Raw genomic sequence first — 136,103 nt, 5'->3', positions numbered from 1 at the left:
AGCATTTTTCCCTTTGCACGAGGGTGAAATGTTTTTATTTTTTTAAGATTTTATTTATTTGAGAGAGAGAATGAGTGAGAGAGAGAGAGAGCATAAGCAGGGGAGGGGCAGAGAGAGAGGGAGAAGCAGACTTCTTGCTGAGCAGGGAGCTGGATGCAGGAATCAATCCCAGGACCCTAAGATCATGACCTGATCCGAAGGCAGATACTTAACCAGCTAAGCCATCTAGGAGCCCCGAAGTTAGGTTCTTAAACACTTTCCAAGGATTTCAGGCTACAGTGGGCTTCTGTTTGGATGGTTTGGTTAGTGACATTACTCTGGGTCAGGATGTCAGCCTAGCCTCTGGGTTGTTGCTTATACAAGTTTTATGATAATTGAGATTTATTTCTTCCTAGAGAAAATAAAATATACTGATGATAAAGTCCTTTGATGGAAGATCCTTAACAAAGGAACACCCAGGAGAACATCAGAAGACTGAGGCGGCCCCTCCTGCCTGTTTCCAGGATTGACCAAAGGCTGCTGTGCCTGGCACAGCCTGTCATTTCCCAGGGCAGGCTGTGCTAGAGGGTTCTGCGAGCCTTACCCCAAGTGTTGGGGGACCCACCTGCACCCAGGCCCTGCAGAACCCTGTACATTCAGGGGCTTGATAAAGATGAGCAGAAACAACTACCACCCATTTTAACAAATGCACCAAGGGCTTAACAGACATTTCCTCAAATAAGTTACACAGATGGCCAGCAGGCCGGTGAAAGGATGCCTAGTCAGCTTTATATCAGTACCACCCTGAGGCACCACCTCACACCCACCACGGTGATTATAACAAAACGAAATGCAAAATAACAAGTGTTGGTAAGGAGGTAGATGGACTGGAGTGCTCAGCACACACTCCCGGGTATACACCCCAGGGAAATGAGAACAGGGGCTCAAACAGATCCTTGTACATCGGGTTTGGTCTATTCATAGTAGCCAAAAGGTGGAAACAACAATGTCTAAAGGTAGATGGATAAGCGAAGTGTGGTCTGTCCACTGGTGGAATATTATTTGCCTGTAGAAAGAGATGATGCGCCAGTGCACGCCACAATGTGGGGAACCTTGAGAACATTATGCCCAATGAGATGATCCAAACACAGAGGGCCACGTATTGTAGGAGTGCACTGATGGGAGACACTCAGAACAGGCAAATCTGTGGAGAGGAAAGATCAGTGGCTGCCAGGGTCTGGGGAGGGGGTCAGGAGAGACCACTGAAGGCAGGTGGTTTCATTTTGGGGTGACGGGGAAGTCTGACCCTAGATACTGTGATGGTTGTACTGCATGGAAAGAGCAAAACTACCTGGCTGTGTGTGGGGGTGGGGGAGGGGCTGAGGGGCAGGGTTGAGGACAGCCTTTCTCTATTCGCCCTTCCTGCTCCTTCTCAGGGTCCCAGAGAGGCTCGGAGGAACCACCCCCTCTCCCTGGGACAGGAGTAGACTGGGAGGCGGGAACATGAGCCCGGCTTCGTTTTCAGGGACGCAGTGGTCAGGAGCCACATCATGGCCCAGAGGCTTTGCACACGGCCTGTCCCAGGGGAGGCTGTGCTGGAGGGAGCTTCACGTGGTTTCAGAGCCCATCCCAGCAGAGTCCCTGGAGAATTCCAAATTTTAGTCACATTACATTTTCATTAAGAGCTTTCAACTGGATAAAATGATGGATTAGATTTTATTGTTGGAAAGATGCCAGGTAAAATTAGATGCGTCTTGGTTCCCCACCACCCACCCCTCACCCATCTGTTCTTATCTGTGATCTTAACTGTTATCTCTTAGTTCCTGGGTGGTAGGTGCCCAGGGGTAGATTCACGAAGACAGGGATGCACTGTGGCTTCCTCGAGGTTCCCTGTTTAAAACATTTTTATTTATTTTATTTATTTATTTTTTGGGATTCCTGGGTGGCGCAGCAGTTTGGCGCCTGCCTTTGGCCCAGGGCGCGATCCTGGAGACCTGGGATCAAGTCCCACGTCGGGCTCCCGGTGCATGGAGCCTGCTCCTCCCTCTGCCTGTGTCTCTGCCTCTCTCTCTCTCTGTGACTATCATAAGTAAATAAAAATTTAAAAAAAATTTAAAAATATTTTATTTATTTATTCATGAGAGACAGAGAGAGAGAGACAGAGAGAGAGAGAGAGGCAGAGACACAGGCTGGGGGAGAAGCAGGCTCCCTACAGGGAGCCCGATGTGGACTTGATCCCGGGTGTCCAGGGTCAGGCCCTGAGCCCCCAGGCATCCATCGAGCCTCCCTGCTTTAGTTTAAATGCGATTCTGCGTCTGCTCCATCCGATCCGGAACAGCTTGGTCCTTGGGCTCTGCGTTGGGTGTGCGTGTGTGTGGTTTCTCTCTTCTCGTCAGTAAAGCTTGCTAGAAGTTTATAGCTGCAAACTAATGAGAGTATTCTTCTCACAAAGAAGTTCATCTGGTTCCTCACGTCTTGTGTCTTCTCTCCAAGTCCTTGCTCTTGGCAAAGCTAACCTGCTGTCTCATCCACCTAAATAGAACTGGGTTTGTCTCCCAACAGCCACTTTTTAGCAAAACCAGGTTCTGATAGTTCGCTATCATCTGTTACCATGCGTGGACAGTGAATTTTAAGAACAGCGATTGTTTCTTGCCTGCAGGAAAGGAAAGATTATTCTGCACGGAAACGAGGATGTTGCGCCGTCCAGCGGAGCTGATAGCTCATGGTCGGAAAACATCCGGGGATAGACCACTGAGGTGGTCACAGGTTGCAGATGCGCTGGCCCCCGGGGGTTGGTTTCTTATTAAATTCTTTGTGGAATTCAGCAGAAGCCTTGAGTGCATTTCAGACAGCCTCAGCCTACACGTCCCCAGACTTAAACTGAGCACGTGGGAGAGGGCATTACAGGGTGTGGGGGCGGGGAGCCGCCTGCGGCAGAACAGCCTGGGCGCCGAATGCAGCTGGTGACAGTCGCCTTCCCCCGGGTGCCTGACGCGGTCGGTCCCCGCGAGTGTGGCGGGAGCCTGTGGTCAAGGTCACGCCATGGTCAGAGGGCCAGTCATCCACAAAGTGGCTTTCCCAGGGATGAAACCCTCCGTCTCTCTGGGCCTCTTCTTTCTGTGGTGCCAGCTCGGCCTTACAGACACACATTACAACTCCCTGGAAGGGATTTCCTTCTACTCCTCCCCTGAATTTTACTGCTGCCCCAACGGTCTCCCTGGGCAGCTGAAAGCAGTTCAATGGACAGTTTTATTGGTTTCCTGATGCCATCTCAAGACGACATTACCTAAATCCCTTGGAACATTTTTGGGACTGTGGATTCAGAGGACCTGGAGGAGACCCAGGGGGAGAGGGGCCTGGAACAGGGAACTCGGCAGGTGAGATATGGCCCTCCTACTGCGTCTTGTGCTCTGGACCAGAGCCGAGAGCCAACGTCCAGTTACAGTGGCCATTCTAGCAGCCATTCTTCTGCCCACTGGGCTGGGGGTGGCCACAGTGGTTTTGTTCATTGTTTGTCACTGGGTGACAAGGAGCTGGGCTGCACACTGTGGTGCTGCTGGACACCGTGGCCACTGTGCTCTGGGAGTGTGGCTGGCCTGGAGCGAGGTCCTTTGAGTGTAAAACACCGCTAACAGGAAGACTTAGCACAGGTAACGAGACAGCGGATTAGTAACTTCCTATCCTCATTACTGGTGAAGTGGCAATGGTTTAGATAGGTCTGGTTAAATCTATCATTAATTTTGTTTCCTTTTACTTTTCAAATATGGGCAGTTACTAGGAAACTTAAAATTGAAAGGTACTGGTCTAGCTCAGTTGGAGGAGTATGTGGCTCTTGAGGGGTTCTGAGGGCCAACTGCTTGTTGGGTATAGAGATTACTTTTTTTTTTAAGATTTTATTTATTTATTCATGAGAGACAGAGAGAGAGGCAGAGACACAGGCAGAGGGAGAAGCTCCCCTACAGGGAGCCAGATGCGGGACTTGATCGCAGGACCCTGAGATGATGACCTGAGCCAAAGGCAGACTTAACCACTGAGCCACCTAGGCATCCCTGGCATAGAGATTACTTAAATAAAATCTTAAAAAAAAAAAAAAGTTGAATCTGTAGCTCACATGATACTTCTTTTGGAGGAAGCCAGGCCACAGGCCACCTTCTTGGGACAGGTGTACATACATACACACACACCATCACACAGACACACCTGCAGACACGCACACACACATCTGTATGTGCATGCAGACAGGAATGGAACAGTGCACGGTGTATGCACGCACACACACACATCCTCTCAGGACAGGCTGGTTTCCAGCTGACCCCTGGGCAGTGGGGCCCTGTAGGCTGCTGGAGGGGCAGGGAAGTGACAGACACGGTCACAATGGGGGAAATGGTGTTGTTCCCTGTCCTGACGTCTGTATCAGTAACAAGTCCTGAGAATGCTGTCCCCGCAGGGTGTTAAATCTCTGTGGGAGCTTCGGACAGTGCCTGCAGAATGGATGTCAGACATACCAGCCCCTCTCCAACCCCAACTGTCCCTGCTGCCACTTTTCCAGGATTCAAGATGAATTGCTTCTTTACAGTTTCTTTTTTTTTTTTTTTAAATGAGATGGAATGTACATAAAATTAACCACTTAAAATTCAGCAATTCAGTGGCATTTAGCACATTGGCAGTGTTGTGCAACCACCACCTCCATCTAGTTCCAGAACCTTCCCATCACCCACCCCACAAGAGACTCTGAACCCAGCAGTGGTTTCTGTGTGTCTGTGGACTTGTGTGCTCTGGGTGTCTCACGTGAGCGGAGTCCCATGTGCGGGTGGTGTGCTGTATTCACTCCACTGTGGGTGGATGCGTGGCTGGCCTCCGCCTTTTGCGGTCGTGCTGCTGTGATGTGGGGCTGAGTCTGAGCATCCACCTCTACTTTTGCAGGGTCTGTGCCAAGGGTGGGGTGAGGCCACCCTTCAGGAAGGACTCTGAGTCCTCTGGCACAGCCCCTTCGGTCGCTTGGAAAAATCCCTGTGTTGTTTCCAGACCCGAGTGCGCTGCATCCCACCTGAGGTCCTTGCGGTGCTGGCAGTCCTCCGCTCGCCCCCATGTCCAGCTAGCCTCTTGGGGCTGCCCCCAGGCTTCAGGCCCTGGAGCAGCCAGTTTGGTTCATTGTGCTGAGATGCACACGACAGGCATCAGGGAACGGAGGCTGACCATTTGCTCGAGCCTCGGCTGAGAGAGGCTTGTATACAAGTGTATTTAAACACCAAGATTTTTATGGTAAGATGGGTCCAGAGCTCATTTCTCAGGCCCCTGCAGGGGGGGCGGGGGCCGGGGGGCTTGTCGGGACTTGGACCCCTGAGGCCTGTGTTTCCACCTGAAGTGGCTGGTGACTCCCAACCCCCACCCCCCGTCCTCCGGGCTCACCTGAGGCAGGTGTAAGTGGGGGCCTGTGGGCACATCTGTGTTGGGCCACCTTGGGCTCATCCTCTTGGCCCCTTACGTGGGTGGTGATCATGTTGGGGGTTGAATGAGTGTGCCATGGGGGGCCCGAGGGAAGGCCGGAGGCCACCCAGCCGTGCAGTGCGGTCTGAGCCGAGGAAGCGCGGGAGGGCTTCGTGGAATCAGGTGGAGGAGGGCAGGGACAGCGCGCTGCCTGGCCGCCGGGGACAGGGCCGCTCAGCCTTGCAGAGGGGCCACTGGCGTCTTCATCCAGCTAACATTCACGTGGCACAAAATGACGGCTCTAAGGGAAATAGCTTAGTGGCTTTTGGGGCGTTCACCACCCACACCACCTCTGTAGGCCCACAACACGTCGCCATCCCCAAATGGAACTCCGTATTGCTTGGCACTGCGTCCCACGCCCATGGCGCGCACTGTCCACCTCCTGTGTCTGTGGATTTGACTCATCCAGGGACCTCCCTGAGAGGAGCCACAGCATTTTCCCGTGATGGCTTCTTGCCCCAAGCATGATGTCCATGTTGGAGCTCATGTCAGAATTTCCTTCCTTTTTGAGGCTGGGTGGTATTCCACCCTGTGGATGGTCCATGTCCTGTTCACCCGTCCTCTGTGGGTAGACATTTGTGCACAAGTTGTCACGTGGACAGGAGTGGATGCTGTGTCCGGGCGCCCGCCCAAGGGTGGGACTGCCGGCCACGGGGCACTTTAGTGAGGGTGAGGGTCTGTGGGGGGTGTGTGGTTCCCAGGGTCTCGTCCTGGGAGCCCCTCTGTAGGACAAGGGTGGTCTGCCCTCCAGGAGGCCAGGAGGCTGCGGGGGAGCCGGTGCCTGCTGTCCACGAGCTGCCAGAACGCCTGTCTGTGCACAGGCTCGTGGGGGCGCAGCCCTCCACTTACAGATTAAAAGAGGTGTTCATGTACTCGGCTTTCAAAACAGCACGAGGTTTGTCAGAAGGTGTCCGTGGGATAATAAAGAGTAGACTGCTGGTCTTCGTGCCCCCAGCGCTGGCACCGTGGAGGGTGAGTGTCTTCTGTGTGCTGCTGAGATGGGCGCTACTGATCAGAGGGCTGGACCTTTTGGTCCCAACCCCTGACTTCAGTGGAGGAGCAAAGCGATGAGGATTAATCTCCAACCGCCATCGACTTAATCAATCTGCTTCTGTAGCAATATGCCATAGAAGGCCCTGAAGTCCTGGGTTTGGGAGCCTCCGGGCAGGTGAACACATAGAGGTGCTGGGGCGGGGCGGGGGGGTGGGTGCGCTCCTGGGAGGCTGCTGGGCGGGAGGGGGCGCTCCTCTGCAGGGCTTGGAAGCTCGTGCCCCTTCCCCACCCCCACCCTGTGGGTCTCTTCCATCTGCTGTTCCTTTTTTTTTTTTTTTTTAAGATTTTATTTATTCATAGAGAGAAGCAGAGACACAAGCAGAGGGAGAAGCAGGCTCCATGCAGGGAGCCCGATGTGGGACGCGATCCTGGGTCTCCAGGATCACACCCCAGGCTGCAGGTGGCGCCAAACCGCTGTGCCACCGGGGCTGCCCCCATCTGCTGTTCCTGAGTCGTATCCTTTACAAGCATCCCCCAAACTTTGAAGCCAGTTGGGGCCCCAGTGTGGGTAACCTGCAGACCCAGTACTGTGGCTCCTGAAGTGGAGGATGTCTCTGGGCCCCCGCAGCCAGCGGCGAGTGTCCGAACTGAGTTCACTTGCAGGACCCGAGGCGGGGAGTCCAGAGAGCTGGAGAGTCTGTCAATGTCAGGAAAAAGCCGCGTGGGAAGTGTTGCGGCCGCCTTTCTGACGTGGGGGCGTTCTTGGGTGGGAGGAGGAGGAGGTGTGGGGCCTCTTGTGCAATGGGCCGGTCCCGAGTGCACGGCCTCACCGCTCCTGATCCACCTCTCACCCCCGTGTCACCAGGGGCCCGACGGTGCTGGACGTCCCCGTGCCCAAGCCTGTGGCCCGGCCGCCCTGTTGCCTCCTGTGCCCTGTGCGTGGGGCCCAGTCTCCACCCGCGGGTGTAAGGGCCTCTCACCCGTGGACGGGAGCGTGTGGGGGATACTGCAGCCTGTACCGTGTGGGTGGCAGGCCCGCCTTGGCGAACTTGGGCTCAAGAGGGAAGCTACACACACGCACCTGCGCTAGGCCCGCAGGTCCGGCTGTGCCCCCGCCCCGTGCACGCGAGGGCAGGGCGACAGTCACCTGCAGGCCTGGCCCCGGCCCCGGGGCTGAGGAGCCCCAGGAGCCTCCACCTGGGCTCCCAACGCTGCTGACTCCGCGTTTCAGATAAGCAGGAAATTCCTGAGAGGAAAACCACAAGCTTTATGTTTATTTAATTCCAGCCATTCTGTGGTTTTTGGAGACGGCCTTTAAAGATTTGCTTTTGATTTTTATCTCAAAGAGAATGCAGAAAAGTCCCCGGTCGGGCTCCAGAGAAAATACACACAAAGAAAAGAAGCGAGTGTGGATCTCGCCAGGCGGCTCTGGGGTGAGGGCAGGATGGGGCTGGGGTGCGTCCCCTCGGAGCGGCGGCCTGGCTGCGCGCACACATGTGGGCCCCAGAGTCACGTTCCCTCATCAGCTCGGGCCACAGTGCCGGAGGACGGGCTTTGGGGAGGCCTCCCCTCATGGCGGCCAGCTTCCTTGTCCACCCCTCGGGCTGCAGGGAGGGGCCAGGACTCGGGACTCCTGTCGGGTGCCATCGGACACACGCTGTGCCCGGTGCCCATCTTAGCTGGCGGAGTGGAGGGTGTGCTGCGGGCGAGGGGGAGCGGCAGTGTCCGCCCGGAGCCCCCTGCAGCCGTGCACCCTGGGCGGGTAACCCGCCAGAGCCGCGCGCAGGCGGGCGCACCTGCTGCCACATGCAGATCTCTCCGAGGGCAAGGCTGTTGCCCGGAGCAAGGAAGTCACTGGGGGGCCTTTCCTCTGGGTCAGGACCCTCACCTGGAACCTCAGGTCATCAGTCCAGGCCTGTTGGGAAGGGGATTAGCTATGGAGCCACCACGGGGGGCCTGTGAGAGCTGGGGTATAGCATGGGGTGGGCTCTCAGGGAACAGGTCAACACGCGTGCGTGAGCTGGACTGCCTGGTGGGTCCTCCAGCTTGAGTCTGTCCGACAGCACCTTGCTATAGGTGGCAGGGGCGCGTCCCCTGAGGAGGGCCTGCTTCCCATGTGCGGCTGTCAGCAGGCAGTCCTCCAGACCCGTCTCCCTCGCAGCCCGGGAACTGTCAGTGCCCTGTTTCCTGTCAAACTCTTCATCGATTCATGTGATTTCCTCTTGTTTTCATGCTCCTGCTGCCGGGGCTGCGACCGGTGGGAGCCTGTATGGGGCCGGTGCTCGGTGTCCTTCCTTGCCCTCGGGGACACAGGTGCTGAGACCCTCTGCCCCTGCCCTCTGTCCTGGTGTCTCTGGCGGACGCAGGATTGAGAATGACTGGGCGCACACCCGCACGCGGGCATGTCCGTACCACCACTCGCATCAGAGCTGTGAGTTTGCTGACGCGCCAGTTCCACCATGTCCATGGGCTCCTTCGGGTTTTTTGTCTGAGCCTGTGGTTCTTGTCTCCCCCGTGCGAATCCACACGCCATGCCTGTGGGGCTGCTAATCCCTAGGGAGGAGCCTGCCTCATCCCATCCCTCTAGGGCTCTGGGCTGCTCATTCTGGGCAGGGCACAACCGGGCCACCTGGCTTCCGCTCAGGGCTGGCAGGGAGACGGAAGGGACCCCAGCTCCACCACCAGCTCTAGGTACGGGCGCATCCACCCCATGTCCCCTCAGGATGGATGCTGGGGACACTGACTGTCCTGTTGGAGTCAGGTCATGCATGTGAAGGTGCAGTGGTGCCTGGTGAGCCTTGCGGCTGGGGCGCGTGTGTGCGTGTGCTCACGGGTGTGGCATGTGTGCGTGTGTAGGGAGCAGAAGCAGCGGTCTGCTGGGCACCTGTGAGATCCTCAGGCTGACATGGCTCCTCCAGCTCCAGTGCGGCCATGGGAATGCCTGCCACTGTGCTTGTCTCTGTCCTCTCCGGAGGTCACCAGACCTCCCCCCGGCCCCCGGTGCTGCTGCAGGTGGCAGATCCACATCTGTAGCGTCTCTGAGCTTTCCAGGGCCTCCCGCGTGTTCTGATTAGCATGGGGAAGAATCCACATTTGCACCAAATGAGCCAGAGGTGGTTTCTAGATACAGCAGGTGGGAGCCATTCAGCATCCTGTGACAGGGACGGGGACAGAGGATGGAGGAGGGGTGTCCCCGGCCCGTGGCACATTCTGGATGCTGGGCCCACCTTGGACTCAGGCACTTCTGTTTGTTTTCATGGTCTTATTACTTTCCTAGGGCTTCCCTAACAAAGCCACCAACTCAGGGCTCAAACTGAGATGTCACAGGGCCGTGCCACTTCTGGGCACAGCCTCTCCCAGCCTCTGGTGGTGCTGGCATTCCTTGGCGTCCCTTGGATGGTGGATGCATCACCCCATCTCTGACTCCGGGGTCCCATGGCATCTCTCTTCTGGTAAGGACACTCTTCTTGGGGTCAGACTCACTGACTCCAGGTAACTGACCCCCCTCTTATCAATCACACCTGCAATGGCCCTATTTCCAGATAAGGCCCCATTCTCTGATCCTGGGGTTCAGGACTGAGGCATATCAGTTTGTGGGACAGTTCAACCTACTGCAGGGTCCCAGCTGTACCCTCTTGTATTTGACAGTATTGAAAACCATTTATAGTTTTAAGAATAATCTTTAGAGACATGCACAGAAACATGGCTTTTCCTAACCTCAGGGCTCACGAGGCTGGGCATCCCCAGGACACTGTGCGTGCAGAGGCCTGTGCACACAGGTGTGCTCTCCACATGTACCATCTGCTCCCCTCTTTCACCCCTTGGGGATCGCTCAGCATCCGTTGTGTCTGGAGCTGCCTGGCTCTCCGTCGTGGGCGTGTGAGAAGCGGTCAGGAGACTTTCAGGACGTGATCACCAAGGCCAGAAAGAGCAAAGCTTGTTGTCACAGAAGTCACTCTCACAGACCAAGCATGACGTCAGTTCCTGCCAGGGAAGCACCTGGTCCCAGGGTGGGCATTTGTAATTAAATTCTTTTTATTTTGAAATAATCTCATGTTTAGAGAAAAGTTGTAGTAACAATACGATTCCCTGTGTCCTTTTCTGCCAGGTTGCCCAACCGTGAACATTTTACCATGTTTGCTTCAGACCTAAAGCTGCAAAGCGGACTATTTCAGGGCGTGTTCTCGAAAACCAGGGTCTTGTGCTGCGCCTGTGGGGGGCTGTTAGCACTGACACAGTGAGGTACCGCCTCTACTCTGCAATCTGTTACCTGGCCCGGTAATGACCCTGCACACTGCTCCCTCGGGTCACTGCTGGGCATTTTACCATCTCGGTGTCCATTGATGGGGTTTCTCGGCCATTCCATCCTCCCCCTGGGGATTTTGTGCGGATATGAGGACTCTTGGCTTCTGTGCGTTGTATTTAGCCTTACCGGGGTCCGTTATTATTTGAGTCTGTGATCTCCCTGTCGATGGTCTGGGGCTGTGCGTGCTGCCTATTTGGGAGGCACGACGTGAGGCTGGGTTTGAGTGTAGAGAAGATGAAATGAAACGCTCACTCCTCAGCCATGTGTACCCCATTTCCAGTGCTTAGTGGCCACAGGTGCTGGGCTGGTTGCAGATGCTGAGGATGTGGAACATCCAATCATCACGAAAAGTCTCCATGGGGTTTCCAGGTACAAAAGTGTACCTCTGCAAATGGAGTCAGCCCCTGTGGGCTCCATTCTTGTAGCCCCGGTGTGCTCCCCAGTCGGACCGCAGTGGTTGAGGCCTCTGGTGCCAGGTTCATGGGCAGTGGGGGGAGCAGGCATGGCTGCCATCCTGCCCCCGAGGACGCCCACATCTGCTTCTTCAGTTAGGCGGTGGGTGTACCAAAAGGCATATCCATGTCACTGTGCCAAGAAAGCAGCAATCAATTCCTACTGTCTTTACTCTTTCCGTTTTATTATTATTTCTTAAGATTTATTTATCGATTGTTTCCTGAGAGACCCAGGGAGTGAGGCAGAGACACAGGAGGGAGACACAGGCTCCACGCAGGGAGCCCAATGTGGGACTCGATCCCGGGACCCTGGGGTCATGCCTTGGGCTGAAGTCAGCCGACCGACCGCTGGGCCACCAGGCCTCCCACTGTTTCTGTGTTCATCAGGAGTGGGCATCATTCTGCCCGAGGTCCATGTGCACCTCTGGGGAGAAGCCGCCATCTCTCCTGGAAGGTCACTGTAGCATCCCTGGGTTTCCCGGTGGAGAAGCAGCCCGGGTGCCTGGGAGCCGGTACCCTGCCCGGGTCCGCGGGGTCCGGTGCCCTCCTTCCATGCATGGGCTCCATCTGCGGGCCTCCCGGGGGTGGCCGGAGGTGGGCGGCCCTGCCCGGCTCTCTGTCCAGCGCGTCCCCATCGGGAGGCTCTGCGGCTCTCCGGAGCCTCGGCCCCTGTGGGGGCGGCTCCTGGTGGGGCGGCTTCCTTCTCCCGTGGAGCCGTCGGTTCGGCCACGTCACCTGGGCGTTCACACTGACAACATCCTCGGAAGGCAGCACGACGACCGGAGTCCTGCCGTCGCCCTGCCCGTCGGCTCCTGGAGGGGCCGCGCCCACCGCCGCCTGCAGGGCTGTCCTGCCTTGGCGGCCGGAGCCCAGCGCAGGGCTCGCTGGCTGTCGGCTGGGCATCGCGTGTGCGGCCGGGGGAGCGGTGGCCACGGCAGAGCTCGGGGAGGCGTTGGTGCGCAGGCGCGGCCGCCGCCCTGGGTCGTCGCGGTCGCCGAGGGACAGCCCCGCGCAGCCGCACGTCGTCGTGTGCACGCGGCTCCTGGTGGCGGTGCGCAGGCGCGGCGGGATGGCCTGGGGGCGGGGGCGCGTCTGGCTCCGGAGCGGGAGACGCCGGGGCCCGCGGGGATTCGCGGGCTCTGACCCCGGAGAAAGCGAGTGTGGGGGGGGGGGGGGGCGGCGGGAGGGCGGCGGGACCCGGACGGGCGGGGGACTTGCCTGCGTGCAGGTTTGGGTCCGCCCCAAGGGCTGGGGGCGGGGGGCGGGGCGGCGCACGGGAGCTGGCCGGCCGGGGGGCCGGGCGGGCGCGGAGCTGGGCGGGGTGAGCCGGGCGGCCCAGGTGGGCGCGGCGGTGCCCAGGGACCCCATGGGGGCGCAGGGCGGTGGTTGCGCTGGGCCTCGTCCTCTTCCCGTCTTGGAGCTGCTCGACGGGCACAGACACCGGGCACCCAGGTCCCTGTTGCTGTGAGTGGCACGGCCCTGGGTGGGCCCTGGGTGGGCCCTGGGTCCTGGCTGCGTGCACCGCTTCCCGCACCCCGGGAGGGCGCGCCCTGGCTTCAGGGCGGACGATGTGTGAGTCATGGTTGGAAAACAGAGGCGCGACCCGGCGGGTTCCTCTGCCCGCTGAGCCCACCAGGAGATGCAGCAGGAAGACAAGCTGTGTGGTTTTCCATGTTTTTGCGCTTTGTCTTTTCTCAGCGTCAAAAGCTAAGTGGCACCTTGAAAATACACTTGTGTGGGGACCCAGGGCCAGGTTGTGCCCGCCCAGAATGCTGCGGTTGCGTTTGAGGACAGGGGCTGCTCTGGCCCCACAAACTGGACACAATATATCCGTGGCTTTTGCTTAGAGTCAGATGTAATTCCTCTGCCTTTCCCCAGCTTCCCCAAATTCTCACCCTAACACAGACTATTTTGATGATTAAAAACAAAGGAGGACCCCACACCAAAAACCTGAACCAAACAAGCCGACTACAAATAAGGAAATGAATAAATATGTTCAAAGCAAAGCCTGTGGAGATGACTTAGAGTTTGTAGGGTGTTTTTTTTTTTCTTTCCATTTTTTAAAATTGGAGTTCGATTTGCCAACATACAGTCTAACAGTCGGTGCTCATCCCCTCAGGTGCCCCCACCCCCTGCCCACCTCCCCTTCCACGACCCCTTCCTTGTTCGTTTCCTAGAGCTCAGTCTCCTGTGGTTTGTCCTCCTCTCTAATTTTTCCCACTCAGTTCCCCTCCTTCCTTTATAATCCCTTTCGCTATTTCTTGTATTCCCCGTATGAGTGACACCATGTGATGATGGTCCTTCTCCAACTGACTGACTTCACTCAGCATAATCCCCTCCAGTTCCATCCGAGTTTGTAGGTTTAAAGCATGTTGCCAGCTTTCTTGAAGTGGCAGCCCCAAGGGGAGATGCCACCAGTGGCGAGCACCCTGGTATTTGAAGCAGTGTCTGGAGACTCTTGGACAAGATGCTAACAGCTGTCACTGCTGGCTCTGGTTGTACGACCTGGCCCCGGAGGTGACAGGTTACTTTGGGGGCAGAGGTGGGGACGTCTGTGGGGACTTGAATATGCTCTTCCAAGACACTGAACAAGTAGAGCAAAGGTAAGCAAAGCTACAGAAAATTAGAATATTGTTGGTAATAAAGTGAATTTTACTTGCATTTATGAATATTTATAATTTAGAAATAGGTATTTATGAGTACGCATGTTGTTATTAGGTTGTTATTTCAGGGATTCAATAATGTAATTTCATATCTGAAAATCCGTTCAATTTATTTATGAGTTAATGCTGAAAAAGTATTTAACTTTCAACACTTCATGATAAAAAGCATCCAGGAATCAGGAATGGCACGTCATGTCTAACTTGAGAGCATGTAGCAGAAATGCCCACGTAACGTGTCGGGGAGGACATCCTGATCTTTCTGCTATAAGGTTACAAAGGAGCGGCTCCTGTGAGTCTCTGTGAGTCCTGGAGGCTGCGTCACTGTCAACCTGAAGAAGGTCACAAGGGAATAAGTTAAAACCATATACCAACATGTTACTTGGCGAGATGCATAAATTAATCCCTAGAAAGACATAAACCACCAGAACTGCTTCCAGAAGAAATAGACACTCTGAATACATTTGTAAGAAACACAGAGACTAAACTCATACTTTAACAACTTCCCACAGAGGAAAGCCCAGGCCCAGGTGGCTCCACTGTGATCCTGCTGAGTGTTTAAGGCTGTCAGCAGAGCTGGGAGCAGCAGGAGGACCCAGCGCAGGCCCCAGCTCTGACTTCTGTGCTGCCTGCAGGCCTCGGTGCCAGTCCCTGGTGAGGCCACGCCCGGAGCCTGTCAGTCCTATGAGGGAGGGGCAAAGCCTGGTAAATTCTCGTTTTTCCCAGAGACGAGAGTTACCACGAGGCATCACAGTGTGTGTTGGTGGACTCATGGGGAGGCAGCTTGGCCTAGACCCTTTCAGCCACAAAGCAGCAAGGCAAGCAGCAGCCTCCCGCCCCTCCAGCTGTCACTGATGGTCCCTACAAGTCCTGCTGATGTGGAGTCGTCCCCCTGGGGCCCCTCAGGCTGAGAGCTGCCAGGAGGGCAGAGGTGGGCATGCTTCAGCTGGGCTGACACTGGACCAGGGTGTTAGCAAACTCGGGATGGGGAGGCCCACCAGGGGATCTGTGAGTGCGGAAACAGAGGTCAGAGGCTCTTCCCCTCCAATCCTGTGTGAGCACCCCGCGTGGGCTGTCAAGAATGCTGGGGTGTGGGAGCGGGGTTGCCAGGGACTGGCCTGGGAGGTGCGTATCAGGCTGTGTGAATGTGCCGAGGCTGGTGGTGCCTGGCTGCGGCAGGCTGGGTTCACAGGTCATTGTGGGCCAGAGATGTGTCCCCAGAACCTCTGAGCACAATCTTGTTTGGGAATGGGGTTTTTGCAGATGTAAAGTCGTGGGTGAGGGGCTGGGCTGTGTCGGATCCTCAGGGGCTTAGAGGTACCTGGGCCGTGGCTTACGTACTGATGGGGAGACTGAGGCCACAGACATGCTGAAGTCCCCAACTCTTCTGGTGGTGAAACCATCAAATTGTGATCACAAGATGCACACATCTTACTACAATTTGTGGGTTCTGACGAAGGGCCTATCAGTAACCTGTGCCCCACCCCATCGCCCTGCAAGCCCCTCATGCTCTTGCCAGTCTGTCCATCCAGAGGGGCCCACCTGTCCTGAAACTGCACAAGTGGCATCAGTCAGTACACGGCCTCATTGGTCTGGTTTCTTTCACTCACTGTAATGCCCCCTTTGTCCCCTCCCTGCCCGCTTGCGCCTGGAGGGCAGTGGCAGGCAGGCATCCTTGCCTTGGGCCAGACCCCTGGGAAGCACCATCTCTCCCTCCTGTGTGCTGCAGGTTCACTTCTCTTAATATGATGAGAAAAAAATTTTTAGTGTGAATAGGTACTGAATTTTGTCTAGTGTTTTTTTGCATCTCTTGATAGGATCATATATTTTTTCTTCCTTAGTCTCTTAGTTGATTTTCCAATTTCAAACCAGCCTTGTGTTTCAGTGATGAACCCCTCTTGGTCATTGGTCACAGTGTGTGATCTTTTTTTTTTTTTTTTTGGTTTATTTATTTTAGAGAAAGAAAGTGTGGATGAGTGTGGGGTGGGGAGGGGCATAGGGAGAGGCAGCAAGGAGAGAGGATCTCAGGCAGATGCCCAGCTGAGCGTGGAGCCTGACATAGGGCACAGTATCATGACCCAGAGATCAGACCTGAGCCGAACCCAAAAGTCAGACACGGATGGTGCCACCCAGGCGCCCCACAGTGTCCGATTCTGTGTACGTGTGTACGCGGCTGGTGCACTTGCTAGTGCTAATGTTGCTAAGGATGTTTCTGTGTTCATGAGGGATGTTAGTCTGTAGTTTACTTGTGTTGTCTTTCCTGGTTTGGATCTCAGAGTAATGCTGACTTGATAAAATGAATTGGGAAATGTTCTCTCCTTTTGTATTTTTTAGAAGCTGTTAGTTAGAATGGGTGTTATTTCTTTATTTTTTAATTTATTTATTTATTTATTTATTTATTTATTTATTTATTTATTTATTCACGAGAGGCACAGAGAAAGAGAGAGGCAGAGACACAGGCAGAGGGAGAAGCAGGCTCCTTGCAGGGAGCTGGATGTGGGACTCGATCCCGGGACTCTAGGATCACACCCTGGGCTGAAGGCAGACGCTCAACCGCTGAGCCACCCAGGGATCCCCTATTTTATTTTTTAAAAAATATTTTATCTATTTGTTCATGAGAGACACAGAGGGAGAAGCAGGTTCCATGCGGGGGGCCCGATGCAGGATTCGATCCTGGGACCCCATGATTATGCCCTGGGCTGAAGGCAGACACTCAACTGCTGAGCCACCCAGGGATCCTGGTGTTACTTCTTTAAATGTTAGGCAGACTTCACCAGTTAAACTATCTGGGCCTGGACGTTTCTCCTTCATACTTTAACTGCAAATTGAGTGTCTTTAATAGATATGGGACCATCCAATATCCGTTAAGTGAGTTTAGTGTTCTGTGGATTTGAGGAATTGGTCTCTTTCATCTAAATTAATCAAAGGGAGGCATTTCTGCTTCTTACTTTGGGTGTGTCTTGTGTAGCCTGAGGTCAAGGGTGAGTCCTGATGAGGCTGAGGGGCAGCTATACTCCCAGGGCTGACCAGAGAAGTCACAGGAGGTGTGGGGTGATGGGGCTGCCTCCGTTACACCCACCTCATGGCTGTGTCATTGTCCTGTGGCTTCCATAACAATTTACCACAAACTGGTGGCTGAAAACAATGGAAACTTATTTTCTCACAGTTTTGGAGGCCGGAAGTCTGAGATGAAGATGTCATCAGAGCTGTGCTCTCTCCAGAGGCTCCAGGCTCCTTCCTGCTGCTGGAGGCTCTGGTGTCCCTTGGGTTGTGGCCACATCCCTCCAATCTGCCTCCATCTTCACATGGCTTCTCCTCTGTGTCTCTTATAAGGACGCTTGTCACTGGTTTCAGCACCTGTCCTGGTAAGCCAGGTCAGTCTAGTCTTGAGACGTTTAATTTCATTGTGACAGCAAAGATCCTTTGTCCAAGTAAGGTCACATCCCTAGGTTCTGGGGCTTAGGTGTGGATGCATCATTTTGGAGTCCGCTACTCAGCCTACCAGGGTGCGTCACTGGCAGCGCCGGCTGCTCCCTGGCATAGCCCCTGACATCGGGGCAGGGGTACATCTCCCTGGCCCTGATCTGGACCCATGGGCCCTGAGGAGGTGGGGCACACAGGCCTCCAAGCCCACAGAGTGACCCACCCATCCTTGGATCACCCATCCTTGGACCCACCCGTCCTTCAGATCATCGAGTCAGGAGACTCCTGTAGTCTTCTCAGCTCCCACCCTCACCGTGTGTGGAGGGGTGTCGCAGCCCCATAGGCAGGCGAGGACCACGTGTGTGCGCATGTGTGTCAGCCAAGCTCTCATCTTCAGGGCTCTTTTCTTATTCTTGTGGGAGTGGCGGGGGCTGTGCCTGGTTTGGTGGTGGGGTCCCTGGGAGCCTCTCAGGGAGGGACCCAAACTCAGAGCTCCCACCTTGTGTGGGGACTCCTGAGCACCCTGGTGTCCAGGTCTGGGCCTGGGGTAGATGCTGCCCTGGGGGTCCGGCTCACGTCCTGCCAGTAGCCACAGAGCAGACATGGGCACTTTGTTGTCTGGGATCAGAGTCCAGCCTCGTGTGGCCAGCCCAGCTGGGTGCCTGCTCTCTGATAGGCTCTTGGGGCCTCACTCCTCTACGTGGGGTTTTCCCCTTGTCCCCTGGGCTTGTCCCCTCACAGCTGGAGTGGCAGCTGTGTCCTGGGTTTCCTCACTGCCCTGCCTCCCTGCCAGTTTGTTCCTGGGAGACCACTCCCAATTAGGTCTTACTCCTGAGAGAAGCTGCTCTTGGAACCCGAGCCACTGACTCTCTCCCCAGAAAGGTGGGTCCCCCTGAGTCCAAGGACCTGGTATCTTCCTATGTCATTTTTTTAAAAGGTTTTATTTATTTATTCATAAGAGACAGAGAGAGAGAGAGGCAGAGACACAGGCAGAGGGAGAAGCAGGCTCCACGCAGGGAGCCCGACGTGGGACTCAGTCCCACGACCCGGGGTCATGCCCTGGGCCGAAGGCGGTGCTAAACCGCTGAGCCCCCCGGGCGTCCCCCTCTTCCTGTGTTCCACTGGGCTGACCCTCTCTGGCAGTGCTCTTGCCCTGGCCCTTAGGGGATGGCTGGGTTGGGGAAGAGCCAGTGCCAGGAAGGTATGGAGCCCCCCCAGGGGCCCTCCACTGGGCCTAGCGGCAAAGGAAAGGAATCCTACCATGTGGTGCTCTGTGGGGTCAGAGGGCAGAGCTGCCTGGAGGCCCCCAGAGCTGCTGCCCACCGCAGCACTCAGGGGCGATACGGGGTGTCCTGCTTTGTATCCCACCAGCCAAGATCCTGTGACACCAGTGAATGTGGAATGAGCCAGTAGGCTGGGTGCAGTGGGGGCTGTGGGCTGGCTGTGGATACCCCACCCCTGGGATGTTGGAAGGGGCATCTGAGCTCAGAGAGAGCTCCTCCCTTGAGGTTCTAAGCTTGTGGGGGGCTTATGTTCCTTCCTGTAGGAGGAAAGGGGAGCTGATGCCTTGGGCACGCAGCTCCTGCTTAGAGGCTGTCTGTTGGGACAAATGCCCTTGGGCCTGAGCGCTCTGTGCAGGCCAGGGCACGGCCACCCCCGGCAGGCCCACAGAGCGGAAGGTCAGTCTGGGTGGTCACTCCTAGTTCTGGAATATCTAGCCATTCACGTAATTTATAAAGTTGTGATGTTGGCATGTGCTGTCGTACATGCTGTTGCATACTTGTGTTTCTGTGCACATGGGGGTGTGTGGTTGTGTCACATCTACGACTGTGCACTGTGTGCATGTGGGCGCTTGTTAGTGCCTTTGCCCTCTCTGAGTGTTCCTCACTTTTTCTTTTTTTTTTAAGAGACTTTATTCATTCATTCATTCATTCATTCATTCACTCATAAGAGACACACAGAGAGAGAGAGAGAGAGAGAGAGAGAGAGAGGCAGAGACACAGGCAGAGGGAGAAGCAGGCTCCATGCAGGGAGCTCGATGTGGGACTCGACCCCGGGACCCCAGGATCATGCCCTGGGCCAAAGGCAGTTGCTAAACTGCTGAGCCACCCAGGGATCCCCTGTTCCTCACTTTATGTCCCTAGGGAGTGGGGTGTCTGTCCTCAGGAAAATCCATGAATAGGTCAGCCCACCACTCTGATCAGCACTGCCAAATCCCACACTTGGAAACCAGAGGCTTTCTTGGAGGTTTGGGAAGAATCCATGGCCAGTGTAGCCTGTCCTGTGGAAACCCCGAGTGCTGGTGACAGTGGGGCTGCCCAGGCCCTGCTCTGAACCCCAGTGGCAAGGAAGGGACCAGACGAGGTGAACTCTTCTGCCCCTTGCAGGTGAAAGGTGGAAGCTGGGGAATTTCAGAAAGTCAGGGACCCTATAGGAATCAAGGGGCAGGAACAGTGTTGGGGGTGGGGTGGGCAGGTCCCCTCTCAGGCAGGTGGGTGTGCAGTGCCAGACCTGGAGCATGCTTTCCTCTGGCCAGGGCAGAGCGAGTCGGATAGTCTCAGTGCCCCTTAGCCTGGACCTGCCATGAGGGATGTGGGTGCTGCCCACGGCCCCTCCTCTTTGTGCCAGGTGAGCCCCCCTGGGGCTGTGTGTGGGTCTGGGGGACCTAGCCATGCTGTCTGGGGAGGAATCTGTGGAAGAACTCTGAGGAAGAGTGACTCTGTCTAGACCTGCTCCCAGGTGGGGGAAGCAGTGGGAGTGGAGGGCCTGGGATCCTCGCCCTCCCCAGGGGAGGCCTTATGAACGCCCAGCTGAGGCCCCCAGGAACTCAGTGATCCAGGCATTTTTTTTTTTTTTTTAGATTTTATTTATTTATTCATGAGAGAGACAGAGAGAAGCAGAGACGCAGGCAGAGGGAGAAGCAGGCTCCATGCAGGGAGACCGATGTGGGACTCGATCCCAGGACCCCCAGGTCATGGTCGGTGCTAAACCGCTGAGCCCCCCAGGGATCCCCTGGCATTTGTGTGTTTTGAGGGTGGGGGTGAAGAGTCTTAGGTGGTTCTTTGCTGGGTGCTAAGGGCTTGGAGGGGACCCAGGACTCCCAGGGGCAGGTGGGGTCAAGGGGCCAGATGAGGCTTGGGGAGGCAGTCTTCGGACAACTGTTGGCCTCACTGGCCTTGGTGGGGCTGCTGTCCCAGGAGGCAACTGGCCCCTGCCCCATAGGTTGGGAGGGTGGCTGTGAGGGCCATTCTGGGTATGTGGGGCTCCTGCACCGAGTCACTGCCTCCACTGCTGTGTGTAGGTTTCTGGGGGCCTGGAGTCCCGTGGTCTCCGTGTGCCTCTAGTTCCTCTTACTACAAGGACACCAGACATTGGATTCAGGGCTCACCCTCCTCCAGCATGATCTCCTCTTAGCTAATTACATCTGCAGACTCTGAGGTTCTGGGTGGACATGTGTTTTGGGGGACCCTGATCAACTCACTACAGCTGACACCTGCCCAGAGACCCACAGCAGAGGCCTCTGGGGCAGACTTGTGAGCCAAGACCCTACTTGGGGCAGTAGCCAGCAAGAGGAGGACTCTGCACTGTGACCGCAGGCATCGGGGGACAGCAGTCGGGCCTGCGGGCCCCTGGGTTGGCTGGCTCGACCCCCCGGTCAGTGCCTGAGCTCTGAACATGCTGTCCACTTCCGTTCGATGGGGTAGTGACAGGCCACGCTGGACGTGGTGCCCAGGGACAACGGACAGACAGAGGGACAGAGCCCAGCCTGGCAGCTTGCTCTGCGCCAGCCCTGCAGCTGCACGACGGCCACAATGGACTGAGGGGCATTGATGGGGACACAGTCGGCCCCTGATAACTCGCTAATGGCGCTTCATATTTTTTCATGGAGAAGAATTGTGTGAGTGTGAAGACCCAGTGGGGAGATGAAGGCCACTTGATGAAGAGCCTTGAGCCCACCCCTTAAAGGAACAAGGTGGTTCCCCCCCCCCCTTTTCCATGTGGCACAGACAGCTGGCTCCTTAAATATTAATCAGGGGTTATTGAGATGCAAATGTGTGCCCGCCACAGAAAGGCCTGCAGCTGCAGGGCTGGCGCCGAGTGCCCTCCACGGCCCAGGTGCAGCGCCTGCCAGAGCCAGCAACCCTCCCTGAGGATAAAGGCATCGTTTGCCCCTAGACAGGAGGCATCATCTTGTTTCATTGGCTTTGCCCATCACAGCTTTCCTGGCTTTTAGCCCTAAACCAGGGTGTCCTCACAGGTAGACGTGGGCGGGAATGGGGCTGCCTGCTGTCTTCTCTGTTGCGTGAGGCTTTGTCAAGTTTGCACGTGTCCCTCTGGTTTCAGGCTGACTTTAGGTTCACGCTCACAGGAGAACCAGGGCACCAACCGGGTACCCTGTGTGGAGAGAGGGGGCCTGTGGGGCTTTCCCAGTCCCTCCCTGGGCTGGGATAGGTGCCATGACAGCTTAAAAAGAAGACAAAAAAAAAAAAAAAAAAAAAGACAAAACGCTTGGAAAGAGTAGAAAACGGAGGGTGGAGAGAGATGGCGATAAGCAAAGGAAAAGCATAGTCAAGAAGGGACACCTAGGTGGCTCAGTGGTTGAGTGTCTGCCTTCAGCTCAGGTTGTGATCCCGGGGTCCTGGGATCGAGTCCCGAGTCCTATGTTGGGCTCCCCGCAGGGAACCTACTTCTCCCTCTGCCTGTGTCTCTGCCTCTCTCTCCCTCTCTCTGTGTGTCTCTCATGAATAAATAAAATCTTAAAAAAAAATTTTTTTAAGACACACATGAGGATGGGGGGACATAAGTACCTCAGGACGCACGGTGGATGCCGTCCGTTTTGCTTACACTTCTGGGTCTGTGGCAGTACAAGCAGCCCAGTGCTCTTTATGATAAACGTACCAGAAACAAAGTGGGCTCTCATGCTTGACCACGAAAATGTGTTTTTCTGTTGGAAATATTTTAATCATGAATTGGAACTTATACAAAAAAGTCCACAAAATATGTCCTCTCAAAACACTTTTCACAAACTGATTATCAGTGTAATGACCATTAGGCCAAGAACTGGAACGTTGCCAGACCCTTGTGGCTCCTGGTGTCCATCCGCATCATAAGCCTGGCCCAGCGTAGCCCCCAGTGTTGTCCCGCACGTCTGTGAGAGTTAGCCACGCAGCCTGTGTCCCAGCGCATGTGCCCCTCTTGCTCAGCAGCACACCTGTGACATTCACTCCATCTGTCATGGTTGTAAATCGTCAATTCTTTTTGCTGTAAAGTATCCTGTCTGTTCTACTCTTGGTGATGAGTTTTGGCAATTTTTGTCTCTTACAAGCAGACCTACCTTAACTGTAGGTCTCTTGGAGGCTGCCTGTCCATGCGTCTGTTGTGTACACACCGAGGGAGGGGCTGCTGGGTCCCAGATGTGCCAGCATTTTGGTCGCTGTACGCCTTCAGCACTGGCATTGCCCGCGTTCTTTATTTTAGCCCGGTCTAGGCAGAGTTCAGGGTTTCCTTGTCATCTTTGGTTTTAAAAATCAACTCAATCGAGGTACAGGTGGTAGCATGCGGGTGGTGGCTTAATGCTAGCATGCAAGAGCTGACCATGTGTATCCCTCCCTTTTCAACTCTGCTGAGTGATGATGTGTTGGCCGCTTTAAAATAAGATGCAGTGGGAGTATTTAGATCATGGAAGTTAAAAAAAAAAAACTACAAAACAGAGCTTTATTTGGAGAGTCTGTTGCAATTTATAAAAAATAAAATGCAGCTACTTTAAGTGTATATCTTGATGGTTTTTTGACAAGTGTGTACACCAGGGTACCTACCATGCAATTGAGATATAGAGTGTTTCTGGCCCTCCAAATATTCCCTTGTTCTACGTCTCAGTCAACCCCTCCCCAACACGGCCCCAGGTAACATAACCACTGACCTGTTTTCTGTCACTGCAGTTGAGACTTCTTTTGCTCTTTAGAGTTCCGTACAAATGGCATCATTTGGTGTATATTCTTTTGTGTCTGGATTCATTAGCTTAGCATGTTTTTGAGGTTCAAGTGTGTTGTTACGTGTATCATTAACATCTATTGCCAAGGATTATTTGTTGTGTGGGTACAACACCATGGATTCCTCCTGCTGCTGGGCCCCTGGGCTATTTCCTCATTTTTGGCTAGTCTAAATGAATCTGCTAAAAGCATTGCTCACAGGTCTGTTTTCTCATTTCTTTTGGGTAGATCCTTGGCTGGGTTGTAGGGTAGAATGTGTTTAGTGTTTTCAGAATTGCCAAACTTATCCAGAGCAGTTGTACTTTTTTATATTCTGACCAGCAGCATATGAATGTTTGTGTAGGATAATATTTCTCCATTAAATGTTGGCTAGAACACACCAGTCAAGTCTTTTCAGCCTGAAATTTTCTTTGTGAGGTTTTAAATCATGAATTCAATTTCTTTAATTGTTATGGGGCTACTTGGGTTTTCTCTTTCTATGTGAGTCAGTTTTAGTAATTTATATGTTCCACAGAATTGTTTTCATTTCCTCTATGATGCCAAATTCATTAGAATACAGTTGATAATATTATTTCCCTTTCACAGTCTGTAGGATCTGTAGTGATGACTCTGCTTTCATTCTTGATATTCATAATCTGTGTTTTCTCTTCTTTTTCCTTGACTGTTGTAGCTAGAGGTTTATCCATTTCACTGGTATTTTAAAAAAACCAGGTAGGGCTTCACAGGTTTTGTTCTAAAATGTTCTGGCTCTGAAAGGGTTCTGGTTTTATACAAAGGTCTTTGTTGGGAGTCCCCATGTCATCAGGACAAGGTGCTGCTTTCCTGCAGCCTGCTACCCACCCAGCCAGGTCAGTCCCGGTGGAGGAAGGTGCCCATACACCCCATCTATGCTAGGTATTGAGCTGATCCCAGGTAAGGGCAGGGAAGACAGCCTTGGCAGAAAGCCACCTAGATGGCGAAAGTTTTATGTATTGTGTAACCATGGCTGCCTTTATTTACTCAGATTTTCTGTGACTAATTGGTAGCTGCATATCTGTAACTGTCTTTCCTAGATCATCAGTTAAGAGAGTTCATGTATGGTCATATGCTGCCTCTGGATACTTTCTATCCCACTGGCTAAGCATCGCTTTATGTATTGGCCTTAAGAGAATCTAGCCCTATGCACTTAACACACAAAAGGGATGAGTGCTTTATCTGCTTGGCTTCCCCTGCAGTCCCAGTAGGTCTTGGCAGTGTGAAGTCTCCTGGCCTCGAGACAGGGAGGTCCAGGTCTTGGGACACTTAAGAGGCTTTTCTTGGTTTTTGTTTTATTTTTATTTATATTATTTTTAAGATTTTATTTATCCATGAGAGACACACAGAGAGAGGTAGAGACACAGGCAGAGGGAGAAACAGGCTCCATGCAGGGAGCCCGATGTGGGACTCGATCCCAGGACTCTGGGGTCACACCCTGAGCCAAAGGCAGATGCTCAATCCCTGAGCCACCCAGGGGCCCTGGTTTTTGTCTTATTTTAAAAGACATTACCACAGAGCTAACTGTTGTAAAGGGAACAGTTGGTGGCATTTAGTGTATCAGTGTTGTGTAATCACCATCTCTGTCTAGTTCTAGTTTCATCCCCTCAAAAGGAACCCCACTACCCACGATTCTGTCCCTCTTCTCCTTCACCCCAGCCTCTATCAATCCCAGTTCTGTCTCTACAGACTTACCTGTTATAGGTATATTTTTAAAATATTTTATTTATTTATTCATGAGAGAGACAGAGACAGAGAGGCAGAGACAGAAGCAGGTTCCATGCAGGGAGCCTGATGTGGGACTCGATCCTGGGTCTCCAGAATCAGGCCCTGGGCTGAAGGTGGCGCTAAACCACTGAGCCACCTGGGCTGCCCTAGATATTTCATACAAATAGAACCATATGATAGGTGATCTTTTGTGTCTGGTTTATTTCACGGAGCGTAATACTTCGAAAGTTTATCCACGTTGTAGCAGGTGTCAGTATTTTCTTTTTACTGTTGAAAACTATTCCATTGTATGGAGACACCACATTTTGTTTATGTACTCATCTGTTGGTAGGCATTTGAGTCATTTTTACCTTTTGGCTGTTGTAAATCGTGCTGCCACAAACATTCATGTACAAGTATCTGTTTGAGTCCATTTTCATTTCTGCTGCGTATGTATACCCGACCCAGGAGTTGCTGGGTCTTTGGTTATTGTTCCATTTAACTTTCTGAGGAGCTGCCAGACTGTTTCCACAGCAGCTGTACCATTTACATTCCCATCTGTAATGGACAGAGGCTCCAGTCTGTCCACATCCTTGCCAATGCTGGTTGTTTATTAAAAATCACAGCCATCCTGTGTGAAGTAGTATCTCATTGTGGTTTTCACATGCATTTTATAGTGACTAAGGATGTTGAGTCCCCTTTCTTGTACTTTTTGGCCACTTCTATGTTGTCTTTGGAGAAATGGCTGATGAGCCCTTTTGAATTGGGGTTGGTCTTTTTTGCTCCTCAGCTGTAAGAGTTCCCTGTATATCTTGGTTACTAGACTCTTACCAGTTATATAACTTACATTTTCTCCCACTCTGTGGGCTTTTTACTTTACTGATAATGGCCTCAGACGCACAAAACTTTTGTGTCCAATTTATTTTTATTTTAAGATTTTATTTATTGAGAGAGAGAGAGAGGGAGGCAGAGACACAGGCAGAGAGAGAGAGAGAGAGAGGGAGGCAGAGACACAGGCGGAGGGAGAAGCAGGCTCCATGCAGGGAGCCTGACGTGGGACTTGATCCCGGGTCTCCAGGATCACACCCTGGGCAGCAGGCGGCACCAAACCGCTGCGCCACCAGGGCTGCCCATGTTGTGTCCAATTTATCTGGTTTTCCTTTTGTTGCTCCTGCTGCTGGTGTCCTAAGAATCCATTTGTTAGATCCATGTTTCTGGGACTTTTAATAGTTTCAGCTCTTTCATCCATTTTGAATTAATTTTTGAATATGGTATGAGGCAAGGGGCCATCTCCATTCTTTAGTGCTTAGATCCTGCTTTCCCAGCACCATTTCGCCACTGAATGGTCTTGGCATCCTTGTCAATCTTTTGACTGTATCTGTGAGGGTTTATTAGGTTTCCATTCTATTCCTCTGGTCCATGTTATGTTATTATGCCAGGACCACACTGTTTTGATGACTATAGCTTTGTAGTAAGTTTTCAAATCAGAAGATATGAATCCTCTTTTGTTCTTTCTTTCTTTTTTAAAAGATTTTATTTATTTGATGGAGAGAGAGAGAGAGTACAAGCCAGGGGGAGAAGCAGAGGGAGAGAGAGCAGCAGTCTCCCCACTGAATAGGGAGCCCAACGTGGGGCTCGATCCCAGGACCCCAGGATCATGACCTGAGCTGAAGGCAGATGCTCAACTGGCTAAGTCATCCAGGCACCCCTATCCTCTTTCTTTTATAAGATTGTTTGGGGTGCTTTGCAATTCCATGTGAATTTGAGTGTTGGCTTTTCCATTTCTACAGGCAAAGGCTATTGGAATTTTGATAGAGATTTCATTGGATCCGTAGACTGCTTTGGGTAGTACTGTCATCTTAAGACTATTGTCACCCAGTTTACAGATGTGGATGTCTGCCTTTCCACTGATAGAGGTCTCCTTTAGAATTTTCCCAGTGGTGTTACATAGTTTTTAGTGTATAGGTCTTTCACCTCCTTGGTTAAGTATTTTAGTAGATATTTTTTTTTGGATGCCATTGTAAATGAAATTGTTTCCTTAGTTTCTTTTTCAGATTGCTCATTGCTGGTGTATAGAAGCATATCTGATTTTTTGGTGTTGATTCTGTACCCTGAAACTTTGGTGAGTTCATTTATTAGCTCTAGTGGGTGTTTTTCATTTTGTTTTGTTGGATCATTGGAATTGTCTATCTATAGGATCACACCACTTCTCAGTAGAGGTCTTCTAATTTAAAGCCTTTTATTTTTTTGACTAATTCCTCTGGGCTGGAACTTCAGTAAGTGGTGTTGATGACAATGGGCATCCTCCACTTATTTCAGATCTTCGGGGGAAGGTTTTCACTGTTTCACTGTCAAGTGTGATATTGGCTGTGGGTTTTTGCTAACTACCTTTTTATGTTAAGGAAGTTTTCTGAATGGCTCTTCTCATGAAAGGTTGTTGGACTTTGTTAAATGCTTTTCCTGTATAGTTGAGAGGACTGTGTGCTGTCCCTGACACTCCACCCTCCCCTTGCCTGTAGCATTCTGTTGATGTGATATATTGCAATGACTGATTTTTTTAAAGCAGTTCCATTTAATCATGGCATATAATTCTCATATCATGCAGTTATTCTGCTAGTATTTTGTTGAGGATTTTTGCTTATGGATGCAAAATTCATAAGGGATATTGGGGTCTTTGACTTTGTTATTAGTGTAAAGCTGGCCTCGTGAGATGAGTTAGAATTGTTCTCTAATTTTTTGAAAGTTTGGGAAGGATTGGTGTTAATTCTCTTTTAAACTCTTGACCGAGTGAAGCCATCTTGTCCAGTATTTTTTTTTTTTTAATTGGGAGGTTTTTGATTACTGATGCAGTCTCTTTACCTGTTACAGATCTTTTACAATTTTCTATTTCTTTGTGTGTCACTTTTGGTAGTTTGTATGTTTCTAGGATTTTGTCCGTTTCTTTGATGTGATCTAATTTTTTGGCATGCTATTGCTCATAGTACTCTTGTAATCCTTTTTATTTCCATAAAAAGTAATGCCTCCACTTTATTTTGACTTTAGTTATTTGCATTTTCTTTCTCTGTCAGTCAAGCTAGAGGCTTGTTAGTTTCATCGATTACATCAGGAGTTTAAAGGTTGACTGGCTGATATGTCAGCTCCACTTTACTCAGTGGCTTTGAAACTGCATCCCTGAGAGTGAAAGCATCTTTATACTGTGTGGATACAGGGCAGAGAGGTCAGCATGGGGAATGGACCCAGGGAACTTCTCAGCAGAGAGGGACAAGCAGCTGCCTCAGGGCTGGAGAGGCTGTCCTTCCCAGGAGACTGTTTGCTTCTAAAAGGGACGTCAATCCTCAGGGCACGTGGGGGTGGCAAATGCATGCAATGAAACTGAAGATAAACAAAAGGTAGGCCCAAATCCGTTCATCTGGAAATTAAAATCCCCACCTCTGTTTTGATGAGCTAAAGGGGAAATCAACATTTCTAGAATTCACAGGCAAGGATCACAGCGTCTGGCAGAGTGTAGGCGCAGCTGGAGCTCTTCAGCTGCATTCCTTAGAGATCAGGAGGAGGAAGAGAAAGAAATGGAAGTTTTCAGGCCAAGATGGTAAAGAGCTCCACCTGGACCGTGGAGGAAGGAAGCATGTGCATCTGTGAGCTGCGAACAGGAAAGCTGCCTGGAAAACCCAGTGTCGGTGCTTTGAGATTGACGAGGAGAGAAGAAAGAAAAGCCCAGAGTAAGCATCAGTAATGGAAAGAGCCATCGCCCCAGAGATGGGGAGAGTTCTGGAAGTTACAGGAACATGTGGTGGAGGGCAGGAGTAGTCCCACCTGCGCCACTTGTAGCAACCTGTAACATTCCTGAATTCACCCCGCAGCAGCCTGGGACTACAGGGCACAGGGCTGTCCCGGGAGCCCCAGGGGGAGGGGGGCACAGCAGCTGCCCTGCGGGTCTCTGATCTGTGTGAGGACCCTCTCAGCAAACGAGAAGATGCCCATGCCCCACGGTCCGGCCAAGGCTGGCGCATGTGGGCTGTGCCCCTGCCGTTGGGTTCGGGAGCTGAGGGCAGCATTGCCACCATGTCGACTTAAGCTTGACCTGCCTGGCTTCTGCCGCAGGTTTCTGGCCGCTTGGGAGGACCTCACCCAGCAGCCCCTGCTCCCCAGGGAGAGGACTTGGTGGGGCAGAGCGAGGAGGGGCGAATGGCCCCAGCCGCCTGGACACAGCTGTGCAGCGTCCCCAGCCCCAGAGGGCCGCGGGAGGGGGGCTGACGTCCTGTGTCCCTGCATCCCCAGCTCCTGAAGTGTCTCCCGTGTCAAGCAGGAAACGGTCAGGTGCCGAGAGAGGGCAGTGGCAGGCAGGGCAGATGCGGAGTTCGGGCCCTTCTTCAGGAGGCGTTTCACGCAGGCCTGTGTTGGTGCTGCGGGCCCTGAGGGGGTGTGGGCTTGTGGGTGTCAGTGCAGCAGGTGCCAGAGGGGGGACATGGTGACCCCGGCGTGTGCTCGGTGAGGCAGGGGAGCCACGGAGGGCTTTGGGTGGAGGAGGGATGCAGTCTCAGGAGGCCGCGGGCCTCGGGGTTGGCTCTGAAGCTGTCTGTGGACTTGCGGGTGGAGGCTGTGGGAGGAGATCTGGGGGGGGGGGTCTTCGGTCAGAGGGCCCAGTGCCTGGACCTGGGGTCCCCTGAAGTGTCCCCATGTGCCCCAAGGCCTGAGCATTGTGTGGTTCTCAAGGGTCGTGGGGGGCATAGGGGGCACAGCTGGCCTGAGGACCGGGGAGGAGCCACCGGGCAGGGGTTCTGGGTACAGCAGGAGGGGTGGCAGGGCCCTGCTGTGGTCCTGGGGGGTGGCACCCAAGCCAAGGCACCGGCTTCTTCGGTACTCGGGGCCCCTACCCGTTGGCAGGACTCCTAGCTAGGACAGCCCCCCGGGGCAGGGCTGCCCAGGCCACAGCGGGCCGGTGGTCAACTCCATGCGGCTGCCGCGGGCAGACTTGCTGGCTCCAGGCTCTGCTCTGAGGCCGGGTCTGTGCTGACAGACACAGGGAGCCTGTTTGCCTGCGAGCAGGAACACGGCCCCTCTGTCGGCACCTGGACCGCTGGCCCCACACAGACCCGCACTGTGCCCACCTCGTTCCTGCCGGGACACTCCCTGCTGCAGCCCGGCCCTCCGGAGGGGCGCCTGCTGTTGCCCGGCTGAGAAGGGGGGGCTGTCCAGGGCTGGGGGGGAAGCCGTGCCATCCGGTGCTTGGCTGTCGCTTCAGCAGGGAGACCTCTCCCTGGGCGGGAGTTGTTTGCTCCCCACGAAGGTCAGGTGGTAGGGCCCTGGGGCCACCCCAGCTCGCAGGGCAGAGGCCGCCAGGCGAGGGTAATTAGCTTCACTCGTGCCCGCAGGGCCTCAGAATGGCCGCTGTGGGCACCCCGGCCCTGGCTGCGCCCCGGGGTGTGAGGCTGGGGGGGCCGGGGCCGCAGAGCAGGGGAGGAGCCCCGCCCAGGCAGAAACAAAGGGCTTCTGTGCCTGCATCTGGGCGCCGGGCCTCGGGGCGGCATGAAGGTCCTGAGGCGGCTGCGGGCAGGGAGGAGGGCGGGGCCCACCGGACATGGGGGCACCGGCAGGGACTGGCAGCTTCCTCATAGCCCTGCCAGGCACACGGGGCTTTAGCTGCCCCTGTACCTGGGGCCACCTGGAGAGGCCAGGAGAGTTGCTCCCAAGGACCTGCCGTCCCCCAGGGCGCTTCCAGGACAGTGGGCGGCGCTGCCCGGCGCACGAGACTCCACTCACGCGGCCAGGCCTGGCTTTATTCGTCGGTGCCTGGGCGGCTCTAGTCCACATCCACGGCCGGGTGCGGCCACTCCCAGGAGCGGAAGTAGTCCTCCAGGTCCCGGAGGCTGACGGGGGGGAAGTAGGGGCCGATCCTCTTCCGGAGCCACCACTTGCCTGCGGCGGCGTGTGGGCCTCCAGGGCGGCTGAATTTGTACCTGTAGTGCTCTCCCCGCAGCCACCTGCAAGGGAGACCCCTCGTCGGGCGGCCCGCCCTCCACCTGTCGAGCTGCCGCTCCTCGGAGGGTGATGCTGCCCGGGGAAGCCCCGGCCCCATCGCTGCCACGACTGCCACGGGGACTGTGGGGGCTCCGGGGACACCTGGGAAAGGGCCAGAGACTCGGCTCTACAGCCCAAAGGCAGCAAAGGGCACGCTTGGCCTTCTGGAGGCCCCTCCCCTTGGCGCAGGCCAGCAGGGCGCAAGAGAGGGGCTGGTCCAGAGCCTGGGGACCTTACTCCCGGGCACGTTTGCAGCGGCTCTGAGGAGGGCCCAGGGTGCCCCGGCCCCTGGCGCAGGTACCCGATCTGTCCAGGCCCTGAAAGGCCCTCGAGGCAGCAGTAGGCAGGGGTCCCGTCCAAGAGGCAAATCCTACCTGGGGGGCGCCCTGCCCTCGAAAGGGTTGACGGCCAGTAGGGACAGAGCTGAGGCATCGTTGGCCAGGAGCTTGCCTGCCAGGTGGATGATCCACTCGTTGTGCTCGTAGGTCTGGGGGTGAGAGGAGGGATGCAGGCTCTAGGTGCGCAGCCCAGTGCCAGGGGCCCCAGGATGAGCCCCCGCCTGGCCCTGGAGCTCCGGCTCCCTCCTGGTCATGCAGGTGCGGTCGGGGCCAGCCTCTCCCAGACGCTGGGCCCACACTCCCTGCCTGCTTCTGCCCGTCGGCCCGCTGTCTAGACAGTTCATCTGGGGGCCGGGCTCCCAGGGCACCGTGCTGTTCCCGCATGGGGACGTGCTAGCCTCTCGGTGCTGTTGCCTGCCAGCCCTAGGGGCTTGTGGGAGGCATGGTCTTCCTGAGGCTGTCTCTCTCCAGGCAGGTGGGGCAGTGACAGCCCGAGCAGGTGAGCGGGATGACGAGGGGCCCCCAGGCCTGCTCTGGCACAAGCACACGCCTGCGGACGTCCACCGTCCTGCTGTTGGCCACGCTGGTCCTGTCACTGCTGGAAGGGCTCGGGGAGCTGCAGACCCTGCTGCGAGGGTGTCCGGCAGTGTGGGGGCCCCACCTGTGGGCCCACGGCCGTCCAGACGCAGAGGTAGAGAACACAAAGGGAAACACCCAGGAGGGAGACACGGCCCAGGGGGTGGGTTCCATCCTGTGTGCTGCGCCCCGCCTGCCGCTCTGGGGTGCGGTGCCAGAGGTGAAGATCCCTCGCCAGTGCCCTGACACTGGCCCCACCTTCCTCTCCCAGGTCAGCCAGGCCCGGGGAGGGCACGGGAGGCTGTGACCTCATGCCCACTAGCTGGGCCGTGGGTGTCCCCGCCGAGGGCACTGCGGTCTCGGGAGCACAGCGGGAGGGGCGGGGCAGGGGAGGCCCCACCTGGAAGGCCGCGAACCACATGAGCCAGTCCAGGCGGTAGTGGTAGGGGGAGATGAGGCACGGCCGCCGCCCTGGGTCGCCCGGCTTGCACTTGAACTCGTAGTCCTCCCACACGGCATCAGGCGAGCTGGCGTTGGGGGCGGCCGTGCCCTGTAGGATGACCTCCGTGCGCTCCTTGGTGATGCTGTGGGGAGACCGAGGCAGGGAGCTGCAGGCACATGAAGGTGGCCGCTGTGCGTACACACCCTGGCTTCCTTGCTGAGCGGATCACGGTAAGAGGCTGCCCCGGAGGCGGGGGTGGCTCTCCCCCAGTGCCCGGGGTCCCACGTGCATACAGCGGACAGGGCGAGGGCAGGCTGCCCCTGTACCTTCCAAAGGCGCCGTACGTGTTGACGATCCTCAGAGGATTGAAGGAGGTGTTCATGATCTGGGTGGGACTCAGCAGGTTGAGGACCACGGGGACACTGAGCCAGGCCACCAGGACAGCCAGCGCCAGGTGCACTGCCTGCCGCACCACGCAGCCTGGCAGGGGCAGATGGGGGCAGTGGGGTGAGCTGCGCGCTCAGGCCTGGACCCTCGGCAGGGAGGACCCCCTGGGGTTCACAGGAGCCCAGGGAGGGGCCCCGCCCACAGCCCCTTGTTTCCAGGACAGAACTCGCTAATGGGTGGGCGGTCCTGGTCCTGGGGAGAAGAGACTTCTGTCCCCGCGTGGGGTGTCCACTCACCATATCTCAGGGGGGCTGGGGCCCCTCGGGCAGCCTCCTCCTGCATCTTCAGGACTCGGTACTTCAGGCCACTAGGCCCAGAGGGAAACAAGAACCCCAGAGTTGCATCATCAAAACAGGCCACGCTGGGCACCATGGTCAGCCAGTTGAGGAAGCTCAGGTTCCCGCTGATGATAAGGATCACCTGCAGGGGATGGAGCAGGGCCTGAGCCCAGGCCGATGGAGCCTGGGCACCCCCCCGCCCCCCCACGGCAGACTGTGGAGCCTGGAGTTGAGCCCTTAGAGCAGCACGTGCAGTGCCCCGGCCGACTGTTGGCACCGAGGGCCAGGCCCCTGTCCACTGCAGGCTGCGTGCCCATGTCCCCCCGGTGGGCCCCAAGGGTGTCCACCCCTCAGCTGATCTTGAGGCGGGTTCTTGCTCGAGCCTGGAGTGGGACCTGTGGACACCGGGGTTCTGGCCTCTGAGGCTGCCCCCTGCCTGCCCACAGGGCCGTGAGCTGGCGGGCTGTGCCGCTGTGCTCTGCTGACCGTCACCGGGTTCGGGTGTGGGCAGCCCTGGGGACCCATGCTCGAGGTGGTGGTGGCGGGAGGAGGATGAGGCTCTGCTGCCCGGGTCTGGCTGGCCTGTCTTCCACAGCTCGCACCCCAGACGCGTCTACCGTGACCACGCGGGAGGCCGGCCTCCCGCACTCTGGGCACCGGGAGGTGGGGCTGCACAGGGTCTGGGGCGACACAGGGCCTGGGAGTCCAGATGGGCCCGCCCGTGTCCCGGTTCCGCTGGGCTTGTCTACGGACTTGGTACCAGCTGGACGGTGGCAGTTCTCCCGTAAGGCTCGCTCCTGAAAGCGACTTAGCGTCTTGGTCGTAAGACTGGAGTCACAAAGCCTCAGAGCGGGTGGGGTGCCGACAGCTTGGGGGTCTCCTGCGCCCCCCACCCATTTGCCCGCCTCGTCAGGGGCTGTGTCCCGGAACTGCCGCCAGCCAGGCCTTTGGGGAACTTTGTCCGGGCAGCTGCACGTCTTGTAAGGTACTACAGTGACTTAAAATTGATGTCTTTGGCCTGATTATGCCCCGGCCGTTGGGCGCCAGAGGGGGAGCAGAGGGGAGGCCGTGGCACCCAGGCCCTGTGCAGGCACCGGCTCCGATGCAGCCGGCCCAGTGAGTGTGGGGCGGAGGCCCCCATGAGGTGAGACGCCCTGGGGTGCAGCTCCCGGGGGATCGGGTGCCACGGGGCGGCAGGGACTCCGGAGCCTTGTGGGAGCGGGCAGGTGGCCTGCAGTCCTGGCAAATCTGCCGCCTTTCTCGTCAGGTTTTGTTGAAACAAACAATAAGATACATGCCGCCCCCCTCCCCCAGCTTACAGTTCAGTGGCTTTTGACAAATGTTGACCTTCGTGCAAATCACCATAAAGCCCAGAAGGTTCCACCCCAGACAGTCCCCTTGGTGCCTGTGACCTGTGGACGGACCTCTGCCGCCCGACACCCTGCCTGTTCCCAAATGTGGTGGGCATGGAGCTCTGGCGCCTGGGGTCTCCAGCCTGGGGTCCCGCGAGCCAGCGCACAGGCATCCACAGCCGCACATCACCTGCCCGTGCGTGTGCCTGCGGGACGCTGCAGTGGTCTCGGTATGCCTCGAGGGAGCCCTGCCAGCGGGTCCTCAGGTGCCTGCCGGGCCCAGCCACCCTTTCACGCCAGCGGGTTCCTTGCGGTGTCTGTAGAGGGAGAAATGCGCTTTTCACGAAGTTACAAGTTACCAATTTTTAAGAGCTTCACCCTGGTGCTGTGTGTCCTGAGACGTTTGCACACCCGGGGTTCGGAGATGTTAGTGTCAGTGTCAGTCTGGTGTTACGTTCTGTGGAGGCGCTGCCTGAGTGAGAGTGGGGCTGAGGGCCCTTCCTCACGCGGCCTCTGCTGTGGGGCAGAAGCCGGCCCTGCCTGTGCCCAGGAGCAGCCCCAGGGGCGGCCCGGGGAGGTGGCTCCCGATGGCGCGGGAGTTGAAGCAGTTCCGGCGTTCACCCGCTGTTGCGCGTGGCCGCAGGGGAAGCGGAGGCCGCAGTGTGACCGGTGAGCTGGGCCGCGGCTGCAGGAGGAACTTTGAGAAAAAGTTTGAAAAAATCGCCCCAGAGGCGAGAGGAGCTGGAGTGCCTGTGCGCGTGTCACCAAATGACGTACCTCGCAACAGGCCTGACCCTCAGGAGCCAGCAGAGCAGGCGGCCTCCTGCTTGGCGACAGGCAGGTGTGGCAGCAGCCTGCCCGCAGGGTGTCAGACTCTAACCTCCTGGCGCCCCGGCTCCCCCTTGGCCCTGGATAGCCCGATGACGCCGGGAGCCGGTCGGCCTCAGTTCTGTGAGCAGGCGACACAGCTGAGACCCAGCCCCTTCACTCCCGAATTTTCATTACAGCCGGGTTCTGATCCTGGGAATTGGGAGGAATGCGAGGTCGCAGACACCAACCTAATGAGGGTCTGGCAAGAGGAGCTGTGCTTTCGATGGCTCGTGTCAGTTTTATGGATTACGATGGCATTTTACGAGGTGTGACGTGAGATGCGTGGATTCATGGCTCTCCCAGGATTAATGTGGAAAACTAGTGTGCTTGGTCCTGAGCCCCCAGTAGTGACTTCTCATTCTTCAGTGTCTGCAACGCCCCAGCCTCCCTGAGGGGCCCCGGGCTGTGGTTGGTCCCGGCTGGCAGGCTGCTCTGGGCACGCCGGGCTCTGCCCTGGAGGCTGCTGCGTGCTGCGTCCCTGGCCCTCCTCCTCCGATGGCGGGGGCAGCCGCCGTCTCCCAGTGGCCCTGCCACGCTGCTCGGCCCGTCTCTCCCACTGCATCAGCGAGTGACGGGGGTGGGGGGGAACAGTGTCCCTGAAGCTCAGCTGCCGCCTCCCAGGAGTCCAGGCCGTCGGGCGGCTCTGCACCTCCTGACGACAGTGTGGCGCCGACTGGTGCTCCGTCGGGACCCCTTTCAGGACAAGCTGCTGCACCGAGGGGCCGGGGGTCTTGCTGCAGCTCCCTCACTGCTGTAGCCCGACTGCAGCCGAGCCAGGGACTCCGCGCCCTTCCCCACAGCCCCCAGCGGGGTGCTTTCCTGAAGTCTGTTCTCAGTGCTGGGCCCACCCAGGCTGCCGGCTGCAGCACCCGCGTCGGCCCACGACGGCTGTGTCGGGGCCCATCCTCACCCCGACCGTCGTTCTGCTGGAAGAGCCAGCAGGGGCGCAGCCGGGGGCCAGCCTCTCCAGGTGTAACGAGCCCGACCTGTGCACGTACCGGGACACGGCGTCGCCCCTGGCTCCTCACTGACACCCCCGCGGAAACCCAGGCCCGAATCCGCTCCTCTGGAAGGATGCTTGCTGGCCGAGAACGTTCATTCTTTACGTCCTCCTCGGGGTGGGGGGGGAGGGAGCACAGTAAGAGGCACGCCAGGCAAAGGTGGTTCGGTATTGCAGCGACACACTGGTACTTCGGAAGGCGGGCTTGAGGGAGGGGCGACAGACAGCAGTGCCAAGGGCTTCCCAGGCGATGGTACGGGAACTGCCCGGGGGAAGGGGCCTGGTAGGGCGGGAGGCTCACAGGGTTCCGGAGGTCTCTTGTATCCTGGGATGAATCAAGGGAGATGGCCTCAGCATTTCTACTGGAAGATGGAAAAGGCAGGGAAGCTGGTCTGCGGAGCCTGGAAGGCACGGATGTGGGGGGCAGGGCGGTCACATGGTTTCTGTGCGGGAGGAGGGGCCTGGCTGGGCCCTGGGAACTGAGCGCAGCCAGTGGCCCGGAGTCAGCCCACGCGCCAGGCCTTCCTGAGTTCCATCTGCAAACACCCAGCAGGGAGGCCGGGACAGAGGCAGGCCCCAGATACCCCGTCCAGGGGGTCCCATCTGCCTCCCTGGAAGACGCCGGTCACACACTCGGCACCTTCCTTCCACTTCCACCGAGTTGAGCCTGGCTGGTGAACTTGGGGGTTTGTCAAGACTCCGCCGCGGACCAGGGCTCCTTCATTCCCACAAAGCTGGGAAAGGCCATGGCTGTGCTGCAGGATCACTCAGTGACCCTGGGGACACTGTGCACACAGAGCGCCGGCTTCTCAAGGCTGAAGGGCCCGACAGGAGGAAGCAGTGCTGCAGCTGGACGGGGGACAGACCCAGGCCAGCCCCTGCTCTCCCGGGAGGTATTCAGCAGCCCTCAGCCCAGGAAGCACCCCTGGGAGGGCAGCGCTTCGACGCCGGGGAGGTCGAGGAGGCTGGCTGGTGCTGTGCTGGGGAGGAAGCATGCAGGCCGTAGCTGCGGGGATGGCCTGGGTGCCCTTAAGTCTGCTGGCCACTGGGTCACGGGCCCTGGAAGCTCCCACAGGGTGCGGGTGGAGACCCAGGCGGAGGCCCCGAGGGACCCTTGAGTAGCTGAGCTGCTCGGCAGGGTGAGGGACACAGCTTCCAGACCCTCCCAGCAGCCCATGGGGCTGGTGTCCTGTCAAGATTTGCAGACAAGCAAGCCACAGCTGGAAGGGAGAAGGCTCATAGAAACAGAGTCAGGTATAGGAGAAAACTTGAAAGTACTAGATAAGGACATTAGGAGAACTGCTGTGAATAAAATCCGGCATCTACAAGAAGATGTCATCGTAAACAAGAGAAATAAAGAAACTAACCACATGCACGTGCAGAGTTGGAAGAGGTCACGTACGACATGGAGCAGTTGCCGCACTGACTTTGGACGCGACTCTGTAACCGCAAAGTCCACACAAGCGAGGGAGTGGAGCCCTAAGTGCTTTCTGAACCGATGTGCAGATCGAAGCAGGATGGGGTGCGGGATGCCCGAGGGCCTGCGCGCGTCCCAGAAGGGGGGTGGTGGCAGACAAAACAGGACACGCACCCCGATCACAGCAGCCTACGAAAACCCCACCAGGCGCACCAACCGACTGCACAACCGGTGGGAAAGAAGAACCACAGGCAGGTGGAGGACAGTCACTGAGCGAGCAGGGATGAGCCCCAGGGTCTCCCGCAGGGGCCCAGCACACTCTTGGCTGAGAGGAGAACACCGCCGGCCTCAGCACGTGCTGGAGAAAACGTCCCTGAAGGTGGTGGTCGAGGGAAGGACAGTGGTCCCTGGGGGGACAGGTCTGTTCCCAGGTGCCCAGTCCAGAAGGCACATCTGTTCGTGAATAATTTGTTTTTAAAGATCTGTATTTATGAGAGCGAGAACAGTGCATGTGCAAGCAAGGGGGCACGGGTTTCGGGCTGGAGCCCGGGGATGCAGGGATGCACACTCGGAGTCCTCATCAGGCGCACATGGCTACGTCCCACCAGCCCCCTCCCCCATCCGTCTGGATGGTAGTTATTTATTAAGATAAAGGGAATTTGGTGCGGAGAGCCTGGCCCCAGCGCGCCGAGGGGATGCTGTCTCTCTTGTCGTTACTGCGCTGCTGCGGCCTCTCCTGAAGGGGGCCAAGCGCGTGGTCTCTGTCTACACGGCCGTGGAACGTGACTGGCCTGCGGGGCACCATATGGGCTGCCCGAGACCACACGCAGGAAGGGGTGTGTGGGTGGTGCCTGGGGCCCGCGTGATGCCACGGACCCCGCAGAGGAGGGGACGGGCTTCCAGAACTCCAGAGCTGGCTGGGCTCGCGGTGCCTGAGGCCACAAACACACATGTCTGTGGGCGACTCACCCTGGGCAGTGATCCCGGGCCCCCCGCTGGCATGTGGCTCAGGGGCTGGGGGGGCGGCTGTGTCGGTCGCTGTGGTGGCGGCCCTCACCATGACCTGGTGCTAAGCGGCCGACGTTGGAGTGGCTCTGGGACCTAGGACCAGTCTGTACCGATGCCACGCCACTCGCCTGGTGATACCCGCCCTCACCCTGGGACGGCCGTCCGGCCACTGCCCCTCCAGCTCTGTCCCCTAGGCTCTGTGCTTGGCCTCAGGGTGGGGGCGGCCCCGGCCTGGCAGTGCCGCTCCCCAGAGGCTCTCACGGGCGCCTCTTCCTGTACACAGCACACCTGTGGCCTCGCAGGACCTTCAGGACAGCTGTGTAAATGGAGTATAGGAGGACACGAGCGTGTGTACTCCTCAACCCTCTCCCGAAGGAATGGACGGAAACAAACAGATCCAGAGGTTTCCCTTGGGGTGCTGGGTGCACAGGTGTTCCCACGCTGCAGCGCTCCCAGAGCGGCCCACCCACCACACAGCCGCTGGCCCCTGGGGAGCCAAGCTCCTGCCGCGACACTGCCCTGCAGCCCCCGCGCCCGAGACCCTCCACGTCCTGGGAGGGGGCTCTCCTGCCCTGTGTTGGGCACGGCGTGGCCCCCGTGGGAACACTGAGCCCTCTGTTCCCAGGTGCCCAGTCCAGAAGGCACATCTGTTCGTGAATAATTTGTTTTTAAAGATCTGTATTTATGAGAGCGAGAACAGTGCATGTGCAAGCAAGGGGGGACGAAAGGCAAGTGGGTGGGCAGGGCTTCTGGAGTAACGTCCAGAAGGCTGCGGGTGGGCACGGTCCCCCTGTGGCCATCCGTCCCCAGCCGTGTTCCCCACCACCCACTGCCACCCACCCCGGCAGCAGGGCCCAGGCTGGCTCAGGACCTGGCCACGTGGTGGGAGCCTCCCCGTGCAGTGGACACTGGTGCCCGGATGGGGCTCAGACTTGCTGCCGAGCGGTCCAGTCAGCCGGTGTGCCCTGGAGCAGGAGCACGTGCACGAGAGCCGGCCCGGCGGTCAGGTCAGTGCCTCTCGTCCCCCTTTCCAGGAGCTGAGCTCGTTACGTCTGCTCTAGCAGCACAGACTTCTTCACTGATTCAGGTGACCGGACAGTTTGCTTCTAGTTAGCACTTGTCGGAGCCGAGCTTTGGGTTTTGGGGAGAAAAAGCCCTTGGTGGGAAACAATCCCCAGAGCCAGGTAGACGTACAGCCTGGAGACGGTCCCAGGTGGGCCGCAGCCGGAGGGGCAGCCAGGGCACGGGCTAACACCCCGCACACCCAAGCGCGCTGCTCAGTCACCGTGGCGACCATGAGCCGAGTGGACCCGCGTTCCTGGCCCGGCTGTGCAGGGTCCTCGGAGGTGCCTTGGAATCGGGATGGTCGAGGAGGGTCCAGCCTGAGGTGGTGCCTGCGCTGCTGACGCTGGGCGGGTATGGCGCCTAGCACTCTGCCCACCCCCTCAGGGTGTTCGGAGCAGCGAAGGGGACTCTGACAGTTCCATGGACACACGTCATTGTACCTCTGCCCAAGCCCGGAGAACACAATGTTGGGTGATGGTGAAGAAACCGTACGTCACCTGATGAGGAAGTGTCCACCTGGACTCGTTAGTTGTAAGCGATACGTCCCGTGGATGCAAAAGTTCACCACGTGGGGACCCTCTACACCCTGTACTCCGTTTTCCTGTAAATCTAAAACTGTCCTAAAAAAGATTATTAAACAGAACAGCTAAAGCATCGGAGGAGCAGGAGCACGCGTTCCCCCACAAGAAACCCTGTGTGCAACCGATAAAGCAGGAGAGGAAAGGGGGTGGTGAAAACAGCTAAAAGGAACAAAAGAAAATGCAAAGCTAGGGAAGCAAGCCCAAAATGGCACTTGAGCCGTGTGTCCCGCCGCCGTGACATGTGGCCCTGTGCCCGGGAAAACCTTTGCTGCTAAGGCGGCCTTGGGAGCAGCAGGAACCTGGCTTCTCCGACACCCCTGGGGCCTCCTGCCCTTGCCACGCCCGGCGGGGTGGAAGCTCCCCGACAGCCACGCAGACGCGACCCACGCTGGCAGGTTCATCCCAGGGACCACAGGGAGGACGCGGTGCAGCAGGCAGTCGCGTGACCGAGGGCGTGGCTGTGGCTCAGCAGGTCAGCGCCTTACGGGAGCCCGCATGCTTTCTCGGGCAGGCCGCAGGAAGCCATTTAACCGTGTCACTCACCCCTCAACACTCAACGTACCCAGAGCAGCTGGGGGCAAACAGGCTTGACGGGGTGGCCACCGACAAACCAACCTGGGCCGCAGGATGTGCACGCTGCAGGAGCCCGGGCACCACCTGGGGCAGACTGGCGGCCGTGAACGTCCACAGAAATGGTGCCCAGCCTGGATCCAGCCCGTGTGTGAAACCCCCTCCTGCACGCACCACCTGGCCACTGCAGGGGTGACCTCTGTGGTCTCGGCCTAGGGACAGTCCGTGAAGGCGGGGCCCTTCCCATTGGATCCCATGTTGTGCCCCCCGCCGGCAGGCCGTCACCCCCCGCAGCAGCCGACACCACGGCCATGAACACGACAGTACGGTGGGCGAGGAGGCGAGGCAAGAGGGGCTCGCAGGCTGCAGGGATAGGCTATGCCCGCCTGGGACACGGGTCCCCAGCACACGTACCCGCAGCGGGCTCATGTCTAATGACACAAACCTAGAAATGCCCCCGGATGCCTGTTGATAGAGCGAGAGAGGAGCCAGCCGTAGGGCGTGTGCGTGGAACACGGTCACGGAAGGGGCGCGGCCCGAGCGGAGCGGCCCCACCCCGCCCTGACTGCTCCGTGGACATGGGCTCTGCGGCAGCAAAGCAGCCCGGCTGCCGAGGAACTGGCTGCAAGGTGCGCGGGCGCCTCGGCCTGAAGGTGTGGGGCTCACGCTCAGCACATGCTTGCGGTGCAGCTCTCGCCGGCGTGCCGCCCCCGGGACCACCCGGACGATGTGGGGAGTTCAAACCCCAACAGTGTTTCTTGGGACCCGAGAAGTAGACCCCGAAGTTCAGGAAGGGAGAGGCCAGAGATGGTAGTGGCCTGGAGGAGCAGGTGGGGGAGCCTCTGCCCCTGGGAGCAGGCCTGGTTCCAGGGACCAAAGCGCTTCTGGCGCAGGATGGGGGCCGATGGCGGCTGCGCACCCTCAGTTGAGCCTCGGGCAGTTGTCCATGCGGAACCACCCCCGCCAGCCCCTTCCTCAGGGACCTGACTCACTGCAGCTGGACAACTGACACCTGAGGAAAGCCCTAGAACCCACCTCGGGGGCTTGCCTGGCGGAAGCAGGGAGGAGCGTGCCCTGGGCCGCCCCGTCCTCCCAGCAGACTCTCATCTCGGGGACGCAGGTACAGGGGCGACCCTCAGTCCGCGCGGGCTCACCTGGAACAGGATCTGTAAGGCCCCGTGCAGGACACACATCCGCCGGCCCAGGAAGATGAAGAAGGGCACCACGAGCTCCACGAAGTGGTTGCCGAGCGTCTCCCCACGATGGACCCACCACGGGGACTGGTGCAGGAAGTAGGCCGCGGGGTTGGGCACCGGCTGCGTCTGGGGGACAGGAGAAGGCCCGTGAGCCTGGCCGTCCCCCGAGAGCAGGGGGTTTCTGGGGAAAGGGATGTTGGGGAGCATCCCAGCTGGGGGAAGCCAGCCCCACGGTGGGGAGGGTGGTGCAACTGAGGGTCCCAGATTCCCGGGGTGCACGCTCCTGCCCCTGCCGGGTCTCCTGTGATCCCACACTGACCCCTGGGGACACCCTGAACATCCTGGGGGCCGATGAGCTCGGGTCTGTCCTGGGCAAGGGGATGGCCACGCGTTGGGAGGTTTCCGCTGAGAGGCTGGTGGGAGCTGGGGTTCCGGGCCTGTGTGTGTTCCTGGGCGTGGCCCCCGCACGGGGCGGGGGTGGCACGTCCCAGGAGGCCTGCGTGTTGACTCAGCCGTGGAGTTGGCCGCCCTAGGGCCCAGCTGACAGGCCCTGCGCCTCCGACCGTGGGGGCCCCAACCCCCCGGCTCCCCCACCTGGAGGGGAGCGCCCCAGCCCTGCTGCAGCTCCACGGATTCTACACTGCTGCGAGGGGTGCCCAGCATGGCCCCACCCCCACCCACTGCAAGGCAAGCCTGAGTGGGGAGCCCGGCCCAGGGAGCGGCCTCGCTGCTTTTCTTGCTGCTGTGGGGTCTGAACACAAGCCTCCTCCCGAGGACTCCAACCACAGTGCGGTCCCCTGCTCCCCAGCATGGCCTGGGTGCTCCCCCCGACAAGGAGGCGCCTGCAATGCTGTCATGAGGCAGGGTGGGGACCGCTGGTCCAAGTGCACGGAGCCTGCTGCAGCCGCACAGGGTGGTGGGAGCGGGTAACGGCACAGGAGTCACGCACAGCACAGCCCGTGGCTGACCGTGCGCCCGCCGCCCCGTCGGGACTGGAGGTGGCTCTGGGCGGGACGGCTACTGCGGAAGGGCCACTGTCCCGGGCAGGAGAGTCCACGGCCACATCTCACCTAGACGGTTTCTGACCCACAGTAAAGTCACACTAGCAAAGAACATCCCCGGATGCTGCGCTTCATGCCCGTCCTTCCTCTTCCTCCAACGGGAGAGACCAGCGCGTGGTGACCACCGGGGGTGGGGACCCTGGTGACCCATGGCCTGACCCAGTGTGCTCTGTGAAAGACGCCCCTGGGCCGTGTTGCTTGCAGCCCCCACAATCTCCAGCCGCTCGTCTGTCCTGTGTCCCTCCTGGGGGTCCGGGGCACATGGCCCCACCGGGACGCCCGCAGAGGTGATGGGGACTGTCCTGGGGGGTGGCGGCCAGCCCTGCCCTGCGCCTTGAGCCTGTGACCTAATCGGCCTCCTACGTTCCAGCGGCCGCTGACGGATGTCGCCCAAAGCTGTCCTTCCTTGTCGCTGTGCGTTCACTTGGCGCTACCACAAGGTCACGAAGTCCTCTAGCCCGTGCGTCTGCTCGTGGGCACAAGGCTCAGAGTCTTCACCCCCCATAGCACTTCTAGGGGCTCCCCTACCTCCTGACACCGAGGATGCTCCAGGGTCACGTGAGCCTCTTCCCGCTGCGGCGCGGGGTGCACGTTTCACTGAGCTCTGGTCCCTGCGGTGGGAGGAAGCCAGCCTGGACCCGAGGGTCGCTGTCTCAGGGTCCCTCGGGGGCGGAACACGGCGTGACTGCGGGTCAGCCGCCCTGTGCACACGCCAGCCTCGCTCACGGAGCTCTGCGTGCCCCTGGGTTCTGAGCAGCTTCCGCAGCACTGGGTGGCAGGTGGCTGGCCACTCCCAGTCTGCTGCACTGAGTCCCCCAGCCGGGGTGCCCTGGGTTGGAGCTGTGGCTGCCACTTGGTGGACCAGATGCGCGGCGGCAGACACGTGGGCGGAGCGCAGTGCGGGTCCCCATGGCGCGGCCCACCACTGTCCCACGGGGTCCCCCAGAAAGCAGTCCCCGTCCTACAGCCTGGAGAGTGGGCTGGCCTGAGTGGCCGGCACGCACTGAGGTCTTGGTGCCAGCTGCGCGGATGAGGCTCCTGCTGGGCGTGGGGGTGTGTCAGGGCTGCCTCGCTCACGGCCGCGTGGGTGGTGGGAGCGGACACGAGGGCACAGATAAGGACACGGCGAGAGGATGGGTTTCTCTGGCCTTTGGCACGGCTGCTCCTCCAGACGTCAGTGCCCAGCGGGGGTCACTTGCTCCCCTGGGGCTGCGGGTCCCAGCAACGGCCATCCACTGTCCAGGACTTCGCGGGATGGGCAGGTCCTGCTACTGGACAGCGACTCGCGGTGCTCGCTTGGAGCCGCGGGAGGGAAGCCAAGCTCCTGCCTGGATCCAGCTGCTGTGTCCTTCCTGCTTCCTGCCCAGGGAGCAGGCGTGGGCCCTGGGCCGCACGTGTCCACGACCTCTGCAACCTCCGCCAGCTGGCGCCTGGGGCAGGGCCTGCCCCCCAGCCGGGGCCTCTTCTCTGGGAGCCTCATCCCTGGGATGAGGGGGCATGGAAGGGACCCAGCGTGCAGCGCAGCTGATGCCGCCTCCAGGTCTTGCCGTGGGAGCCTGGACGGAAAAGCTGCGACGGCCATGGCCTGGGGCTGAGGACACCAGAGTTTTGGGGAGAAGAAGAGAACCCTAATTTGTAATCTGTGGGACAGCTGCAGCCTGCCTTCGCTCACGTGCGAGACGCCAGAGACCTCAGTGGAAGCCCCCAGCTGACTGCCAGGGAGCAGCTGGGTGACCGTGGGGGGCCTGGCCGGAGTCCTGGGGTGACGGGCTGTGCCCTCTGCGCAGACATGGCCTCGCTGCGCCCAGAAGCGAGGGCAGAGGCCTGGTGACTGGCGCTTGCCGCCTCCAGTGACGTGCAGGCTTTGGAAGGATGGCCCCACTCGCCGAGGGATTCGCTCCTCCGCACGGCCAGGGGCGGTCCCGAGCCCGGGACAGAGTTTTATTTCTATTTGTGCTGAAGCTGGAAAAAAACACCGGGTCATAAAGCCCAGCTGTATGGAAGTGGCGCCTGGAACATCGCACCCCGTAAAGCAGGGAAGGAGCGCCCAGTGCTGCCTCTGGCAGTTTGCGCGGGCACGCGCACCGTTGCTGCAGCTGCCCGGGGAGTGGGCCCGAGCCTCCCACGCTGGTTCCCCCAAGAGGAGGCGCTTTGAGAACAGACAAACATGAGGAAAACCCGGACGGTGATAAAACCAGTCTCGGGACTGGGGGCAGCAGCGTCCCTTCGTGGTGCTTCCAATGCCCTGCCTTCCAGGCCTCGGGGACAAGTCTGAGGAGACAGAAATGGCTTTTTCAGCCATTCCCCACCTTAGCGACTATAAGTTAGTGTTGGAGGTTTTAGCGAGAGGGAACACACGTAATTCTTGTCTGAAGAACAAGTTCCTGAGCACCGTCTAGCTGCACGTGGAGGGCCAGCACCTCCCTGCCTCGAAGCCCGGGGGATGGGTCCCCAGAGAAGACGCTGGGAACGTGCCCCGGATGCCATCTCCCTCTGATGTCGGGGGATTCTTTGCCTGCACGCTGGGGCTGTTGGCAGGCGTCCTGGGACGCGGGCATCTGCCTGCTGGCGGCCCCCTGATGGCCGGGAAGGGGGGACACCGGTCGGGTGAGGGGCTCGGGGTAAGTGGGGCAACTGGCAGCTGGTCTCCCCTGGGCCCTGGGCAGGTGTCAGGGCTGAAGGCTCCGTCCCGGGGGAGGCCAGGCACACACGGCGGCCGTGGTGCCCATCTTGGGGGCTCGGGCCCCCCGACGGCTGCCTGCCCCCTTCCCACCCAGACGACAGGGATGGAGAAAGAAGGGGGGCTGTGAGGGTGGCAGTGCCTGGCCGTGGGGAGGGGTGCGTCTGGGGGTGGCCGGGCTAGCACCACGCATTGGCTCGGCTGCGGACCAAGAGCCCGCTGGCGGCAAATCCCACAAGAGACGTGCGGAACGCCACTGGGTGGAGCCGGGTCTGTAGGAGGGGCAGCCCTGGAGCTGGGAGGACAGGGGTGGGGGGCAGGGGGAGGGCGGCAGCGCGGGCCTGGCACGCCTGTGAGGGTCCTCACTCGGAGGGGAGCCGTGACACCCGAAGGGCGCCCACCCCCGGGCCTAGAATTTCCACGAAAGGAAACCGCTAAGAAGCCGGGAGAAGTAACGAGTCGTAACATGAAGGAGCCCAGGAGGGGGCAGCGACCCAGGAGGGGGCTGGGGGGCAGGGGCCATGAGGGGGGAGGGGCCTGGGAGGGGCAAGGGAGACAAGACCAAGCCAAAGAGCACGAGAGACAGGCAGCCAAACGGGGTCTGGGACCACGTTGGAGTGCCCACGGCAGGTGCTCGCGTCACACCAGCACGGGGCCAGGCTTAGGGGCGCCCGGGGGGCTCCATCACTGAAGCGTCTGCCTCCGGCTCAGGTGGTGATCTCGGGGTCCTGGGGTAGAGCCCTGTGTCAGGCTCCCCACTCCGCTGCAGGCCCCCGTAGCCCTCTGCTCCCCCACTGTGTGCACTCACTGATAAATAAAATGTTTAAAAAAAGAGGCAGCATTTGTTAGACTGGATCCGGCAGCAAGACCCGAGTGCTTGCTGCCTGTGACACACGCCTCTCATGCGAGGGTGCACGGGGGCCGGGAAGGGCGGGAGACGTGCCCGACGACGCTGGAGTGGCTCTGTGGGTGTCACACGGGCAGACCTCAGGGCGACCAGGACCAGGGACGGGAGACCTCACAGGGGCCGACGGCCCGCCCTGTGGCGCAGCGACCTGGGAACGTCACTGCCGTCCTGGACGGTGGCAGGGCCTTCCTGAAGCGGCCCTTGCGCTCGGTGGCCCAGGTAATGGGCAGCAGCAAGCGAGCGCCAAGGGCCAGGTGCTTGGGGACCCTGCCTCACGGGCAGCCCAAGGGGAGACGGGAGCACACCGGTGACGAGGTTCTTGCCCCACGCGCGGCCCCGGCCCGGGAGGTCTGCTGCGGCATCTGGGCTCTGAGGCAGACCCTGCAGACGCCCACCGGGCAGGACACAGTCCTCTCCGGGGCACCCTGGGCCGCAGACGTCACAGGGGATGGGGCCGGGACCCCTGAGCCCCGGGGGCTGCACGTGGGACCTGCCAGACGGCCAGCGCCCCTCGCAGCACGTGCGTGTCGGCCACGCGGGAGCAGAAGCGACACGTTTGGTCCCCAGGGGCTGTGAAGGGCACAAGCGCGCATCCTGCCGAGCGTGTGGCTCTCGTGGGGAATGAGCCTGGCGCGGACGCCGCCCCTGGCCCTGCAGATGCGTGCGGAGCCCACCGGGCCCGTCAGCCGCGTTCACCTGCCTCTGCTGAGTGCCCGGCAGTGAGGCGACCCTGAGGCCACCTCGTGGGGGTTTCACTGTTGACCTGGGGTCACATGCAGAGCGCAGGAGCTCGGGGACGAGTGCCCCCGCTACCGCCTTCTGAGGGGTGACCGGCTCTGCCGTGGCTGCTCAGGGCCACCCTGAGACCCGCGGGGACCGTGGCTCAGCCTGCACGTGCCATGGAGGTCACCGGCCCCTCCCCTGTCCCCAGATGGTGTTGCCCCAGCCCCTCTTCTGCGCCGACCCACCGGGTCCGTCGACAACCGCATCTGGGTGAAGCCGGGGCACAGACGGGGCAACGGGGGTGATGGTGTCCCGGGAGGCCCTGCTGCCGGGGTCACAGCTGTCGGGCAGTGTGTGAGGCCCAGCTGGAGGCCCCCGCCCACTGCTCACGCTCTGCCACTGCCCCGGCGGGTCCCTCCTCTGAGGCTCCTGCCAGCGGTGCCACCACCGTGGGGGACACAGGCCGCGTGGCCCCAATCCGTGCTCCCAGCCCCGCCCCCGCCCCCGGGCGCCCTCACCCCAAGCCGGTTTATGGGGCGGGTGGGAGTGAGGTCCGTTGAGGGGACGCTTCTCCTTTCCAGGGTCTGGATGGTTCGGTTCCTCCAAGGACCTGATGGGGGCCCCATGGCAGCCCCATGCTCACGCCCTGGATCCCACGTGGTCAGTGAGCCATTGGCAGTCTGACCACACCAAGTCCAGCGGCCTGGGGCGCCCCCACCAGCCTCACAGGCGGCTGCTCCCCCCACTCCCAGGACACGGTCACACGTCCACATCCACCCAAACCGCAGGAAACCGGCGCCCAACTCAAACCCTCTCCCCTGGCACTGTGTGGGCCCACCTGGCGCCCCCGCGGGCCGAGGTCCCGAGGACGCCCCTGCTCGAGCCCTGGTGGCCGGGCTGCTGCCTGCGGGTGGCTGCGTGGCCAGTGGAAGGGGTTCAGGGGGGCCCGGGAGGGCCACTTGGCTGAGCCCTGGGGCCCCGCAGTCCCTTCGCTCTCTGGCACCTTCCAGGGAGTTGGCTGCAGGCCCGAGGTAGGGACTCCCGGGCCCTTGGGCAGGAAGGGAGGGCAGTCGGTGCGACTCCACATCTCAGGTGTGACATCCCGCCCCGGGTGGGTGCCCAGATGACACGTCTGCCCCTGCTCGGCCTGAGGAGCCCAGGAGCCCTGCGCGCAGCCCCAGCCCCACTGCTCGGCCTGGGCGCCACGCAGCTCACCTCATAGTGGAAGTCCATGCAGGTGAGGTCCCGCCAGCACCGGTCTCCCCGGATCTTGATCAGGCCCTGCCGAGGCAAGATACACAGACGGGCCGTGAGCCACCCGAGCAGCAGCCATCCCGGGGGGTGCCAGCCAGGGGGACCTGGGGAAGCCTCGGGGGCCACGGTGTCTCCTGCCTGACCCACGGCAGCGCTAAGGTGTCAGCGCGGCTGTAATGGCGCCACGTTCAGGGCCCGACAGCTGAGCCAGAACCCACAGGCCCGGGAAGCCCGGGTTTCCTGAGCGGCCTGGCTGCGCCGCCCCCACAGGCCCTGGGGTTCCGCCCTGAGTCCTCCCTGCGGGACGCGGTCGGCTTCCATGATGCGGGCTCTGCAGCTCCGGCCCGCGCCCCCCAGTCCCAGTCGGCAGGGGAGGCGCCACCTTGGTTGGGGTGGCGGGCATGAGGAAGGGGCCGGGCGCAGAGGCCACCACTGGGGGAAGAGCGGACTACGGATGCCCCGCGCCGGAGCCAGACTCTAGACACCAGTCACGAGGGGTGGGGACGGGCCGGCGGGGGAGGCGCTGCGCTGGGCTCCAGGGAGCCGCCTCCGCGTGACCACGCGCTTTGATCAGAATGTGGAGCCCTTGCAGCAGCATCGAGTGGCGTGTGTGCTTGCATGACTGGGGTCGTGGCCCCGCCGGCTGACCGTAAAACCTTCATGAGGGGCAGGACCTTGGGTGGTGAGGCTCCGTGCTGGGACGGAACGGTCCCGGTCCGCAGGCCTCCGTGGCCGTCCACGCAGCAGTCAGGGCGTGGGAATCAGAGCCCAATGCGTTGTGCACGAGTGGGTGCGGGGGCACTTCTGGCTCGGTGGGTCCCGTGGACACAGCAGCCCTCAGACGACACGTATGAGGAGCGACAGTCCCAGCGACGCGGGCAGCCTGAGGCCCCCACGGGCCGAGGGACGATGCTCCCGCCGTGCAGACGTGTCCCGGGGGCTCCTAGGGCTCCGCTGCCCCGAGCCCCGACCCTCTGACGGGGTCGCCATCTCAGCGCCAGTTCTGGGGTCGTGCACCCGCCGTGCCCCCCAGCCACCCCGGCTCCCGGTGTCTTGGGGCGTGTGCACCCCAACACAGAGCCATGCCCCAGGCACCTGGGTGGTACGGCTTGAAGAGAGGAGGCCCATCTTTCTGGAAAGTGGCTGCGGTCGCAGCAGTGCCAGCCCCAGGCACCTTGGCGGCCCCCTGCACCCGCGGCCCAGAGCCGGGGAGCAGGCCGGCTGGGAGCGCAGCCCCGTCACGCGACAGCCCCATGAGCACAGCCTGTTCCCCACACCCCGCGGAATCCGGATGGGGCTCTTCAGAGACGCTCACCAGGCAGAAGAGAAAAAAAACAAAATAATTAAAATGTCATTCAAGTTCTAAGCTGATACGAGACACTGAAAGATCTGAGAGGTTCTTCCGGGAGTGGAGAGTAATTATATTCCTCCCTCCCGACTCGTCCCCATAGTGCACATGTCACATCTTCCACGGATTCCTCCTTCCTGAGTGAGCGTCAAAGGAACAAAGACTCCTGCCAGCCTCTTCAGCCCCCAATTAATTCTAAGAAAACGGCTCAGACCCGAAGGGCCCGGGACCCGCAGCCACCCACCGCCGCACTCGGGGTGCCAGGCCGGGGCGCACACAGCTGCTTCGTGCCCAGCGGTCCTCGCGGGGGCACCCACCCATGGAGCACCCCCTCCTGAGCAACCTGGCGCCCGCAGACAGCGCCGCTCCATCTCCAACAGCCTGGGAGGCCTCCGTGACCCCAGGCGGGGCACACTCGCGAGGTCCCGGGCGTGGAGGGTGTGCTGCTCCCCCCGTGGGCAGGCCTGCGGTGTGGGTGCCACTCGGGCCTCCTGCAGTCCCTCTTGGGCTGGGCAGGGCCCGCAGGACCCGGGTGTCCCTGAGTGGGGAGTCAGGGGATCGCTATACGTCGGGAGCATTTGAGGTTCATCCTGCGTGCCCCCTACTTGACACGGGGCCCATCTCAGGACTGCCCTGTCCCCACGTCACTGTCCCCCTGGGTCCCAGAGGCCTCTGTCCACGGCCGTGCCAGGGCCACAGGGAGCAGGAGGGGGCACAGGCCCTCGCCAGCAGGAGGACTCAGTGCCCCTTTAAGCCCAGACTGTGAGGGGAGCATCTGGACATGGAGGCCGAGAGGGGCCGCGCGGGGCTGCAGCTCAGGCCGGAGGTCAGAGGCCAGAGGTCGGAGGACCACGGACCGTACTTCCCAGAAGCCCCCGTGATGCCTCGGAGCTGGAGTCAGGTCTGGCGTCCTGGGCGTGCCTGCGGGAAAGCCGGATGCTCCTCCATCCGTGTGACTGCGATTGAGTGGACTGGATGTGAGGGGCCCTGGGACCCTGTGGCACCCACTTGGCTTTGGCCCTCGCGGGGGTGCACCACATTCCCACGTTGCCATCGTGACGGGTGACACGGTTCCACTGGGGGCATCGGGTCTGGGGAAGGGCCCTGACTTCAAGGACTCTGCTCGAGGCCCGTTGCCCTGTAGACCCCAGGCCTCCTCCTGCCCCCCGTGGTGTCCGCCACGGTCCAACCTCCACAGGGCCGGAGCCCCCGTGGGACCCACGCTCTGGAGTGGAGCGGGAACACGGAGGTGGCCCTGGAGACGAGTCTGGCTTTTCTGTCAAGGTGGCCACCAGGCCTCGGAGGGGAAGAGGGGACCCGCACGCAGCCCAATGCGCTCCCCGCTGCGGCTCCACCTCCGCTGGAACCTTCCTCGCGGGACAGCACCCCAACGCGCACGGGTCAGGTCGTGAGGAACACGCTTCTGCCCACGCTGCCCGGGCCCGGGGCGCCGACGACCCGCTGGTGCCCCCCAGGTGGGCGCCATCTCGGGGCTGCGTCCCACGGCAAGGGGGCGTGTCAGAAGTCACCCTGCGAGCCGTGCTCCCCAAAGCTGGGCTGGCTTACACTAAACACACACACTGCCTAAGTGCTCTGACGGCCGCACACGAGCAGGTTCCTGTCGCCCGGAATGGGATGCAGGTGTGCCCCCCACAGAACGTCCTTCGGATGCCTTCCAGACTATTCCATGCCCCGCTCACAGGAGGCCCTGCCTGCTGGACGTTGCTCTCTGTTCCGGGCCGGGCGGGCTGCACTCCACGCGTTCGGGGTTTGGACGTGCCTCCGTTACACCCCGTGGATGGACGTGGAGCTGTTCTGCGTGGGCCAGGGTCTCCTTCCACGCAGGCCCACGGGGTGGGGGAGGCCGGCTCACACGGCAGGCATGTGCCCTGCCTGGTGGGGGCCTGCACCCCTGCCCCCGCCCCTCTGGGCTCGTCGGGTCTCCTCCGCGTGTGCTCAGCCGTGTGTCCGCCTTCCCGCTGCAGCGGTCTGTCCAGGATGTGGGGTTGGGCCCGGGTACTGTGGGGGTTTCTCCCGGCACTGGCTTCCCCACTTGTTCTCAGTGCTGGGTTTTCATAATGCAAATTTTAGCATCAAATGAAGTATGTTTAGCAAAAATTACTTTTAATGCTATAGCCAAAGAAATGTGTGCCCACCGCACGGTAACCGTGTTGTCTGCAGGAACCTTTATGTTCTTGGCTTTTACGTTTGTGAGCCCCGGGGACCTCGTGCCTGGGCTGGAGAGTCGACCGTACCCCTGTGGCTGGGCTTCCGTGAGGTACCGCCGGGTGTCCCTCCATGCTTTGGCCCATGGTCCACCTGGTGGCAGAGTTTGCTCTCATTCCCCACGCTTCAGCATCTCTGGTTAAGAGGGGGCCCCTGGTCGAGTGCCAGCCGACAGGGGAGCTGTGGCCCATTTCTGGGCGCTCGGCTCCGGGTCCGTTTTTCTAGCACAGGTCAACGCCACGCTTCATTTTAAATTAAGCTGTAAAATCAGGCAGTTTGTGTCCCAGCTTTGTTCTTTTTTAAGATTCTCTGTTTTCCCTCGTGCGCGTTACAGTGAGCATGTTAACTTCTCCCAGTAGCCCACTGGGACTTTGACGGGAACTGCCCTGACTCTGCACTAAGCTTGGGTGAAACAGGTGTGGCGCGTGGGGCAGGTCGGGCTCGGGCCGCCATGCCTGCACTTGCTGCGTGCAGGCAGTCGACGTCCGCAGCCAGGCTCCTGCAGGCATGGAAGGCTCTCCCGGCAGCGGAGGGCAGTACTATCAAGGCCTTGTGTCCTGATGATCTCTTCAGAGCATACGAGGTACAACCGGCTTCACCCCGCTCTCGCGTCCTGCAGCCTCATGAAGCTCGTGTGCTCATTTCACTTGTTGCTTTTCACGTTCCGCCAGGTTTTCTGTGTCTCTAATCGCCTGTGTGAACAACAGTGTCCTCGTTACCCTTCCAAGCTTTGTGCTGCTGCTTTCTTTCTCCAGCCTTCTGCAGCGAGGCTTCCAACATGACGCTCCCGTCCCCAGCAGTGAGGCCAGGCTGGCTGTCACGAGGGAGTCCCCCAGCCATCACACACGGTTGTCAAACTGTTGCGTGTGCTGCCCCTGCACCTGCTGCTTTCCTGTCACTTGTTGTGAGCTGCGTTCCTTTTTTCAAATGTTAAACCAACCTTGCATTCCTGAAATAGACGGAGCCTTTTTTTGTTGCTGGATTTGATTTGCTGATGTTTTGTGAAGAGTGTCTGTGCCTTTGCTCCTGGGCGATGCTGGTCTCTCTTCCCCTTCTGTAATGACCTCATCAGGTCTGGTTTCACAGTCACATCAAAACCCCCTGGGAAGTGTTCCCGCCTCCACCGGTCCCCAACAGTCTGGGGGGGGGGGGGTGCCATCTGTCTGCTAGATTCTGCTGGGAAGCCGTCTGGGCCCACACTTCTGTCTGGAAGGGTTTTGATTACAGGTCCAATGTATTTAACAGACACGGAGTTGTGTCGGTTTCCTGTTTCCTCCTCAGTTTTGGGATGCTGCATTTGTGAAGGAATCTGTCCGTGTCATCTAAGCTCTTGGTTTAAAACGGGTGACCCATACCCAAAGGCCTCAGGCCGACTGCCTGCGTCTGAGGAAAGTCTCTTCTCACAGCCTGGCTGTGCCCTGGCTCTGCCAGACGTGGACCTGGAAATAATGTCGGTCCACAGGCCTCGCTTTTTTTCATCTCAGGTACGGCTTTTGCTCCTGTGTTAACAGGACGGTCTGCATGCAACCAGCATTGGCAGGGCCCCACCGTGGGTGCCACAGCCGGCAGGACAACCATGAGCGTGAGCGGCCCAGAGCTCAACAGTCACACCCCTGCTGACCAAGCTGCTGGAAAGGACACTGGCATCTCTTCACTGCGGTCACCCGGGGGTCACCTAGACGCCCTGCCAGCTTGTGAGAGGCGCCCGGGGGCTGTGCTGCATGCCCCCCTTCCTATTGCACCCTCCACTCACTGTACCTGCAAACAGCCTGCTGCAGCCATAGCAAAATACACAGCTCATGATGACAACGGCTTACTTCAGCTGCAATCTGATAAGAATTCAGGGTATTAAATTTGGGGGGGGGGGCAGAGCGGGAAGGAGAGGGAGAGGGAATCTTGAGCAGCGCCCTGTGGGGCATGATCTCATGCCCCTGAGATCATGACCTAAGCCGAAGCCAGGAGTTCTCATGGGAGGAGGAGCAGCAAAGAGCCTCCGCCTGCCTGCGGCCCGCAAACTGGGGCTGCGTGCACCCCCAGAGGGGAGCTGAGGGGGGCGGCACACAGAGCAGGTGCATCTCGGTTGTCCAGACTGAAACCACATCCTGCCTCCCTGTCCAGCTCTGAAAATTCCTGGCAACAAGAACCTGCCTTGCTCCCCAGAAAGTCAGCAGCGGAGGCCTCAGCCCTCGGCACAGGACCAGCCCGGGACAGTTTGGCTTTGAAGCCTCGGGGACAACCCTGCCCCCCTGTCTGGTCCCCCCTGGGGAGTGCAGGCGCCAGACGCAAAGAGCTTGGGCTTCGGTGACCAGAAGCGGAGACACTCGCTCACGTGCTCTGGGATGAAGCCGGCCGGTACCAACTGAGCTGCAGACACACGTACGTATTTCTGTCTTGACAAAAGCGGAGATTTCAGAACAAAGTGAAAACCTTTTTAGAGCATAATTAAGAGCAAACTATTATCTTAAATACAGTGACTCAGACACCCACGCTCTTTGCCATTTTCTGCAAATGAAAAAGATTCTCCACCTTAATATGGTTGAAATCTATGCATTTAAAAGAAAACTGTGCTGAAACATGCAAGAAATGTTCCAAAGCTTTTCCAGAGAAGCATCTGGTGCGCGTTTGCCCCGTTCCAGCAGGAGTGCACAGGTGAACATCTGTTCTGAGGAAGGAAGTCCAGTGGGGTCACCTGCACCGCAGGGCCACTCGCCAACCCAGCAGCTTGAAGCAGGGGACCCCGGTCCCCGGAGAACCACCTGCAGCCTCAAGCACCCCAGGCTGGCTTGAGGCCGCACGGGGTAGCGGGGAAGTGCTCCTGACACGGCCTGGAACCTAACGTGCCAACAGTAAGGGGCCACAGGGTCCAGGGCCATCACGTAACCTGTCAGTGGGCGCCCACAGCTAGGAGAGGAAGCACCACGTCCCGCCAGCTGAAGCCGCTGGCCGGGCTGATGGTCTTTCCTCTGCTGTTCAACGGAAGAACGCCAAGGAAAACCTGCCACTTTGTCAGATGTCTGCTCTAGGTGGGGCCAATCGGCCCTGTCCCCCAGGCTTCCCCTGGCTCTTCACCTCTTGTTTGGCTTCAAAGAATAATTTATGTCCCACCCCAAAGCACGCAGCTGAGAAGCTTTTGTGCACGCGTGCGCCTGTGGACCCTCCCCCCGTCCGCACAGGAGACAATTCCATGGCCCCAGAGTTCCTGCATGCCCCCCCCGGTCAGTCCCCACCCCAGATCCTTCAGAAGCGAGCTGCTCTGTGTCTGCGGCCACAGCCAGCTCTGCTGGTTCTGGAAGCTGCTGCACAAGGACCCACAGGGAGCCCCTGGCTTCTGTGCCCAGAATCCGCCTGCGAGATGGCTGGGTCCTCTGAGTGTCAGTCGTCATTCCTCTACTCTGCTGAGTGCTTTCCATTCCGGGGATGTAGCGTGGGTCGCCCATCCTGCTGCTGACGGATCGTGCTTGGTTTCCAGTTCCTGGGGCTGGGAGAAGGCTTCTAGAGCGCGTCTCCATCCCCCGTGAGTTAGCCCCGAGGGGCAGAGCGTGCAGCAGGCTGGCCGTGGAACTGCCTCAGCGGCTGCCACCACTCGACACCGGCACCGTTTCTCAAGCCTGCAGGAGAGCAATGCAGCCCTGCCGTGAAGGGCCTGACCTCTGTGTCCTCAGGGATCTGTGGGCTGAAGCCCTAGCCCCCAGGGTGGCGTATACAGGTTGAGGAAATCAGTGTAAGCGAGGCCATAAGGATGGGGTCCTGACCCAACAGGATTCGTGCATGCGTTAGAGATGTCGGAGCTTCTGCCCCCACCGGCTGAGGACACTGCATGAGGACAGCCGTCCACAAGCCAAGAAGAGTCCCCGTAGGGACAGAATGCACCAGAACACTGGTCTTAGGCTGCCAGCCTCCAGAACCATGAGGCAGTAAAAGCTGTTCAAGCCACCCACTCTGCGGTCTTTTGTGCAGCTCAAGCTAGGACGCTTGCCGTCACTGAGCTCAGCTCTTCCTGTGGGCGCGCGGCCTCCGGTTCCCTGATGGCCAGGGCTTCGAGCAGTGTTTCAGGGGCTTGTAACGGCCATGTGCAGGCCTGTCGTGTGAAGTATTTGCTAAAAATCTCCCCTTCTGATGCTGAATCATCTTTGTTACTGGGTTTTACGTGTTCTTTACGGACCCAACACAGGCTCTGTGTCCCCACGGTTCCCTGCAGGGAACGGAGGATCCTCATTCTAATGGTGTCCAGCGTATCCATCTTTGCCTTTTGTGTTAATGTATTCCGTGTTTTAAGAAATCGTGGCCCAACCCAAACTGTAAAAATATCTGGTGATCTTCAAGTGCTGGGGCTGCAGCTTCTGCATTTGCAGCCCGTCGCAGGTAACTTCCCACGTGGGCGTGGTGTGCAGGCCGGGGCCACCCCCACAGACGCCCCCGCACCACACGGCCAAGGTGCTGGGCTTTCTCACGGGAAGGGACTCGGTCAGTTGTCAAAAATTACGTGACAGTGATTTCCGTGGGGGACTATTTTTGGACCGTGGACTGTGCCGCCCATCCGGGCATCTGTCCTTATGCCCTCACCGTCCAGTCTCGCCAGCTGGGACCTCTGGGAAATCCTGGAACAAGTGACTCCTATAATGTACCAGACAAGAGAGTTTTTGGCTGTTCTACACCTGTGGCATCTCCATACAAGTCTAAGTCAGTCCATCAGCTTCTAGGTTGAGAATCTTTCCAGGATTACGTCTGGGTAGCATGGAATCTATGGATCAGTTCAGGGACAGCGGGCAGTGAGCAGCTCTGGGGCTTGGGACTCACGTGCTAGCTGTCTGTTGATGGCTTTCTAATTTCTCTCAGCAACGTCTGGTAGCTGGTCGGGTACAGAGCATTGGGCGGCTGTTAAAACTTCCTAAGTATTTTATGCTTTTGGATGTTATTAATGACGTACTTAAAATTTTTCTGTAAAAAACCCCAATGACTCAATGTATTTATTTGATACATTCACAAAGGCTCAACCAGAGACTTGGTTAGAAAAACAAATGAAACAACAAGGACACCACAGATCAAGACAGAGAGGCTTCGGTAGAAATGAAGGAAAAGACAGCCACCGAAGGAGAACATACAAAGGCAACGTAGGGACCCGGTCCGGGTTCTGGGCTGGACACCTGCCTCAAGGAGGCTTCTGGCAGGCTCCTCTGAGGGGCCGTGGGTTTACCCAGAGCTCGGCAGCAGGCACGTCCAGAGGGCACTCGGTGTTGGTTTCTCCCAGCTCCTGATGTCACCGGGGGCCCCTCACCCCCCGTCCTGTGGGGCGTCCACGCTGGGGTGGTGGCAGGCACGAGGAGCTTTGCTGTGGGTGAGCCGTAGGGGCCCCTGGGAGCGCGGGGAGGGCTTGTGCCTCGGGTCTTCACACACTTCAGCAGCTGTCCCGTGACCGTCCCCCGACCCACCTGACGAGGTCTGATTCTGGGAATGCAGAAACTGCTTTGTCGCCCAGCAGCACGAGGTCATTGGCTCGGGTGCAGCCTTTCGCCCACGGGGGCCCCAGGCAGCATCCCGGCTGGCGCTGGTGGCCACTGGGTCGCGGATGCGGGAGGCCGTCTGGGCGGTATGGACGGGGAGACAGAGCTCGGGACTGTGATCGCCTAACATCTCGCTGTCCAACAGCCTCCGACCTGGCTGACTGCACGCAGTGGCTCCAGGGACCTCGCCATCCTCCACACGTAACCTCCTTGTGTCACTCGCAGCGACAGGGATTTGGTTATTTTTTCTTGCTCTTTTGTACAAGCCGCTATCTTTAGAACGGTGTCAGCCAGGTGTGACGAGGGGGATGCCTGCGTGCTCTCCACCTTGGGGACGTGCAGTGCCCCACAGGCAAGAGCAGCATGGGGGTGGAGCACCTGGGGTGGAGCACCCGGCGTGGGTGCGCGTGGCATCAGGCATCAGGCTGAAGAAACCTCCCGTTCCTCGTGTGTCGGGAGAGGTTCCGCCAGCTGTGCACCAGTGAACAGTGCTTCCACCCATTAGTCGAGATGACGACCCCCCTTGAGGTCTCCCCCACACCTGGTGCTCGGTCAGTGCGTCCCAGGATACGGGACTGTGCTCTGAAACGTCCTTGTCCTCACTGGCCTGATGGACGGGAGCTGGGAAGGCTCCCCTCTGCTTTCTGGATGCGCGTGGGCAGGCTCCACACCGTTCCTTCCGTAAATGTCCATCGAGCTCTTCAGTGAGAACTTCTGGGCCTCGGGTTCTCGCAGTAGGAAAGGTGCTGCATCCCTGAGAGTTTCCGATGTCCTGTTTCTTCTGTGAGTATCGGTAATTCACGTCTGAGACCCGCACTATCTCCTCTGCCGACCTTACGTGCGTCCAGTGCGTAGGGTGTTCAGGTTTGTATTGTGAAAAAGTCTCAGCGCTCGGGAAAGCTCTAGCAGCAGCACGGAGCCCCCTCGGGTCCCTGCCGCGACCCTGCCCCCAAGCCTGCACATCAGCAGCTCCCCTGCCGGGACCGCCCAGGGCACCGCCTCTCGGTGGCGAGATATCCGAGGCTGGCCGGTCCTCAGCCCTGAACCGCCCACCTCGGCTCTGCTCCTGGAGAACGTTGCTCAGCAACAGGAAGTGTCCTCGGGCTAGGGTTGGCGTGTGTGTGCTTCTCACGATGACGCCAGCACCCACGGGGGCGCAAGCCTGCATTTGCAGGAGTGCTGTGTCCTGGGGACTCCTGCGCCCAGCGCCCTCCCCTCCGTACCTTGCCCTCCAATTCCGCAGGCTGCAAGGCAGAGAGCAGCCAGCCAGGCGCCTGCCGTGTCCCCCCGGCCCTGCTGTCATGCGGTGGGTGTGACGAGCCGCACAGGCCCAGGGTCCAGCTCTAGCTCTGCACTGAGAGCGGGTAGCCGCGGCGGCTACCCTCCGGCCCCGGCAGCCCCGGGAGGCCACGCGCACCCACCCCGGGTGCTCCAGGGCCAGAGGCCGGGTACGCACAGCTCTGCGACTCCCTGGGCCCGGGATCAAGGAGCCCCCAGCCTCTGGGTGTGTGCAGTGGCTGGCTGCAGGCAACAAAGGCACGGTGGGCAGCTCTCCCCGCAGGCCTCCGGGGTCCTCTGGGCACACAAGGCCCGGCGCCGGCACCCCGCCTCACGGGCCCGCCGGGTCTCCACCTGCCCGTGGAGGAGGATGAGCAACACCCGGCATGCACACGGGATCCAGTAATTACCCCTTTTAGCTCATCTGACAATTTTCATCCAGCTGCTGCGAACAGTCAATCAAAACGCCGTGAACGGTGCTCCAGGGCGCTGTCAGGCACCGTGGGCGCTGCTCCCCCCCGCGTCACCAGGCTGGCACACAGCAGCCCGACGGCTGCGCACCCCCCCCCCGCCCCGCCCCGGCCGTGCTTAGCGGGGCCGTGCCTTTCTACTCGCACCCCGAACCTGCCGTCCCAGGCTGGTCCCCGGGGGGAGCGGAGACGCTGCACACGTTATGATTTTTAAAAGAAGCTCAGGAGAAAATCCAAAGTGAAGCGCTGGGTGGACACAGAGCCACAGCCCAATACCGTGTGTTGCGACCACACAGTGACGTCAGCGTGGCCGGGGAAGGGCTGTGAGCCTCAGGACTCTCGCCTCTGTGCCTGCGTGGCAGGGAGCCCGGGACCGCGCCGCATGGGGGGGTCCGAGCCCCGCGGCCACACACACCTGTCCCCGCTCGGGCACCGTGCCCGCCACGCCAGGGCCAAGCGTGTGCTCCTGGGCTCCCTCGCCTGCAGCCCGGCCCCCATGTCCCCCGCACCCCCGCCCCGGGCACCCGCGGCCTCCCCGCGTAGGATGAAGCTGCTGCAGCGTCTGGGCGGCGCGTGAAGTGCAGGCTTGTGACTAAGGAGCTGGAGCGGTCCGCACCCCCGGGACGCCTGTCTCTCACGGACCCTCAGGATTTGGGGGTGACAAGGCAATGGCAGGCTGGCCACACAGATACGGGGTGTGGGGGCATCAGGGAAGCCCCAGGGGTCTGTGGGAACCCACCATGAAACACCAGTTACACGGCGGGAGGGGGCAGGTGGCCTCCCGGAGAGCTGGCCGGGCTGCCTGAGTCCGACAGGGCCACATGGGGCTGCCGGCAGGGACAGGGGCCTCCTGCGGGCTGCGGGCATCTGCGCTGAGCGGACGGAGCTGCTGGCTCTCGTGACCTGTGCTGGCTCTGCCCGGGGGCTGCAGCAGACGGGTACCTCGGTACCCACGTGACAGGGTGTCCAGGACAACACGGAAGGACGCAAGAGGAAGTGACGCCATTTGCCAAGTCCCGTGCCTCATTAGTCGGGGGCCAGAAGGAAGCAGGTCACTCTGGATTTGAAGGTTCAGAGAGCTTCTGAAGAACTTGATGAAGCCCAGAGGTGGAGGTGGAGGCGGAAGCACCTGTGCACCTGCGAGGACCCAGGGATGCCGGGGTCCGGGGCCCAGGGCGGGTGCGAAGGGAGAGAACAGCTGGCGGGCAGTGCGTACACCACGGACCAGCCACATGGGAGAGATGGGGCCGCCCACAGGCTGGCGTTCAGGAGACCCCGCTGAGGCCGCGGCGTCCCTGGGGTGGGCCCGGGGCCATGCGCCCTTCCGTCAGGAGCTGCTGCACACCTAACACGGGAGAGCCAAGGCGGCAAGCGCAGAACCGCACCGACACCTGTCCCACGGCGCACACGGGACCGCGACAGGCTGGGCCGAGCAGCCTCCCATAGCATCGGTCGCTGTCACTTAGCCTCCACCGAGGGGCCTAACCCGATCGGTAGGTGGGGGCGTGATCAAAGCCCCGACTGGCACATCTTAGTGGCCAATCCACGGGCCCAGCGTTTCAGGCACTCCAGAAACTCCAGGAGGGCAGGGGAGGGCGCAGCTGCCCAGGGACTCCTCCTGTGAGTTGTGACCCATCCCACAGAAAGGGCGGGGGGCCATGCTGTTTCAGGTGCTTGAACACAGGGAACACAGGAACAGCGGAAGGGGCCCCGCCACCCGGGCAGCGTTTCCCCGAAACACAGCAAATAAAAGTTCTACTTACTGCTCCAAGCATGATTCTGAAAATCAGCCACCGGAAGCCCCACAGAACGATCCGGGACGGGGGGGTCCCCCTGGGCAATCGAGACAGAGTCCAGAGAGGGCAGAGGAAGATCCCCAGGAATCCTGTTTCCAGAAGCTGGGACTCCCATCCTGCAGGGACGACAGTGAGAGCACAGGCCGGGTCAGGCCGGGTCAGCACCACCACACGTGGTCTACCTCCGTGGCCCCTAACCCGGGATGCATCCTCCGGCCCCAGGCCATCCTGGCCTCCAGCCAGGGCATCTGGCAGCGGGCACGGCAGGACGATCGCGGCACCGCAGCTGGCCCTCCGTGGGAGAGGACCCGGGCTCAGCACCCGCAGCCCGCGGGCCTGGGAAGCCTTTCCTGCTCACTGCGTCCTTCCCCGAGGGGCTCACCAGGCCCCACAACCTCATGCGAGGGTCTGAACACACAGCGACTCTGCTCCCATCTGCCCGGCACGGGGCGGGGGGGGGGGGGGGCAGGCTCCACGGCAGGGCCTGCGGGCGTTGGGGCACGCAGAGTGGGCGGGGGGCTCCGCGTTCTCACGCTCCCTGCGTTGGGACCTGAAGCAGGTCTCAGCCTTTCAGAGGAAGCTGCAAGTCGTTGTGCGAGCTGCACACGTTCCCTTTAATCTTCTGCTCAGAAACTATGCAACACGAAAGATGCTTAGACAAGGGCCCACGTGCTATGGTTCCATTCACGGAAGGTTCTAGAATGAGCAAAACTGATAGAGGAGAAAGAAAGGGGAACCCGGCCACCAGGGACGCCGGGATGACACCTCATCAGGCACCTGAAGGAAGGTCTGTGCGTTTCACTGCTTGGGGTTTACAGATAAACCTAAATGAGTTCTGAACCCAAGATTTTAGGGCCGGACAGACGGCTCTGGAGGTCTGCACTTGCTCTGAGACGTGGCAAAGGTGAGGACAAGGGATGCGGCCAAACCCATGGAGTGGACGCCCTGTGCGGCCTTGGTGTGGGTTTAGGGGTTCTCGCCGTGCCCCTATTTGATACTTCCTGTAGTCTGGCATTTTCATCAGGAAAATGGGGGGAGCGCGTTTACTCCTGGGCTCTGTGGATTTCTGAAGTCCTGGTTCCAGCCCCTCCCTGGGAGGGGTCGGCTTGCAGTGAGGCATCTCTGTGGGCTCGCCGCAGCCACGTGCACCTGTGCTGGGGATGCCGGGGCCACTGGCATGCAGCCTGCCTCTGCCCAGAGGAGTCCAGCTGCAGAAACCAGCTTGGACAGCACTGCGGAGGGGAGCGCTGTGGGGCAGACTGCTCGGGCAAGGCCGGGCCCAGGACCCCGGTGCCACCCTCTGTGGGGACGTGGTGTGTGGGACGCCCACGTGGGCGCAGCCCGGCCCCCTGGACTACCTGCCTGACCCAGAGCTGGGAACCCTGGCTTTGGTCAGAACCCCAAGAAGGAAAAATGCAGGAAGCATTAGCCGTGAGTCTGTTTCACAAGGTTCCAGATGCAGACCGGCTGCGGACCTTGGGTGGAGGCTGTCCTAGCGCCCACGCTGACGGCGGCCTTCGCTTCACAGCTGCACACTCCCCTCTGGGCTCAACCCGGGGAAAACAGGCTTTGTTCTTACAGAACACTTTCTCTACTTTTATCTTGAGGGTAACTGTCCTTTCACTTGGGGTCGGTTTAAAATACACGTGACCTCAGGACGCAGGGATCCGAAGGCAGTGCCAAGGGCGGCACGCCCAGGGGTGGCTGCTTGGGCGGTGGGAGGGCGTCCCCATCCTCACTGCCTGCCCAGGGCCCTCCCGTGTGGGGAGGAAATGGAGCCCAGCACAAGCCAGCGGCCAGGGGGGCGGTCGATGGGAAGACTGCGGGTACCCTGAGCCCCCCAGAGCAGGCTGGCCCTGCCCGCGCTTCCTGGAAACCCCTCGTGGACTCTGAGACGCTCACGTGGGTGCAGAGCGTTCCCCAGAGCGCAGGCCCGCCTTCTCTAATTGCTACATCACTTTGCACAGATGTGACGAGCAGAATTTTAATAATGCTGTTTGAGTGACACCAATCAAAGTGATGTGCGAATGGCAGAGCCCAGAGACCACCGAAGTGCCAGCGAGCAGGTGATGGGGTGGGCAGGGGACACACTGCCACCTTGGGGACTTATGTGTGCCGGCACACGGTCACCTCCCCCCCCCCCCCCCCCGCACGTGGCAGGAGCCACCTCCTCGCCGGCCGCGACCGTGGAGGGGAAAGGGCCACCTGTACAACCCGCTGCCGCGGCATGCCCCGCCTGCATGGTGTCGAGTCTGACGGCCGTGACCCCGGAAGGCAGATGCCCGGCGTGCCACCCGCCTGCTGCCCGCAGCACACGGTGGGCGTGGGGCTCCCAGGACGGGCTCCAGCTGCAAGTCTGACCCCAAAGCAGTCGCCACGTCCCACCGGGCCCCATGTCCTGAGTCCCGCCATGAGGTGCCTGTGCCCGTCAGCCCGTCCTCAGGTCCTATTCTGGAGGGGAGGCAGCAGGCTGGCTCCTTCACGGCTGTGCAGACCCAGCTTACAGCTTCGGGGGCGCCAGTGGCTCTGCCAGTGCAGTCCGGCTCTTGGCTTTGGCTCAGGTCGTGATCTCACTGTGTCAGGCTCCACGCTCAGTGCGGCGTCTGAGATTCTCACTTGGCTCTTCCCCTCACTCTCTTTCTCTCTCAAATAAATAAAAATCTTTTTTAAAAAAATGTCATTTCCATGGTGGCCCCAGAAGGCTCCACCCCATCCTGCCGTTGTCCTTGGGGTGATGGTTAGCGAACGCCCACTAGGAAGCCACCACGCCCGAGGCCATGCAGCTGCCTGTTTCTGGAACGGTCACTTCTGTGGCTACGGCTGATTTCCAATAATGTGGACAAGTGCTGAACAGGCTGCGTTGGGGACACGCTTGGACCGTGACAGCCGGAGTGCCCATCAGGCAGCAGCGGGGCAGCGCCTGAGCTACGCCTGCCCTTCGAGGAGCGGCCTGGTCACTGCGTGCAGGGTGTCCCCCCCAGGCCACCCACCCCCGCCCACAGGACCGTGAACCTGACACCGTGCTGACCAGAGCCCAGGGCCGGCCGCTGCTGCCCACACCCTCTGTGTCCGTGAGTAGCCACAGCCCAGAGCCCCACCATCTGGGGACGGCTCCTGAGGTGGAGGGGGTGCTCTCTGGCCGTGCCCTCCTGAGCCAGCCTTGGAAGCCGCACGGCCATGTCTGCCAGGATGGCCGCGGGCGAGTCTGAGGAAACCCCATAAACATGCTGAGCATGGACCTCAGTCTCCCGGCCCCACTTGGCGCCTGGCTCAGCTCGGGGCACCTGCTCCCTAAATAAAGCGAACATAGAAGTGGTGCTTATGTTTTTATTCTACTTAGAGACACACGGACAGTGTAGACGCTGTTCTGTTAAACATCCAGAAAATGCACCAAGAGGCCTGAGCTGGGCCTGGGGCACGTGGCCCAAGGTCATGGCGCCTTGAGAGCAGCATGGGGTGGGGGCCCTGGCTGCCCCTCTGTGGTCTGTCTTCCTGGGACAGGGCAGCTCAGATGGGAGGCCTACGCCAGGCCTCTGCAGAGGCTCCTGGAATCACGGTCCACATGGCACAAAGGAGGCCGCTTCTGACCCAGGAGAAAAATGTCACCTAAGACAACGCTTCGGAAGTGGAAGCCGCGCAGACGGCCGCTCTGGAGAGACCGTGCCAACCGAGGGCTCGTCACCTTCCTGCACATCATTACCGCTACTTAGAATGATGAAGCGTGGCACCTATGGATCCTTCAAGAGTGACAGCCACCATCCACATGAGGAGCAGGAAACCCATTAACTTCAGGTTAGAAACCAGGAAAAAGGAGAAAGACGCCTCCCCTCTGACGAGCTGTCACTCCTGCGTGGGGCGGCCCCACCCGCGGCCACCCGGGGCTCCCAGTGGCAACTGGAGAGCACGTGGAGCTCTTCGAAGTCGCTTTCTTCATCCTCCCGGGTCCTGTGCCGGATGGGAAGCCACGATACAGCCTGGCAGTTTGTTTTGCACAGTTGCTGACATGGCACCAGGGGCCCTTTTCGTGCCGTGAGGATGAGCACACCAGACACGGTTCTGGGGTGACTGTGACCCTCACAGGTGCCAACGCCTTTCACCCCCCCGTGCCCCCCCGTGCCGCCCAAAATGCCAACAGGTACAGTGGGTCTGTTTGGGGGGCCCGGCCCACGCAAGCCCTCTGGCTGTCTCAGGGGCTGGCAGAGCTGACCTTGCCCTCGGGACAGATGGGAGACAGTCCTTTCTCCTCGGGAGCAGGCGGTACTGATGCCAGCCTCTCCCCAGAGATGGGGCCACACTCCTGCCCTCCCAGCCCTGGCCCCTAGGGCCTGCGTGGAGCTGGACCCACCCAAGAACCCTCCGCAGCTAACCTGGACTGGGCAGGAGGACATGCACCTGCGGCGCTCTCATCCACGAGACAAAGGAGCGGCAAACCGGGGACGCCACCTTTCACATGTAGGACTTAAGTCTGATCACTGCGTGAACAGCAGTGAACTTTCTGGCAAATAGATACTTTTGAAAGAGTTGGTTAAAAGCTTCACGCCTTAAATCATTTTAAACTGCATGCTCCCAATTATGAATCGTTTAGAGGAGTGCTACTCTGTGCTGTCAGGATGTCCTTGGGTGCTGCAGGGAGCAGGAAGTGACCTGTGTAACCCGCACACCCACACAGCGACCCTCCATCCACTGCACTTGTCACGGTGCTGGCTAACACTCAGTTACCACGGAAACCAGACTTCCTAGCCCCAGGTGTCCCCTGCTGCTCAGATCTATGCAGGTGTCACCAGCTAGCCCCAAAACCAAAACTCACGGTAATGACCTCAGCTAGGCTTTACTGGTTCTGGATAAAGAGGAAAATGCTTCCTTCCTGTCGACGGAAATTAGATCTAGCAACAGAGATTTCTTAGGATTAATATATTCCAAGTATTTAACATATATCAGGCTGAAGGGCACGATAATTACCATTTCTTTGGCTTTTGTTTCCTGTGCATGAAAATTAACCGAAGCTTGTCTCGCAGTAACTTGCTGGAATCCTGAAGATGTGCCGGTCAGTGCTGCTCTGCGGCTGACAACAGGGGTGTCCTGGAGGGCCCCCTGGCCGCGGGGAGCCGGGAGTGCTGGCTCAGGCGCGTGGGGTAGCTGTGGACTGTGCTCCCGTCAACCCCGGGCAGCACATCTGCTCAGAGCACCCGTGTGGGCCTGGGCTCTGTGTGGAGGGCCTCCCGCCAGCACCGCAGCTGAGCTCCTGCCTGCGTGCACACGCAGCGGGGCCCCCTCCTCCCACCGGTTCTGGAGAACGACCTGGGTCACTTTCTACTGTCCTGGGTCTTCCACGTGCTCAGTGAACACGGTTTCTGGGCCTCCCTGATGCTGTTGACGGGCACGGCCTTGTCACCTGAAGGAGCACAGGCCATGGCTGATGCACAAGGCTCGCACATCCAGTTTGACACACATGCTCATCAGAAACAATGGGGAGGGTCGGCTCATCTGAAAAGTAGGAGGGCACGCGTCCAGGTCAGAGGTCAGGGTGGCCCTGCAGCCTCACCCCACATACACATGGTCTCCAACTGGGGGGGTCGCTGCGGGGGGCACGCCAGGCTTCCTCCTGCCTTTCCCACACACGTCAGGACCAGCTTCACACCCCTTGGAAAGGGAATGGTTTCTGGCCCTCTGGTGGGGTGACGGGCACTCCTGAGTCTAGAAGCCAGGATGGCCACTGAGGCACAGCCCCCCCACCACAGAGACCTGACTCTGGGCAGCATGTTTTCTGCATGGGGACAGGCGTCGGTCCCAGAATAGGTCAGTGGGCACGGTGGCAGCCGGCACCACTCAGCAGTGGTGCCTGAAGAAGCCTAGGGCGGTGCTTTGCTGATGGGAGGGCCAGCCCCAGGCAGCACACGCCTCGATGCCCGCAGGGCATGTTTCCAGAAATGCTTTGTTGTTTGGAAGGATCAGTGTGCAGTGGAGGGAGGGTTTCAGCTCACATCGGTTTCCGATGTGTGTCATCACAGGAAAACACCTGAGAGGCCCACAGAGGCCCGCAGGGAGGGCCGAGCTACCAGGCGTCCGCTGGCTGCCTTACCTCCGCCTCCACCGCACCCCGGGCCTCCTGCCTTGGGTCTCTGTACCCAGTGCTCACACACCACCTTCTCAGCGAGGCCCTCCCAGGACGTAACATTTACAGGTGGGCCCGAGCCCATCCCAGCCTGACGTACCGAACAGCACACTCGCCACACATATCTCGCTTCTTCCCCTTCTCTGTTCTTCTCTGTTCACGCCGCACCCAGAATGCAAGCTCCGCGAGCACACAGTGAGGCTCCATGTAAGTGTGTTCAAGGATACAAAGGAAAACATGCCCATAAGGCATAAAGAGACAGGGAAACTAGGCAGAGAAACAGAAGCATAAAAAAAGAACCAAGCAAATTCTAGAATTGGAAAGGAAAATACCTGAAATTAAAATTTTACTAGATAATGTAATAGCAGTTAGGAGGACAGAGAACAAAAAGGTGGTGAACCTGAAAATAGCTCAACTGCAGTTATTCAATATGAATAACAGATTTTTTTTTAATAACAGATTTTTAAAAAAGATTTATTTATTGTAGGAAGAGAGCACATATGAGTGGGTGGGGGCGAGGGGGCAGAGAAAATCGCAAGCTGACTCCACGCTGAGCACACAGCCTGATGCTAGATCCCAGGCCCTGAGATCACGACCTGAGCAGGAAGCAACAGTGGGACACTTAACTGACTGAGCCCCCCAGGCATCCCTAGAAACCCAGGTGCCCCTAATTTTTTTTTTAAAAGACTGAATAACAAAAGAACAGACTCTCAGGAACTGGTGGGGCATCATCAAAAGGTCCTACATACATGTAACTGGAATCTTAGGAGGAGAGAAATGGGCAGAAAAAAAAAAAAAACCCTAAAATATATTGGCAAAAATGATCAAACTTGGTAAAAGACATGTTACAAGTTCAAGAACCTTAGAGAATCATAAGATAGTATCCAAAAAAGGCCACAAAGAAGCCCAATACAAACTGTGATAACCCAAGGACAAAACCTCCCAAGCAGTCAGAGAAAAAGGCAGCCTGACATTTGGAAAAACGAGAGGACGAATGAGAGCTGACTTCTTGTCAGAAACGACGAAGGTGGGAAGCAGAGAACCCAACGCAGAGTCTTCCACCTCATGCAACGATCTGTTCTGAGATCAGAACCAAGAGTCGGTAAGCTTTCAGAGAGGATGTTGACACAAAGATCTGAGGAGATCAAGCACCGGCAGTCCCAGCACAGGTGTGAAAGGAAGAAGCACTGACCCCCGCCAGCAGGAGCAGCACAAGGGCGGAAGGTGGCTCGCCAGCACAGGCTGTGCTGCAAAGGAGCCGGGAACACAAGCCATTTTCTTTTGGACATAAAGTGGTAAGAACGTGACGTCTGTGCCTTACGTTACTAACAACAGAGAGGTGGAAAGACCCATCACGTCGTTACAGAAGACGCAGCCTCAGCGCGCAGAAGTCTCCCCAGTAGTCACCATCCAAGACCTGCTTTCATTTGACTTATTTTGATTTCATTTTTCAGACCTGCCGAGTCCTCCAGCTGTCGTTCACCATTCACGATGGCCCTTCAGCACGGGCCACTGGAATCAAGGATCCCGAGTATGGGACAAACAGGACACAGCTGTCTGCAGAGAGCTGCCAACTGAGCAGGACTTCCCTCCTGGTGGAGCCACAAAGTCCCGTAAATTCCTACCCAGGCTCAGTCTCGGAGCAGATGAGAGTCCTACCTTTGCATAAATGGGAATGATGGGGATTTGGATTGCACGGGTGCATGCATTTGTCAAACTCTAAAACTCTATACTTAAGACCGGAGCATCTCATTGTGTGTGGATTCCTTGTCAAGGGAGAAAAACCTGAGCACGCACTGAGCTCTAGTTAATGACCTGCATACTGAAGTTCACGGATATGTGACATTAACTTCAAAATGCACCAAAATATATGATGGATCAATAGACGCATAGAGAGATGAAGAGATTAACTATATAAAGGAAAAGATCTAGTAAAATAAAAACTGTAGAAGCTACATGGTCCATATATGGGTTTTTACTATACAATCCTTTAAGTTTTTTTGGTATGCTTGAAATTTTTCACGATGACATGATTTAAAACGTCCTATGTAACACTTATTCTTAGCCACTGTAAAAATAAGAAAAATTCTAAGACTTGACATAGAAAAAAATATGATTGCCTACACAGAAAGTTAAAAAAAAATCTACAGAAAATGAGCTTAACTATCGAGTGGCACTGGCAGCAACTGCAAATGACATTAAAAGGAACCCTATAGGGTACGTGGGGACCAGGTGATTCTTCTGAAAGTTGACAAGGGAAAGGATAAAGTGTTCTATCCTGAGTTTTCCAGAGAAGCTGGATTTCGAGCAACCAAATAGTTGATGGAAGTTGCTTTGATTTAAAAAAAAATCCCAGATAAATGCCAAGAGAGCGATAGCATGATAGCAGGCAGGCCCGGGGTGGGGGGTGGGGGAGGGAGGTCCAGGCACTTGCCACGGCGACTGGCCACCGCGGGCCCGTCGGCTAACGGGCGGTCCGCCCGGGCTGGTAAGGGCTCAGCAATCTGCTGCCGCAGGAAGAGAGGAAAGGCAGCCTGTGCTTTTGAGCCGCAGCAAGAGGCCCCAGCTCCTGTGACGCGTCCCTGCCAGCGGCGGGCAGGGGGCAGCGGGCAGCAGGCCGCGAGCTCCATGCAGGGCAGCCATGCTCCCTGCCCTGCCACAAAACCCCGTCTGGGGACATGGGGGGGGGGTCCTTAAGAGGCTACAGGACTGCATCCATCAAGTGTGTCCAGGGTCCCCGTGGGGACACAGTAGCTGTAGACACGCGCAGACTTCTGAGGCGGTCGGCACCATGGGAATGCAGGCTAAGCAGCTGACGGTATCCTGCCGACGGCTCGGCCGGGCCGGCCGTACGGCGGTGGCGCTGCTGAGAAAGCCCCGTCTTCGGGCCCGAGCTGGAGCAGCCAGGCCTGGGGGCACCTGGCCCAGCACTGCAGCAGGGGAGGCAGTGCCCGTTAAGGGGGGCGCTCTGAGGCCGTGAGTGCCCGAAAGTGTTCATAATCAGAAGTGAAAGAAAAATAAGCGAGGGACTCTCCCATCTGCAGGGACATCTGGAACTCACTGGCAGCATGTTCACAGATCCCAACAAACTGTGAAACGCACTGTCTTAAATTGCCATTTGTTCTAGAAACCAATCTTACAGTGAGTATGGGAAGGAGTCTTTTAGAAAGGTATTTAAAAGCTTTGTAAAGAAACCCGTTACACTTTATAGAGGGATGCACAAAAGTTTTTAAAAAGCCAGCAGAAAAAAAAAAAAAAAAAAAAAAAGCCAGCAGAATGAACATGCATTTTCCAGAAGAACCACCTGAAGCTCAGAAAGCCACGATCTCTGCGAAGACGGTGTGTGTAGCCAAACTATCCAGGTGTGACTCTAAAGAAGGTCCCCCCCCCCTCAAAGTAGGAGATCCACTCTCTGAGTGATTAGCTTCCCCGAGGAGGCTGAGAACTGGACGAAGCGGAGCTGAGGAGCCATGCAAACCCACGGAGGCCTGCTCATCCTGCACACGCCAGGCCGCACAGCAGGGCCTGAGGGGGCAAGGGGGCGTGGGCGCGTGGGGTCCTGGAGCATGGCAGCCACAGTCTCCAGGACCGCGGGTTCTGTCCTGCTCCTAGACCACAGGGCCCACGTGGGCGCAGCAGAGCCCCCCTCGCCGTCGTCAGTGGGGGTTGACCGTAGTTGCTGACTTTGGCACCATCGGGGGGAAAAGGAAGAGAATTGTCACTTATGGATGCTGGGCCCAGAGACCTGGATCCAGGCCTCTAAGCCAGGTGACCAAATGGTGGGGGCAAGGCTCCCCCGTGAGAGCTGCATGGTGGGGTGTGTTGTGAGAGGCCGCCCCGCAGGAACGGGCGCTGCGCCGAGGTGGGGCCTGCACGTGAGTCAGCACAACCACATACATGCTCGGAATTTAGGAAGGGGCCAAGCTGTGGGGGGCCCAGAAGCCTCTGAGGCCTAGAGAGCCACTTGGCTTGGGGAGACTCACGGCTTCCTGTTTCCTGAATCCCCGCTTTCATCCCCGAGCCCTGGGCCTTTCCTGAGGCAGATCACGCAACACCCACTCAGATGGAAGGAGGTCTCTGGGTCAGGAAACACGGAGTCAGGGACACAGCACAGCCTGAGGGCGGGCGGGGGACTCACCAGGCCCTGGGGAAGTGCCAAGTGCCACCCTGTGCCTGGCCCTGGGGGCGCCCCCCTCCTGTGGATGGCTTCTGGAGCCCGCGCAGAGGCGCCCACGGCACTAAGTCACACTGATGACACAGTTCTCAGTGGGCCCTGCTCTCCTGGGGCCCGTGGCCCATCTGGGCTCCAGCGGTGGCTCCAGGGACCATCCCCCCGCTTAGCAGGCCCTCTCTGTAATGGGGCGCCGGGCCCTAGACTCCTGTTCTCTGGACCCTCAGCCGCCCGGGGTGGGGGGCTCTCCACACACCGCCCGGGGTGGGGGGCCAAGGCAGACGGTGCCCAGTCCTGCCAGCAGCAACGCTGAGCATAGGTCAACCTCGGACCTGCCCAGACAAGAGACAGATCTAAGTCCATTCCGGGTCTCGACACCCTGCCCTCCTCCAGGCCCCTTATTCTTCCCCAAGCCCCAGCAGCCACCACAGCCACTCAGATCCCACCTGCAGCCATAAACACCTTGAAGCCCAGGCCCAGGAGACTTTCCAGCAGGCCAAGGGCACCAGGCTGGGAGCGGGCCCCACGACACCCCTCAGCCTCCCCCTCCCTCCTGCCCTGTCTCCACCCGGACACCTCGAAGCCTGGTGGGACCATGGTCTGTCTCCTCCTGCCTGTGCCCGGCTCACATTTGTTCACCTTTGATCTAACACTGATTTCAAGTTACTAGACCCAATTTATTACAACTACTGTTACTAAAACAAATTCATTCATTCTTGAGAGCAAAAATGCTCATTGAAAATAAACTGGAACTAAGGAAAAAAAGTGATCTGATCACTCAGAGCTAAATGTGACTCATTGATCACATACTTCAAAATAATTTTGAAAGATTTTCTTCAGAAGCAAAACTTAAGTTTAAAGCACACACAGGGGGATCCCTGGGTGGTGCAGTGGTTTAGCGCCTGCCTTTGGCCCAGGGCGCGATCCTGGAGCCCCGGGATCGAATCCCACGTCGGGCTCCCGGTGCATGGAGCCTGCTTCTCCCTCTGCCTGTGTCTCTGCCTCTCTCTCTCTCTCTCTCTGTGACTATCATAAATAAATAAAAATAAAAAAAAAATAAAGCACACACAGTTTAAAGCACAATTTAATACATCTTCAGTGTTTTTTTGCATCATTAAATCATACTGTTTAGTAATCCACAGAGATGAAACTTGAAGTAATTCTCCATGGCTGAACCTTTAAGTATATTTCCATTTTCTCCTGCCATAAACACCCGTGTATTTGCACACTCCTCGTCCTGCTGTACAAAACCATAAAGTGGGGCTGGCGACCAACAGGAGCACACGCTTCAGAGATGCCGCAACCATGCGGCTACGCTGTCCTCCGGGAGGCTGCGCAGCGTCCTGAGCTGCTGGTGGGGCCCGGCTGGCCGCCCTCCCAAGTCCCCCAGGCGGGGCGTGACAGTTCGCTGTTGGTGTGACCACGGGTCCCCAGAGGCGCTGGCCGAGTTGCCACGCGCTTACTAGCTACCCCAGACTGCTCACCGTTGACAGCGGCTTTGTAGTTTATTTTTAAAATGCCTCTACCGATGCTAACAGCCTTCTACCATCTAGGTTGTCTCCTGCGTTTGTGTGATCAGACCTAGGGCACACAGGGAATCTGTCCACGTGGTTATCCAGTAGATCCGTATGCAGGTACGTCATCCACGGAACGGAAAACGGCACAGATCCGGGACAAGTTACGTAGAATGCGTACCATACAGGCATGAGTGTGTAAATGCATGTTTATCAACAGATTCATCTGTTAATGTTCATACTTGCCTTCCCCACACATCCTGTTTGGCTCTTTAAAGATTTGCATAGGTGAACATTTACTTTGTGCTGTAGACTTTTAAGTTTTTTGTTTTTTTGTGGGGTTTTTTTGTGTTTTTTTACCTTTTAGAGCAGTCATAGGTTCACAGCACACTGACAAGCAGCGCAGGGTCCCAAGGCTGCTCACTCCAGGTGCCACGACGCAGACACGGCTGTCGATGAGAGACGCGCCGGTCACAGGGAGCATGCGGGCAGCCTCTCCCCGCCCCCGCCCCACCAGCACCTGAGAGCGTGAGGCCTCCCAGGTTCACCAGGTCCTGTTAGCCGCTCACTGCTTCCCAGTGGTATGTTGTGAGCATTCACACGTTGCCTGGCTCTGTGCACGGCGGGGCAGAGAAGCAGCGCCACCCTGTCAGCGACGAGCACACCCAGCACCCAGTCCACGGTGTCTGACCCTATTCTCTGTGAGAAGGCACCAGGCCCCTGGGGGAAGAGCTGGATGCAGGCTGCAGAGGGGAAACCACAAGATGGGCCTGCAGCTCCCAGAGGGCTCGGAAGTCAGGGGGGCACAACACAGGTGCAGCAGCCAGCCTCAGGGGGCCCCCAGTCACGGCTGGGCAACGCGCAAGGCCAGCCCTCACTGTGCCAGAGCCCGCTCTAGGAGAACTGTGTGAGGAGCCACAGCAATGTAAACAAGTATTTGATAAATAAATAGGGGACAAAGGACAGCTCTTCCCATTTGGGGAATTCCAACTCATAATGCCAGAAGGAATGAGGGAAACAGAAATCACCACCAGAACATTGCAGTAATGATGGCTGAAGAGAAGCCTCAAATCAGTGCTCAAATCTTTTTTTTTAAAAGATTTTATTTATTTATTTATGGGAGACAGAGAGAGAGAGAGAGAGAGAGAGAGAAAGAGGGAGAAGCAGGCTCCATGCAGGGAGCCCGACGTGGGACTCGATCCCAGGACCCCAGGATCAGGCCCGGGGTGCAGGCGGCACTATACCGCTGAGCCACTGGGGCTGCCCCAAATCTTCTTTTTTTTAAAGATTGTATTTATTTATTCATGAGAGATACAAAAAGAGGCACAGACACAGGCAGAAGGAGAAGCAGGCTCCCTGCGGGGAGTCCAACGTGGAACTCGATCCCAAGACCCCAGGGTCACACCCTGAGCTGAAGGCAGACATTCAACTGCTGAGCCACCCAGGAGTCCCACAGTGAGCAATCTTGAAGGAAAAAACAGGATAACTATGTAACATCAAAAAATCTCCTTCAGTTTTTTAAAAAAGATTTTAATTATTTGAATGAGAGCAAAAGCTCACATGCACACAAGCAGGGGGAGCAGCAGAGGGAGCTGGAGCAGCCAACTCCCCGCTGAGCAGAGCGCCCAACATGGGGCTTGACCCCGGGGCCCTGGGATCAGGACCTCGGTTGAAGCAGATGCATAACTGACTAAGCCACCCAGGGGTCCCTCCCTCAATTTTGAATAAGGACTATGTGGCTTTAATGTAGATCTACAAATTGTTTGATACCCACCCTTGGGAACAGTGTGGGAACATAACCTGATGTGTAAGTAAAGGTGAGGACCAAGGAAGAAGCGGAGGGAGTGCACAAGCTACAGAGGAATCCCAGATGATGACCCGGGCGCACGCTGGGCCCAGTGACCCGATGGGAGGAGACACCTGCAGACGCACCTCACCGGGTGACCCGGGTCGGCATCACCCGTGGAGTCGTGTGGACCCAGGCGCCCGATCTGGTGACAAGGGCACCTCCCCTCTGTGACCGTCTCGTCACGAGACACACCAGACACGCCCGGGGTAAGGGGCGTCATACCAAATATGGGACCAGAACTGCTTCAAACCATCAGGGTCCTGAGAAGCCACAGAAGTCCTGCAGACCGCCAGGGACCAGGGGGACGCAGGAGATAAGGCGGCTGGCTGAGGGCAGTGTGGCCCGGGGGGCCCTGGTGGGAAAGCTGGAGAAACCCAAGCACGGTGTGGCTCAGTCACCAGTCCCGCCAGGGCTGCCGTCTTGGTTCTGACCACGGTTACAGGCCACCTGCCAGGATGCAAGGTGAAGGCTGATAAGGACTCTGCAGCATTTCTCTGAGAAACTACGTCAAGATCATCTTTTTAACAATCACCTCCCTCTGCCTGTGTCTCTGCCTCTCTCTGTCTCTCATGAATAAATAAATAAAATTAAAAAAAAAAAATAAAATAAAAGTCCTGTTGACACCATTTCACCAGGTACAAGCTAGAACCCCTGGTCAGCACCTGGGGGTCAGCACCTGGGGTTGGCCCGGGATGGGCATACACCTGACCATCGAGGAAAGAAAGGACAGGGTCTTGGGGCCTCTGCCTTAGACAGGAGCCGCCTCTCACTGGCAACCTGGGAACAAAGTGTGGCCGTGCTGCTGTTCATCCTGGATCCGCTCTGGGTGAGACTGAGGAGCACCGAGCTCAGATGGGACCTCAGATGTTGCCTCTTGCTCTAGGGTTGGTTTTCCATTTTCTGCTGAGCCTTTGGCTGGGTTCAGTCAATGGACTGTGGACATTTTGCTTATTAGCACTTCTCCTGTGTCCAGCTTACAGTGCCAAGGAGGGAAAGGTGTTGTTTCCACACCTGAGGCTACTGAAGCCAGTGACATCCCTGGGAAGGGCTGCATGGGCATCAACACAACCATCTCTCAAGCACCAGAATGCATGCTGCCATTGTGCTAGTGGTCAGAGTTCAGGAGACAGGTCATTGGAAAAAAAAAACAAAAACTGATCAGTTTTCTCTGTATAACACGTCACACACTACACCAAGCACAGGCTCCTGGGCGGCTGGGGGTCTTGAGAAGAGTGACAATATAGGAATGTGTGGCGACCTGAGTATGGACCCACGTGCAGGCTTACTGTGGACTCGGCATGCTGTGATCGAGTGCCCTCCGTCCTACGTGCTGTGGTGATGGGGGTGAACGTGCGAAGCCCGGCCCTCATGGACTGTCTTGTGGGAGGACAGCAGGTGGACAGATGATAAACCAACATACACATAAAGACCCATGTCGGAGGGTGGGGAGTTGGAGAAAAACAAAGCTGGGCCCAGGACTGGGAGCACCTGTTACGCAGGTACGAGAGGTAGTCTGCGGATAGGTGCACAGTCCTGGGGGCTGTGTCCCACGGTGGGAGAAGCCAGCATGGAGCCCAGTCAGTGTGGATGAACATGGCACAAAAATTTATCACGATCCTGTCTGAATGTAAATCTCCTAAATGCTCAAAAGGCATTCACTGAGGCTAAAGCCAAATGGAAAACCAACAATGTTCTATCTTGTCAAAGGTATTTACATCTGAGACCCACCAACCTGCCCATAAGAAGTACAGGGATCCTACTTTATTTTTTAAAATATTTTATATATTCATTCATGAGACACAGAGAGAGAGAGAGGCAGAGACACAGGCTTCAAACCGTCAGGGTCCTGAGGAGAAGCAGGCTCCATGCAGGGAGCCCGACATGGGACTCGATCCCAGGACCCCGGGATCACGCCCTGCACAGAAGGCAGGCACTCAACCTCTGAGCCACCCAGGTGCCTCAGGGATCCTACTTTAAAAGAGCCATAAAACTGTAAGAAAAGGACACAAACCATTAAGAAGAGATGTGTTCTATGCACTTAGGAAGGATTAACGGTACTGAAACTGCACCGGTATCAGTGTCTCCATTCAATGACTCCACACAGACAAGAGCTGCTATTGTAACAGCAACAAAGCATGGCTTCCTTGCTTAAAATTTCTGTTTTAAAATATCAAAGCATTTACAAAAGAAACTGGCACACAGCTGCTACTCCAGGGCTAACCTAACAATGCCTCTCCCTGTTATTGGCATTGGCAAAGGTCAGGCTCGCCGACGCTGTGTTCCTCTTGCATCCAACAATGGGGCATTGGAGCCAGGAAGCTCCAGGGACACACACCAGATTCTGGAGGTTCCAGGCCAGCCAGTGGCTGCAATGGTGTCTGAGGAGACCAGAGCCCTTCTCTGGCCTCTCAGCTGTTCAGTGTGATTCAGTACACATCAGTGTTTACCTGGCAGGGAAACAGCGTGAGGGCAATGGTTCATCTTGCCTCAGGCGACTGCTAATGCTGGAGAAGTAAAGGGAAGGATTCATCTCACCAGCTGCTTTTAGCTGTCTTTATATAAATGTGATCAAGACAACGGCTTAAAAATTATCCTCTTAAGAATAATGCTCTAGAATATACATGGGGGAGAAGACAGTAGAGAAGTGGCTGTGTCTCAGAACCTTAACTTCTGGCACAACTGGGACTGCCTCTATGAACCCTAAGGACCTCTAGGATGGGAACAAGGACAAATAAGTCAGTGGTACCCAATCTGGCAAAGAATTAACCTGCCCCACACTCTCCAAATCCAGAAGCCTATAAAGCACCCACTCCAGCTGATGACAGTTCCTGAACAGAAATCTCTGGGCTGGAGGAGGGGGGGGACACAGGGGAGATGGGACAGGGGACTGATAGATCATCTAATGTGTTTGATTCAGTAAAAACAGTATTGGGAGAAGTCAAGCAGTTGTGTTTTGTTGGTGAATTTGAAATGGAATGGTGATACATGATCAGAGATGAAAAACAAAGCAAACCAAAAAAGAAGAGGCAACTATTAACTCCAGGAAAAACAAAGAGTTATTAGAAACTAGTGAGCACAACTCACTGTTGCCTCACCAGCTAACATTTACACAACGTAAAGACTGAACATGAGTTTCATAAATTATATTTGTGACATAGCCATACTGAGACAGTGAGGGAAAGAGAATTAGAGATATGGGAGAGTAATTCTTATCATTCATAATAGGAAGGATATAAAGTCTAAAAGGCACATTATGTAGAATAATCTACATAAATGTATTATTCAGAAAATACGGAGGTAAATACTAGCAGTGGGAGAAGGAATAAAGGAGTTGCTCTGGAAAGCAGGATGGAGTGAGCAGATGTAAAAGAAGATACTGTTTTTGTCAGAAGCTGTGTAATACAATTTCTTTCTAATCCATAATCCATACATGTCTAATTTTTTTTAAATAAAAGAACCACCTCCAGGCCTGATGATCTGCTTACAGTGTACTAAACTCAGAAATTGATCAACAAAAGTTCACCTATAAAGCCCTGAGGGCTTGTTTTTTTTTTTAAGATTTTATTTATATATTCATTAGAGACACACACACACACACACACACAGAGGCAGAAACACAGGCAGAGGGAGAAGCAGGCTCCATGCAGGGAGCCCGACATGGGACTCGATCCCGGGTCTCCAGGATCACGCCTTGAGCCGAAGGTGATGCTAAACCGCTGAGCCACCCGGGCTGCCCGGGCTTGGGATTTCTGAAGTTTTTCTCAGAATAGCACTTGGACCAAAGAGGCATCAGCACTGATGATTATAAAACTATATATATGCCATTGTCAGGAAGATCCTGGAATCTCAGATGACATGGTGGGTGGACCAGGGACACAGAGGGGAGTGGTGACCTGCCTCCATGCTTTCTTTCATTAGCAGCTAAGAAAAGATGGAAAACTAATGAGTTAAACAATCAACTCATAATCTTAGAAAATAATAAACCCCTTCCTCCCAGAAAGAGGAAACAACATATAAAAAGTACAAATTAATGAGCCAGAACACATTTTTTTTTTTTAAATCAGATAAAACCAGTTATTTGGGGAAAAAAAATGATGGTTTTGACCACAAGAACACAGGAGGGAACACATGAGCATTCAGCATTGCCCATGAGTTAAACTAGAACTACAGCTGGCAGTGGGAGTGGAAAGGCCACTCCTAAGAGCATGCAGCCATGATGGCAACAGCAGGAGGGTGGAAGGGAGAGCGGGTGGCAGTCAGACAGACCCTGGCCACGGGGACTTGGTACAAGTCTCCAGAAGACAGCGTGGTAACAAAACCATGTTTTCCAACCCCTAGGCCACTGGTAGTCAGACAACAGTTCATCAACCATGATGTTGCTGTGACTAACGTGGACTGATAAGAAATGCTATCTATGTTAATTCCCAAGCACATTCTTTGCCACATTTAATCTGTCATGACTTTCCTATTCTAAAGTCATATTAGGTTGGGATACAAATCATTTTTCACATTTATGTTTCAAATTAGTGGAAATAAATCCAAAAGCCAAAAGGAGCAAATGTTAGTCAAACATCTATATCTATACAATTTTAAAAAGGTAACTTAGAAGCATTTCAGACAAAAGTACCCAAAGGGATTCAGAACTAGAAATATGAATTAAAGCAACAAAATGCTTCTTCACTATCCTAAAATTCTGCATATTAAAGAGATAAGTTTTAGAAATAGAAATGGTTACCTAATGTGATGGGAGAAATTGAGAATAAACAAAATGTTAATGATTGTAAGAAAAAACATCTTTATTTTTTTAAGATTTTACTTATTTATTCATGAGAGAGACATAGAGAGGGGCAGAGACACAGGCAGAGGGAGAGGCAGGCTCCTTGCGGGGAGCCAGATGCGGAACTTGATCCCGGGACCTCAGGATCATGCCCTGAACCAAAGGCAGATGCTCAACCCCTGAGCCACCCAGATGCCCCCCAAAAAGATTTTCTTGTAAGTCCAACCAAGGAATTTTCACCCGATAGTCCTGAGTGAAAACAGAATGGTAGATATGCATATAGCGCGGCCCCATTTTGGTGTATGGTGATCTTAACCTGAGTGTGTGTGTGTGTGTTGCACACAGATCTGAGGAGGCATGAGGGTGAGAGAGGGTATAAGCTAGGGGTTAACATGGGAGGGGGAAGCAACTGTTAGATGAAAAAGACTGAAAAACAAGCAGCATGTACTGTGTGCACACACATGAGGAAGGAGAACCCAGCACCGTGAGGGACTCCCCCGAAGGGTCCCCAGCACCCCAGACCTGACTTTTCCCCTTCCACGTGCTCGTCCCCTGGGGACAACTGTGCCATGTGGTCCTGACCAGGACCTGCCGGCTGCTGCTTGTGGGGAGGGTGCCTTTGGTGGCCCCCGGGGCCCCAGCCTCCCACTGATGGCTCCTGTGCTGGTGTTCCCAGTGAGCATGGAAGGGAACTATGGTGTGCAGACAGAGAAGGCGAGGCAAAGACAGGACAGCAGGGGGGAAACGAGGCAAGGATAGCCCCCCCCAGGGACACCTGCAGATGCTCATTCGGTGAAGCATCTGCCTTCTGCTCAGGTCACAATCCCGGGGTCCTGGGACTGAGTCCCGCCTCAGGCTCCCTGCTCAGCGAGGAGTCTGCTTCTCCCTCTCCCTCTGTCTGCTGCTTCCCCCTGTTCAGGCTGTCAAACATAAAATCTTAAAAAAAATTTTTTTGTCCACGGATCAGGACCAGCCCCAAGACCCCGGCTGAGAAAGCAACAGAAATTCTGGAGAGCCCAGGACAGGGCAAAGACAACAGGCCAGAGGCTGACAGCAGTCGGGCTCTGGGCCCCTGTCAGGCCGTCACGGCCAATGACGGCTCCTCCCAGTGAACCTGGGACAGAAGCCTTTCGAGATGGTTTTTTTCACTTTGGAAATGAGCATCTCTGCTAGTGGAGACGGTTCACAGCCCATGCACGTCACATGGCAGCTCTGGAAATCACTGGATGCAGGCGTCTCTGTCCTTCCTAAGGACACGAGCAGATAAGGGACCACACCTAACAGTGCCAAGTGGCCACGGTCATTCCCAGGCAGCAGGGAGGAAGGGTGCCGGCTGACACCTGCAGGGGCCCATGCTAGGAGAGTGGCTGCCGAAAGCCCAAGCACCCAGGAAACAACAGCAGGAAAGACTCCCTTGAAAGGGTGAGGAGCCGGGCAAGCTCACAGGACAGGGCAGGCGAGGCTGCCTCTGATTATGGGAATAATTTGATTAAAAGAAACTGCCTTCTTGGACATGGGGGATGGAAGGGAATGAGACGAACCATAAATTAAAGTAGAGGATATGAGAACCAGGCAAAGCGCAGCGCTGCGGCCACAAGGGTCTGGAAACGGTTTGGGGGGACCTGCTGCAGCCGAGTCTGCCTGGAACTCTAGCTGCCTAATCGCTTCCTGTAGGTAGGCTCCGCTCCAGCACTAATAGGTTTTAATAAAAACTTCCAATTGGACCAGTAAACCCCTCATTAAGCTGTTTTTAAAGCATGAATTTAAGAGCAGCAGGGGTAAGGGGTCACGGGCAGCACTTAATTCACAACGGCTGGCAGGAGGTGCTGCTGGGACGGACGCGGGGGTTCAAGAGTCCAGGCCACATTAGCATGGATGCCAGCACTGGACCTGCCTGGAAATCAACTTAATAAGGCACCAGGAAAAGCATCCCGCCGGACAGGAGGAGGGTGCCGAAAGGCCAAAGGGCCGCTTCTCCCAGCACAGACACACCTGCTCAGATGAGCCCCACCTGCACCTCCACTGCCCCCAGACACCATTGCGTGGGACCAGCACCTGCCACCCATCCCCACAGCTCACACACAGACCTGCTGCATTCCCCCCTTTGGATCCTCCCTGAGACCGAGGTCGCCCCAGTCTCCTCCAGGGTCCTGCTCCCTGATTCAGCAATTTGCAGCTGGGCCTGACACCTGCCGGCCCGAGGACAGTTGACACTCAGTGGTGAGCACGTCAGGATAAATCCGTAGTCCGCTGAGCTGCTAACTGAAGCCAACGGCCCCTAAAGCATCCAGCTCTCAGCCGACGGGCCCGCAGAGAAAACAGAGTGCTCCTTTCCTACAATGGAATGTCCCCAGGCGTGCAGCCCCCCGGAGTCCTTCCCTCACACTGTCACACCCCAGGGAGCAGGCAGGGGCACCCAGGCTCCTTGTCCAACCAGGGAGGACGGGTGCTGAACTGCCTGCCACATCCAAACACCGTGTGGGACATCAACCCTTCTCTGCGCGGCAACCCAGCAGCCCTCCCTCCGCTCTGACGCCGAGGGCCGAGCCCACCGGTGTCCTTCCCACCGGCGCCTGCACCTGTGGGGAACTTTCTCTTCCTGCCGGTTTTCACCCGGTGGACGTGTGTGCAGGAGGGCATGGGGCGGCCTCTGAACTCCTCCATCTGCGGCACGTGCCGTTCATTCAACTTGGAAAGTTCACAGCTTTTATTCCTTCACACGTTCTCCTGCCGCCCGTCCGTCTCCTCCAGCCTCGGGCGCTCTGCGCTCCGTCCCCCAGCCCGTGGCACGTGGGGACTGCCGCAGCCCAGCATGGCCCACCTGTGCCCACAGGCCCGGCCCTTAGGGCCGTCACTGCCGCTCCAACACCAGGGGCACCCCTGCTGACCACGGATCCGCTTCAAAACCCACCATCGGCGGGCACACCTGTGCTTATCCAGAAGTGTTTACATCAAATGTGTAGGGAAACAGCAGCCTCTAAAGGGAATGTGACGACACAGAACTGAGCGTTTCGGGGGGAGGCTGGCACTGGGGCCGCGCGACCAGAGCAGGGTCTGTGACCGCGGTGCCCTCTGACCGCAGCCGCCCTCCCCGCACACCTTGCCTGCTCGCAGGCCTCCGGGGCCGCATGGGACCCAGCTTCACCTGCAGCCGGGAGAGGGGGGTTCCTAGCCCTCCCGTCGAGCCCCTGCCCCACTCAGCGACACCCCAAGCTGTGTGGAAGCACGACTGGGACCACGTCCAGGACACGGCCTCAGCCACGACCTGTCCCCAGGGCCTTGGGGCCCGCAGGGTTGACGTCCCTTCCTGAGCAGCTCTGGGCCCAGGGGACGGGGTCTGTGGGCATCCCGCCCCCACAGGGGCCACTGGGGAGACCTCCGAGGCCTCCCGCCCCGCCCCAGGCCTCGCTCGGCCCAGGGAGACCAGCGGACATGAGCCCCGAGCTACGGAGCTGCTGACCCGGGCGGTGGGGGGCTTTCCTTGCCCTAGTGCCCACCCTGGACAGTCATGGCCCCTCCCGAGCCACACCCTGCTCGCCGGCCGTCCTCACGTTACCCTGCATTTGCTCCGTTGGCCAGAACACACGGCTCTCAGGGAGTGGAGGCCCCACACGACGATGTGCCACGCTGGCTGGTGGCTGGGGAGTAGCTGGGGCGCCGCCGGGTGTCCCACGTGCCCTCAACAGTGGGCGGTCCCTTCTCTGTCCTGCTGCCGTGCCCTCCTGCGTCCCCTCTGCCACGTGTCCCGGGTCTGAGCATCCTCCCGACGCAGGCCTCCAGATACGAGGACACGCATCTGTCTGCCGGTGTAAACACAGCTGCCGGCCCTGACTGTGGCTGCCGCAGGGACGTCTCCATCCCCCTTCCAGCCCTGGGCCGTGCATCCGCACAAGGACGGCTGATCCAGCGTTCTCTCCTGGGGTCCCACCCGTCTGTCCCCAAATCGGTGTTCGGTCCCTTAGGCTGCCATCCCCACTCACCTAGTATTTCAGTTCGCGGCTTCCCGTGACCCCTCAGCTTGGCTCCGGGCCCCGATCTCCCCTGCAGATGCATGTTTTCAGGACGGCACTTTGCCGTGCTTGGCGGCACCTCCACAGCCTTCTAGTGGCTGCTCAAGGATTGCGGTGCACACCCTCCCTTAGCTCTCCTTCACGCTGTGCAGCTTTGCGGGGGGTAAGGGGGACCACGCAGCAGTGAAGCATCAGACTCCCGGTTTTAACTCAGGCCATGATGTCAGGGCCATGACCTCGAGTCCCCGTCCGGCTCTGCTCAGCGCAGAGTCTGCTAAGTTTCTCTCTCCCTCTGCTCCTCCCCGCCTTGTGCACACATGTACTTTCTCTCTCTCCATCTCTCAAACGAAAAAAAATAAATAAATAAAGCAGAGGAGCGTCTGGGTGGCACAGTCGGTTGAGCATCCAACTCTTGATTTAGGCTCAGGTTTTTGTGTCAGGGTCCTGGGGTCGAGCCCTGTGTCAGGCTCTGTGCTCAGATGGAGTCGGCCTCAGGATTCTCTCTCCCTCTCTTGTACATGTGTGCTAGCTCACTCACTCTCATACAAATAAAAAATATATTTTAAAAAGTTATGCAGCATCACGTAACGCATGGAACCCATGACCACGTGGGTCCACCCACCGAGCTCTGGCACGTGCATCCGTGAATCTCAGACGGCAAATGACTTATTTTGCTTTAAATAGTCCACTGTGCTGTAGAGGAGTGAGAGGAGGAGGGCAGGCTTCCACGGTGGCCTGCAGACGCCTGCTCTCTAGGGCCTTCCCTCCGTCCCTCCCGTCCCCCCCAGCGGCCTAGAGCCCCGCAGTGGACACCAGGCTCTCTCACGGCCCTGGGTCTGAAGCCTCTGTCCCAACACGGGTCCCAGTCCCCAGCTCCCATCTCGGCACACAGCCGCGCTCCCACTGGCCCGAGCACCTAGAACGTCCAGCTGCTCCCTACCCCTGGGCCCCCAGCAGCACGTGGAGGACCTGAGGGGCGCAGCGTCTTCCCGGCCATGCTACATGGGGTTCCCCGGCCTCCTTGGGTCTGATGTCCGTGTCTTGTGCCAAATCTGGAAACTTCAGCCATCTGTGCCCTTCACACCCGGCTCCAAACACATGCCACCAACCCCTGAGCTCTCCTCTGGGCACCGGAAGTCTGTGTGGCCTCGAGGACCCCCTCCACCCGCTGCTGTCACCCCCACCCTGCCAGCCAGCCTGTCCGAGAGTCTTTCATTTCAAATATTGTATTCTCCACTTGGTTCTTTTCTCATCAAGTCATTTTGTCCTGAGAGCTCTTGTTGTCATTCATCGGGGGCCTCGGTGCCTCACGATAGCTGCACTAACCCTGAGGCTGGCCTCTGTCAACCATCATTTCCCTCTGGGATGGGCCTACCATCCGGGTCCATCCTCCTCCTGTGGTTGGGGACTGTGCCTGGGCATCAAGGGTGTTGAAGTGGGCACGTGGGTCATTAGGTCCCCCAGGAGCGAGCAGATGTCTCTGTGGTAGCGGCACGTAGGGCAGCTAGCCCGTCGTCTGCTCAGCCTCGCGAGCAGCCTGGTGCCTCCTGCCCACTCGTCCCTGGACAGACGCTACTCCCCATGCTCTCTCCGGGCACACCGTTCCCCAAGAGCATGGGCTGGGGGAACTTCAAGTCCTCCCCTGACCAACCAAGCAGAAACCTATCTCTGGGGCATCCGCCAGCGTTAGCTCTAGGGGGACTCCTCCTCTGCCCTGGGGCGTCCCCAGGCACGGGTCCCCTGTGATCTCGGCACAGCCTAGAGTGGGGAAGGGCTGGCCTGCAAGGAACGGGGTTGGTCCGCAACAACACTGCGGTCACTGCCATGGGACTATCCGTCCCGCCGTGTGGAGACGGCCGACACAGCACCTGCACATCACCAGTCCCATCTGCATCGGCCCGTCGCTCCAGGCAAGGAAGCAGGCATGGGCCAGGGTCCCAGGGTAAACAACAGACATCGGGCAACACGGCGACACCTGCCAAGCTGACGGCCGCTCAGGCAGGGAGACAAGCAGAGAAACCGCACAAATACGTACCCACGTGTAACGCTAAACTCGGAGTAGGTTCTGATTTTCACTTACCAAATGAATACCTAAAAAACAAAAGGAGAAAAATGAATTAAGGTTTTGCTGTGCAGGGGCGCCTGGGGGGCTCCATCGGTGCAGCGTCTGCCTTAAGCTCAGGTCATCATCCCGGGGTCCTGGGATCGGGCCCCACATCGGGCTCCTGGCTCAGCGGGGAGCCTGCTGCTCCACCTGCCTCTGCCCCTTCCCCTGCTTGCTCGCACACACTCTCCCTTTCTCTCAAAACCTTAAAAAATTTTTTTTCCCTTACTTTGTCAAAAAAACAAGATTAAAGCATCATGCTACCAACTACGTAAAGACCCCCTCAGTGAACCCAGGACGTTACATGTGCGGGAGAAGGTGGGGGTGGGGAGATCTGCGGTCAGGAGCTCTGCGTGGGGCCCACCAGCCGCCCGGGGCCCAGGAGACTTTGCCGCCAGGCTGCGTCCCACACGGGGCTCTAGGGCCATGCCCACAACAGGCCAATCAATAAATCTTTTAGGAAAAAACAAATGTAACCATGAATATCTGGCAGTAAATAAATTCTGTAAATAAACACCATGAAAATGTCATGCTCTAGAATATGAGTTTCAAGGGTACCCAGTACGCCGGGCACAGATTCCCACAACGGGGACCCTAAATGAAAGGCATCTGGTGTCCATGCCAGGGTCTGCGGAAGGGCTGTCCCCACGGGGGGAGCACGACGTGAGCACGGGGTCCTCAGCAGCACACAGGTGCTGGTGCGCGAGGCCACTGCTCCCACAGAACAGAAAGGGCCGCACCTGCTCCCTGAACCTCATGGAAGCGAAGCAGGAGTCGTGGCTGTGCGTCAGCTCCGTCCTCAGTGACTCAGTGGCCACAACGTCTGGGCTCTGGGCCCCGTGGAGGCAGAGCGGTGGGTGGCGGGGCTGCGGGACCTTGTAGAGACAGAACGAGGTCGTCCCCGTCACCGTCAGGAGGGAGCAGCCATGTGGCGTGCCCCGCTGCACGGACCGGGCCCCGCGCCCCCCGTGCCCCCACAGCCCGCTGGCATCTGCTCTTGGCGCTCTTTGAAGTGCAGGCTCTGTCCTCTCTCTCAGAGGGACGCGGCGAAGGCGGCTTCCTCCACAGGAAGGGACCCCCTGAGCCTCCCCAACCTCGGTCCAAGTTTCTGCAGATAATCCTTTCTTCTTTTGGGGGCCAGGAAGGTGGGGAAGAGAAAACGCGGCCACGCAGCCGCGCTCACTAGCAACAAAGGGGCCCTCTAGGAGCGCTGCCAAAGTAAAGCACAGATAAAAGGATCAGAAAGCCAATATTTTGGAAAACTGATGATAAATGGGGCAGCTGGAGCGATGCTCATCCTTGTCTGGGCCAGGCAGCTGCTCGGGCAGCGAGGCTCTGCTCTATGATCACCTGAACCTCCCACGGCCCGGCTCCGGAACTCTGGCGCTCCCTTCCAACGTCGCCACTCCCCAGAGCGCTGAAGCCCCTAAGCAAAGTGCCCGCTGATGTGGTCATGGCTGAACAGGTGAACGCACGGGGCCAGGAGGCCCAGGTCCCCTGCACAAGAGCCCCGCCTGGCACACGGGCTGCGCGTCCTCATGCACGCAGACGGGACAGGGACACTGGAGGGCCTGGCAGCCGGGACCTCAGCTGGGGGAAGCAGCAGCTGCACAGACGCGTCACAGCAACGACACGACCCTGACGAGCCATGACGAGAAGGGCGCGTGACCTCTGTGGCCTTGTCCTCGAACCCACAGCCCAGTCCGGTGGTGAGAAAAGCATGAGCCAAGTCTCAGCAGAGGGACGTCCCGCCGCAGCCCTGCGCAGTCCTCAACGCCAGAGGGTCAGAGACGCTTTCCCCGCCCAGAGAGACCGAAGGGGACGTGACGCCCCAATGACCTGTGGCTCCCGGAGGGGATCCTGAGACAGCAGAGGTCAGCGCTAGCTCAGCAACTCTGACAAGGAAGAGACTGCCCAGCCCGAAGCTGGGTGCGGGCACACGGGAATCCTCTGTACTGTCGCTGCAGTGATTCTGTAAACCTAGAACTATTCCAAAAATGGTGGTTTTTATATTTTTAATATTTATTTATTTATTTATTTAAAATGGTGTTTTTTAAATTAAAAGGAAAAGGTGAACCAGCTAGGCAGCAGCAGAACCCGTGCCCGTCAGGAGAACGGCCTCCAGCGCCCGGGTCCTCCCCAGCAAGCAGATCCGTGTGGCGCCCGTGCAGGCCGGGCCTCTGCAGGGACTTGCTGGCCTGCACAGCACAGCTTCCTGCCACCGGGTGAAACCTCTGCGGCTCTGGGTGAATTCGAGGCAGACAAAGTTGGGGCACCCGGGGGGCTCAGCGGTCAAGCATCTGCCTTTGGCTCAGAGCGTGATCCTCAGGTCCTGGGATCGAGTCCTGCATCGGGATCCCCACAGGGGGCCTGCTTCTCCCTCTGCCTCTGCCCCTCCCTGATGCTCAGGCTCACACGCTCTCTCTCTCAAATAAACAAAATCTTAAAAAAAAAAAAAAAAAGGCAGACAAACTCAAGTTCTCACCAGAACTGCAGGAGCAGTGTGCACTGAGGACGAGGACACGTCAGCGCGGGAGTGGGGGTTGCCGTGTGCCCCGGCCACCCAGCCTGAGGCCCCTTCCTGTCAATCCAGTCAGGCGCCACGTCCTCATCTCCACCCAGCAGACAATGCTGTGCCCCTTCCCACAAGCCTTCCCTTGTTACGGGAGGGGAACCAGCGTGGTCATCTCTCTGCCCCTAACCGCACAGGCTCCTGTCCCGAGCACCAAGAAATGAAAACCTGTTCCAGCCACACTCCATAGCTGTGATGGAAAGGAGGCAACTGCGAAGTGAGGACCCCCGAAGCCACCCAGCACCCCTGCACCCGTGTCCCTAGAGACCCCGAGTCCCTGCCCTAACTGCGGGCTTGCAGTGGGATCTAGGGAGAAGGCCTGCAGGGACCTGGAGCACCTGCTGCTGGGCTTCCTTCGTATTTCCTGTCCACTCACTTCTGTGCATGAGAAACGCACTCCTGGCATCGGCTGCATCCCTCCGTCTGCTTAGCCAACGCAGAGAAAAGACTGAGCCACAAAGGAAATGACCCTGCCCGCACCTCGCCCTCCTGCCCACCAGCAAAGCCCCCAAGGAAGTCCCAGGGATTTGCGCCCCTGCCCCTAGCTACTTCCTAGCACGCAGACCTGCTCTCCTGGGGCGTGGGGTTCCCAGGGCCTAAGAAACCAACACTGTGCCTGCCCTGGTCTTCGACACGAGGCAGTGGGGAGGGCAGCTGGTGAGGTCCATGGAAAAATCACAATTCATCACCTTGTACTTGCCCAACATATGAAAACAGTGTGTCTTAATTGTCCGTAACTGGAATGTTATAAACCTCAAGTGAAGCTGGCATGTGCCAGCTGTGTGGGAAGCTGTGTGGGAAGCAGGGCTGAACGCTGTGGTGAACATGGGGCCACACTGAGTGCTGACAGCAAAGGAAGGTTCTGGAAAGACTCTATAGGTAAAATCAGGAGGATGTGGCATCTGATGAAACACGGACAAGTGGGGAGTCGGTCCCAGGTCCCCCCGCTTCTCACCTGATGACTGTGGGACTCTACACAGGGTGCGGCCAGAGCCACGGGCCCAGGTGTTGGTGGGGCCGAGGGGGTGGCCTCAGGGTGGCTGAGCGTCCAGCCCACGGCCGTCCCACCCCCACCACAGGCCACAGCGCTCGGGCCTTGCAGCTCTAGGCCAGGACCCGCCGCGGTGCTGCTGATTGGCTCAGCCCTGGCTCACCCCCAGCCCGCCCTGCTGGTCCCCAGGCTCCCTCCTGCTGTGCCGCCTGCAGCCACGACAAAGACTCCATGAAATCAGTGCTCCACTGGCGGAATCCGAGGGCACGGGATCACCCTGTGGATCCCCCGCTGCCTGGAAGAAGGCCACTTTCCCGAGGGTAAGATGGAGTGGATTCGTGAGCCCCCGCCTGCCATGCAGTGTCAGGACCGAGGCAGGATGCCCAGCGCAGGGAAGGGAGAGAGACAGCCACAGCCACCGTGCCCCTGCGGCAAAGCGGCCAGACGCAGGTCCGACACCCAGGGGCCCCAAAGCAGGGCAGCGGTGCCCTCGGAGAAGCACTTCCTGGCCCTGCCACGGAACAGCAGCTGGACAACACCTGCCAGACATCCTGTCGACAGTGTCTGTTATCTGAGCATCTCGCCCCAAATACTGTTTTCTCTCAACGTTAAATAAATGGGACATACAAGGAATAGTCTGTGTCACTGTCATTTTGGGGTGCCAGGAAAAAAACAGTCTATATGAGGGGTCCTCACTTGGTAAGTTTTTCATGTGCCTCTGACCCGAAACTCTCGTCCATCAGGGAAACTGAGTCAAGGACGGGGCTGGAAACACTGTGGAGGCAGAGGGTGCAGGGGCCACCTCACCTGGGTGCGGGTGCCCGGGAACCCCCCATGGCCTCCCATCTGTGCCAAGCAAGCAGTGTGCAGCTCTGGCTCACCAGCACGGCAGAGACCATGGGTCTCCACTGACAGAGCTCTCACCTAAAACATCTCCTGCCGCATCTCTGAGAAGATTTAATTTTATTTTATTTACAGGTTTATTTTATTTTGCTTCAATGAACTTAAGTTACTTTTGAATCACATTTTTCTTTTTTACATATCCAAGGAAGGGGAGCAGAGTATCTTTTTCAGGGAAAACAGTATAGGACTATTTTTGGTCACGTGGACCCAAACTGGTTTTCAAAAATTTATTTATTTATTTATTTAAAATGTTTTTATTTTTTATTTTTTTATTTATGATAGTCACACACACACAGAGAGAGAGAGAGAGAGAGAGAGAGAGAGAGAGAGAGAGAGGCAGAGACACAGGCATAGGGAGAAGCAGGCTCCATGCACCGGGAGCCCGACGTGGGATTCGATCCCGGGTCTCCAGGATCGCGCCCTGGGCCAAAGGCAAGCGCCAAACCGCTGCGCCACCGAGGGATCCCGGTTTTCAAAAATTTAAACCTGGGGTTAATCTTTCCCGACCGTACTCTTCACATGTCTAGGAAATACTTTTTACGGTAAACTTAAAGTGAGGACAATTTCTCCGGTGCTATGCACAGTAGGCCTGACCCAAGCCTCCCGTCTCTGGAGTCGGTGCGCTCGCTGCTGTGGACCTGCAACCACTAGGAAGGGACAAAGGTGCCAAGAACTCTCTCTCCTCCGGCGTGGATTAAAATCACACGTCTCAGGACGCCTGGGTGGCTCAGCAGTTGAGCGTCTGCCTTCAGCCTAGGGCGTGATCCTGGGGTCCTAGGATCGAGTCCCACATCAGGCTCCCCACAGGGAGCCTGCTTCTCCCTCTGCCTGCGTCTCTGCCTCTCTCTGTGCATCTCATGAATAAATAAATACAATTAAAAAATAAAATCACACATCTCAAAAACCGGTAGCTTCTTAAGAGGTCACAGAAAAGCCAGCCAGAGTCCCTGTGTGTGGGTAAACACCAGCTCCTGACCCAGGGAATGGAGGCAGAGAGGATTGCACCTCTGGCGTGAGCTCCGGGAACTCCACAGGGAAGGAGCAGGTGGCAGTGAAGGACGCATCACGCTCACCACTGCTCTGTAGCTGCTTGATGAGCAGGAGGCATGTGGGACAGTCACCCGGACCCCACCCAATGCGCTGCGGCCCCATACCCACCCCCACGGTCAACAGTAACACCGTGACAGGAGGGCCCGGGAGTGGGCGCTGCAGAGGGGTTTTCAGGGCGACCCACATGCCCACCAGTCCTCCCCAGGGCGGCACTAACTGGCACTTCACACAGCCAGGAAGAGGGCCAGGCAAGGGTCCAGCCCGATTCCTCTCCAAGTGGTGCATGCCTGGTGCAACTGCAGTTGGGGTAGCTGATGCGGCCCACCGGACAGCCCCCAGCCCACGGCCACACTGACAGACCATCCCACGTGCCCAGGTGGGGACTGTCTGGGCTGCAGCCCACGCTCTGGGAGGACCACCGAGCCTCTCCACCCTGGGCCTGCGATGGACAGACTGGTGGGACCCCGGATCTACATTTATCGCCCAGAGGACCGACGGCCCCTTGGTCAGAACACTGCAAGTCACCCCGCCCTCCTCCACATCTGCACAGATGCAGACGCACACGTCTACTCCCTATGCATCTGCACAGACACCAACCCCTCCCCAGAGCTTCTCTCAAAACTGCCTTTTCTTCAAGTCCCTGGTGCTTCCTCTGGTGGGTGATTCTTCTCTCCCTCTGGAGCCCACAATTGGAAAGCAGACAGGCATCCCTGTGACCTGCTCAAACACAGCACAGAGTCCCATGGCCACTAGACTTTTCCTGGGCCTCCCAGGACGGTGTGCCTCCCTGCACACCCCTTCTCACTTCCCGCAGGACTTCTCCAGCCTCCACACCAGTGGGACCTCCAATGCCACCTCCGACTGCTTGGCATGGGAGCTCACTGCCCCCAACCCCAGCAGGGCCAGCCTGGCCTGTGACTCCTGGCATGAGCTGGCACTGGTTCCTCCTGAACAAGGAAGGAGCCACAGGGGGGAGAACAGAAAAAACAAGCCCCCCAAATCAAGCCCCCCCTTCTGACCAGAGCCCTCCCAGAAGCCCACGCGCAATCCTGCATCCACCTCAGAGCTTCCCCAGCCCCAGGATGCTGACTACAGGTCTCTGGGGGTAGTCATGCCATGCCCTACAGAGTCGTGATTATTCTCAATAAAGAAAGTCCCTTGGATTTTGGTCGACTGGCAACCAGCAGACTGTACTACCACCGAGTTAAGATGGCAATACTCTTCTGAACTAACGTAAGAAGAAAGCTTGCTCGTGTCCCCCACTGCCCTGAGGCTATGGCTTGTTCTGCGGCCTGTGACATGCCCAGGACGCTGAGGTACTGCATGCCTGCTCTACAGGACCCCGGCTCTTCCTACTTACCAGATCTGTCCCACGTTGACCAGGGACATGTAGAGAACCCACAGAGTGGCCATGAGCACCATATTGGCACAGCCGGTGACCAGGACAAAAGATGAGACGCCCAACCCGAGAAGTGCCAGGGCGTCCAGGTTGGAGTCCATGTGTGACCAGTCCAGCAGCCAGAGCACAGTCGGTGCATAGCTCACGGCGTCCCAGCCCACGCGGCCCTGGAAATACTGCTGTATGCTCTTCAGGTACGCTCGGCAGGGCAGCAGGCCCCGGTCTCCAATCAGCTGCTTGTTCTGATGGAAAGCCACCAGGAAGGCCACAACTGGAAGAAAAAGACCAAAGGACCATGAGCAGGAGCCCAGCCATCCGTGGACACCCGCAGGAGGGGGCCTCGTTGGGCGAGTAGACAAGGTGGAGTCTGAGCAACGGTTTGGAGTCAAGGCGGGACACAAGAGGTCTAATTCTCAAAATCTTGGCAGAAATACTGGAAGACCCAATCTGGAGAAGCGAGGCTTTATGTGTACATATATACAGACCTACATGGGTTGTGTCTACCGACGCATGTCGTGGATGTGCACACCAGATGGACGCTGATGGAACACATGTATCTAGTTACCAGTGAACGGCCAGTTAATGACCCCAGACCACACTTAGCATTTGTCGTCATCACACACGTCTCCACTGCCTGTAGGCCTGGTCAGTGGTTCCCCTTCCAGACGGGCTACAGGGCCCAGAGCTCATGCCACAGCTCACGTGGAAGTCATGATCACCTGCACTCAGATCACTGGTTTCCTTCAAGTCCCACTCCTACAAGAGCACATTCGCATTCTCTAGACTTGAGTGTTTGCATGGATGTGTTTGCAAAGGGATGTGACAGGGGAGGAGAGAGAGCACAGCATTTCCAGCCGTGAACGTGAAGAGCAGGGAAACTCGACGCCCACCAAGGGGAAAGAGCCAGGTAACAGGCCATCTCAGGGCGGTTAAACACACACACACACACACACACACACACACACACACGGCCAGGTGCTGCTGATGACGCCTGCAGGGTGAGTAAAATGGCATCCCGAGGCAGGGATGGGATGGAGGTAGAGAATAGAGCATGGCGGTGATTGGGTTCCAGTTCCACACACACTGGTTTAGGCTATAGAAATGTGTGCGACCCCTCGTCTAAGGCAAAGCCAGCAACAATGAGCTAAAGCCTATGAAGGAAAGAAAAAACAAAAAGGAAAAAAATGAATAAAGCCTATGAAGGAAAACATACGAGAAAACAGCACAGACGCAGGAGAGAGACACTGGAACACACTCCTAAAAGGACCATGTACCACACAGAACCGGTGTGACTATCACATGGAGGGAGGCTCAGGTTAATTTAAAATGTTCAGGAGGGGGCAGCCCTGGTGGCGCAGCGGTTTAATGCCGCCTGCAGCCCAGGGTGTGATCCTGGAGACCCTGGATCGAGTCCCACGTCAGGCTCTCTGCATGGAGCCTGCTTCTCCCTCTGCCTGTGTCTCTGCCTCTCTCTCTCTCTCTCTCTCTGTGTCTCTATGAATAAATAAATAAAATTTTAAAAAAATAAATAAATAAAAAATAAATAAATAAAATGTTCAGGAGGATCCCTGGGTGGCTCAGCAGTTTAGCACCTGCCTTCAACCCAGGGCGTGATCCTGGGGTCCCGGGATCGAGTCCCACGTCGGGCTTCCTGCATGGAGCCTGCTTCTCCCTCTGCCCGTGTCTCTGCCTCTCTGTGTATGTGTCTCTCGTGAATAAATAAGTAAAATCTTAAAAGAAAAAAAGTAAAATGTTCACTGCAAGTTCTATGGGACAGCAAATAAAAATTTAAGCAATTCTAAATAATAAATTAATACAGATACAAAAGTGGAATCATATAGAAAATGCTAAACTAACCAAAGAGAAGGCAGGAAAAGAGGGGAAAAAAAAGAATGGAAGGAACAAATAGAAAACAACTAGCAGTACAGATTTTAATCTGTTGCTTTAAATGAGATTTTTTTTTTTTTTTAAAGCATGGAGCCTGCTTCTCCCTCTGTGTCTCTGCCTCTCTCTCTCTCTCTCTCTCTCTGTGCCTCTCATGAATAAATAAATAAAATCTTTAATAAAAAAAAAGAAAGCTGATGGTTATGTTAATATCAGATAAAAGAAACATAAAAGCAAGGAATAATATGAGGGATGAAAAAGGACACTGCACAATTACAGCGAATCAACAAATGGACATAGTAATATTTAATGTGCATGAATCTACCAACAAAACTTACATATATTTAAACCTCACCTAAAGTAATAAAAGATAAGCCTCACATAATACATATATGTCTGTATCCTATGTATATATTATTGACTCGACCTGACACTTATAGATTGCCATATAGTATGAAAAAGTAAGACATAATAATGTGACATCCTTAGAACACTCTACCCAACAGCAAAATAATATACGATTTTCAACTATATGTGGAATATTCGCCAGGATGCTTCACGCTGTGAGCCATACAGTAAAGATCAACATACAAAAAAGAACTGGAATCTAAATAATGTGTGCCCCAAACCAATCAGCCACAGGATGTTACTGGAAACATACCCAAATCTTTCAAGACTACACCACACACTTCTAAATAAGCCATAGATTTATTTATTATTTTTTTATTTTTTAAAGATTTTATTTATTTATTCATAGAGACAGAGAGAGAGAGGGAGAGAGGCGAGAGAGAGAGGCAGAGACACAGGCAGAGGAAGAAGCAGGCATCATACAGAGAGCCTGACGTGGGTCTCGATCCAGAGTCTCCAGGATCACGCCCTGGGCTGCAGGCAGCGCTAAACCGCTGCGCCACCGGGGCTGCCCTATTTTTTATTTTTTAAAAGATTTTATCACCTATTCATGAAAGACAGAGAGAGAAAGAGAGAGAGAGAGGGGCAGAGACACAGGCAGAGGGAGAAGCTCCATGCAGGGAGCCTGATGCAGGACTCGATCCCAGGACTCCAGGATCATGCCCTGGGCCGAAGGCAGGCGCTGAACTGCTGAGCAACCTAGGGATTCCCAGATTTTTTTTTTTAATTTTTTATTTGTGATAGTCACAGAGAGAGAGAGAGAGAGAGAGAGGCAGAGACACAGGCAGAGGGAGAAGCAGGCTCCATGCACCAGGAGCCCGATGTGGGATTCGATCCCGGGTCTCCAGGATCGTGCCCTGGGCCAAAAGCAGGCGCCAAACCGCTGCGCCACCCAGGGATCCCATAAGCAGAAGCAAAATTATAAGATTTTTTATAACTGGATGAAAATTGAAAACACAACATATCAAAAATTGCAGGACGCTGTTGAAGTGGCACTTAAATGGAAATTTACAGTAAAGTGCTCGTGTTAGAAAAACAGAAAGGACTTAAGTCTAAACTTCTACTTTAAGAAATCAGAAAAAAATAGCAGTGATACACAAAACAAGCAGGAGGAAAGAAACCTTTAAAAACTTAAGAGTAAAAAATAATAAAAAAAATAAAAATAAAAGTAAAAATAAAAACTTAACAGTAGAGGTCAATGAAATTGAAAAGCAGAAAAATATAGAGAAAATCAAGAAAACCCAAAGTTGGTTCTTAAAAAAGATGAACCTGATTGATAGACCTCTAGCCAGGCTAATCAAGAAAGAGAGAAGCAGTATCAAGAACAGAGAAGGGAACCCTGCTACCGGCTCCAGAGACATTAGAAAGATCATAAAGGAATACCACAAATCTCTCCAAGATCATAAGCTCAGCAACTCCGTTGAAACAGACCAATTATTCGAAAGACACAAACTACCCAGACTCTCAAAAGAAGAAATACAGGTAATAAATCACAAATAACTGCATGCCAGAAACACAAGGCTAGTTTGACACTCACAAAGTCATGTGATTCACCGAAATAACAGATGAAGTAAGAGTATCAACGGACACATGAAAACATTGACTAAATTCAGCAGCCGCTCATAAAAACTTTGAGCACATTGGGAACAGAAGGGAACTGCATCAGCCCACAAGGGCGGCTATGAAAAACCAACAGCCAGCACCAGACTTCAGGCCAGCACCTCAGTCCTTTCCCCTGAGATCTGATCAAAACGAGGACATCGCACCACCCTGCTGAACACTGTATGGGAACTCCCAGCTCATATGGTGAGGTCACCAAAAGAAGTAAAAAGCATATAGACTGGAAAGAAAGCAAAAAAGCTGTCTCCATTAACAGATGATACAATGCTTTGCGTAGAAAATCTCAGAAAAATACCAAAAAAAACCCTCTTGGACCTAATAAATAAGTTTATCTGGGCAGCCCAGGTGGCTCAGTGGTTTAGCGCCGCCTTCAGCCCAGGGTTTGATCCTGGGGTCCTGAGATCGAGTCCCACGTCGGGCTCCCCGCATGGAGCCTACTTCTCCCTCTGCCTGTGTCTCTGCCTCTCTCTCTCTCTGTATCTCTCATGAATAAATAAATAAAATCTTAAAAAAAAAAAGTTTATCAAGGTCACAAAATACGAGAGCAATACATAAAAGTCAATTGTCTTCATATATATCAGGAATGAACTGTAATCTGAATTTTTAAATTACAATAAATAGGGGATCCCTGGGTGGCGCAGCGGTTTGGCGCCTGCCTTTGGCCCAGGGCGCGATCCTGGAGACCCGGGATCGAATCTCACATTGGGCTCCCGGTGCATGGAGCCTGCTTCTCCCTCTGCCTATGTCTCTGCCTCTCTCTCTCTCTCTCTCTCTGTGTGTGTGTGTGACTATCATAAATAAAAAAAATAAGAATTAAAAAAATAAAAAATAAAATGGATGTGGAAAAGCAAAGGAACTAAAACGGTCAAAATAATTCTGAGAAAGAACAAAGTTGAAGAACTCATATTACCCAATTTCAAGAGTTACTACAAAGCTACAGCAATCAAGACAGCGTGGTACTGGCAAAGGAGGGTCACGGACGCCAGGGAACAGGACACAGAGCCCAGGGATGGACCCACACCAGTACAGCCAGCTGATCCATCACGAAGATGCAGACACACAAGCCCGGACACAGATGTCACACCTTCCACAGAAATTTACTCAAAAAGGACTACAGACCTCAACACGGAATGTAAAATTAGGGAACTTCTAAAGGAAAATCTATGGCTTGGGTGTGGCAGTGAGTCTTCAGACACAGCACCAGAAGTGTGACCCAAGAAAGAAAAAAACTGATCAACTGTACTTCGTCACATGAGAAACTGCTGTTCTGTGAATGATACTTGTAAGAGAATGAGAAGACAAGCCACAGATGTGGAGAAAACATCTACAAACCACATAAAGGCCCTGACAAAGGACTCGTATCCAGACTATTTAAAGCACCACTAAAACTCAAGAGTAAGGAAACAGACAACCCAATGTTTTATTTTGTTTTTTAATTTTTATTTATTTATGATAGTCACACACAGAGAGAGAGAGAGAGAGTGGCAGAGACACAGGCAGAAGGAGAAGCAGGCTCCATGCACCAGGAGCCCGACATGGGATTCGATCCTGAATCTCCAGGATCGCGCCCTGGACCAAAGGCAGGCGCCAAACCGCTGCGCCACCCAGGGATCCTCAACCCAATGTTTAAATGGGGCAAAATATCTGGATACTGAGTCATCGGTTTCACACAAATAAGATACACAGATGGTAAATACACGCAAGAAAGATGCTCACTATCACTTATTGAGGATACGCCAATTAAAGCCCCAGCGTGAGGGGCCCCTGGGTGGCTCAGCAGTTGAGCGCCTGCCTTCAGTCCAGGCATGATCCCAGTTCGGGGATCAAGTCCCATGTCGGGCTCCCCGCAGGGAGCCTGCTTCTCCCTCTGCTGTGTCTCTGCTTCTGTCTCAGTGTATCTCATGAATAAATAAAATCTTAAAAAAAAAAAGATTTATCATCTATGACCCAGAAACCAGATGCTTAGGGATCTGCCTAAGCGTGAAGTGAACACTTACACGACACGAGGGCCTGCACACACATGGTTTACTGCTGCTAACACGGGGACAGCAGAGTCCCTCACGTGGGAGCAAACAGAAATACAGGTGGCCCATGCGCACACTGGGATAACCATCAAGACAAAATGCGCAAGCCAGCCACTGGTTCATGCCGCAGCATGAAGGGTCCTAAATGCCCTTCGCGAACTAACAGAATCCACACTCAAAGGCTCCATACTACAGGATTCCATTTACACTAGAAAAGGCAAAGCCACAGGGGCAGAATGTGGACAACCGCAGGGCGTGCGGTGGGGGGGCAGTAGTTGTGCACAGGGGTGTCGGGGGCACGGAACTACTGGTATGGTTCCAGGGTGACGGGTGAGCACGGGTTTGTCAAAACCCATAGAAGCACATGTCACAAAAAGTGAACCTTAATGTTTACAAACGATGAAAACAAGCCAATCTGGGGGTCAGGGGACACTGGGATGGAATGCAGAGTGTGACAAAGGAATGGAAGGTGATGGCCAATGTCTAACGCGACCACACTGAGCTGATGGGGGGAGAGCCGCCCTAAGTAACTTTGAAAAATGCTTGGAGTGAAAACTGTGAGGACAGAGACCAAAGGAATGGTTTATAAACACTGGAGCCTGGCTGGTTTTTCTCACGAGGCAGGCGGACAATTCTGGAACTGCTCTGCAGGTGCAGTGGGTGGAGCAATTAGACGGTGGGGCCAGATTCTCACCAGGGGCCCAGGAAGTTTCAGATGCTCAAGGAAGGAAGGAGTGCACCTACCCTGGGTGCTGGATTTGGATGGGAGATGCCAGTGTGAACTCAGGGTACCCTCAGCAGACACTGGGGTGGAGATGCAGGGATGCGGATGCGGAGATGTGGAGATGCGGATGACCCCACGCACAACGACGGGCACACCCGGCACACAGATCTGGGTCTCTAACACCACTCTTCAGTCAAAGGAACTACAACTGGAGAAATGGCAAGCCTTAGGGCCAGGAGACACGAGGGGCCCGAGGCATTCGACGGCACTGGCGCGAGGCACAGCCGAAACAGAAGGAATGGAAGCATGTGGCCGCGGCAGGAAGGGAGCAAGCAGAAAGCACCAGCGCTGAGCAGGGCTGGGCAATCTGAAGCCACGGTAAGGAGCCGCGTGGGACTGTAACCCGACGCGTAAGGAAAGGTGAGGACCGAGGAAGAAGCGGAGGGAGCGCACAAGCCCTCCCTACAGAGGAATCCCAGATGATGACCCGGGCGCACGCTGGGCCCAGTGACCCGACGGGAGGAGACACCTGCAGACGCACCTCACCGGGTGACCCGGGTCGGCATCACTCGTGGAGCTGTGTGGACCCAGGCGCCCAATCTGGTGACCATCTCGTCAGGAGACACACCAGACACGCCTGGGGTGAGGGGCGTCCTACCAAATACAGGACCAGAACTGATCAAACTGTCAGGGTCCTGAGAAGCCAGGGGAGTCCTGCAGACCAGGGGGACGCAGGAGGCGAGGCGGCTGAGGGCAGTGTGGCCCGGGGGCCTGGGACGGGAAAGGGCCCTGGTGGGAATCCCAGTGAAGTCCGGAGTTTGCTTGATAGTTGTTTGTTAAGTTTCTTGAAAGCCCACTATATGCAGCTCACAGCAGCGAGAAAGAGAAGTGAGGCCTGCCCTTCACATGACCACGGGAGGCCAAGGGGCGGGCTCTGGTGGCAGAAGGGCCACCAGGTGGGAGTCACCTGAAGACGAAAGCCCACCACCCAACCACAGAGGGTCAGTGGGAGGGCAGCGGAGCTCACGCTGGTGCTCTTCTCCCTCGCCTGCCCCCACCTTGGGCAGAAGCGGACCTCCAGAGGGTGCTCCCCCAGGTGGAGCCCAGCCTGTCTCTTCCCTGACTTAGGTGGCCGTGGTCCATTCCAGAACCCTGGGGCTCTCCCACATAGGGACCTAATTAGCAACGGCTTAACAGAGGCATGTGCTTCCTCCTGCAAACCGCAACTCACACTCTATCGCCGTGGAGGGAAAACGCTTGGTCGGGCCAATTAGTTCCAGGGCTTCTCTCTTTTTTTTTTTTTTTTTTTTTAAAGATTGTATTCATTTATTCATGAGAGACACAGAGACAGAGAGAGGCAGAGACACAGGCAGAGAGAGAAGCAAGCTCCATGCAGAGAGCCCGACGTGGGACTCGATCCCGGGATCCCAGGATCACACCCTGGGCTGAAGGTGACGCTAAACCGCTGAGCCCCCTGGGCTGCCCAGGGCCTCTCGTTTTTTTAAGTAATGTTTATGCCCAACGTGCGGCTCAAGCTCACAACCCCAAGATCATGAGTCGGACGCACTACCGACAGAGCCATCAGGCCTGCCAGTCTCACCAATTGTTTTTCTCCTGAAGATTTTATTTATTTGAGAGACAGAGTGTGCACGGGGGGGGGGGGGGGGGGGGGGGGCGGCACAGTGAGAGGGAGCAGCAGACTCCCCGCTGAGCAGTGCTCTCTATCCCAGGACCCCCTCCCCTCGTGACGAGGGCCCAAGGCACACACTCAACCTACTGAGCACCCAAGCAGCCCTCACCAATTAGTTTTAAAAAGCAATTCTAAGGCAAGCATAGGAAACTTCCTACCTTACTTACCAGGAAACAATGAACATTAGCTTGGATTAAAATTTCAGAAAAGAAAGCCTATTTCAACTTCCACTTCTGTTATAGAAACTGAGTAGAAATAAGTGAAAAAGTCAAAATATCCCAGCATCTCAAAAGCTAAACCAATCAACTGAACCTACAAAGGCTTAGTCAGCCCCCACCCCCACCTAGGAAGGCAGGAGGCCAGGCAGAAGCCTGGAGGTGCTCAGCCATTCACTGCGGGGGGGGGGGGGCAACCCAGAGACTCCTCTAGGAGAGGTGACCAATTACCGAAATATGCATTATCAAGAATGTCTGCAATTGGCTGATATAGCCACTCTGGAAAACAGTATGGAGGTTCCTCAAGATATTAAACATAGAACTACAATATGATCCAGCAATACCACTTCTAGATAATTCTAAAAGAAGTGAAAGCAAGATCTGGAGGAGATATTAGCACACCTGTGCTCATTACAGCACTATTCCCAATAGCCCACATATGGAAACCCAAATGTCCATTGCAGACAAATGGTTGAGGGAGACATAGTATATATGTATAATGGAACACTATTAAGAGGCTAGATGTCATATGAACTGCTAATAAAATAAAAGTAAGATAAAAGAAAATGATAAATGTTTTCACAGTTGAAACTAAAGCAAACAGCACACTGAGATGCAATTTCTCAGACATCAGACTGGAAAATAATTTAAAAGACTGTCCATAATTAGTGTTGTTGAGAATGGGGGCCACCAGCACTCTCATATATTGCTAGTGAGAAAATAAAATTACAATATTTTGGGAAAAAAAAATGTCTGCAATTATTTTCTTTAGAAAACAAACAGACGCCTGGGTGGCTGGGTGGTTGAGTGACTGCCTTAGGCTCGGCTCAGGGTGTGACTCCGGGGTCCTGGGATGGAGTCCCACATTGGGCTCCCTGCATGGACCCTGCCTCCCTCTCTGTGTCTCTCAGGAATAAATAAAATTTAAAAAAAAAGAAAAGAAAACATACAAATATTTACGTTTCTCTCCCATCCAGATGAATTGCTATAAAATTAAAACCGAATCATCCCCAAATGCCAATGTCTGCGGGCTGCTTCTTACTGAGTGTGGTGAAATTCTGGCCCTTGGCACAGCAGTGTCCAGGGCTTTTTCTTTAGAGGCACGTGCTGTAGAGAGCTCAGAAGTAGGCAGTGTTACTCATTTTTTCAACAACCTGGAAGCGTTTTTCAAAGAACCTTACAAAACCAAGCAGAGCATTTCATTAGAACCCTAGTGGCCTAGAGCACAGAACAAAAGCTCATCTCCACGAACTCTCAGAACCAACTATATACAATGAAGCAGGATTTCTTTCAGTTCCATTTTTCCTCAAAATGTCCAAAGAACAGCTAAGAGTTGTGCAAGTACGATGCCCACAGTGTTGCTCCACCCTGCACGCGGACGGTGTCTGAGCTGCGAGAGCCTGGGGATACGTCATACACCCTGACGGGGAGGGCAACAAGCTGCTGTTTCTGGAAAGTGCAGGGTACACTCACCTCTAGCGGCTGCTGGTCGGGGGCAAGGAGGCATAAAACTACCACGTGTAACAGAAGTAAGGAAAGAAACAGGGAAAGTGCACAAAACCTGCATGTGAAGCAAAAGCAGGAATCAGAGTTGAACTAGCCTGGAGACCCTTCACAGGATTTTCTTTCTTTTTTTTTTTTAAGATTTTATTTATTTATTGATGAGAGAGAGAGAGAGAGAGAAAGAGAGACAGGCAGAGGGAGAAGCAGGCTTCCTGCCGGGAGCCTGATGCGGGACTTGAACCCAGGACCCTGGGGTCACGCCCTGAGCCAAAGGAAGACAATTAACCACTGAGTCACCAGGTGCCCAGGAGGAGGATTTTCAAAGAGATGTTATCCCAGGGACTCTGTGGCCAGTGCAGAGCTGAGACAGGCAATCTGTTTAGGTGTCCACGTCCCGTGTCCCCACAGTGCTCAGAGCCCCTGGGAGACCCCTCTGTCACTCCTCATGGACACTCAGCTGACCAGGGTGGCCACACTGACAAAGGCCACAGGGCCTGGGAGGGACCCATCTGCTCCAAAAGACCCTTGCTTAGCCTCGTGAAGTGGCTTCTCGGGCAGGCTCCAGCCAAGCTGGGAGGCTTGATGGGGCAGGGCTCCTGAACGGGGCACGTTCGGGGTGTTCAGACACACAGGGCCTCGAGGCAGAAGCTGCCCAGGAGCGCAGGAGTCCTGAGAATGAACGAGCCCACTGAGTCCCCGGGAAAGAATGAGGAAGGGACCCCCACACAGACACATTAGCAAATAGCAAGGATCCAGAATAAGATGAGAAGGCAGCAGGGGCTCTGAAAGCTTCCAGAGGAAAACTCAGGTCACGGGGCTGCTGCCCCAGGAGAAGTGTTTCTCTGCTCCCCATCCCGCCTCCTGGAAAGTTCCTGAGGGTCAGGGCTGCCAGGGAGCAGAACAAGCCCCTTGCCCCCTTACCTGGGTTCACACCAACCATGTGACTCTCAGAGCTTGTGGGCTGGTGGCCAGGGGACCCGACCCCAACGTGGGATCAGAAGGCTGCACACCCCGCCCACCACCAGAGGCCTGGTCAACCACGGGGCCTGCACAGAAGCCCGAGGTGCAGGGGTTCGGGAGCCTCGGGCGGGAACACGTGGAGGTGCCGGGAGGGGCAGGGCATGGAAGCTCGGCGCCCCTTCCCCACCCCCTCATGGGTGTCTTTCATCTGCTGTTCCCAAGTCGACCCCCTTGATGATGAACCAGAAAATCTAAGTGAGGCGTTCCCCCGAAACCTAAGTGAGTCGTCCCAGCAAATTACGGGTCCAGGAAGGGGTCGTGAGAACCCCGACTACAGCTGGGGGGCCAGCAGCACGGCTGACAGCCTGGACCTGTGGATGGCCTCTGAGGTGGGGGCGGGCTCGTGGGACGGGCCCTCAGCCCGGGGGCCTGCCTTCGAGCCGGGCACACAGTGTCAGGACTGCTTCTGGCGAAAACCCCGCCACACACATTTGATGCCAGAGTGTACACGGAGACAAACGGATGTGTTTCTGTTTAGGCATCTGGGGAGCAGCAGGGGTCAAGCTCTGTGACGACTTCTCATCATCAACCCAAAAAGTTCTGAGAAAACCTGCTTTGACTGAGACTAAGACCCAACCAAATCAGGGCAGCCCGGGTGGCTCAGCGGTTTAGCGCTGCCTTCCGCCCAGGGTGTGACCAGGATCCAGTCCCGTGTCAGGCTCCCTGCATGGAGCCTGCTTCTCCCTCTGCCTGTCTCTGCCTCTCTCTCTCTTTCTTTCTGTGTCTCTCATAAATAAATAAAATCTTTAAAAAAAAAAAAAAAGACCCAAGAAAATCAGTAATTCCCACGGGTGCAAGAAAAACACAGGAAGTTCACCTCCAAATTCTTTCTTGAAAGTTGTCTGGGGATAAATCCCAGCAAAGAGAGAACAAAGGAACACCAGACAGCGACGTGAGACCTGAGGAACTGTGAATACAGCCCGAGAGGATCAGGGTCCTCTTGCGTGGGCCGTCTGTGTCCTGAGCGTCCACACCAAGGGGCTGGGAGTGGGGCACGGGGGGATGGAAGGGAGACACAGTGGAAGAGCATCCCATGGGGACAAAGAGCGACAATGAAGACTATCAGCAAGAAGTCCGGGAAGTTTTCTGCCCCTAGGCGGAGGGTAGCAGCACGCACAGAACCCTGAGCCGGCTGCACACTCGCAGGTGTCCCAACAGGTACACGGACAGCAACGTCTGTTGTAGGAACTCTCTTAACCATGCAGAGGATGAAGCCCAGGGCAGGGGCTCCCCGTGCAGCCTGTGGTAGGGTTGGGAGTCCGCAAAGCCAACTCTAAAATTCAGCATCAAGTGACACGTGGGCAGCCCCCGTTGGCAACATGAAAAACCCTGGGTCTTCAGAAACTCTGATGTAGCTCCTGTTACCAGAACTATCTGGACTCTCTAGGCAGAGACCACGCCAGGATGTGTGCCCACTTGCCCAGGGCCATCTCAGCCAGAGAACGTCCTCCCGGGACGATGGGAAACTAGGCCTTCACACAGCCGAAAACACAGTGTCTACCCCAAACAGAGAGAAGCCAGGGAGAAAACGCACGTCTCAAGGCAGGTGGCTCTGCACTCAGGGCCCTAAGACGGGTGCCTGACCCAGCAGCCAGAACCATCCCAACTTGAACGGAGGATCCCCGCTCCCCCAGAGCCTGAGGCTGCTGTTAGCCGTGCTTGCCAGGGAGGCGGCTGGCTGCTGCCCCCTCAACAGTCCACGCAGACCTGCAGGGCAACCCTGTCTCCGCTGCCTTCTGCCAAGTGACAGCTCGCTCAACCACTCAGGATGGCTATTTAAAACTGTGGACGCTCCTGCCATGCAGCCAGGAACTATCTTTAACAGGGACAGAGGGCGGGGAGATACCAGGAGAGCCCACACAGGAGACCCCAGGGCCCTGGGTCGCCCCCTGAGGCAGGACACACAAAAGCCAGCTTGGTCCTCAGCTCAAGGCACTGCCTCTTCCTCAGGGAGGGGAGAGCTTGAGGCACAGCTGAGATGCCCAGCGCCCAGGCCCGTGGAGGCCCACCAGCACTGGGTGGGGAAGGGACCTGCCAGCACCCTCATCCCCCACCCCCGATGCTCCAGACCTCAGCCCACCCAGCGGGAAGGAGGGAGACACATTCTACTGGGTATCCTCCTGAAAGGAAGGGGCCCTGCGAGGGGCTCTGGGGGGCAAGCGCAGGGGGACACCCAGAGCTGGTGAGGGCAGGAGCATTGGGCAGGGCAAGTGTCCCGGAAGAAGGGGTTTCGGGGTGAGGGTCCCGGGGGAGGGACGATGGGGGGATAGAGTACCAAGGGGGGGGTCTAGGGGGATGCGTCCTCTGAGGCCGGCCATCCCCAGGACAAGGGACTCCTTGGGGGGGGCGTCCCAGGAGGGCATAGCAGGGAAGAGTCCCAGGGGGGCAGGGGTGAGCGTCCCAGGGGGGCGAGGTGGGGGGGGGGGAGTCCCAGAGAGGAGCGTGGGGGAGTGTGTGTGTGGGGGGAGCGTCTCGGGGGAAGGAGCGCCCCCAGGGGAAGGCGCGTCCTGGGGGGGGCAGCGGGGGGGAACATCCCAGGGGAGCGCGGGGGGGGGGGGGGGGGGGAGTCTCAGGGGGAGGGGCGCCCCCAGGGGAAGGCCTGTCCCTGGGGGGTGGGGGGAGGGAGCGTGGGGGGAGGGGAGAGCATGGCATGGCGGGGAGAGGGGAGCATCTGGGGAGCGTACTGGGGGAGGAGGGAGTGTGGGGGGGAAGGGGAGCGTGGGGGGAGAGCGTCCCGAGGGAGGGGGGATGGGGAGCGTCAGGGGGAAGCGTCTCGGGGGAGGGGGAGCGTGGGGGGGAGCATCAGCGTCTCAGGGGGTTGGGGGGAGCGTCTGGGGGAGGGGAGAAGCGTGGAGGGGCAAGCATGCGGGGAGCGTGGGGGGAGGGGAGCGTGGGGGGGCGGGGGTGTGGAGCGTGTGGGGGGCGGGGGCGGCATCCCAGGGGGCAGGGGGAGCGCGGGGGGGGGGGGGGGACAGGGTGGAGCATCCCGGGGGAGGGGGTGAGCGTCTCAGGGGGTTAGGGGGAGCGTCGAGGGGGGGGAGCGTCCCGGGGGAGGGGGGGAGCGTCGAGGGGGGTTAGGGGGAGCGTGGGGGGGGGAGAGTCCCGGGGGAGGGGGTGAGCGTCTCAGGGGGTTAGGGGGAGCGTCGAGGGGGGGGAGCGTCCCGGGGGAGGGGGGGAGCGTCGAGGGGGGTTAGGGGGAGCATCGGGGGGGGGGGGAGAGTCCCGGGGGAGGGGGTGAGCGTCTCAGGGGGTTGGGGGTGAGCGCCGGAGGGGCGGGGTGCCCCCATGGGAAGGCGCGTCCCGGGGGGAGGGAGCGTCCCGGGGGAGGGACGCCCCCAGGGCAAGGCGCGTCCCGGGGGGCAGCGTCCCGGCCAGGGGCACGTGGGGCCGCGGGGCGCCGTGGTGCAGGGTGGGTGCGGACGGGAGGCGGGGCGAGGCCGGGAGTCCCGGGGGCGCGTCCCGCGGGGAGACCCGGAGGCGAGGGCAGCAGCGACGGAGCCCCGGGATCCCGGACTCACAGTAAATGAAAGCGAGGGCCCTCAAGAGCACGATCCTGGTCAGCCAGAAAGTGCCCGCCTGGAGGCCGGCCGAGCAGCCCGTGGGGTCGAGCCCCGGCCCCGGCGGAGACCCAGGCCCGCCGCCCGCCTTTCCGGCCTTCCCGGCCTTCCGCTTCCTCAGCGACTCCTCGGGCGCCGCCATTGCGGGGCCATCAGTGCGCATGCGCCAGGGGCGCCCCGTGCCCGGACGCCGCGCCCCGTGCCCGGACGCCCCGCCCCGAGCGGGAGCCTGGCCACGCCCCCCCGACTGGCCACGCCCCGGGCGGGGAGCGCGCGCGTCCCCCGCAGGCCGCGCGTGGTGCTGCCGCCGGGAGGGCGACGGGTGGTCTTCTCCCGGCTCCTGCGGCCCCGCGCGGGCCTCGGCTCTTCCGTCACCGGGGCCGCGGAAGCACCTGGGCGGCTGTCCGCCTGCGCCCTCCCTCGGGTGGGCCGGGACCGCGGTGGGCCCGCTCAGCGTCCGTGTGCGCAACCGGGAGCCGCACTCCAGCAGAGGCAGGGCTGGAGCAGAGCCGTCTCAGGGCGCGGCCGGGGTCCCGGGTGTCCCCTTCCCACGCCCTCACCTCCTGTCCGGGGAAGGTGTCAGGGTGACAGCCACACGGCTAGCCAGGGGCCTGAAATCAGCCAGGTTCGTCGGCTTGGGCAGGACTACCACCCCTCTCCAGACCGCACCTCCAGCCCTGGGGGAGGGTGGTGCATTGAGGGTCCCCAGGAAAGAACTTACCCACCTGTGGCCCCGCTGAACCTGGTGACAACATCAGCAACTCCACCCAGGCACCGCTCAGGACAGGTGGCGCCCAGTAGGTGGGGTCATGGGCACTCCTTAAAGGAAGGCGGTTAGTGGGCAAACTGGTCCTTGGAAGCAAATCATTGAGGTGGGTGTAGGTTTTCTTTTTTATTCTTCACAGCTCTTTACATATTACAGATCCTATTCTTGTGTACATATTGCAAATGTTTGTCCCGGGTTTTTTGTTTGTTTTTGACGTCTTGTGCAGAGTGTTCTGACATCTAAATTATTGATACTTGTGGGTCAAATGATCAGTCTTGTTTAATCATATCTTTACCACCTGCAGCGTGAGCTCTATAAAGGCAGGGACTGGCTCTGGACGTGCCCCCCCCTCCCCCCCATCTAGGCCAGGCCAGCAACTGCTGGAACATTTCTTCAGTCTCCAGCTGTTGGGTGATAGCAAATGTGCATCCTATACTGTGAGTTTTTTAAAAGTGCCCCTTTTTTTTTCTTGTGAAAACTCTCCTTTCAGAGCCCAGCTGTAAAGCGGGACATGTAAAAGATCGGCATTGGGGGGGCACAGACATTGCACCCTGGTGAGCCCCCAGCAGGGAAGCCTGTGCCCGAGGCCTCCCCGCCTGGGGGGGGGGGTCAGGGGACAGTCCGTCCTGGCCATGCTTCCAGGTCCTTCCAGCAAACCTACATTCTGCACCTCGTCTCCAGGGCCCGGGGGGCTGCATTAGGGATGAGCCAGCACGGCTGTCTGGTCCAAGCGGAGGATCCAGTGCCCACCCGAGCTTCTGTGCGTCCCCTGGATGCAGGAGGTGCTCAGGGCACAGGACAGCTCCGCCATCAGGTGTGACCCAGGGCGCTGCTTTTCAGGTGGGGACGGTCCTGACAAAGAGCCCTTTGTCCTCAGCTTCCCCTGGCCCGGGTTGCATTGTTCTCCCCAGAGGAGGGCACAATGGGGCATTGTGCAGAGCAGAAAGGCTTCCTTGTCCAGCATCCAGCTCGCTGGACTCCAGGCTCCCTCTCCGGGTTTACCCAGGGTGGGCGAGGCCATCAGAGAGGTCCGCTGGGAGCTCGGGTTCTTACACTTCCTCCGGGACCCACCTTCCTGGGAGTAGACTGCAGAGGTCCGGTGAGTCCGAGGGTCCAGAACCCACCCACGCGGGAGTGGACCTCTTCGAGCGGGGCTTGGGCCGCGGAAAGCCTGGTGGGCGGCTCGGCGCTTGCCTATGTGCACCCGAATTGAACCAGAAGCACACGGGTCTGTAACTCAGCAGTAGGGAGGAGGAGGTGTTGACACCTGCTACAAGATAGAGGAACCTCACAAACATCATGCAAAGTGGGAGAACCAGACGCACGGGCCACACGTTGGATTCCATGTACATGACACGTTCCGGATCAGCAAATCCGCGGAGACAGAAAGGAGATAGGTGGTTGTCTAGGGCTGGGGGCAGGGAGTGACGGGAAGATTCCGGAGCCAGGCAGAGGGGACGGCTGCACACCAGCAATGCACTAAATGCTACAGAACTGTACACTTCAAAACGCTTGAATGTTATGCCATGTGAATTCCGTTCCAAAAAAAAAGAAGAAAAATCTTAAAAATACCCTACGTTGTTCCAGAACGTCCTAGAAGGCACTGTTTTTCCCTGTTGGAATAGGTCATGTCATTTACACCAAACCTACCTCTTCATCCAGATGAGGGAACATCTAAGAGCTTTGACTAATATTTAGATTCGGGGACATCTTATGCTCCAAGAAAGCACTGCACTTAAAAACAAAACCTTTTTTGTAAACCTTGAGGCAACTGCAGGGGGTGGAGGCTGGTGCTGGGGAGGCAGCTCGCTGGCTTCCTCACCCCGTGGGCTCAGTGGCTGCAAACCGCAGGTACACAGGGGTCGGGGGGGCCTTTACCCCCCCACACACACTGGGAGCCTGGGTGGGTGGCGGGGCTCCTGAGCCCACATTTTCAAGCCAAACTCTGAGAAAAAGTCAAGCTGTTTACGGAGGGGTTGGTGCCCAGCCCCGGCCTGGACAGAGCCAGGAGGACGAGCCCAGAATTTGACTAGAGAGAGAGAGAGGCTCCCCCAGAGGACCCGTCAGCTCAAGCCTGGGGCTGGTGTCCCACAGACCTGTGGACAAGCCAGAGCCCCAAGCAGGGAGTCCGGCCCGGGGGTCCCACGTACAGCTCCTCCGACACAGCCCGGGCGGAGGCACACACAGGCCCGGGGGCTGGCGGGACTCCCAGCAGCTGCGGGACGGCTTCATGGAGGAATGAGCCCCGTGTCGGCACCTCGTCCAGCTGTCCCCAGGCACCCTGGCTTGCAGCCTCACTGCATCAGGGCAAGTGTCCCTGACGGGCATTTGCAGCTGTCTCTGGCACCCACGAGAACCCAGCTTGGGCCCGACCTAATCGCCCACCCTTCATTTACCCCAATTTTTCATGTCTTGACATCTGTTGATGGGGGGGGGTGGGGCAGAACCCACGGGCGCTAACATCTGTCACTTTCTTCTGGGGCGGGGGAGGGTGGTCACTTTGGGCTGGTCCCACCGTGACTGTCCAGTGGCCAAGACCCGGGTAGGGCTGGCAGGAGCAGGTGGGGGTGGTAGAGCAGGTGCTGGGCCATTTGCTGGTTTTTGGGAACTGTGACTCACGGACGGCTGTTCTGCTTGGCTCACCCGTCTCCTCTCTTGGCACCCCCGGCTCCGGGCCACGAGCACTTCCACGCCCGCACCCCAGAGGGAGACGTGGCTCTGTGTGGCCCTGCGAGCTAGTGAGCCGCCCTTGCAGGGCAGAGGAAAGCAGACAGTCATGGTGCTGGTACATTCCGTGGCTGTCGGGCCCGATGCGGGGAGACAATGTGCAGGGACTTTGTTTTCTTTTATCTGGGAGTCAGATTCTGTCCTGGAAACTGCCCAGGCCAGGGGCCGCACACAGAGGCCCGCAGGCTGTGTCTACCAGTCACCTCGATGATGCTGTGTAACAAACAGCCTTGAAACCCAAGGTCCGGGTTGGCGCACACTGGCACCCACAGAGCGGGGCTCGGGCGTGCATCTCTGGCCAGCACTCCTTCCAGCCTCGCCCACGGGAGCTTCCACGCTCCCCTCCTGACCAGGCCCCAGAAGGCGCCCGTGTCCAACATCCCTGATTTGGCCCAAACTGCTTATCTCACAGGCCTGGGAGCTTGCGACCAACACCATCCATCACTGTGTCTCACCTTCTTGTGACTCCCGCCCAGTGATTAAAGCAGACAATTCACTTCTGAAAAGAACGGGTGGCACTCGTGTTAGATGACGTCCCTGAGGAGGGAGCTAGGCTCCGGCAGTGGGCAGAGGTGCTTCTGGAAGTTGCTGGCGTGGACTGAGGAGGAGCCCAAACAGCCCATCGGCCCCCACGGGCCCCGCGCTGAGCCCACAGCTCAGACACGCACCACGGACGCCTCCACAACTCACCCGAAGTCAAAGGGCCACAGGGGGCCGTCGGCATCAAGTCCCGTGACCTCGAACACCTTCCCTCCCAGAACTCCGCACCTTCTCGGGGGTCCCTCCAACCCCTTTCCAAACCCTGGGGAAACCAGCCCAAGGCCCCTCTTTTCAGGCTTCACTAGAAGGCTCAGCCCCTTGAAGGTGTGCAGCCGGGGGAGCCCCTGACCCCAGCCCGGTTGGGGAGGGGCAAAGCTCCGCCACGCCTGCTCCGAGCCAGCCCCACGGACTCCCAGGAACCACTGGCTTCTTTCCACTCAGCACAAGGCTCCTGCCTCAGGGTGTCTTAATTAAACCCTCCTTCACCAAGTTCCGAAAAATAAATACTTGGGAGACAGCAGAAATCTTTTGACAGGGTGTGTTTTAATTTGCCTTTGGCACGGGCAAGTCTCTGGAACCTTCCCTGGTGGCAGAGCCAGCCAGGGCCCCTCACTCCGAAAGAGGATTTTTTTTTTTTTGTCTGATATTTTTATTTCAGGCTAGCATTTGCCTTTCTCCGTCATAATTGATGCGGGGCTCTGCTTCCAAGGGGTTCCCACTTGGACGTCTTGAACAGGAAGCCTCATTAAATCTGAAAGTTAAGTTTGGAAGGACAAGCACAGCCTACTTGGGCTCGAAGGCTGGTTTTCTAGAGTGACAGTCATCCTCCAGCGTCCTGGCTCCCCTTCTGCACAGGGCCTGTGCACGGGGGGTGGGGCGGGGGGGGACCAAGGTGACGGTGAAGGGCAGGGGCCCTGGGGACTGGGGGCCAGGGGGCAGGAGCCCAGAGTGCAGAATGAGGGTGGGGTCTGGGGCCCGGGGACCCAGGGGCCCGGTACCACAGAATGCCCATCTGTGTGGGCAAGGAATGGAATGTGCTGGCTTAGGGGGTGCAAGCGTCCAGAGGAAGGCATGAGCAGATGGCACGTCTCTAACACCTTGGCAGACTCAGTTTCCCCCGTGGATGATGCTGCTGGCGCCTGGTGCTCACCTCTGCTCAAGGAAGACCGCATTTGGAGCCCCTGGGACCCCGCCTGAGGATGGTCATGGGCTACAGAAGCAGCCTCTGCCTGCCGTCGAAGACCCACACCAAAACCCGAATGTCGCGGGTGGAGCCAGCCCCCCCGGCCCAGGCTGGGGAGAGGACAGATGGATGGGCACAGCCGGAGGCCGGGGGGATCTCTACCGTCAGGAGGTGAGCGGAGGCCAGAGCAGGCCCACAGCTGTTCCTCACACATCTGCGTAGCACATGTTACTGGGCAGACAACCTTCACTGGGGCTCAGCCCTCCATGAAGCATTGCCCTCTCCCCCAATTTTTTTCAAATAGTGGCCACTGGGGCAGGGGGTCCCCCTGGGCTACCAGCAGTCACCCCGGGGCCGTGTGGGTTTTCACATCGGGAGCCGGCAAGAAGGGGCAGAGGAAGAGCCTGGGGCACCTTCACCCCTGCCTGGAGCTTGGGAGGCGCCCCGAAGCGGCAGTGAACGCCGTGCTGGAGCAAGGTGCTCAGGACCAGCACCCCGATGGGTTGGCCAGGGGCGGACGGGGGAGGCTGGGCGCGATCCTCCTCCCGGGCTCCCCCGCACGCACAGACGGCCGGCTCCCTGGCGGACATCAGCCCAGCCGGGCAGAGGGCTTCGACCCAAACCAGAACTTCCAAGCCAGCTGGCAAACTAAGTCGGGGAGGGGTGTTTCCACAAAAAACTTGGCCCCGGGCCCTGATAGTCTGTCACCAAGGGACACTGGACTCCTGGCGCCCCTGCGAGCCCCTCGCCTCTCTCTCGGGAGACCCAGCGGGGCAGGCTGGGGCGGTCCTGACCGAGCCTCTGCTCAGAGCTGATTGCTCATCTCTGGCCTGGACATTTGGTTTCTGTGGACCAACCAGTAATTGAAAGCGCCAATTAATCTCTGAGACTGAGCGGGGCTTCCCAGGACGTGATGCCAACAGCCCTGGCTGGCTCGCTGAAGCCCAGGTAACGGCTGCAGACACACAGGGGACAGGCCGCCGCAGGCCTTCCTCTGAGGGACTGCACGGACTGTGGCCTCCCGGGCTGCCCGGGCTGAGGGCTGGGTGGAGGGTGGGCGGAGACACGGGCAGGGTGACACAGGGGTGACCGCAGGGTGCCTTCGTCCGTGGTGGCTTTCGCAGCCCTTCCTCCCCCCTCAGCTGCTCCCGTGCCCGACACACACATGCACACGGGCTTCCTGAGCTTCCCTGGAAGCCACGTGCTAGGAGCCTTGGAGGTCTCCTGGCGAACGTTCCCCTGGAGCCCTCGGGCCTGCACTGGCCAGGGCTTGTAGGCACGGGCGTTGCCAGGCTGTATTTCTGTCTTGACAGGCGCCCTTGCAGCCTTGGCTGGGGATGTAGGTCTAGAATCCTCATTACACCCCAGGGGCAGGAATACGGTCCACCCACGGCCCACAAGGTCACCTTCCTGAGACTGCAAAGGCCACTAGGTGAAGGTAAGGTCATGTGGACTGGAGCCGCTGGGGGCCGGAAGGAAGAGCTAAAGGGGGGATGGATGCCAAGAGGTGGACCAAGAGGAGGTTCAAACAGCTGTCCATCAAGTTTTATTTATTTATTTATTATTTTTTTAGTTTTTTTTGTCCCTCAAGTTTTAAATCACAGTAGTGTCACTCTCAGATAACCTGTGCGCGCTGCTGCCTCAGGGCCTTTGCACAGGTTGAGCACCTCCCTACCCCCTCAGTTGAGGGAATGGCCTTTCCTCTTTCTTCAAGCAGCTGGAAGCTTCAGGTCTCAGCTTAATTTCACCTCCTCAGAACCCCCTTCCTGGACACCACCCCCACCCCCACCCTCCCGCCATGGTGCCTCAGCTCCTTGGTGTTTGCCCACTGAAGCCCTCAGCACAGATGCTTTGCCAATACTGGTGGACACAGGAACCAACCGCAGCCACCCCTTCCTCTGAAGGCTACACCCCGGTACTCACTCAGGGCCTGCCCGGCAGCTGAGGACGTGAACTGGGCTCGCCACTAGTGGAGGATGAGACTGAATGGCACACGGGCCAGGACACAGGGCTTTTAGAAGCCCAGGAGGCTTTGGGGCACTTCTGGGTGCCACCCACCCCACGTGTCCGCTGCCTGCCCTGGGCTAGTGAGCTGTGCCCGGATGCTGCCCTGTGGGGAAGCGCATACATATGCCCTCAGCCAGCCTGGGCCGAGGCCTGGCAGGATCTGCCCTCCCCACCTCTTCCGTGGGAGTTACAAGCTGCACACACGTGTGTGCACTGCCCACCAGCACCCGTCCCCCTCCCCAGGGGGGGCCTTGGACCAGAGCCGGCCAATTTCCCTCCAAGGGTCCCGGTAGTCATCTATCCCTGACCCTCTGCGGGCTGGTGGGGAGCACAGAGAGGGTGCCTTACCTGACGTCCCGTGCAGCTTCGCAAAGCAGAGCTCCTCGTGAAAACCCAGACCTGGCATACGACAGCCTGCGGGGTGCAGGGAGGGGTGGGACCTATTTTCTGGTGGGTGGGGGAGGACAGTTTGGGCCAGGTCTGCCAACCTCAACCCTCCCCCTGCTTGCACTTGCACGGGTCCCCATGGGCCAGTAAGATCGATGGGTGCCCTCAGGCAACCCCCACTTGGGCCCTCCCTCGGAGTCCCCAACTGCACAGCGGGGACCCCCAGTGGAGGGCAGGACCTCTGAGGGGCAGCCACCACAGACCAGCAGCTGAGGGCGTTCCCTGGCAGGTGACAGAGCAAAGGGAGGCCAACCACAGGACAGGATGCCAGAACAGAGGCCACTCCTGGAGGACGCACCTCTGCCATCAGGTGCGCGCGCGCGCGCGCGCGCACACACACACACACACACACGCCAACCCTGGGCTGTTTACCTTAGACAATGACACCCCCAGTGCCACTTTCCTGTAAGCAGAATATCAGGTTCTGTGATGTGGGGCAGGGCCTCGGAGTCACCTGCAGGTGACAGGTAGTGTGGGTTAACCCCCTCTTAGGCCCTGAGATGCCCCCACAGGGGTGCACACATGTTTCAGAGGCAAGGCTGCAGGATCCCTGGGCAGCCCCTGAGCCCCAGGGGCAGGCTCCTGCCCTAGAACCACAGTGGGACCAACAGGCCACCGAGGCCCAAATGCAAACTGAACCCACAACCCAGGCACTGGTGAGGGGGCAGGGGTGCGTGAGGGTGAAAGTGCAGGGGCAGGGGCACGTGAGGGGGGCGGAGGGGGCCTGGGGGGGGCAGGAGGCCTGTCCTGGGCAGTCCCAGCGTCCGTGGTGGCCTCTGGGTTGGTAAACGAGCAGCAGGGAGACGCTTGAGCCCGGCGCATCGACTTTCAATCTGGTCTCCTGGTAGCTGACCAGCCCTCCTGCCGCACCTCTGCGCCTGCACCCCTGCGCCTCTGCGGCCCCTGGCCCAGGCGCCTCTGCCTGAGGAGGGCGCGGTAGGGAACTGGGTGCCGCTGCCTAGGGTGACCCGGGCGCGGGGGCCACAGCTCGCAGCCGCAGGAGTTCCCACTCGGCCACCCCAGGGCCTGTGGCGAAGCTCTGGGCGGCTGGTCCGTCGCCTCCAGGCGGGTTTGGCCCAAGAATCCGAGCCGCCCTCGGGGACCGCGGGGACGCAGGCCAAGTCGTGGGGGCGGCTTCGGGCGGGGACTCGGAGCGGCGGCCGGCGCTGACCTCCGGGGGAACGTCCCCTCTCCGACCCCGCCGATCTGCTCCGCGCCAGGCCGCACAGCGCCCCCAAAGCCGCGCCCCCTCCTCCAGGGAGGCGCCCGGGACGCACAGCACCCCCCACGCCGCGCCCCCTCCTCCAGGGAAGCGCCCGGGACGCCCCGCCTCCCCGCGCGCTCCTCCTCCCCGCCCCCCCCCCCGCGCCCTCCTCGCGCCGCCAGCTCCCCCGCCGGACCACCTGGGGCCGCCCCGCCGCGCGGCCTCAGCGCCCCCTCTCCGGGGTCAGGCCCGGAAGGCCCCGGGCCCCCGCGTCCGGCCGCGCCATCCGCCGGGCGGCCCCAGGGACTCGCAGCAAGGCTCAGCCCGGTGCTGCCCCGCGCTCCCGCCCCCTCCGCGGCTCCGGCGGCCGCCGCCCCGCCCGCGCCTTCCCGACTCGGAGCCGCCCCGGGCTGGAGGCCGCGGCCGCGCTTTACCTGGACGAGCGCGGCGCGCGGGCTCGGGGCGCCCCGGAGGGTCCCGCGGCAGCAGGCGGGCTGGGGGCGCGCGGCGGGGCGGCTCCGGGGGACGCGGCTGTGCGCGGCGTGGGCCGGTGGGGCCGGTGGGGCCGGGCCACCGGGCCAAGCGCCGCGACCCCCCTCCGGGCCCTGGGCGAGCGGCGGCCCCGCGTGGGGCGGCGCGGGGCGGGGCGCGCGGCCGGGCTCCACCCCCGGGTGCCGCGGGGCGCGCGCGGGCCAATGGGGAGCCTCGCTGGGGGCGGAGCCCGGGGGCCGCCGCTTAAAGAAACTTGTTGCGGGCGCTGAGCGGGGCCGGAGCGGCGGGGCCGGAGCGGCGGGGCCGGGCGTCGGCGTGGCCTGGGTGCGGAGCGGCCGCGGAGCAGCGGGTCCCGGAGCGCGCCCGTCCGCGCGGCCCCGATGCTGGACATGAGCGAGGCCCGCGCGCAGCCGCCCTGCAGCCCGTCGGGCACCGCGAGCTCCATGTCGCACGTGGAGGACTCGGACTCGGACGCGCCGCCGTCGCCCGCGGGTTCGGAGGGCCTGGGCCGCGCGGGGGGCGCGGGGGGCGGCGGCCGGGGCGACGCGGCGGAGGCGGCGGACGAGCGCTTCCCCGCCTGCATCCGCGACGCCGTGTCGCAGGTGCTCAAGGGCTACGACTGGAGCCTGGTGCCCATGCCGGTGCGCGGCGGCGGTGGCGGGGCGCTCAAGGCCAAGCCGCACGTGAAGCGGCCCATGAACGCCTTCATGGTGTGGGCGCAGGCGGCGCGCCGCAAGCTGGCGGACCAGTACCCGCACCTGCACAACGCCGAGCTCAGCAAGACGCTGGGCAAGCTGTGGCGGTGAGTGTCGGCCTGGACCCGGCCCGGGCCCGGACCGGGCGGGCGGGCTGCGGAGGGCGGTCCCGGGGGGGGGGGGCGCGCCGGCCTCGGCCCTGGGCAAACCCCGGCCCCGACCCGGGACACCCACTGCGCCTGGGCGCTCCGGGGCTGCAGGGCCAGCGCGCAGCCCCCAGCGCGCCCGCGCGCCCGCTGAGGCTGGGGACCCCCACTGTGAGCGCCCCGGGGCCTGTCCCTCCCCCAGGAAAGCCGGCTTCTGCCTGGAAGCAGGACCCCGTACTAGGTGGTGCTGTCTGGAGGCGCCTGTCTGGAAAGGGCTCCCCTCCACTCCCTGACCAAACTGTGGGGGAAGTCAACACAATGGAGGAGGTGCATGTCCGTTCAGCTGCCTCGCTGCCCCACCCCGTGCCTCTGCACCCCTCTGCAAGGACGGCCGAGGGATGCGGGATGGGGCCAGCACAGGCACACTTTGTGCACACTCGTGCCCGGTGAAGCTGGACGATTTTGTAGAAAGTAGGGCAGCAGTAGTGTCACTGGCTGCTCAGCTCGGCCCATCCCCACCCAACGTGTTCTACTTGGGTTTAAGATGGGCGGCTGTGGGTTTGGGGTGCTGGTCCCCATTTCCTACTCCTCTCTCCGTGAGTGGACACTGGGAGTTTGCACCTCTGTCCTCTGGGTCCGTATCTCTGGGTGCTCAGTGTAGGCGGACCCTGGCATCCCCGCACCCCGTCCCACGGGCAGTTGGGGGTGAGTTTCTGGAGGGTTTGAGAGGCTGGCGAGTGTTCTGAGCCTCAGCAAGGAGCTCGCTGGTGTTGCCTGTGTTCCTGGAGGTCTGGGCAGTTCAGTTGCCCACGGAATCCCTTTCCCAGGAAGCGTCGCTTTGTCCACAGCATGTTCTTCGCTGGGTTTGGCCTCCTCCCCCGCCCGCTTAAGCCCCAAAGGGAGGAGACTTACACAGGCTCCCTGCGAAGGGAAGTAAGAAGGTGATGGAGATGGAAAGGTTTGGGTCTTGTTCTAGCATGTTCCTTTGACCCACACGAGAACAGGGCTCACCAGAAGTCCTCGGTGGCCTGGCCCCTGCCGCCGCCCCACCCCCACCCCCGTGTCCGCAGAGAGGGGAGCGCATGCCTGGTGTGGAGCACACGCAGGCCTCCCTGTGAGTGCCAGGGTCGGGGAGGGCCTCCCCAGGCTCGGGGCCCTGGCCAGCCCACTTGTGCCTTTGCTGCTGCAGCTTGCTGAGCGAGAGCGAGAAGCGCCCCTTCGTGGAGGAGGCGGAGCGGCTGCGCGTCCAGCACAAGAAAGACCACCCGGATTACAAGTACCAGCCGCGCCGCAGGAAGAGCGTGAAGACGGGCCAGGGCGACTCTGACTCCGGGGCCGAACTGGGCCCCCACCCCGGCAGTACCGTGTACAAGGCCGACGCAGGCCTCGGGGAGCCACACCACCACGGCGACCACGCAGGTGGGCTCCTGGGGCACCACAGCCTTCGGTGCCCCAGCAGGGGAAGGGGGGTTCCGGCGTCCGACGAGATGGAGGGTGGGGGTGGGGAGCAGGGGCTCACTCCCAGGGCAGCCAGCTTGGAGACAACCAGATGTTCTCATGCGCCCCCAAGTCCCCAGTGCACACGGCGGGGTGGGGGCGGGGGTGGGGGTGTGCTCAGAGCCCCCTGAGCACCGGGGGTATCCCAGCTCTGCCCTGATCGGTGCCGCCGTGCGCCGTGGGCGTGTGCTGCTGCCTGAAGGCATTTCTGTGGGTGCCGAGGCAGCACTCCCACCCCTGGCGGGGTGGTTAGCAGCCCAGCCTTAGGATCAGAGGGTCGGTTAGGGGAGAGCCCGGGCCAGCCCAGCAGTCTCGGTCACGCTGGCGAAAGCTGTGAGCCTGGGGGCGGGGTGGGGGGGATCCGTTTTGTGAGGATCTCGTTGTGGCCATGTGCGGGGGTGCTGGGCACTTCCTCTCCTTCCCCCCACCTGGGTGTTCACGGTGGGGCCTCCACGGCCCCAGCTCTTCCTGTACAACAGCGCTTAACGGAATTTTCTCGGCCAAGGAGTGAGGTCTGGGTCTGGCTCTGCTGGAATTTCTGGGAAACGTACAGAAACAAAAAGCCGTTGATTGGTACCCGCGGCAGTTAGCGGGCTGGTTTCCCTCCTGGGTGCGCGCCGCCAGCCAGGCTGGCCCCCCACAGAAGGGGCATTCATCCCTGAGATGTGCTCTGTCCCTAGGGCAGACCCACGGGCCACCCACCCCGCCCACCACCCCCAAGACAGACCTACACCACGGGGGCAAGCCGGAGCTGAAGCTGGAAGGCCGCCGCCTGGCGGACAGTGGGCGCCAGAACATCGACTTCAGCAACGTGGACATCTCGGAGCTGAGCAGCGAGGTCATCGGCAACATGGACACCTTCGACGTGCACGAGTTCGACCAGTACCTGCCCCTCAACGGCCACTCGGCCCTGCCCACAGAGCCGGGCCAGCCCGCTGCCGGCTCCTACGGGCCTGCCTCCTACTCGCACTCGGCGGCGGCCGGCATCGGGGCGTCCCCCGTGTGGGCCCACAAGGGAGCCCCCTCGGCCTCCGCGTCGCCCACCGAGGCGGGGCCCCCGCGGCCGCACATCAAGACGGAGCAGCTGAGCCCCAGCCACTACGGCGACCAGTCACACAATTCCCCGGGCCGGGCCGACTACAGCTCCTACAGTGGCCAGGCCAGCGTCACCACGGCCGCCCCTGCCGCGGCTGCCAGCTCCTTCACCAGCTCGCAGTGTGACTACACCGACCTGCAGGCCCCCAGCTACTACAGCCCGTACCCCGGCTGCCCATCCAGCCTCTACCAGTGCCCCTACTTTCACCCTTCGCGGCGGCCCTACGCCTCACCCCTGCTCGGTGGCCTCTCCGTGCCGCCCGCCCACAGCCCGCCCGGCAACTGGGACCAGCCCGTGTACACGACGCTGACCAGGCCCTGAGGGCACCGCGGTCCGGGGAGGAGACTAGCGTCGCGGACTTGGGGACGGAGAACCTTTATCTCAGCAAAGACAGAGCCTTGGGTCTTCCAGAAGGGGTGTGTGTGCTCGCTCACAACGGGAGAGGAGGTGGTGGCTCTGGCAGGTGCCTGGTCACGTGTGCGGAGGGAGCCACACTTTGTGACTGAGGCCACGTGGGTTCCAGATCTTTGGCGACAAAGCTCTCCTCCCACACTCTCTTTGCGGTGACTGGCGACTCTGGAACCGGGGACAGCGGCTGCAGTGTCGCGTGGAGTCCTCTTCCCCATGGACACCAACGCCTCGGTTTTGCATATCAGTAGACACAAAGCAGCCACAGCATAAAACAGAAAGGAGGGAAGAGGTGTGGGGTCTCGGCCGCCTGTGTTCCAAGGTCCCTGCCAGCCTCCAGGGGAGCTCCCAGGACACGGGGACCGGTGGGCAGTGCAGGGCAGCCACAGCCTGGCGGGAGCGCTTGGGTCCAGCCCAGCAGATCTCAGGTGCCCCCTGCAGTTAGGCTCTTCCTGAGCGAGGTTTGGCTGCAACTAACACTTCTCTCTTCTTATTTTATTTTTTTAATTTTTATTTTTTGAAGCTTAAAACATGTTCGATTCGTTCTGGAAGCTGTTGAAATGTATTTATGTTCTGTATTATTTTATCTTTAATTAATGATTTGTGCAGAGAGTAGACTTTAAGACGGAACGGAGGCCAGGACCCCGAGGGAGGGAGGGAGGGAGGGAGGGAGGGAGGGAGGCGAGGCCGGCTGCTGTGTCCTCTGTCTCTGTCTCTGGCCCTGCCACCGAGTCACAGCAGGTTTAGCAGGCTGGGGCATCGCCGAGGTCGCTCCCTGCCCACCGCCGTGCCCAGTAGTGGACGGGGTGGCTGGAGAAGCACATGACTCTTGGCCCTTAGGAACCAGATGCCACCTCCAAGCTGTGAAAGTAAAACCTCCACTAAAGCGTTTAGAGTCTTAGTTTTAGGCGAATAACCCCTGATTGACACGTTTGCTTCTGCTGTGTGCCGAGCACTGATAACCCCTACTTCATGGAAACTTGTGCCTTTACACTTTGTACATTTAAAGACACCTGAGAAGTTGCTTCTTTTTACCTTTTCTACTTTTTCCTACCTTTTTCTAGAAAAAAAAAAAAAAAGGAATTTTTTTTTTTTTTGGCGTATCTCTTTCTGGGGGTGGGGGCAGGGAACCTCAGCAAACTCATTTTTATGCAAAATCTGTTGTCCCACGCCTGCGTGGAGTTTGGGCTTCTGCTGTCACTTACCCGCTCTGTTCCGCGACTTTCTGACCAAGCAACGCTAACTTTTGTACAGACCAATTTGATAAAATTAAAAGAAAAAAAAAAAGCTTTTTATCTACGTGGGCTGTGTTTCACGTGTTGCTTTCCGTACACGCCTGGGCTTTGGCTCGGAAGGACCTCGGCCACAGCAGGCGTGGGGCTCACCCTGGGCCCATCTCAGAGCCCCTGAGAGGGCAGACGTGGTGCCCCAGCCCTGGGGCACCGCCAATGCCCCCCCCCACCCCCCAGGGGCCGTGTCTGGATTTGAACAAATCTCAGAGGCCCCAGGACGCCGCCGCCGGCCCAGCCGCCAGAGTCTTCCTTCCCCCGGGGGCCTATTCAGTAGGCAAAACGGGTCCAGATCCCGGGGCCGCGGTTTCCTCCCAGGCGAATCCCGGAGCCGGTTTCTGGGTGGCTGACGGCATTTTTCGGGCGCTGGCATGGAGCCAGGCTGGGAGCTGGGTGAAAGCCGCCCTGCAGGCACCAGGCGGGGTTGTCTGGTTGGCGGACTGTTTCTAGGGGGAAGAGGCTGTGGGAGCTGCGGCAGGCACTGGCATCACCCCCCGGCGGGCCTCCCTGGCACACGCAGCTGGTTCGGGGGCCTCTCCGGTCTGGGCGCACCCACCGGGGCCTGGGGATGCATCTAGGGCCTCTGCGTCTGCGGCTGGGAGGAGGGGAGGAGGAGCACTACGCTTCTCACGAGAACCCAGATCCTCAAAGCAACTGCCTCTGCGATTCTAATGGGGTGGCCCGGGCAGGGGGGCGCCCACCCCGTCCCCTTGTCTGCCAGCCGCCTGTGTGGCTGTGATCCAGGGCGCGTACCTCACCCCGCGCTGGAGAGCCACGTCCAGGGCCTGCCAAGAGCAGTATTTGGGAAGAGCTGCCCGGATTTACGAGGGTTCGTGAGGTCCAGGGCGTGCCAAGCCTCCCGGGCGAGGCGGGGTCTGGGAGGGGGCTGCCAGCCAGGCCCACGGATGCCTGCGTGGAGCCCGTCCAGCGCACCCCACGTCCAGCCAAGGTCTGTCCAGCTCCATATGGCCCTCCAGGCTCTCACGCTGACACCCCAACCCCAGGAAACCCCCTGCACCCGGCTCCCTGATGAAGGGAGCGGGCTGCCCCTGTGCGGCCCCAGTGCCGGCCAGGCCCTGCCAGGCTCCCCAGGGCTGCAGGCTCTGCCAGTTTTGTTTGCACTTGGAGGGGCTTCTGCGTGTTAACTCCCGGGGGCCTGACCACCCCTCCTGCCGACCTGGCTGGCCCCGGCCCGGCCACGCCGCGTGTGGGTCTCCTCCACCGGAGCTCACGGGCCTTCCAGGAGAGCGAGGACGGCTGCCCTTTCTGGCGAGGCGGTGCCCCTACCCGGGCCAAGGCCGCGGAGCCACAGTGCCCTCACCCTGCTCTCTGGGGCCGGGCTGCTGGCCTCCCAGTCAGAACATTCCCAGGCACTGGAGGCTGAGCCCACGGCCACGGGCCCTGCGAGTCCTGGGCCTCCGCTCCCCAAGGCCCAGTTCCCCAGTGACGCCGTGAGGAGGGTCCAGGGTGCACCCCCCAGGGGGCAGGGCAGCTGGGAGGGGTCCCTGGGCTGGCCGGCCCTGGTCCTCAGGCTTGTGAGGGTTTTTCCAGTGAGCTCCCAGCAGACAACACTCTTCACAGGGCTGGCCTCGCCCCACCTTGCCCAAGTCCAAGGGGGCGGCCGCCCAAGCGCATCCAGAGCTCCGTTCTCGCCGAGAGCATTCCACCGGCCCATCCTGGGGACGCGCTGCTAGGAAGAGTTCCTCATTTTTCATTTCCTTCCCCAGAGCACGGCGCACTGCCTGTGATCTCAGCTGAACAGAGCGCCCTATTCAGAGACAAAGGGGAAACAGTGTTTATAGCCCGGACCTGCCGGGGTAGATTGGGAAAGCCCCTCTGGCTCTGCACACAACCACCCTTCCTGGGACGATATCAGCTTTCAGGAGTGGATCCTGTGCTGGGGTGTGGGTCCCCGGCTGGGGCGGCTGTGAGCTTGGGGAGGGCCCGCATGCTCTGAGCAGCTGCCTGGGAGGGGCCCCGGCCCGCTCAGCGGCCTGTCCCGGGGGCAGGCTCCATGGCCACACGGCCAGCTGTGGGTGACGGCACCCGGCGCAGGTGTTGCAGACTCAGGGATGTGGCCTGCTGCACGGACTCCAGTGTTTCCTCCCCGCTGTCTGGCCCTGGGCCTCCAGGCCGGCCCTGGACAGAAGACCTTCACGGGCTCAGCTCCGGCTGACCAGGGCCGAGGGCTGGACCTTGGGGCTGGTAACGTGTCTGTGGGTGGTGACTGACTGCCACCGGATGCTAGATGTGTGCTCCCCACCCTGGGTGGACGGCCTGCCTACGACATTGTTCACCAGGCTTCAAGGAAAACCTGTGCTGACTGGAGCCCCGTCTCAGAGCCAGGGAGCCAGGGGTGCGGGATCCCACCCCTGCAGTGGGTGAGGGGCCCCCGCTCCCAAGACAAGGGAGATGGGCCACCGGGCACATGGCGCAGAATCGTTCCCAAGGGAAGGAGACCTGCACCTGCAACTGCCCCAAATGCTGCTCCCTGGTCTGGGCCTCTGCTCTCCCTGCCGGCCTCGCCCTGCTGCCTCTCAGGCCCCTGCCCCCCAAAGCTGGCTCTGTGGCCCCAGCCCCGCCCCAAAGACACTTTGGGGGCTGAGCCAGCCCCTGCATGCGAGGGGGTATGGCCTCCTGGCAGGGCGTGCTGGGGGCCTGCAGGGACCCACCCCGGCCCCCTCGCTGCCTCCCTAAGAAGAGGAGGTCGGGGAGGAAGTGGAGGATCACGGTTCTGTCTGTGTCTCCGAAACATGAATCAGGTGCCTCCTGCTTCTGGGTGTTGCTCTGGCCCAAGCCTGCCTGCTCGTGGGGTCCCTGGGTCCTGGAGGGAGCGGGTGGGCAGACCATCCCCTGTCCGATGGGGCCGCGGAGGCCCGGGGCTCCCGAGGAGAAAAGCTGAGAAGGGAAGTAGCTGACAGGGGGGTCACACCCGGGACATGGGCCTGCCCTCCCGTGGGGACCGTCCTGGTGCTGAGTGGGAGCCAGGCTGCCAGGGATTTCCCTTCTCCTGCTGTCCCTGTCGGCACCTGGGCTCTCCCACCGCAAGATGGGGATGAGTCCTCGGGTGGTGCCAGAGTAGGGGGGCGCAGTGAGATCCGACCTGGCTGTGCCCGGGGCTCCACACGGATGCCTCAGGGCGACGATTGGCGCGTCGCTACCTCTGATCACACGACACTTGGGTTTGCTCGTCAGCACAGGACGGTGGGTTTGTCAGCAAGAAAACAGACCGTGAACCAGGTAGAGAAGGTTCACTAGGAGCTGGGGGGCGGGGGCACCTGTCCCGGCCTCTGCACCGGGCGTCCCCGCCAGGGGCCGGAAGATCTGCTGCTCACTGGTGGCCTGTGTGCCTCAGTTTCCTCCCATGACCCTGGGTCGGTGATGGCCTCACCAAGGTGCTCTGAGGAGTCACCTGGCTCAGCGCACATGACGGGGCACGTGACAGGTACCCGCTGGCAGACTTGTCCCCAGGGCCCTGGGGCTCTGCTCCTCCCCCTCCCAGTGACCTGCGGCCAGCCTACCTGCCGCCCCCACAGCCCGGCCTTGGGGTGTGGGGTGTGGGGACAGGGGCAGGGTGCTGAGGCCCCCATGGGAAGGTGCGGGCCACCCCCCCGGGTTTGGGACTGAGTCCAGAGGGGCTTCTTCCTGGAGCAGCGGGAGCCTCCCCGCCAGCCTGAGGCCTGAGGCTTGAGGCCTGAGGCCTGAGGCCTGAGTCCGCGGGTGCAGGGGTGCAGCCATGGGCCGGCCCGCGGGGCTGCAAAGGGTTAAGGGGCGCACGGCCCGGTGGGAGTGCGACGGTGGGGCCTGCAGCGGGCAGAGCAGCCGCGCTGGTGCGGGGCCAAGAGCCCGGCGAAGGCGCTGCATTTTAATGAATCATTATTGCCGGGGAGGCCTTTGTCTTTCTTTATCCGGTGCACAATAAAAGAATTAATTAGACAGAAAATGGCAGGGCAAGGAACTGACAAGTCATTAAGGGCTGCTGAATGACCGATGAGATGCGCGCCGCAGTGGATTTCGGCTCCGGAATGATAATGGCCGGGCCGGGTGCTTTGTATGCGCGGCCAGCCGGCCTCTGTGCGGGCTTTGTGGGCGCTGGCATCGCGGCCGGGCGGGCCTGGCCGGATCCCCAGTGGCAAAGCGGGCAGTGGGAACCGCAGACAGAACGGGTGTATTAATTTTCGTGTGCAGACACAGCAGTAAATATTTGGATGTGAAGGGACTCTGGGATGGGTGCTCTGGCCCCTGGACGCTACTTCCTGGCCTGGGGTGGGGTGCGGGGGATGGAGGCTGGCACAGCAGTGCTCCCCCCACTGTGAGACGAGACATACCGAAGGCAGGGGTGGGGGGCGGAGAGGAAAGAGGGGGAGACCCAGAAGCTCTTCCCGGAGCCCGGCTCTGCCACCCTTTGCTGCTGTCATGGTTATTCAGACGTCACGGGGAAAAAGTGCCACCCACAGATCTGGCTCTCCCACCCAGAAAAAATGAGCTCCTTGGGGGGCTGGGAGGGCAAGAGTGGAGAGTCTGTGAAGTGGGAGTTCATCGGGGGTCCCACTGCCCACGGCTCCTGACCCTGTGACCCGCAGCCCTGGGGGGGGGGTCAAAAACTGGCCGAATCTTCCCCCTGGTTTCCTGCAGCTTTGCAGCACGTCCGATGCCCCTGTGGCTGTGGCCTGTGGTAGGGGTCTCCCCTGCCCCAGGGGTGACGAAGACATCGGGGAGAAAGCAATGTTGGTCAGACAGTCAACAGCCCTTCCCTGGCTGGACGTCAGGGGACAGAGGTACAGCTGGACAGCTGCCGAGCCTTAGCACATCTCTGCAGGCCGTGCCCTCTCCTTTGGCCGTTGAGACATTCTGCAGGGAGCAGATGGGGATGGCGTGAGGCTGCGCCCCAGGGCTGTTCCCGGGCCGCTGAGACCAGAGGACGGCCTGTCCCACGGACCGAGGGCGAGTGCTGGCTGCTGCTGGGTGTGGGGGACTCCACCCCAAGTCACGCTGCATGGAGCAGAGGCCACACCTGTTTGCAGGTTACAAGTGTCCCCCAGGTGGCAGGCATCCAGAAACCCCTGGGAAGCACTGTCGGTGTCTTTGCAACTCACTGTCTGATGGTTGAGTGTGTGCCCCCCTCAAATGTGTGAGAGCCTAAGGCGGGCCATGGCACCCTGGGCATCACCCCTGCAGGGAGGGAGGAGCTTCCCCTTCTCCGCGCTTCCTGGGGCCACTCAAGTCCCCTTAGGAACTTGGTTGCTCTTGTGGGAGGGATGAGGTGGCCGAGGACCTGGGTGACTCTGGAACTTGGTTGCTCTTGTGGGAGGGATGAGGTGGCCGAGGACCTGGGTGACTCTGGCTCTAGGAACACAGCTATTCTGCCTTTTCCCAAATAGGGAGAGGATGGAGGCAGGGTCCAAGTTTACCCTGAGGCATGGTGCCTGGCATCTGCAGCTTGGGCTTCCCAGGGTGCATGGCCTCGCACAGCTGACGGGCCTCTCTGGCCTCAGCAGTCCATCTGTAAAATGACAAGGACAATGGCCACCTCCCCAGAGACGGTTCTTGGGAACACGGGGGATGCATGTGAGCCTGTGCTCAGTATAGGATTTGGTTAGAAGCAGCCACTCAACACACGTCACCCAACATTGCTGTTGAGCTAAAGTGATGAGGCTCACGTCTCAGCAAGGGGCTGGCCTGCCAGCCAGGCAACCTGTTGTCCATCCATCCATCATCCATCCGCCCATCCTTTTTTCTATTCATCTGTTCTTTTTCTTTTAAGATTTTATTTATTCATGAGTGAGAGAGAGAGAGAGAGAGAGGCAGAGACACAGGCAGAGGGAGGAGCAGGCTCCATGCAGGGAGCCCGATGTGGGACTTGATCCTGGGTCTCCAGGATCACACCCTGGGCTGAAGGTGGCGCTAAACCGCTGAACCACTCGGGCTGCCCCATTCATCTGTTCTTCTATCCATCCTTCCTACCATCCATTCTTCTTTCTACCCATCACCTATCATCATCCATCCATTCATCTGTGCATCCATCCATCCATCCATCCTTCTTGCTATCCATTCATCCATCCATCCGTCCATCCATCCACCCATCCATCTATCTGTCCATCCACCCATCTGTCCGTCCATCCATCCATCCATCCATCCATCCATCCATCCATCCATCCACCCATCTGTCCATCTATCCATCTGTCCACTCATCCAGTGACCATCATGCAGCAGATACTGGGCTTTAAAGAAGGAGACTGATCTGGCTCTGCGTCCCCTCGGCTCAGCAGTAAAGGGTCCTCTAGGACAAATGCAGGGGACTGCAGGCACCTGCACAGGGGCCCAGGCTGCTGCACAGGCGGAGAGGGAGACTTCCCGGGAGAGCTGCATCCCCTGAGGTGTTCTACAGTCTCATCCCCACGCAGGGGCCTGTGAGCTCAGCCCTGGTCCAGAGCAGGTCCCGGTAACCAGCTTCGTCCTCTGCTCTTTCACTCAGTGCCGGGGAGCTCTCTCCTCTCTGGCCTGGAGTGAGTGGCCACACCAAGTGGGGGTGGAGCCATGCCCCAGGCAGGTGGGGCTGCTGGACGGGGACCCAGCCTGGCCCCTCCCAGGGCTTGGTGAGCCATAGGATGCCCAACTCACCCGAGTTTTCCTGGGCATTTCCCATTTTAGCACTGGAAGTCATGTGTCCCAGAGGGTGGTCACCCTAGTAAACAGGCGTGGAAACTTCCACACTGCTCACGCCTGGCTGCAGTGTGGGTGGGGAGCAGGGGGTGGAGGGCAGGCCTATCCCAACATGGGCAGCCTCCTGAGCTCAACAGGGTGACTGCGCCATGACTGCGTGAGTGTCACCCCGCACCTAAGTCATACTGGACACAGCCGGATGCCCAGGGAGTGTTTGCCGCGTGAGCAAGACCCTGAGGTGTACCCAACACTCCCGCACCAGACGCGGCTCCGCGGGGTCGCCAGAGCAGGGGGAGTGGGGGGCAGCACACGAGGAGCCGAGAAGACGTGGGCCAAGGGCTCGTCCTTCAGACGATTTCAAACCACAGTCCCACGGAAAGCCCACAGGCCAGTAACCGATGAGCGGCAAATCCCCTCCCAGGCGTGTGCACGCCCGGCCACAGTGCACACTCCTGTGCTCCGTTAGACTAGAACGTTCTTTGTAGGCTGCCGACCAGGAGCTTCCCCACACCCTTCAAGTAAATAAATGAGTTATGATCTCTCACACATTGGGGGGATCCAACTGGATGGCGAGAAGGAGGGGAGGCCCGCCCGAGCTCCCGCCGCTGACAGGGGACGGACGTTCTGCAAGGTTCCATCTATGCAAAGTAGCAGCAGGGGTTTGTTTGGTGTTGATTTTTTTTTAAAGGCAGAGCAGTGAGAAGAGCATTTCTGGGAGACTTCTTCCCAAGTCCATCCAGGGTTACACTGACCTGCCCCATGGAAAGGCACATCCTAGATGTGTCTCCCCAGGCTTGGGGGTCTCCACGCTCCAGAATGTTCCTCTGTGTTCATTCTTGGGCATCTGGAGCCTTCTCCTCCACTGAGGGAGAGGAGGGGACAGGAGGATGGAGCCCACTCACTGGTGCCCCGAACCCCGGGGAGAGGAAGTGTCCCCCCAGAGCGTGGCTAAAAAGAGGAAATCTAAGTGCCAGGTGGCTGATGCTCCCTCGGGACCGGGGAGCCGTCTACTCATCAAGGGCCCCGAGCACCCCAGCAGGGCTGGGGGCAGACGGGTGTGCAGGAGGGGTGGACACTGTGCCCGGGAGGAGGGCGTCCCCGCCGGCTCCTCAGCCAGTGTGCTCCCAGCAAGGCACAGAGGCATGCTGGGCTGGCGCCTGTCTTCCTCTATTTCACACATGAGGGGACACGGCCTGACAGGTCTGTCCCACAGTCACCCCACCGCTGGGACCCCGGGCCCATCCCTGGGAAGGACATGGGATGGGCTGGGCTCTGCCCAGGAGCAAGGACCCCCGCACCCGTCTGCCCTCTGAGCAGCACTGGGGTCTCTGGGAAGTAGAAGGGCCCTTGTCACGTCAGCTGGTCTGTGTCCCCGCTGGTCCCACGGGCGCACCAGCCTGCAGGAGCACACCGGCCACGCCGCAGGGGGAGCATTCTGGGCTGGTCCTGAGGCTGCTGGGAAGCTCCCGACTGCAGGTGCACCCCCGGGAGGGCAGTGGGCACCCTGGGATGCTCAGGCCAGCCCCATGCCCCAGAAGGACCCGCAGGCCCCCTTGGGAGCTGGTCCAGCTGGCACAGTTCGGGCGGGGGGTGGGGAAGCACTGGACGCCAAGGCTGGCTGCACCCCTGCCACTGTGACCGCCAGCCCGGCAGGAGCTGCAGGACCACCAGGCAACCACGCAGGAAGCGCTGGCTGGCGCGTTTCCTCCCCCAGCCCCTCCCGCCCTCCCGCCCCCAGGCCGGCTGCCACCACCTCAGGAATGCGCAGGGTGGGATCAGCCGGTGCTGCCATGCCGCAGGGGCTGTGAGGAGGTGGGCGTCCTGCTCCCATCTGGCAGGAAAGTCATTTTCTCGCGGAGCAGGGACGCAGCCAGCTCCGCGCCTTTGGAAGGGAGACAGAGTACATCTTAATTTGCAACGGGGTCTCAGGGCCCTCGCCCCCGCCTCCTGCTTCGCACACCTCGGGAGTGAGATCGGAGGGCTGACGTCCCCAGAGCGTCCCCAGAGCGGGCGCCCGTCACCTGTTCCTCCCATTTGCGAGCTAATTCCGCAGGGCCTGTGGGCGGCGGCGGGTGCGGCGGATCCGGAGTGTGGGCGAGGCTGCTCCCTGCTTCGTTACAAAACAGCCCGAGCGGAGGCTCGTTTGCATGAAGCCCCCGAGAGTCCCCAACCACATATCATCCTCTCGTTTGCGTTCCCGAAGCTCTAAGCTCGGGTCTGCAAGATGCCCCCTCGGCTCCCAAACGCCGCGTCGGACAGTGGAGGGACCCCAGTCCCAGGCAGCTTCTGCGGCCCCCGCTGGCTGCAGACTCGGTTTACCCGCCTGAGACACAGGCACCCGTGCGCTGCCTGACTGGGGCCCTCAGAGGGCGAGCGAGCCAGCAGGGAAGGAGGTCCCGGGTGGGGCGGCCTGGGGGTCAGCTCCACCTGGCGAAGGGGATTAAGATGCTGTCCCCTCCCACCCCCCTGCAGCCAGAGGTAAAGAAGCAGAGTGACAACGAGGGCTGGTGCTGGCTCGGAGGCTGGGGTGGCCATGACGTGAAGGACGCCTGTGCCCAGCGGCCCCGCCACCCACCCGGCCCACTGTTGCCAGAGACCCTGCCCTTGGGCCCTGGGAGCTTGGAAGCAGGCGGACGGGGCCACGCGGGGGCCCATCACGGCAGGGGCTGGCTCTTGGTGGGCGTCCAGGGAGCGCCGCACCTGGCACATCAGAGGTCCGAGTGCCCCCCGCCAGGGCTGTGCCCGTGCCCGCGGGTGACGGCAGAGCAGTGGGGCAGGCAGGGAGCCTGGGAGAGGGCCCGGGCCCAGGACGGCCCCTTCAGGGCTCAGGGGAGAGGGAGGCCAGCAGGCTTGAGCCTCAGGGCATTTGCTGTTCCCAGGAGGCCAGATGGGTGCGCAAGGCGGGGGAGGAATGGATAGAGACCTCCGGGGACCCCTCGGAGCAGGGGGGCCCTTTCCCATGACCCCAGACCTGGGAGGCTGGCCTGGGACTGCGGGGGATGCCTCTCCATGGTTATCCCTGAGGGTTTAGGATCCCCAACCACAGCACATGACCCACACCTGTGACCTCAGACGAGGCAAGAGACGAGGCCAGGTGCACATGAGGACGCACGTCCCTCCAGGGCCTGCCCTGGAGCCCTCCCATGCACCGCTCCGGGCGGTCCCAGGCAGCAGGGAACCCCGACACCGCCACCCAGGCCACGGGGCGCTGGAACGGCCAGGGCGGCCTGTGGATCAATGCTTTCTGCACCCCAGCTCGACCTCAAGTGTCCACCCGTGCCTGATGGCTGGCTCTGAGCTCCCCCGGGCCCTGGCCTCAGAGAGAGCTGTGCCCTCGGATGGGAGCCCCGGGGCGCAGGAGAGGCCAGGCGTCTGCCAGCTCCGGGCCGCGCTGCGCCGGGGGAGCCTCTGAGGAGCGGGCTCTCCGGCGCGGGCTGACTTCAGGGGTCCGCACCCGCTCCGTGAAATCAAAACCACATTTTCTCTCCTGGAGCTTCCCAGGGTGTTTTAAACCAGACTCAGAAAACTCGTTTGGACAGATGCCGTGTCTCCCCGGGAGGATTTGATTTTCCCTGGAATGCCAGCGGGAAAATCAGCTGGAAGTGGAAGGAGGGGGGGCGGGGAGGGACAGCAGAGACGGGTGGGGACACAGTGACATACCCGGCCCGCACACCTCCGTGCTTACCTGGGATGGCCCGAGGGATTCCGCGGTGGGACCCCACCCCCGGCTCAGCCTGCTGTCCCAGGGTGGGGGGCTGCCCTCGGAGGGAAGGACCACAGCCGAGGACAGGAGGTCCGTGCGAGCCCCAGAGCTGACCCCGCCCCCCAGGACCTCGGCACCCACACTCGGGCTGTCTACACTCCGTGAGACCAAATCGTCCTCGATAGCCCTGCGCCTTGTCTTCCCAGTGACGCCTCCAGGGTGGCCCAGTGAGCAAGGAGCCCGGGCAGGGCTCGCTCAGGGTGGCGGGAGCGCAGGGTGACGGCCCATCCCCGTAGCAGCAACCCAGACTTGGCCACACCTGCTCAGGACAGGGTGAGGCGGTGACACCTGCCCCCGCGTGCAGAGGGACCTCGGAAACTCAACACTGGGGAGAGAGGCCACCATCAAGGCTGCACGGCGTGTGACTGCACTTCCAGGAAATGTCCGGAACAGGCCAGTCCAGAGTCAGAAAGCAGATCCACGACTGCAGGGAGGGGGTGGTGGTGGTGAGGGAGGGTGACTGATGAAGGGGGCAGGGCCTCAATCCATGTGGGGGATGAGAAAGTCCCGGGGTCACACACATGGTACAAGTCCTAAGTGCCCCAGAGTCACCCACTGTAAGGCGGCCAAGCGCACCTCAATGAAGAAAGTGAATTTTTTTAAAGATTTTATTTATTCATGAGAGACATAGAGAGAGACAGAGGCAGAGACACAGGCAGAGGGAGAAGGAGGCCCCATGCAGGGAGCCCGACGTGAGACTCGATCTCGGGACTCCAGGGTCAGGCCCTGGGCTGAAGGCAGCGCCACCCAAGGATCCCCAAGAAAGTGAATTAAAATAGATTCGCAGCAGCCAGGGTGACTCAGGTTCGGGGTGACTCATCCAGGCCATTTGCACTGTGGCCACTTAAAGACAAATCTGACCTTTCCCAGAAAGCCGGCGGCCAACGCGGGGTCCCTCGGGCCCCAGCGGGCGGGAAGCAGCCTTCGGCCAAAACAGAGACAGGCTGAAGCTCAGAGCTTCCCTTGGCCAAGCGACGGCTGCAGGCTCGGCCCTCCTGGGTCTGGGGGGGCAGCTTTGGGTTTGGACGAATGGAAGCCCTTGTCAGAGCCTGGCAGGTGGGGCCCGGGGGCTGAAGCGTGTCGGGGCGCAGGGAGAGGAGCCGGCACGAGGTGGCGGGAGGGTAGGTGGCCTCTGGGGGGGCAGGGGCGGCAGCCAGGCCAGCACCCCGGGGACCCTGCCCGGGGCGAGCACTGCGACTGGAGCGAGGCCCCGAAGTGGATCTGGAGCTCCCACTCCCCTCGCACCCCAGCCTCCAGGGCCGAGCACAAACCTGGTGAGCACCCAGACACCCCCATCCTCACCCCCCCGGCTCAGGGGCTCACGCCTCCCCCCACAGTCACACACCACTGTGCGAGGAAGGGACAGGCCCTGACAAAATTTTGCTGGTTTTGCAGGAAGCGCCGCCGGTGGCAGAGTTGGGAGCCCAGATGTGGCCCCCGAAGGGGCTGAGTGCCCGCGGGTTGCCCAGAGTCCCATGCGCCCCATGTACCCCAGACAGCGGCACCTGCATGCTATGCGAACCAACGCCGCCCCCCCACAGTCCACCCACGTAGTCAATCCCCCTTCTCATCATTCCTCGGCCCTCAGGCCTCAGTATCCGGCAGCCACCACCCAGTCGTGTCCCCAAGGCTGGTGGACGCGCAGGGGGCGTGGGGAGGCCTCCCCAGAGCCCTGGGCCGCCCCAGCGTTGCCCGGGTGAGCATGTGGGGCCGGGGGCCGGGCAGGCACTGGGCAGCCCCTTGCGGAGGAGGGCTCGGGCCCTGGGCCCTCGAGGGCCGCCTCTGGGGGGGGGGCTGCTCGCCCTCTGCGCGCCGTTGCTCCCTGGTGTGATCTCCGGGTCCGTGACCCTGCTGGCAGGGATGACAGCCGGCACAGAAAGGACTCCGTGCTCAGGCAGTGGCCCTGGCGCTGCGGCCTCCAGGTGGGCACTCAGCTGAGCCCCCCGCAGGTGGGGAAGCAGAGGCGCAGAGCAGCTCGACACCAGGACACCAGGACCCCTGTGGGGTGGAGAGTCTGTTGCAAATGATCTCGCATCCCATCGTCACCAGGACCCTGCGTCCCACCTGTCCCCTGGGGTCCCCGCGGGCAGGAGGTCATGTCCCAGACAGCAAGTGAGCCTCTTGGTGCCTCCTGGTGGTCAGAGCATGGTGCCCCCCGCTACACACCCTGTCGTGGGCCTGGGGGCCGGGATCAAGGGGTAGTGGACCTGGGGGTGTGGCCAACTGCCAACTCTGAGCCCCCGGGCATGATTATTGCCCCACATCACAGGGGTGGCCGTGGGATGCAGACGCTCGTATGGGCTGGGCGTGTCCCCCAAGTCCCCACGTTGAAGTCCTAACCCCCAGCTCCTCAGAATGGGCCTTCGAGGGGTGATGGAGGTACAGCGAGGTCATTAGGGTGGCCACCACCCTGGGACTGCATCTCTAGGAGGTCGCGGAGGTGCCCGTGGGGACATGTGGAGCCGGCCCTGCCCACCTGCACCCCGTACCTCGCACCCTGGCTTCCAGCCTGCACGGTCATCACGACAACACCCCCCCAGCTCCCCCCCCCCCCCCCCCCCCCCCCCGTCTGAGCAGACGGAAGCCACCAAGTACTTGATTAAGATACTTGCAGGTCCAGGGCAGCACGCCTTAAGGCATCCCATGGCCATGCTCCGGGAGGGGTTCCAGAAACTTCTGGCTCCTCAACGGGTCCCCAGCAGCCCCTCCCCAGGGACCTGCCCATCGGGGCTCAGGCCACCCCCCTGCCCCGAGCACAGCCCCGTGCACGCACACAGCGGGGGGCTCACCACCCACCCTCCCCTGGACCACGCCTCTGCCAGAGACCCCGCAGTGTGCCCCCTGCGAGGCGAGCGCTGGGGCCAGGGCGCCGGGCCTGCTCCTCCGCCTGGGGCTGCCTGCCCGCCAGGCCGCAGCACTGAGCCTCACAGCCCGGGCTCCTGTCCCGTCCAGAGGCCGTGAATGGACATTTCATGGAAAAAGGTGCCGAGTTATTTCTCCCTAGCACAGGGAAGCACCCCTGGCGGGCTCCGGGTGGCTCATGGCCACAACCCTAGCAGGGGCGGGGGCGCGGGGGGCCTATGTGAGCTGCCCTGGATGCCCCTGTGGCCGCAGGGCCCCCTGCCCACGTGGGAATTGGTCAATATTGATGCAGAGCAAAGGTGGCGCCGGAGCCCCCTCGGCGGAGGGCACGTGCTGGCGACCTGGGGCTCCGGGCCCTGGGCTGGGCACACACTCAGGCGGCCGACCTGCGCGTACCCTTGCACCCCTGCCACCCCTGCAAGGGGGAGAATTTCCCTGAGGCTCGGCCCTTTGGGTCCCCTACCCTTTGCAGGGTGCGAGCTGGACCAGCCCTCTCTGGGAGGGGGTGTCCAGGCCCCATCGTGTCTGCAGCTGAGGAGTCAGTGTTACAGCCCCAGGGGCACGGGGGCACTGGACCCTCAGTGTGGATGCCTGTCGGTCGAGGCTCCCAGCCCCCCACCTCCTTCCCAACCTTTGCCGGGAGGAGGAAGCAGGCTCTGGCCAGAGGCCGCAGACCCAGGCCCGGGGAACATGCGACCTCAGAGCAGTGGGTGGGGGCATCGCTGGAGATGCCCCGGGTTGGCCCGGCTCATGCGGCTCCCTGGGCATCCTGAATCCAACAGCTTGTCCTTGCTTACCTCTGGAGACGGA

General features: G+C 58.8%; 2 protein-coding genes and 1 long non-coding RNA gene across 8 annotated transcripts; 2 read left to right on the top strand and 1 right to left on the bottom strand.

The window, feature by feature from the left end:
* Window positions 1-6,798: 6,798 nt before the first annotated feature.
* On the top strand, window positions 6,799-11,423 carry LOC112909137 (uncharacterized). 2 transcript variants are annotated; one of them, XR_003233050.2, is made up of 3 exons: window positions 6,799-9,911; window positions 10,182-10,469; window positions 10,568-11,423. It is a non-coding gene; the product is annotated as an uncharacterized lncRNA (long non-coding RNA). The 2 variants fall into 2 exon arrangements; XR_012000693.1 differs by having other exon boundaries at window positions 6,799-10,469.
* A 19,342-nt stretch (window positions 11,424-30,765) lies between these two features.
* LMF1 (lipase maturation factor 1) lies at window positions 30,766-107,708 on the bottom strand. 5 transcript variants are annotated; one of them, XM_025984885.2, is made up of 11 exons: window positions 107,470-107,708; window positions 92,825-93,134; window positions 85,925-85,935; window positions 61,379-61,527; window positions 48,754-48,819; window positions 42,126-42,293; window positions 33,067-33,250; window positions 32,710-32,863; window positions 32,342-32,525; window positions 31,402-31,514; window positions 30,766-30,990 (listed from the first exon to the last, which is right to left on the bottom strand). In XM_025984885.2, exons 1-11 carry the CDS (start codon window positions 107,669-107,671, stop codon window positions 30,810-30,812), a joined length of 1,722 nt encoding a protein of 573 aa, XP_025840670.2. In that variant the 5' UTR covers window positions 107,672-107,708; the 3' UTR covers window positions 30,766-30,809. The 5 variants fall into 5 exon arrangements, with proteins under 5 accessions (XP_025840670.2, XP_072610304.1, XP_025840671.1 ...); XM_072754203.1 differs by having other exon boundaries at window positions 85,880-85,935; window positions 107,470-107,676; XM_025984886.2 differs by lacking the exon at window positions 85,925-85,935 and having other exon boundaries at window positions 107,470-107,697.
* Window positions 107,709-117,123: 9,415 nt separating this feature from the next.
* On the top strand, window positions 117,124-122,015 carry SOX8 (SRY-box transcription factor 8). Its single transcript, XM_072754196.1, has 3 exons — window positions 117,124-117,676; window positions 118,905-119,134; window positions 119,893-122,015. The coding sequence occupies exons 1-3, from the start codon at window positions 117,255-117,257 to the stop codon at window positions 120,627-120,629; spliced, it is 1,389 nt and encodes a 462-aa protein (XP_072610297.1). The 5' UTR covers window positions 117,124-117,254; the 3' UTR covers window positions 120,630-122,015.
* The last annotated feature ends 14,088 nt before the right edge of the window (window positions 122,016-136,103 follow it).

Source organism: Vulpes vulpes, chromosome 3 (genome assembly GCF_048418805.1).
Source record: "Vulpes vulpes isolate BD-2025 chromosome 3, VulVul3, whole genome shotgun sequence".
NCBI lineage: Eukaryota > Metazoa > Chordata > Mammalia > Carnivora > Canidae > Vulpes > Vulpes vulpes.
Note: the sequence above shows the minus strand (reverse complement) of the source record. Positions and strands in the feature narration are given on the sequence as shown.

Excerpts from the sequence above, each read along its gene's own strand:
- SOX8 (XM_072754196.1), top strand. The coding sequence starts at position 117,255 with ATGCTGGACATGAGCGAGGCCCGCGCGCAGCCGCCCTGCAGCCCGTCG. Across the intron at positions 117,677-118,904 it reads ACGCTGGGCAAGCTGTGGCG|CTTGCTGAGCGAGAGCGAGA; the intron begins GTGAGTGTCGGC and ends TTGCTGCTGCAG. Across the intron at positions 119,135-119,892 it reads CCACCACGGCGACCACGCAG|GGCAGACCCACGGGCCACCC; the intron begins GTGGGCTCCTGG and ends CTCTGTCCCTAG.
- LMF1 (XM_025984885.2), bottom strand. The coding sequence starts at position 107,671 with ATGCGCACTGATGGCCCCGCAATGGCGGCGCCCGAGGAGTCGCTGAGG. Across the intron at positions 48,820-61,378 it reads TCAGAATCATGCTTGGAGCA|GGCCTGATCAAGATCCGGGG; the intron begins GTAAGTAGAACT and ends TTGCCTCGGCAG. Across the intron at positions 31,515-32,341 it reads TGTGGTTCGCGGCCTTCCAG|ACCTACGAGCACAACGAGTG; the intron begins GTGGGGCCTCCC and ends TCTCACCCCCAG.